The sequence below is a fragment of the Mesoplodon mirus genome, assembly GCF_964341445.2.
Source record: "Mesoplodon mirus genome assembly, chromosome: 19".
NCBI lineage: Eukaryota > Metazoa > Chordata > Mammalia > Artiodactyla > Ziphiidae > Mesoplodon > Mesoplodon mirus.
The window spans coordinates 22,246,081-22,390,259 of NC_138995.1; the positions used below are offsets into that span (position 1 = coordinate 22,246,081).

Below are 144,179 nucleotides of genomic sequence, written 5' to 3' on the forward strand. Positions count from 1 at the left end.
TCCTAATCATTTAGCCCAGGTAGGGAGCATAATAGGACTTTAGAAAATGTTCATCACATGGATGTAGTTTTGAGGATTATGGCATAGTCTAGATTGTGGAGGTCTGTGAAAGCTGATCTGAACTATGGCTGGGAAGAGCTTGGTTAAACCATCCGTGTCCCTAATGTCCTAGGTAAATAAGAGAAAGCAAACAGTAACGAAGATGTGAGGCAATTTATTGGATTCTAGAAAGCTATCCTTGTTGCCTAAAGGTTGCTAATTGAATCTCATAACTTTTGGGTATTTAATAAGTATCCAAGAGTACATTATAAGCTACACTTAAAACTTATGCTTAAGGGGCTTCCCTGGTGGTGCAGTGGTTGGGAGTCTGCCTGCCGTTGCAGGGGACATGGGTTCGTGCCCCGGTCCGGGAAGATCCCACATGCCGCGGAGCGGCTGGGCCCGTGAGCCATGGCTGCTGAGCCTGCGCATCCGGAGCCTGTGCTCCACAACGGGAGAAGCCACAACAGTGAGAGGCCCGCGTACCGCAAAGAAAAAAAAAAGAAAAAAAAAACTTATGCTTAAAATGTTGTTACAAATTGGACAGGTTACACACTAACTCATACTTAATGAATCATTATGGGGAGAGGAGACTGCATTTATCAGTTCTCTACAATCCAGCCACTGAGATAGACCCTTTCTTGGAGCATTTTGTTTAACCCATGTGACTATCTATGAGGAATAAGTAGTATTGTTCCCATTTAACAGATAAGGAAAATGAAGGAACTGTATTTAGAACTCAGTTTGTGTACAAAGATTTTATTCATGAGTTGTAGTGGTTTTTATGTGCCTAAATAAATCAGTGTCATTACTAGGACAAAGAGGTTGATAAAGTAATTGATTGAGGCACTATAGTAAACAGTTATATAATGAAGCCAGAGAAGAGTGAACTGAGTGGTGGTCATCAGGATTTCCCTTGGGTAAAAGAGATGGGTCCACAAAGTCTGGGGTATCCATTTCATGAAGTTTCGAAGCTCAGGAAGTCTTGGACAAGCATCTCATGAATAGATTCTCCTGACTATGGCCTAGGGCAGAAAGATCTTTTTTCCTTTGGATCATCTAACACCTCCAATGTCTTTTAGAAAGATGGATGATATATATTTTTTAAATATTTATTTATTTATTTGGCTGCGTCGGGTCTTAGTTGTGGCACATGGGATCTTCGTTGCAGCAGGCGGGATGTTTTGTTGCGGCGCGGGCTCTTTGTTGCAACGTGCAGGCTTCTCTCTAGTTGTGGTGCATGGGCTTCTCTCTAGTTGCAGCACGCGGGCTCTAGAGCACATGGGCTCAGTAGTTGCAGTGTGCAGTGCTCTCTAGTTGTGATGCATGGGCTCTAGAGAGCGCAGGCTTAGTTGCCCTGTGGCATGTGGGAATCTTAGTTCCCCAACCAGAGATCAAAGCCACATCCCCTGCATTGGAAGGTGGATTCTTAACCACTGGACCACCAGGGAAGTCCTGAGATGGATGATATTTTATTCTAAAATGCCTGATCTTTCTCACATGTGGTATCGCTTAGAAACTTGAGTTTTGTGTCACTTGGTTACAGCTGCATAATTTCACTAAAATGAACAACTCCTCTTCCAGCAACACATATTTCCTATTCATTGATAATGCTTGGTGCTTGGGATCCTTTCCTCATCTTAGAGAAGGATTTATGGCATAATTGTAAGAGTAAAACAAATGTCTTTTCCAAGCGTACAGCCTCATGTTTGTGAGTTCCTGGAATAAAATGTAAGAGTTTCTGAGGAGAAGAGAGGAAATCAGAGTGTCAATTTTGGGATTCAGAAATCAAATTTGGCAGCCACAGTCTCAGGCCAGCTCTTGTTATCAAACTATAAATATCAATCCTTTTTTACACCAAACTCCAAGCTGGGTTAAGCCTTTTTATGATCCATGTACTTAATATTCACTTATTCATTCACCAAATATTTGAGTTACTACTCTATTTAGTCACAATGGAAAACAAAGGGAATGTTTTAATAAATTAAATAGGCATGATCCATGATCTCAAGGAGCTTGTAATCTGCTAGCAGAGATAGACACTGATCAAGTAAAGAAATAATTCATTATATGATTCCTCATTGTGTTACATTCTATGGAGGATTCAAAGAAGGTGCAGTGACAGAATAACAAGAGGGACCTACTTATATATGGGATAACATTTAAAACTCTAAGCTCAGGAAGAGAATCAAATTTTTGACAAGGGGAGAAGAGGAGTTTCCAGGCAGAGATAGGAATTTCACGTCTTCAAGGAGGAAGAACACCTTCTTTACGTGGGAAGTTGTTCAGTTTTCCGGTGCTAATCTATGGCTCTCCATTCTGCCTGCTCTATTCCTTCTGGCTATCTTTTTCACTCCTGTCTATCCACTGCTGATACCTACATCTCCAACTTAGATGTCTCCTGTGAGATTCAGATTTTAGAGCCAGTTTGTCCATTGAACACCTCAAGCTATGCATCTCACGTACCTCAAAGTGACTGTGACCAAAATGAAAGCCTTTACTTTCTCTTTCAGTCCTTCACCATGTCCTATAATCTCTGACCCCTTTCTACTTCATCCTCATGTCTAATTAGTAACCAAAGTTCATCAGTTCATCTTTATATTTTTTCTTATATATATTTCCCACCTCCCTGTCCCATTGTCTCTTCATATCTGCTGCTTCCTCTCTACTTTAGGGTTTTTTTTTTGATATTCCTTTTTACAGCCTCAGAATGATTTTTATGAATTCCAAATCTATCATGTCACATCCCTGCATAAACCTCTAGTGATTTCTCATGGTCACAAGAGAAAGTGCAGGTTCCTATTGACATAGAAAACCCTTATCTATCTGGTACCAACATATTTTTCTTGACCTTTCCCCTAACCATCCTCTATTTTAAAATATATCATTGTATTATTTTGTTGATTATATTTATTTTATATTAAATATTTTCTAGGTATTTCAATCAAGAAGAATAAAGGATACTTCTCTGCTTTTGCACATGATGTGCATTCAGCCTAGACTGCAGCCTGCTTCTTTGTGTGCCAGTCATTCTTCTTATCATACTTCAGGTCCCATATTATATATTAGATTCAGCACTTGGGGGCTACATCTATCAGATCAGTCAGCACAGTGGATTCTAATGATAGCTGTTTTTCTCTCATGGCCATGATTCTTTCGAGTCCAGGAATTTCCCCTTCATTATTGCATTATTATATCTTCTAACCCCCTACACACATTAGCAGGGCATTTGGTACAGAGTGAGTTCTTGAATGAATGAGGGCATGAGTTGTCAGTGGACAAAAGTGTCTTTCAGGAACCACTTTCTTTCATGATTCTGAAAACTTTAAAATGAATGACACATATGTCTGTACAACAGAAAAATTACAACCTCGCTTAAACATCAAATCCTCATTTGAGAGAACAAGTTAAATTGAGAAGAATGTATCCAAAATCAACGAGCAGAATGTATTTGTGCTTAAAAGGCTGTTTCTTTCCAGTCAGTGTGATGAGAACAAGGATTGACATTCTCAGCCTGTCTGAAAAACAGGCCTTGAAGTATCAGACTTCATTGATCATTCAGTAAGCTGTTATAACAACAGAGCCACAACCAGAAAGTTCTGGAGGGGAACAGAAGGAAAGAAAGCTCTGGGTTCTGACTTAACCTTACCATTTAGTCAGTATCATTCAAATATTCAAAGGTGTCTTATGTTTGTTGTGCCTATACACATAAATTTCAGCCATCTTTAATCTACCACAATCTGACTTCTGTGAAAAAGAAGGCATGCTTTGACTTGTCCTAGCTGGGAGCATGCTAGTTCCAGGTTGGGTTGTGGGGAGGAAAAAAAAAAAAAGGCAAAGTGAAGAGAAAGACAAATTCATACATTAAACCCTCTAGAGCAGTGATTCTCAGCCAGGGGTGATTTTGCTCAACGGGATATTTGGTAAAGTCAAGAAACACTTTTATTTATCATGAGGCAGGTACTAGTGGCATCTAGTGGGTAGAGGTCAGAGCTGCTGCTAAACATCATACAGTGTACAGGATAACCCATCCCCCTAAACAAAGAATAATACAGCCCCAAATGTCAGTAGTGCCAAGGTTAAGAAATACAGCTCTGTAGTCAGTGGCATTAATTGATCCTGTGACCTTAACAGTCACTTATAATTTCAGAACCTCATTTAACTCATTTGTGAAAGAAAGAGGTTGGACTAGATGGTTGTTGAATTTTCTTTGATATATGGTGTTATCTAAGTCCTAATCCTAATATGGGATAGAAGCATGAAGACATTATAAAATAGAAAGCAACAATTAGAGTAAGTAAAAACACACGGCAAAGACTTGAGTCATTTGCTTTGAAACATGTAGTTGATATATAATAGGTTATGCAGGAAGTTTTTACAGATATCTGGGGTTGATCTTCAGCAACCCTCTGTATTAATCTTTGAGATTCTCCCTCGTAGAGAAAGACTACAACAGAATTTAAAAGATATACCAAATAGAATCTAAAGTTCTTTAGGGCGTCTCTTTCTGCAGATTCAAAATTACTAGTCTCAGTGAAAGACCATTTACGTGAGACTCTATCATTATGTGCCACTGATAAAGACAGACTCAGAGACATAGGGATGGTTTGCTGAATGATTGAAAGGAGGTATTTGTGTGGGCGATTTACTTTCCTTTCAGTTTCAAATTTTAGTACCATGCTCCCCTTTATCCTTCCAACAGTATAATAACCGTGACCCCAATTCACAGCTTGAATCTCCTTATACTAACAGAAGGTCATCTTGGAATAAATGGCCTTGCATTGCCAGATCAAAAAGTGCAGTTTGGGAAGGAGATAAGGAAGAGAGGACAGGAAGAAAGACCTGCTGACAGTTCCTTAATTCTTCCAACCTTAGAAGTGAGAAGACAATGATTCTCTGTTCTGGTGTAACAAACTATGCAAACCATCAGTTTATTATAAATAGGTCTTAATATTCTGTGGGTCAGGACACATCAGGGGCCGTTTGTCTTTGTTCCATGATGTCTGGGGTCTTGTGGAAGCTGGAATGACCAAAGTACCTTGTGTCATCTCTCTGTCTCTCTGTCTCTTTCTCTCCTCTCCCTCCCCCATACCAACTCTCCATATGGCTAACTTGGGCCTTCTCAGAACATGGCAACCTTAGAGTAATCAGACTTCTTCCACTGTGGCTTAGGGCTCTAGGAGAACAAGACAAAAGCTGCCTGTCTTTTTCAAAGCTAGGCATGGAACTGACAGAACATCACTTCTGCTGTACACTATTTATCAGTGCAGTCACAGGCCTTCTCAGATTCAAAGGGAGGTGAGATATACCCCATCTGTCAATGGGAGAAGTGTCAAAATTTGTATGACCATTTTTAATTTGCCACACTCTAAGTTAATTCTTCTGTAAAAATGTCGAAAGTGTGTTCTAAACACTCTGTTGGGAGCATCAGTATTTCACAGGGCTGGATAAGGAGAGAGGAAAAGATGAAGTGAGATATAAAAAGAGAACAGTCAATGTAAAAAAATAGACTGCCTATATGAGACCTAATGTCATCAAAGTTTTTTACTTTTAATGTATTTTAAACTCAATGTCTGTGATTTGGGTTCCTCTAGTTGACTTTTTTGGGCTCTCATTTCTGCTCCTACAACCTCATTTGTATATGCATTACAACTGCAATTTTATCTTAGTCTCCCTTTAAATGATCTAGAAACTATGTGTCATTCAGAAGTTTCACTTAGCCACTTATTAATAATCTTAAGAAGTTACATTAATCATCCTGATTTTCAATTTCCTCATCTGTGTAATGGTGTTAATACCAGTATTTACCTCATTAGGTTGTTGTATAGATGACATAAGTTATATAAAATGACTACTACTGTTGAACACGTAGAAGAAACTCCATGAGAATTTGCTGGATTAATTTGCCATTTCTCAAATTAAGGGCCACATTGGCAATAGCTAAGTGTTTGGTGGGAGAAGGGTGATTAAATATGGGTGAATTAAATAAACCTTTTGGTGGCTTGAATAAATTAGCAGGGAAAGGTGTCTTATGCATCTCTTCTTATTCTATATTTTACCTTGTTGATAGTTGATATTATCTATCCCCTTGGTATAAATGATTATTTTTATGCTGTGGCTGCAAAATCTCTCTTTCTGTTATGACTTAACTTTTTAACTCCAGAATGGTATGTAATTAATTGTACAAAAGCTCTTCAAACTCTACATGTCCAGTACCCAACTCATATCATGCGAATTTTTTTTGTCCTTTAGTTTGATTATGCAATTCAAGAAATAGAGCAATAAATAGAGCAGAATACAAATGCTCCTATAGCTTTATTTGAAAAAAAATGAAACAAAAACAAACTACTTTAGAAGATTTTGGCATCTATAGTTTTAGACGTATTTCTCTTCATGTGTAGCTAGAAAAAGAAAGATAGATGGTTAAAAATATAGAGGAGTTGAATTGGTTTATTTGACCAAAAAAAGAGAAAATTTAATCATATTACATATGATTTAAAGCTCAAACATAATATACCATGTGAAAGTGCACAGGAAATATTTGCTGTCTTCTATAAAATTATCCATTATAGTATTCTTCATGTTGAATTCCTGTCCCTTCATTATGATCCTGCATTTTCTTCACTTCAATGAAAAATATGTCTTTATTTGTAGAAAAACGTGATTATATATTCAGTTATGTACTGGGTATCCTTCACTAGGCACTAGATGTGCAAAAATAAAATATACTTTCTTCTTTTAGGAAATTATGAGGGGAAGAGGCAGGAACAATGAAAAAATCATACAGTGAATGAGCCACTGGGGTCACGTGCAAGCCAGAAAGGTAGAATGGAATAAGGTGCTGAATCACTAAATATGTACAGTGATGATGTACATTAGGTAGTGTGTTTGCTAGTAACCCCTTATTGTTGAGCCTTAGGGTAACCATACAGCATAATCCTCAAGAGCATAGGCTATGAAAGCAGAATTTGTGGGATCCAGTAGTACTTCTGCCAGTTATTATGACATTAGGCAAATTATATCATCTCTCTAATTCTCAGTTTTATGCATTTGCAAACACATATGTCATGAGAATTAAATGACATAATACACATAAAGAACATGGAGGAGTGCCATGCATACTGAATACTCAGATGTCAGTCAAAATCAGAAGGGGAAAGAGAAGGGGCAAGGGAGGGGGAGGGATGGTTTTTGAAGTCCTTTTAGACTATGCGTAGAAAATATGAAGTTTTTTTTTTTTTTTTTTTTTTTTTTTTTCTTTTTGCGGTATGCGGGCCTCTCACTGTTGTGGCCTCTCCCGTTGCGGAGCACAGGCTCCGGACGCGCCGGCCCAGCGGCCGTGGCTCACGGGCCCAGCCGCTCCGCGGCATATGGGATCCTCCCAGACCGGGGCACGAACCCGTATCCCCTGCATCGGCAGGCGGACTCTCAACCACTGCGCCACCAGGGAGGCCCGAAAATATGAACTTTAACATGCTAAGTGATAGGTGCCATTGAAAGATTTTTATCATAGAGTGCCATGGTCAAGACTTTGATATAGGAAAAAGAATCGGAACAGATGAAACTCATGCACAGGCAGAACTCCTCAACCAGGTACTACAGATGTGAATAAGGGAGTTCTAGTGGTCTTTGTTTGGGGTGACCAAATGTTTGGCAGAGTTTTTCCTTTCTATTAAATAAAACTTTCCATAGCCATGAGTTTTCAAACATTTTGTGTTTCAAAGATTGAAAAGATCTCCCACACTTTGTCATTATCCAGGTGGATATAACAGCCTCAAAGTATGTTTTGGGTTTCAAGCTCAGAAAAATTTGGCAACAATTTCTAATCATGAGTGTATTACATCATTTTTTTAAACTCAAAACTTCACACAAGGTCCTGACTATCCCATGGTACAATAATAATTTTTAAAAAGGACAGTTTCTACATAGTACAATAATAATTTTTAAAAAGGACAATTTCCCTCAATTTTATGGGTAGCCTTTTCAAGTATTTGTAAGAATGTTTTTAGAAAATAAGAGAAGTTTCTTATGTTATTTCTTATCAATAACATATTGAAGTTTTGATGCCATTCAAGTGAGCCTTGAATGTGAACCTCCATATGTGTTCTGATACTTGTCAGATCATAACATGACAGAGTTTATTCGTTGTCAGAGAGTCATTATTGCCAAACTCACAATATTCCTTTGAGTGATTCCTGAAAGACCATCTCAGATTTTGACCCAAGTGAAGCCAATGCCATCTGTTCGTGGGCAGTGGAGTTCTAGGGTTGGGGCAGTCAATATCCAGCTTCTGAAATAAATTGCAGATTTAATGAGACACAAATAAAAACAGATAATTGTGGCTGTGGATCTGAGAGGTAAGGTGTGGAGTCCATGCATGACTGAACAGCAAAAAGTGCTGCTTTCCTGTGGCACATTACAGGACTGCCAGACAAGTGTGATTAAGGCAATTTACACGTGAAATTCGATTATGAATAAAAGGATTCCCCTTTCCATGCATGTTACGTGAGGGAAATTTGTGAGTGGTCTTAATTAAAAATAACTGGTAGCTGATTGGCAGTTGGGCATTAGGTGGAAACTGGCAGCCGCTAACGGGAGAGAAGATGGAGAATTAATGACAAGTGAAAGCTTTGTCATAAAAAAGAACTAGGGGCTTGCTGTCAGTCATCCATCTTGTGCCTCCACAACCAGCGATTCTCCCGAGGATGCAGGCTGCTGGGCTGGCTTCTGCAACTTGGCAATCAATATCACACTACTCAAACACAGAGTCTAAAGTGATAGGGGACTTTGGCAATGGTATGCAGGTGTAGATAAGGCAAAATTCTGACTTTCCCCATTACCAAACAACTCAATCTTTTCTGCATTATAATTTCCTTTAGAAGTCACACTGTAAAAATTATTATCACACTCCTCTTACAATGAGGAGGAGGAGGAAGAGGAGGAGGAAAAAGGCAATGGAAATTCCTTGTAACATTTTAAAGGTCATGTAACTCTTTTAATAGAGTTTTTTTTTTTAACTCAGTGTGGAATAAGGGACATAAAGATGAAACAGGATAAATAAGCTGAACAATCTATCATTAGCAATCAACTATTATAATAATGAGAATAAAATGAAACTACATTAGCATTTTTATTTTTTATTTTTTATTTTATTTTATTTTTATTATTATTTTTTTTTTTTTGCGGTACACGGGCCTCTCACTGCTGTGGCTTCTCCCGTTGCGGAGCACAGGCTCCGGATGCAGAGGCTCAGCAGCCATGGGCATTTTTATTTTAATAATACAAACCTTTTATCTTATATTGTACACATATGATGTCATCCAAGATAAATGCAATGAGATAGCTGTTATAAGTGCCATTTTATGGATTTAAGGGAAAAAAAAAAACCCTGAGAAGCAGTAGGGTTAAAGAGATTTCTAGTCATAATGAGTGTACGGTCCAGATTACGTCTTTCTTTTTTCCTCATTTAAAATTCTCTCTCTCTCATCTCTCTCCACAATCACTTACCTCTGCTTTTTCTGCTTCTGCTAACACCTGGCCAAATATGGCTTTCCCAGACCTGGCTTCACATCACCTCAGGTTTAAAATCTGATGTAAAATCTTGTAAATGAATTTTAGAATTAGAGTATGAACTGAGATTTAGATTCTCAATTCAGAAAAAGTCAAATTTTTATATAAATAAGAATTGAAGATTAAATTACTTTCCCCTAATATAAGGATCGGAAAAATAAAATGGAAGAAGTTGGTATAAGGTGACATAGTGGATATAGCCACAATTAGAGCCAATGTAACAACAGGGCTGCAGATACCTCACACAGGAACACCAGGCATCAGGTCTGAATCCTTACTATGTTATACTAATACATAATCTTTTCCCAGAGGTCTTCATCTCCTTATGTGGCATTGATATTTCCATTGTGGAAAACACGTATTCATGTAAGGAATATACAAAATCTAGAGATTCTAGGGAGTTCTGTTACCTAGAGGAAATATAATAAATAGGAGATGAAATTGCAAACCAGTTAGTAGGTACTTAACAAAGTGGTTGAATGATTGAATAGCTGAACCCATGCAGTCTCTCTAGAATATATCAATGAATTACATATTTTCTCTGTTTGAAATAAAACTCAGAGTATCCAAAATATTCAAATAGGGTCAGTGAGACTTGACCAGCCATGAGTGTGAATGATCTATCTATACCATCAAAGGCTAAAAAGAAAATATATGAACAAAATAAAATAACTAGTGCAGGAATAAAAATCATACTTAGAAAGAACTATGTGGAAAGAATGATGGTGAGGTTATGAATCATACCTACTTCTTCAAGTGTATGGATTAAATGTCTTTACATATACACATCACTCTGAAAGTGCGTTAGACTAAGTTGGTGCCTAACAACTCAAATGGAACTTCTCTCATTTCTTGCTTCCACTTCAGCCTTTTCCTTGTGCTCTTTTTTTCTTCTTCTTCTCTTTCTTTCCCTTTCTTTTTGCTGCTTTTCCTTCATAATCCTCACCTGAAAGACGGACACTGTTATGTAAGTTTTACAGAAAAGGAAACAATGACTTATTACCATTAAACAACTTGCCCAAAATTTCAGTAAGTGAGAGCTGGAACTTGTACCTAGCTTGGTCTGTGTCCAAACAAATCACACATTCAAAAATATTTCCTCCCCTCTCAAATTCTGGCCCATTTATCCAATTTTGTCACTTTATAGATGGAGATAGCAAACTTTGGTTACTGAACTACTGAGGAGTCCAATTTAGTTTTAGTTTGAGAATTGCTGACATATGTGTCTAAATATTTCACGAAGCCTACTGCCAATGCATCAAAGCAGCCTTTGATAAAATGGTATCCTATTTTTCTAACATGATTCTTCAGTGATAGAAATTTATGTGAACCAAATCTATAGTTTTGTCATCTCTGTGTCTAATGCCATTTCTTTCAGAAATTGCTTGGAATAAGGGACGTAATCCTTACAGAACGGCTTACACAAAATACAAAGGTTTATCATGGGGCCCAAGTGCAGGAAAGTCAGTTAGGCCTCCCTTGAGCCAGTAACCAAGGGGCAAAATGGTATTGTATTGCAGGTAGCTGTGCTCTTCTCAGGCCACCTTAATCTCTTATCTCTAATTGTCTCTCTCTCTCTCATCTATCTCCACAATCAACTACCTTTGCTTTTTCTGCTTCTGCAAACATGTGTCCAAATAAAGCTTCCTCATACCTTGCTACTCCTCACCTCTAATTTCAAATCAGTGCTTGACTGAACAAGGTGAGACTGGATTCCAAATTCCTACAAGAAAGAACATTATGGGCCCTCTTTGAGAGGGGGGTTTGCCTCTGGTCCAATCAGCAGTGGACTGGGACAGGGTCATGTGACTCTCCATCATCTTGGCTGAGGTTGTGATGGTGAAGTGAGAAGGCAGTGCAGGCCTCTACAATGAGAGTGAAGGATGGGGGCAGAAATGATTAGCTTGTCTAGGCCAGATATTGTCAGGCATAGAGGTATGGTTAAGATAAGGTCCTCAAGAGCTCATAGAATGAAGGGCAGATTAGCATGAGGCAAAGGTGTAAGTAATTGGCATATTTGCAGCTCAAGAAACCTATCAGTCTGTAAATTCTCATTCACATTTCTCAATACTTCTTTAAGTGTACTTAAGACAATATGGTCACTGCCTTCACAATTGCCTTTATTTACCCAGATGAATTTCTGAGGAATGAATGAGAAAGGAGAATAGGGGAATGAAGGCAAATGAAGGAAAGAAAGTACAGTCAATCCTCAGTATCCATGGGTTCCATGTACTATGTTTTACATTTGAGGCTGGTTGAATTCACAGGTAAGGAACTCGCAGATACAAAGGACTATGGGAATTGAGCGTCCACAGATTTTCGTATCCATGGCGGATCCTAGAACCAGTCCCTCTTGGATACCAAGGGACGCTGTAGGTTATTTACAGGATGGGAGAAAAAGGAAAATGCAGCTAAACTGAACTATATAACACAGACCAGGGGATGGGAGAGAGAGGAAGAAATGGACAAACAGAGGGACAATATAAGGGAATGAAAGACCTCAGAGAGTGTATGTGGAAAGAGGAAACATACAGTATTGCTGGATTTTAAGAGTTTAATCTTCTTTAATAGTTCTGAACTTCCTAATGAAGGACTGGAGTGTTTTGGTGAGCTGTGCTGTAAGTGGTACCTAAGTTTCTGGATTCAGGATTCGTGGAATAAGGATCTGACAAAAGGAAGTTGCTATAGGAATTTTCAAAGTTGAAGAAGGAACATCTGTCAGAGGAAAAGTTAAATGCTTTGAGGACTTTGTAGTCTTTGGTTTGAGTCTTGAAGGGGTTTAGGCATGTGGACTCTAGAGGACCTGGCCATGGAAGTGAAGGAAAAAGAAAGAAGTTGGGGTGAGTTAGCACTGATCCCTTCTGCATGAAAGTACTAAATGTACCTTCTATGCAGTTAATTCTTCTCAAGTCCCTCTAAGACCTTTAACTCCATTTATAGTCAAGGAACTGAGGCTGGGTAGTGTTATGTCCCACAGCTCAGTAGTGGCCAGGTATTCATTGAAATCCCTCCTAATTCCAGAAGTCATGGTGATCCCAGTTTACCAGCTTTTCTCTCAGATAGGAGATAAACACAAAATTTGTTCATTTGTTGTATCCTTTTCATTTATTTTGAAAATATAACTAGTCAAAATGTGACCTCTTCCTTATATAGTTGATTTTCTAGCAATGCAGTGAGTCAGGGGCTCTGATTTGTATTCACAGGGATTCTATCTGTCTTTTATTATTATTATTATTATTATTTTATTTTATTTTATTTATTTTTTGTGTGTGTGGTACGCGGGCCTCTCACTGTTGTGGCCTCTCCCGTTGCGGAGCACAGGCTCCGGATGTGCAGGCTCAGCGGCCATGGCTCACTGGCCCAGCCACTTCACGGCATGTGGGATCCTCCCGGACCAGGGCACGAACCTGTGTCCCCTGCATCAGCAGGTGGACTCTCAACCACTGGGCCACCAGGCAAGCCCCTTTTTTATTATTGAAGTATAGTTGACTTACAATATTCTATTTGTTTCAAGTGTACAACATAGTGATTTGACATTTTTATAGTTTATACTTCATATAAAGTTATTATAAAATAGTGACAATATTCCTGTGCTATACATTACATCTTTGTATCTTAACTATTTTATACCTAGTAGTTTGTACCTCTTAAGCCCCTTCACCCATCTTTTCCTAAACCCCCAGCCCCCTCCCCACTGGTTACCACTCATTTGTTCTCTATATTTGTGAGTCTCTTTCTGTTTTGTTATATCCCTTTGTTTTATTTTTCGGATTCCACATATAAGTATACCTGTCTTGGATCTTGAGTCAAATCATGATATAGAATAATATGGTATTCATACCTTCTTAGCTCTTGACTTTTATATTTTAAACAAAAAGGCTCTATGTTAAGTTATATAAATATAGGGACTTCTCTCGTGGCACAGTGGTTGAGAATCCAGCTGCCAATGCAGGGGACACGGGTTCAAGCCCTGGTCTGGGAAGATCCCACATGCCACGAAGCAACTAAGCCCCTGCGCCACAACTACTGAGCCTGCACTCTAGAGCCCGTGAGCCACAACTACTGAGCCTGCGTGCCACAACTACTGAAGCCTGTGCACCTAGAGCCCGTGCTCCACAACAAAGACAAGCCACCGCAATGAGAAGCCCGCAGAGTGCAACGAAGAGAAGCCCCCGCTCACTGCAGCTAGAGAAAGCCCGTGCACAGCAACAAAGACCCAAGGCAGACAAAAAATTAATTAAAAAATAATATATATATATATATATTTATATATATAAAACTTCCTCTGTACCATGTTTGGGAATTACTTTTATTTGTAAAACTAGAGACCTTGCTATGGTTTCAGAATGGAGAAGTTTGACGTATGTTCGGACATTCATGAGTTCTCCTTTCAGAAGTAAAAGCAGCAAATTTAACAATAAGGCTAGTGTCCTTTCTGGGACATTTTAGAGAACTTTCAAGGAAAATGTAAAGAACTGAGCAAAATACTGTAGAGAGGAATTCACCAAGGAGAACTTTTATAAAAATCACCAAATTCAGAGGAAAGCGGTTAAAATTCTGAGCTCTTGAGTGACTATCTGGTCCCACATCTTGCATTTACAAAAACTTTCTAGCTGGTAACCTTTGACAAGACAACCTTTCTCAGTTTCTACTTCCTCATCTATAAAATTGGATAATACTATTATTATTGCATAAAGTTGTAGTAAGGTTTAAAAGAGTTAAAATGTGATAAGCACTTACACCAAAGCCTAGCACATAGTAATGGCTCTAAAATTTTATCTGCTCTCATCCTTCTCCTGTATGACTTTTTTCCTCCCCACATATCTATCCTATTTCTTTAAAGAGATTCTTGGGAAACTGGAGACTATGAAGTAGAAGTCTAGGGAGGTGGTGGCCTAATTTTGCAACCAAGCATTGGAGGAAGAAGCTGAGAAAAGTATGTAGAGATGGTGGGAGGAGTAATAAGGCCAAATCAGATGTAGCTGGATTCCTCAGGACTGTGAGAAGTAAGGAGAAGGAAAGGACGGAAGGGAGGGAGAGGAGGAGGAAGGGAGATGCATGATCAACATTAGTGAAGAACTATAAATTCCTTGAGGCTGGTGTGAGATGATATCTCATTATAGTTTTTTTTTGTTTGTTTTGTTTTGTTTTTTTGCGGTATGCGGGCCTCTCACTGTTGTGGCCTCTCCCGTTGCGGAGCACAGGCTCCGGATGCGCAGGCCCAGCGGCCATGGCTCACGGGCCCAGCCGCTCCGCAGCATATGGGATCCTCCCAGACCGGGGCACGAACCCGTATCCCCTGCATCGGCAGGCGGACTCTCAACCACTGCGCCACCAGGGAGGCCCTCATTATAGTTTTGACTTGCATTTCTCTAATGATTAATGACGTTGAGCATTCTTTCATGTGTTTGTTGGCAATCTGTATATCTTCTTTGGAGAAATGTCTACTTAGGTCTTCTGCCCATTTCTGGATTGGGTTGTTTGCTTTTTTGATATTGAGCTGCATGAGCCTTGTATATTTTGGAGATTAATCCTTTGTCAGTTGCTTCGTTTGCAAATATTTTCTCCGATTCTGAGGGTTGTCTTTTCGTTTATGGTTTCCTTTGCTGTGCAAAAGCTTTTAAGTTTCCTTAGGTCCCATTTGTTTATTTTTGTTATTATTCCCATTTCTCTAGGAGGTGGGTCCAAAAGGATCTCACTGTGATTTATGTCATAGAGTGTTCTGCCTATGTTTTCCTCTAAGAGTTTTATAGTGTCTGGCCTTACATTTGGGTCTTTATTCCATTTTGAGTTTATTTTTGTGTATGGTGTTAGGGTGTGTTCTAATTTCATTCTTTTACATGTAGCTGTCCAGTTTTCCCAGCGCCACTTATTGAATTGGCTGTCTTTTCTCCATTGTATATTCTTGCCACCTTTATCAAAAAAAAAAGGTGACCATAGATCCGTAGGTTTATCTCTGGGCTTTCTATCCTGTTCCATTGATCTATATTTCTGTTTTTGTGCCAGTACCTTACTGTCTTGATGACTGAAGCTTTGTAGTATAGTCTGAAGCCAGGGACCCGATTCCTCCAGCTCCATTTTTATTTCTAAAGATTGCTTTGGCTATTCGGGGTCTTTTGTGTTTCCATACAAATTTTAAGATTTTGTGTTCTATTTCTGTAAAAAATGCCATTGGTAATTTGATAGGGATTGCATTGAATCTATAGATTGCTTTGGGTAGTATAGTCGTTTTCACAGTATTGATTCTTCCAATTCAAACACGTGGTATATCGCTCCATCTGTTTGTATCATCGTTAATTTTTTTCATCAGTGTCATAGTTTTCTGCATACAGGTCTTTTGTCTCCTTAGGTAGGTTTATTCCCAGGTATTTTATTCTTTTTGTTGCAATGGTAAATGGGAGTGTTTCCTTAATTTTTCTTTCCGATTTTTCATCATTAGTGTATAGGAATGCGAGAGATTTGTGTGTATTAATTTTGTATCCTGCTACTTTACCAGATTCATTGATTAGCTCTAGTAATTTTCTGGTAGCATCTTTAGGATTCTCTATGTATAGTATCATGTCATTGGCAAACAGTGAGAGTTTTACTTCTTTTCCAATTTGGATTCCTATTATTACTTCTTTTCCTTTTCTGATTGCTGAGGCTAAAACTTCCAAAACTATGTTGAATAATAGTGGCGAGAATGGGCAACCTTGTCTTGTTCCTGATCTTAGAGGGAATGGTTTCAGTTTTTCACCACTGAGAACAATGTTAGCTGTGGGTTTGTCATATATGGCCTTTAATATGTTGAGGTAAGTTCCCTCTATGCCTACTTTCTGGAGGGATTTTATCATAAATGGGTGTTGAATTTTGCCAAAAGCTTTTTCTGCATCTATTGAGATTATCATATGTTTTTTCTCCTTCAATTTTTTAATATGGTTTATCACATTGATTTGCATATATTGAAGAATCCTTGCATTCCTGTTATAAACCCCAGTTGATCATGGTGTATGATCCTTTTAATGTGCTATTGGATTCTGTTTGCTAGTATTTTGTTGAGGATTTTTGCATGTATGTTCAGTGATATTGGCCTTTTTTTGTGACAGCTTTGTCTGGTTTTGGTATCAGGGTGATGGTGGCCTTGTAGAATGAGTTTGGGAGTGTTCCTTCCTCTGCTATATATTGGAAGAGTTTGAGAAGAATAGGTATTAGCTCTTCTCTAAATGTTTGATAGAATTTGCCTGTGAAGCCATCTGGTCCTGGGCTTTTGTTTGTTGGAAGATTTTAAATCACAGTTTCAATTTCAGTGCTTGTGATTTGTCTGTTTATATTTTGTATTTCTTCCTGGTTCAGTCTCGGAAGGTTGTGCTTTTCTAAGAATTTGTCCATTTCTTCCAGATTGTCCATTTTATTGGCATATACTTGCTGGTAGTAACCTCTCATGATCCTTTGTATTTCTGCAGTGTCAGTTTTGTTACTTCTCCTTTTTCATTTCTAATTCTATTGATTTGAGTCTTCGCCCTTTTTTTCTTGATGAATCTGGCTAATGGTTTATCAATTCTGTTTATCTTCTCAAAGAACCAGCTTTTAGTTTTATTGATCTTTGCTCTCCTTTCCTTAATTTATTTTTACTTCTGATCTTATCTTTATGATTTCTTTCCTTCTGCTAACTTTGGGGTTTTTTTGTTCTTCTTTCTCTAATTGCTTTAGGTGTAAGGTTAGGTTGTTTATTTGAGATGTTTCTTGTTTCTTGAAGTAGGATTGTATTGCTATAAACTTCCCTCTTAGAACTGCTCTTGCTCCATCCATAGGTTTTGGGTTGTCGTGTATTCATTGTCAATTGTTTCTAGGTATTTTTTTATTTTCTCTTTGATTTCTTCAGTGATCTCTTGGTTATTTAATAGTGTATTGTTTAGCCTCCATGTTTTTGTATTTTTTGCATATTTTTTTTCTATAATTGATATCTAGTCTCATAGTGTTGTGGTCGGGAAAGATAATTGATACGATTTCAAGTTTGTTAAATTTACCAGGGCTTGATTTATGACCCAAGATATGATCTATCCTGGAGAATGTTCCATGAGCACTTGAGAAGAAAGTGTATTCTGTTGTTTTTGGATGGAATATCCTAGACATATCAATTAAGTCCATCCTATTTAATGTGTCATTTAAAGCTTGTGTTTCCTTATTTATTTTCATTTTGAGTGATCTGTCCATTGGTGAAAGTGGTGTGTTAAAGTCCCCTACTATGATTGTGTTACTGTTGATTTCCCCTTTTATGGCTGTTAGCATTTGCCTTATGTATTGAGGTGCTCCTATGTTGGGTGCATAAATATTTACAATTCTTATATCTTCTTCTTGGATTGACACTTTGATCATTATGTAGTGTCCTTCTTTGTCTCTTGTAATAGTCTTTATTTTAAAGCCTATTTTGTCTGATATGAGAATTGCTATTCCAGCTCTCTTTTGATTTCCATTTGCATGGAATAACTTTTTCCATTCCCTCACTTTCAGTCTGTATGTGTCCCTAGGTCTGAAATGGGTCTGTTGTAGGCAGCATATATACGGGTCTTTTTTTTGTATCCATTCAACCAGCCTGGGTCTTTTGGTTGTAGCATTTAATCCATTTACATTTAAGGTAATATTGATATGTATGTTCCTATTACCATTTTCTTAGTTGTTTTGCATTTGTTTTTGTAAGATTTTTCCTTCTCTTGTGTTTCCTGCCTAGATAAGTTCCTTTAGCATTTGTGGTAAAGCTGGTTTGGTGGTGCTGAATTCTCTTAGCTTTTGCTGGTCTGTAAAGGTTTTAATTTCTCTGTCAGATCTGAATGAGATCCTTGCTGGGTAGAGTAATCTTGGTTGTAGGTTTTTCCCTTTCATCCCTTTAAATATGTCTTGAGGCTTGTAGAGTTTCTGCTTCTGGCTTGTAGAGTTTCTGCTGAAAGATCAGCTGTTAACGTTATGGGGATTCCCTTGTGTGTTATTTGTTGCTTTTCCCTTGCTGCTTTTAATATTTTTTCATTGTATTTACTTTTTATAGTTTGATTAATATGTTTCTTGATGTGTTTATCCTTGGGTTTATCCTGTATGGGACTCTCTGTACTTCCCAGACTTGATTGACTATCCTTTCCCATATTAGGGGAAGTTTTCAACCATCATCTTTTCAAATATTTTCTCAGTCCCCTTTCTTTTTCTCTTCTTCTTCTGGGACCCCTATAATTCGAATGTGAGTTCATTTAATGTTGTCCCTGAGGTCTCTGAGACTGTCCTCAATTCTTTTCATTCTTTTTTCTTTATTCTGCTCTCTGGTAGTTATTTCCACTATTTTGTCTTCCAGATCATTATCAGTTTTTCTGCCTCAGTTATTCTGCTATTGATTCCTTCTAGAGAATTTTTAATTTCATTTATTGTGCTCTTCATCATTGTTTGTTTGCTCTTTATTTCTTCTACGTCCTTGTTAAGCGTTTCTTGTATTTTCTCCATTCTATTTCCAAGATTTTGTATCATCTTTACTATCATTACTCTGAATTCTTTTTCAGGTCGACTGCCTATTTCCTCTGCATTTTTTTGGTCTGTTGCATTTTTACTTTGCTCCTTCATCTTCTGCGTATATCTCTGTCTTCTTATTTTGCTTTACTTACTGTGTTCGGGGTGTTCTTTTTGCAGGGTGCAGGTTTGTAGTTCCCATTGTTTCTGGTGTCTGCTCCAAGTGGGTAAGCTTGGCTTGGTCCAATGGGTTGTGTAGGCTTCCTAGTGGAGGGGACTGGTGCCTGTGTTCTGGTGGATGAGGCTGGATCTTTTCTTTCTGGTGGGCAGGACCGCATCTGGTGGTGTGTTTTGGCATGTCTCTGAACTTATTATGATTTTAAGCAGCCTCTCTGGTAATGGGTAAGTTTGTGTTCCTGTCTTGCTAGTTGTTTGTTATGCGGTTTCCGGCACTGGAGCTTGCTGGTCATTGATTGGAGCTGGGTCTTAACATTGAGTTGGAGATGTGTGGGAGAGCTCTCGCTGATTGATATTACGTGGGGCCAGGCTATCTCTGGTTGTCCAATGTCCTGAACTCGGCTCTCCCACCTCAGAGGCTCAGACCTGACACCTGGCCGGAGCACCAAGACCCTGTCGGCCACACGGCTCAGAAGAAAAGAGAGAAAAAATAGGAAGAAATAAAAAAATAAAATAAAATAAAGTTTTAAAAATAAAAAATAAAAAAATATTATTAGAATAAAATAATTTAAAAGTAATAAAAAAAGAAGAGAGCAGCCAAACCAATAAACAAAACCACCAATGATAACAAGCGCTAAAAGCTATTCTAAGATAAATATAAAAATCAGAAACAAATCAGTCACATACAGCAAACTCCAAGTCTACAGTTGCTCCCAAAGTCCACCGCTGCAATTTTGGGATAATTCGTTGTCTATTCAGGTATTCCACAGATGCAGGAACATCAAGTTGATTGCGGAGGTTTAATCCGCTCCTCCTGAGGCTGCACGGAGAAATTTCCCTTTCTCTTCTTTGTTTGCACAGCTCCTGGGGTTCCGCTTTGGATTTGGCCTTGCCTCTGCATGTAGGTCACCCTCTGGCATCTGTTCTTTGCTCAGATAGGAGCGGGTTAAAGGAGTGGCTGATTAAGGGGCTCTGGCTCACTCAGGTGGGGTGGAAGGAGGGGTAAGGAATGCGGGGCGAGACTGCAGAGGCAGAGGCCAGTGTGACGTTGCAACAGCCTGAGGCGTGCAGTGTGTTCTTTCAGGGAGGTTGTCCCTGGATCACGGGACCCTTGCGTTGGTGGGCTGTACAGGCTCCCAGGGGGGAGTTGTGGATAGTGACCTGTGCTTGCACACAAGATTTTTTGTGGCTACAGCAGCAGCCTTAGAGTTTCATGCCCGTCTCTGGTGTCCGCGCTGATAGCCACAGCTGATGCCCATCTCTGAAGTTCATTTAGGCAGTGTTCTGAATCGCCTCTCCTCATGCACTGCGAAACAGTGGTCTCTTGATTCTTAGGTAGTTCCAGACTTTTTCTTGGACTCCCTTCCGGTTAGCTGTGGTGCACTGGCCCCCTTCAGGCTGTGTTCACTCAGCCAACCCCAGTCCTCTCCCTGGGATCTGACCTCTGAAGCCCGAGCCTCAGCTCCCAGCCCCCACCCTCCCTGGCAGGTGACAGACAAGCCTCTCAGGCTGGTGAGTGCTGGTCAGCACCAATCCTCTGTGCGGGAATCTCTCCGCTTTGCCCTCCGCACCCCTGTTGCTGCGCTCTCTCGTCTGTGACTCCGAAGCTTCCCCCCCGACCCACCCCCTGTTTCCACCAGTGAAGGGGCTTCCTAGTGTGTGGAAAGTTTTCCTCCTTCAGAACTCCCTCCCACTGGTGCAGGTCCCATCCCTATTCTTTTGTCTCTGTTTTTTCTTTTTTCTTTTGCCCTACCCAGGTAGGTGGGGATTATCTTGTATTTTGGGAAGTCTGAGGTCTTCTGCCAGCATTCAGTAGGTGTTCTGTAGGAGTTGTTCCACATGTAGATGTATTTGTAGGGAGGAAGGTGATCTCCACGTCTTACTCCTCCACCATCTTGAAGGTCCTCCCCTATGCCCCATTTTCTAATTCCCTCTAACTCCCTAATCTTCCCCCATTGTTTCCTCCATTCACTCCTATTAAAGACCATTTTTCTTCTCTTCCCCAAGGAAACTCAGCTCCTCATAACTGAGAAAGAAAAAGTCCTGGCCATGCTTCCTTCCTTATTCCCAAAAGCCCTGCTATCTCCAACTTTGAAAATGATAATGTAGGGTTTGCTGTGTCTTCATGCTTTGAAGAGGGTAGAACTGCATGGTGGAAATAATTCAGAGCCTTCACATCCAGGCAAGTCTCTGCCCATCCATGGCTATGGTCAGGTTCTTCCTGAAACTCTTAGGAAGAGATCATTCTGGACAGAGTGACTATTCTTGTTCTGAACACAATACACTCTACTTCTAAATGAGGAAAATATGTTCCCACTATTAATGTGATTTTGACCACCCTCACGTTTTGAAAAAAGTAACTCTGGCATTATCGAGTTATTCCTGCTGCACCCCACAACCAATGAAGGAGATTTTGGATAGAACCTTCCCTGCCCCAGCCCAATCAAATGAGAATCTTTGGGGGTGTGGTCTTAGCATTAGAGCTCTTTAAAAAGCTCCCCAGCTGATTCTAATGTGTAGCAGTGGTGGGAAAGCTATGTTTAAAGAACATTAGTCTACCTCCTATTCTGATTTTATTACAAAGTATCAAAAGGAAGGAAGCAGAGAAAAGTCATAATTAACTCAATAATTCCTGAATACATTCTTTCTGATCCCCAAATTCATTATAGAAGGATGGGGAGGGGCAAATAACCAACATTTTACAGTAAAGTTATTGTGTGGATTATGTATATTAGGGAAGCTAACACTGATACCTTGCATATAGTTGGTGCTTAATACATTGTAAATGTGTCTGTCCATCTTTTCCTCTAGCTCTTCATAGAAAGAGAAAATAAAATGAATTGGCACTGATGTACTCATAATTCAATGACTTGGGAACTGTTTCAGGATTAGGTTCAAATTCTTCCTGTGTCTACAGCCCTGACAGTCAGTTTTCTGATCTGTAGAATTCTTTACTAAATCTAGTTCATAGGATTAAATGAGTTAACCCACTTGAAAATGTCAGGCTCACAGGAGGAGATCATTTAATATTGGTGACCCTCTCCTACTGCCCCATTTTTGAACTGAGGTTACTATTAGGCTGCCTGAAAAAGTCACTGCTGAGACTTGCATTTTCTGTGCATCTAACATCTCCCAGAATACTAACAAGTATCAGCTCCCCCTGGTTATTTGTGGTGGCTTTAATTCTTGTTCACCCAAGCTGCCAGCCAGTGCTTTTAACACTTGCTAATAATCACAGCCTCTACATTCACATTAAGGGCTTTGCAACGGCTACTTCTTTCCTCAAAGGTCTGCTGTACAGGTTGGTAAATCAGTCTGCATGGCGTTGAGACCGGGCTTCCGGGACGGGATTAATATTCAAAATTTCCAAGTGATTTCCTCAAATAACAGTCTTTGTTCCTAGTAAAAATATCTCTCTACTATCAAGCTTTTATTTTCCTTCAGCCAACAACATCTATTTAGTTAAGCAGATCTGCACATCCACCCCAGTGTTCACTCTTGTTTTTATTCTTATTTCCCTGCTGACAATTGACTGTGAATCTTGAATGTTTGCAGCGGTGCTTGGGGTGGCCAGGAGGAAGCCTTATTAGCTAAATGTTATTTTAATAGATTTTAGGTTTTACTTTTCTCACCTATTAGGTTATTTCTCATACTGTGTCCAAGTGATGTCCACATTCCATTTCAGGACACTTAAGGCCTTGCTGGATTTGTCATCAGCCTACAACTCAAATCCGTGTGCATCCATGCAACCCATGGATCGGAACAGTTGTGTGCTTTCACCTCAGTCTGTTGAAGTCATTGTCATTTGTACCTGAAAGCATTTCTTCTGAGTTCCCAGTGGGATCATCCCTCCTTTGTCTGATTGTATTCTTATCCCAGGAGCTGTCCTATTCTCCCACTAGCTATAGTTGTTTCAGTGCTTATCTATCTTCTTGGCTACACTAGAAAAAGTCTTAGAGATTATGTTTGTTAGTCACTATACATCTCAGAAGTTGGTAAATACAACCAAAAAATATGCTTTACAAAGCTTATTGAATTGGATTACTCCAAATTATACCATTTTTTTCCTCAATTACATCATCACCATGGATTTCAAGCTAAATATTGGTTGAGAGCACAGAGCATCCTACACTCTGTAAACTGATTATTTTCTGTAATTAGTTCAAGATCCTAATTTCCAGATTTGGTTTAGTTCTCATCCTAAAAATCTTGCCATCCCTTCTCATCTTCTTTCAGAGACTCCTCTTCCTTTTTGTTCTATTAATTTCATATTATGTTCTAGAGTTTTGAATTGCCATTTCTCTTCCTTGTTTGCTATTCACTTTCTTTGGGCAGTGTGAATTGCCACCATGATTTTAATTATATAAGCCAATAGCTCCAAAATCTGTATCTCCAACCTACACCTCTTCTCTGAATTCCAGAAATTGTCCCATGGTCTGGAATGGAATACATGCTCATTGAAGTGTTTTCTGAATGAATGAATGGTATCTTAAGTGTGTACCTAGTCTTAGAGGGCTTCAGAAAGTCAGATGCAGGTCAAACTTGATGCACCATACAACAGAAATTTAATGCAAACCACATATCTAATTTTAAATGTTCTCATAGCCACATTTAGAAAGCAAAAAAAAAAGTAAAATTAATTTTAATAATTTATTTTCCTTAACTCAGTATATCCCATATATTGTCATTTCAAATTGTGATCTCTGTGAAACGTTGTCAGTGTGATATATTCTTTTTCATATTAAGTCTTTGACATTCAGTGTGCATTTTACACCTACAGGTCAACTAGAATCAGATGCTAAATTCAGTTCCTTGGTCTTACCAACTACATTTCTAGTGCTTATCAGCCACACATGACTTGTGACTGCTCTATTGGATGGCACAGCCATGGTAAATGGAAGTCATTGCAGATCCTAGAGCAGGAGACAAATGTTAAAAAGTAAGGTTTTGAAGTAAAATAAGAACAAATCCTCTCCTTACTTAAACGTTACCATTAATCTTTTTTGTTTGTTTAAACAGATGTTTAGTTATATTTTGCAACAGAGCAAAAAGACTGTACCAGAAGGAGAAGATGATCATTATAACCTGAAGACTTAAATATCATTAAAGACTCGCCAGTTTGAGGCTGATGTCTGTCATGAACTTAAATATCAAGACTTAGCTCTTCTGCCCCATTTTGCCCATTTGACTCTTATCTTATTACTATCCATTTTCATGTGTAAGATTTAATACATTGAGTCTTTTTCACTAGAGTTGCTGCTTTCACTTCTCATTTTTCTCCTTCCCATAGTCATTGTCTATCACATCCTACAAGAGTTTGGATAGGAAATTGAGAACCAGTATGAATTGATCTGACCTGATTGTGGAAAGTCATATTGCAGTCTAAAATAATGAAAGACCATGTCATATAAAGGAAGTGTGTTTCCGCCTAGATGTGCTGCCACACAACCTTTATAAAAATAGCATTTTCTCTTGCTAAATAGTATTGGACTCGAGTCAGTGACTCAGAACCATCTGAGAGTCTTCCTGAGGTTTGCAGATGCTCACGGAGATACAAAATGCCTCAGGACCTGCTGCTTACCTCTTGGTTTTTGACCTTGGCTTTGTCCTCCATCCCACATGTCAGATCAAGGAAACCAGGCAACAGCTTGAACGAAGCAAGTTGTGTAATATAAATACAATGAAAACTCTGCCCATATAACTCCTATTGATCCTCTGGGGCTTTGAGCCATACCACATTGAATTTTTTTTTTTTTTTTTAGGCGTGCTGACTGCAAACAGATTTCACTGGATTTATATGACTTTTTCAAGCCACTAGGATACCAATTAACAAAGAGCTAATGTAGTACAAGGCTTGAAATAACTAATGCAGTTCTGTGAAGGCCTAAATCCTGAGGAATATTTTATCCTCTAGAAAAAGCCAGCTGTTTAGAGGCTTTCAGACCACTGACCTTCTCTGCGAGGATAAAATAGGAGGTGCTTTTGGGTTGGCTCCTTATCTTTTCTCCCTGCTGCTCCCTTGGCATCCTTTTGAATGTCAGCCACCTCTTGCCTATATACTCTGCCTCTTTCCAATAAACTCTGGAAAAGGGAAATGGAGTGAAAAATAAGCCCCAAGCCTTGCGGCATTGGTGTGGGTTTTAGAGAAGGAGGCTGGCACAGCTGAGGATGAGGGAGGCATTCTTGTCTTCTGACCTTCTGTCAGTACAAGAAGGAATTCCACAGTTTCTTCAAATTAATCATCATTATGTTAACTTACCCTGTGTCCTTAGTCATAGCTACTACTTCACTGAAAGGAAAAATAGTATTTTTCATGTCAATATGGAGCTATGAATAGTCTGATCACCATCTCTGAGCAGTGAGTAAAGAGGAAATGAGTAGGAAAATAAGTGATTTGGGGTGAGGGTAACTGTTTATCATCATTTGAAGGACAATGCTAAGGATATTCTTAGATGCCAGGCATAACAGTAAAGTGGAAGTTAAAGGATGGCAGATTTTGTCTCAGTATACAAAAAGAAAACACTGACAATTGAGTGCCTTCGTCTTTATACCTCTCTCCTGAAAAAAAAAAAAAAAGAATAAACAGCTTTAAAAGAGGGAAATCAATGGAGTCATTCAGGAAGAGACGGGACACTATATTTGGAAAATATCAGAAAGAATTTAAGCCTTATAAGGGTATCACAATGCAAAAAAAAAAAAAAGTCTTCTTTCCCCTTTAGTCCAGGAACTATGAGATTCTGTGGTTAGAGAGATCTCTTGTTATATGAAATCCTAAGCCAGCTTGTTTTGCAGTTGGACGGTTGTTTGAGGATGAAAGCCCCTTGGTGACCCAGTGGTAACATGTGTGCAGCAGTCCCCACTTCGAAAAGGTCTGGGGAGGATAGGAGTGTATGACACGGGGCTGAGGACATGAGATTTATGCCTGTGGAACTTTTGAACCAGTGACGTGTTAAAGAAGAGTTATTAGGTGACTCTCAGAAATTGCCCTGCACTTTTAAGATTCTGTAATATAGGAATAACTATCTGGTCTGAAATGGCATGTTAAAATACAGGAATAACACTATTGATGAGCCCTGCCTGTAACTTAAACAGAGCAAATTAAGGTTGGCAGGAGGACACACTCCTTTTCTAGAGCCATCAGCATCTGCTCAATCAGATGACCTATAAAAACAACACACAGATGCATTTTATGGCCTGGGGGTGTTTTCTGGGGAACAGATTAGATGTAAGTAATGAAGGCCAGGCAGCCAGCTTAATGCCTAGGCTAGCCTTGTGTGGCACGCTTGGCCAAGAAAAGCTCAATAACTAAATGACAAAGAGAACAGATGAGTCCTGTAATTGGCAAAAGGGAAACATATTGGGGGCCAGTAGGGTTGGCTGAGTTGGAGTAATACAAATTTCAGTGTGATCTTTCTCACATACTCTGTGGTGCTGGGATTCAGTGGGGGTGATGCTAGGATGCACAAAGAAAAATTTCAGACTTAGGGAACATATAGCCCAAATTCTCACTCTTTTGATGAATTAATATCTATATTTATATTTCAGTAAATATTCTTGACAAATAGTTCAGTTTGTTCTTGACTATGTATACTAATATTCAGTTTTACATTCCACACTGATCATCGAATGTCTATTAAGAGTCAGACCTGACTGAGGAATGAAGGATATAATTAAGAATGTTTCCTGCTTTGTATGTAGCTTACAATGATGTAGAAAGACAAAAACAATACAAACATATAAAAACAATCTCAAGCCAAGTAAACACATATATTAGTGAATAGTTTCAAAGAGATCTAAGTATTGTGAAAGAAAACTATGTCTGAAATAGAAAACAATACATGGTGGGATAAATTATTGAATGGGTGGTCAGAGATGGACAAATGGAAGTGACATTTGACTTCAGATAGAAGGATGATAAGGTGTCAGGCAGGGATTCTTTGTGAGGAATCTATTCTAATGATGTGAACTTCTATTTGTGAGATAGTTTTTTTTTTTTTCTTCAACATGGAGCTTTTCTCAGTTCAACAAACACTGCGTTTGGTAAGTGCATCAATGTGTCAGACATTGTGCTACATAACAGAGACATCATCCTTTTCTTTTAAGGGCTTGCAATCCTCTTGGAAAGGACGTAAAAGCCAACAAATACTGTACATTGTAATATATCCAATATTAGAATTTTATATCAGATATTAATTTAACACAGTTGATGGTGGGGTTCGTTTTTCCATTGGAGATTTAATAAAAATAATAATAATAATGGCTAATCTGTGTGCAGCAGAATGGTGAACCATAAAGGTGGAACAACCCAGCATGTGCAAAGATATGCTTGCATGAGTTAACAAAGGATTTCAGAGTAACTGCAAGTGGTGTATAAATTAAGTATAAAATGGGACAGGTGGCAGAGAAATATTTGACTAGAGAGAGAGTCAGAAGTCAAATATCAAGGATAATGTGTAAGGGCTTTGGTACCCAACTTATAGATGATTAGAGTAATCTAAAAAGTTTAAAACAGTAGAGTAAAATAATGGTAATAATAATAATAGTAAGAAGAAGAGGAGGGGAAGGTTGAGGAAGAAGAAATAACATTTATTGAATATTTAATAAATGTCAGGCCTTTTCATAAGACCCTTATTTGTAGTAAATCAGTTCTTGTAAAAATCATCTGAAGAAACTGAGGCAGAAAGAGATCTAAAAAAAATGTATTCAAGGTCACACAGTTTAGCAGAGCCAGGTAGTCTTGCTCCAGGGTATATGTCCTGCAGGAGGCTACCACTATACATATATGATCCTATTTATTGTACGCTTAAAGAGTCACCTTAAAAGCTAGGTGTATGTTCAATGTATGTTTAAAAATCACATTAAAGGCTATGTTAAGGATAAGGTCATGGGAACCTTGCAGTAGTCCAGGCATAAGCAATGATAGGGACCTACCTCTTGTTTCTTCTATGCACTAGTTCTAGTGCACCCAATTAAGTTATACACTGTCCCTTCTGTAGTCTTTAGATATTAGAAAATCACCTGCTTCCTAGGTTTTTTCTAGGGTACCAATCCTCAGTTCTACCAACTGTTTCTCATATGATGTCTGTGTGTGCACATTCACTGTTCTGATCACTGTTATTTGGAAATGGTCCAGATTGTCAATATCACCCCTCCTGTTTGATACCTAGAGTGTTTCCCAGTGTTCTAAATTATGTTGCTTCCATGCATAATGTGAGTCTCCTCTAGTTGTAATATAGAACATGGGTTCTACATTTAGTCTTCCTGTGGTAATTTGTAAAGCATGAGTAAGTGTGAAATGGCCTGCAGTTCTCTCTTGAATATCACTCAAGGGACTTCCAAGAGAGATATTCCTCTCAAGAAGGGATTGTCCTGTCCTGCCCAGTTTTAATCTCACAGAGAATGCTTTTGGTCTCATGGAAACATGTGGCAGATGTTCAAGAAATGCACATTATATCAATCTTGTTGCACTTATACAATAGATTTGACACTGTATGTGCTAGTCAGGCTTTTCCATCTGTTTCAAGTGTCAGAGGTGTAACTCACATTAGCATAACAATGTATATTGGAAATTTCTAGAAGAGCTCACATTTCCACTCTGAATATACTTTTTTTCCTATCAATTCGCCTCAGAGTTTCTTACATTATGTAGTGTAGTTCCACATTTTATACCACAGTATCACCAAGCCTCCTGAGTGTTCTGTAAGCTAAAAATGTTATTAAAAGACTGCTTTCAACTTTCTGGATACAAAGTAAAACCTGGACATAATAGGGTATCAAGGACTGGAGCTGAGGATTCTGACCCATCTCCATCCATTTCTTTTTCTCCCTTTGTTTATGCTTCTGTTGAGATCATTTTCTTCTACTGCATAAAGGACCCCTCCATGTGGTTGAGGGGAGGTCTACCACATCCGTATGTCTATAAGCTTTGGGTTTGCAATCCAAAAGACAACAGCTCTATGTCACTGGAGAAAAAAATAATTTAATTGACCTATGCTGTGTTCTGTACTCTATCCAGTTGTTGGGTGGAGAATACTAAGAGGACCCTGTGAAGAAGAAGAGCTCCTCAAATAATAGGTGGTGCAGTTATAAAACATGGTAATGGAAAATTGTATTCTGTGGAGAAAGAATAAAGGGAGGAAGAAAGAAGGGAAGAGGGCAGAGAAGGAGGAAGGAAGAACAGTTGCCATCACTCACAACCATTTTGGAAGAATATGGCATGATCTAGTAATACTGAAGAAGTTACGATGATGAGTCATAGGTGACCCATCACTCCTAAGCATGTCCCTTTGAGAAACCTTCGCACATGTACAACAGGATACACGTACAGGAATACTTTCCTGTAAAATCCAAAATCCAGGACAAAGGTTCATCAGCCGTAGAATGTATGGATAAATTTTTGTATATTCATATAAAATTTTCTATGTTCATATAACACTGGAAGTGACTAAATCTAGCTACCTCTAACAAAAGAATAATCTCATTTACTTTAGATTGGCAAGAGGAAAGAAAGTATATAAAATAAATGTATTAAGATTCCACTTACATTAAGTTCAAAATAGGAAAAGATATACTATATTGTTTAGATCAAGATATATTACATTGTTTATAGATAATATAGATCCAAAGTATGTTGTTTACTGGTTAAAGAAAAAAATTAAATGGTTGTCACGAAAGTCATTAGAGGGTTTACTTTTTCAGGAAAGTGATGAGGCTCCTATCAGTTAAGAGTATATAAGGGGTTCCTGTTATGGTAGCAATAATTGATTTCTTAACTTAAATGATAGTTACATGGGATTTCTCACTATAATTATTTGTTAAAATGCAGGTATTTTAATTAATTTTTGGTACTTTTTTATTGAAATATACTTGACATACATTATATTAGTTTCAGGTATATCCATTATGAAATGGTCACCACAATAAGTGTAGTTACCCATTATAATATAGAGTTACAGAGTTATTTTTGTGATGAGAAATTTTAATAATTAATTCTTAGCAACTTTCAAATTTGTATTACAATAGTATTGATTATTATCACCGTGTTTTACAATGCATCACCATGACTGACTTATTTTATAACTGCAAGTTTGTACCTCTTGATCCCCTTCACTCATTTTGTCCACCCCCAACCTCTCTTCCCTCTGGCAACCAGCAATCTGTTTTCTGTATCTATGAGTTTTGGTTTTTTTTGTTTTGTTTTGCTTTTTAGATTTCACATATAAGTTAAATCTTATGGTATTTGTCTTTCTCTGTCTGACTTATTTTACTTAGCGTAATACCCTCAAAGTCCATCCATGTTGTCACAAATGGCAAGATTTCATTCTTTTTTAAGGCTGAGTAGTCTTCAATTGTATATACATATCACATCTTCCTTATCCACTTATCCATTGTTGGTATCTTTTACATTAAAAATGAAAAAAATAGTTTTCACTGTACCCCCTTCTGACTATGGGTTTGTAAGTGAGAAATGTTCATAATTCTTGTTCCATGGCATGCTAACTAGGTGACATCGGGCAAATTCTTTCACCTCTTTGCCTGTCATTTTCTTCAGCACATAGTTGAAATACTAAAATAATGATGTTTAAAATAGCAATAACAACAATGTTAACATTCACAAAGTTGTGAGATCAAATATGACTGTGCATGTAGAGTCACCTAATAATTTGGTTGGCGTATACTAAATATTAAATGGAATATAATTTTTGTACTTTATTTCTGATAATGATAATAGAAAATATTCAATGAGAAGTAAATTGTTTCTCTCTGGCTCTCTGCTAGCAATAGGCCCTTATCTTTGAGCTCTTTTAATTAAAATGTAAAATTAACCAAACTAATTGTTTATCTGGGCCTGCATAATATTTTAGAAACTGTTTTCATTGCTCGGAGTCAAAAGTAAAAATAAAAAATTCTAGTCTTTAATAAGTTCTCCATAGAGATTGGATTGCTCCTTCACTGCCCACATACTTCCAGTGCTAGGATTCATAGACTATGTATATAATATGATATGATATCTGTGTCAGTATCTTTGTGCAAGATTATCACATGGTCATAGAATTTAGCAAAATTTTCAAAAATGAAAATATTTTGGCCACAACTGATTAAAACCACTTTTCTTTCTATCCTGACTTGCCCTTAACCACACTTTATCTCATGTCAGGTGGCATTAGAGTAGCTGTGGGCTGTGTTGTCATCCAGCTAAGGGGAAATTGAATTGAGAATTTACTTAATTTGTATTTAAATAAAATATGGTTATATGATTTACCTTCATGTCTGAATATCATTTAGTTAGTTCTGGCCTTCCATTATAGGATGAGTTTCCAGGAATACTACTAAACCAAACTTTGCTGACTCACCTGACATCACAGTGGAAATGTGCAAGGATAGATGTCATATCCTAATTTGAATGTATGTTATGAATCCCAGAATGCAAAGTATGTGGACACTGGGGGAGAAAGAAGGTTTGAAATGTGTGGATCCTGAACCTGGTCTATGAAATATTAAATTATTCAAAACATTATAATACAAAATAGTAAGTTCTAGTCAATACCTGGTTAAATGGAAATTCTCTTTTATTAGAAATATACTGATTATTCTCATATAAAATAAATATATCAAATGATAGATCGATAGAGAGTAACTGATAGATTGGTTGATTGATAATTTGATATAAATTACATGTGGTTCAATTTTTTTTATTACCCTGAATTTGTAGAGTAAAAACCTCTAGCAGTATTACATACAGCAGAAGCTTTGTGTTTGAAATTTCATGTTTTATGCATCTCAAATATAAATAAATTTTAAAATAGATAAAAACACTAGAGGAGAGAATTGGTGATGTCTCTAATACTTTAATAAAATAATAGTACAAATATGTTACCTGAATAGATATATACCCAAATAAGATATACAAGTGGTCAATAAGCATATGAAAATATACTCAACATCATTAGTCATCAGGAAATGTAAATCAAAACCACGATGAGGTACAACTACAATGGTTATAATAAAAAAGATGGATACTCACATGTTTCAAGGATGTGAAGAAATCAGAACATTCATACACTGTTTGTGGGAATGTAAAATGATACTGCAGCTTCGGGAAATAGTGTGGAAGTTCCTTTAAAAAGTTACACACAGAATTATCATATGTTCCTTGCAATTCCATTCCAAGAGAAATTAAAACACATATCTACACATAAACTTGTATATGAATGTTAATAGCAGTAGCTCAATAAAAAACTGATACCAGAAAAAAATCCCAAATATTTGGAAATTAAACAAATAGAGATTTCACTTGGGACATTAGACAAGAAGTCAAATCAAATGAAAATAAATATACATGTTATGAAAATGTAGGAGATACAGCTTAAGCAGTGTTTATTGGGAAATTTATATCTTAAAAAATTTAAAGATTATAGTAGATAAAAAGAAAGAAAGTCAAGGACCTGAGTTCTACATACTTACCATATGTTCTAACATTTCTAGGTACTTGCCCAAGAAAAATGAAAATACATGTCCACACAAGCACATACACATGATTGTTCATAATAGCATTAGTTATAATAGCCCCAAACTAGAAACAACCCAAATGTCCATAAGCTGGTTCATGGACAAATGCATCAGGGTATATATACAGACAGTGGCTTCTCAGCAATAAAAATAAACCAAACACTGATACATGCAACAACATGGACAAATCTCTTTAAACATTGTTCTGAGCAAAAGAAGCTATAAAAGACTACTTCTCTATAGTTCCATTCATATGACAGTCTAAAATGCATACATTCAGGGGCAGAAAACAGATAACAATTACTGAAAGCCAAGACTTCAGGGGGTGGGGGGACTGCCTGCAAAGAGACTAAGAAAACTTTTTGAGTAACTGGAAATGTTGTAAATATTGATTATGGTGTTGTTACATTATGCTTGTATTTGCCAAACTCATTGGACTATGCACTTGGAATGTATGAATTTTATTGCATGAAAATTATACCTCAGTAAAGTTGTTTGAAACCTGTCCTTTGAAAAAAGTAGGGTATTTGGAGTTCAAATCCTTGAATTCACTTTTATGCAGATACCAGCTATGTGATGTAAGGAGCGTAGCTTACAGTCTATGAAATCAGTACCCTGTTTATAAATTGCAAGTCATCATATTTACCTCCCCATTTTGAGGAAGAAACAATTAAAATCATGTATATGAAAGTGCTCCATGTAAACTGTTCCATCAGTATCACCATAGCACATTTTCTGCTCTTGAGTTATATGCCTTTTGTAATGTTTGTACCTTTAAAGCCTTTGAAGTAATAATGCAGCTACATACCCCGTACTGTATTTCCATCCCCCAGTATTTACTTCACATAGACCCAGGACTTGCCTGACATTCCCTCTGTTTTGCCGGCTTTGATACGAATGCCTTCACGAATGAACTAGTGCAGTTAATTTCAGTTCCCAGAAGTTCACATGCAGGACTGTTTGAACAGTCTTGAATTCACAGTCTCCATTAGCAATGACAGGTGCCACCTCAAGGTGCCTTGGGAAATTCTTCCAAAAGGTCAGCTATAACACATTTGTTCTTGTACTTTCTTCTTCCCCCTCCTCCTAGCACCAAGCCCAATTACTTCTGTTTTGTAAGTCAGTGTCTTCATCAGTACCACACAGCAGAAGGAACAATATACTTAGGTGACAGTTTTTAGCTGGCGGCAGATCCGATTAATGAGGCAAGGCTGAAATTAACTTTTCCTCATGTCACATACATTTCCCAAGTCATGTAAAATCCCCCATGTTACGCCACCTATTAACATCTTCACTACCAGTAACCACATTGAAATATAATCTACATTTTACTGAAATAACCATCCATCCATGTCCTATTATCTGTAAATAAAATGTGACATGATTTGATATTAACACAGATAAATTTGTCCACTTAGAGAGCTCTTTAGTCAATACAGTATTTCCTGATTGCATGTCTCATATACGTATATACATATAGGCATATTATGTTAAAAATAGTAATAGGTACATCTTGATGGCAAAAATGGAATATAGAATAAGGCAGAAATCTTTGACAGGTAATTATTGTGAATGGCAGTTATGCCATATACATTAAAAATAATCAACCATGTAACCAAAGGCAGAATGCCATTCCCATTCAAAATTAATTTTCCAACGGAATGCTGTTCAGCGTTCTGAAATTGTTTTCAGAGTTCAATAATAAAAATGGCAAATGCTCCAATTCCTCTCCTTTGTCTGTCTATACTTAAAATCCATTTGGCTCAGACCCACAGAGCTTAACAGCAAATGTTGCATATTATCATTGTAATTAGAAATAAATAAATTAGAAATCTGCTAATAGAAGATGTGTTTATAAATAGAGTTAGTTGGCCAAAAAATAATTAGAATTTTTTAAAAAGGTTAAAACCATAATTACTAATTTTCTTATTACCAAATGAAACCAATATTATTTTTTAGATAACTAGCTAAAAGTTGTCAACCTGGATTCAATTTACAACCTGGAAGCAATTAGATAAATTTAATGTGGAGGAATCTCTAGATTATTTGATCTGTAGTAATATAGGGACAAAACAGTATCTATTTTATGAGGTTTTATAAATATTGAATGAGCTTTTACACATAAATCACTTAAGATGGCATCTAGTATATTGTTAGTGCTCAATAAGTATTAGCTATTAATTATCACTGTCGTTATTTATGTTCTAGTTCTGTCTTGTGAGGTAATGGTATCATGCTTTCTAGTCTGTACAACAGAGTGTACAGTTTTACAATCTGTTTTTGGTTTTGTCACTGAGTAATGTCTGGCCTTGAGCAAGTTAGCAGGCCTCACTGGATGTATTTTACTTTCCTTTTTTAATAGATAATTTTGGTATAGATAAAGATCCTTTTCTCTCTTAGAGACTATAATTAAGTCAATGCCTGATGTACGTCAAAATGTTCCTGGAACCAAAAACATATTTGTGCTTCCAATAATACCTTTGATGATCTCATACAAAAGGTGAATGATTATTACTTTTATTTCAAATGTTATAAATGGACAATGGCTTTAATATTGGGGGTTCAAGGTTCATTCCCATATCCTCCAGGTCACATCTTGGTGCACCCCTAGTCCAGCAAAGGGATATCTTTCATTATTTGTTCTCTCCGTGTGAAACTATGCCCAATAGATGGTTAGTGAGCGCCAACTGCATGCCAGGCAAATGCTAAGTATTAGTTCTATTTGGAAGATGTGTAAACTGAGGCTTATAAAGATTAAGTGAGTTGCCTGAGGACTAACAGTCTAGGAGTACCAGTATCAATAGCCTTTCTCTTTGTAAATGTAATGTTAACTCTCATTAAAAAAATAAGTATAAACAAAGTTAAAGTTAAAACCTTCACACCCCTACCTTCTCTCTTTAAATGCTACTCTTCCAGTTTTCCATTTTGTTTAAAAACAATAACAAATATAGATAGGTAAATAGATAAATTTAGATCTAGATCTATATATATAGGTTATCTCTATCTATCTATCTATCTACCTATCTGTCTTTGTTGTTATTGTTTTCAAATAAGTATAAAGAGTGAAAGAGGGAGAAAGCAGGCAAAAGACATCTAAAGAGAAAGAAGGAAAGAAAAGGGAAGCAAAGCAAAGTAGTTTTCTCTTAATTTGTTTGATTTTAGGGTCAGTGCAAAACAGAGAGACAGAGGCAGGAAAAACAAATCAAGATGATGAGTTCTGAAGCAAACTCTAAAGTCTAAAAACACAGTCCCATCTTTATTCTCTGGCATGGTCTTAAGTCTCTGGGCCCTTCCCTTGCCCTGTCCACAGTGGCTCACACATCAGCTGACCTGGTGACCAACTCAGCCCAAGACCATTCTCTCCTCTGAGCCCAGCAACACTTCAGAAGAGGATCTGACACACAGGAAGGGGATCTTGGGGCCCTGCCATGACCATTGGCTCACAGGGTCTGCACAACTAAGACCTCTACCTTTTATGGGCTGCAGATACTCTCGTGAAATTCAATCGGTCGAACCTCACGATGGACACAATCTCTTTTAGCTCTGACATAACGAAGATTTCAAAAATTGCCAAGTGTCCTACTGGCCTCCCATTTATAGAGCATATTTCCAAGTATAAATAATGCTATTTTTTATAATCTTGGTCTTGTTTGTGTTCACAACAGCACTGAATAGTGTCTATAAGCTCCATAGGGCAGGCGTATCCTCATACTAGCACAGTGCCAGCAACAAAGCAAGTCCTCAAAGAAGGCTTGTGAAATTATAAGGAGATAGTCCTAATAAAGACTCCCTGTTTGACTCATTTACTGCAGTGGACTAACTCTGAGTAACAAAGTGTTAGACATTATCAAGTTTATCAAAACTTAATTTAATTTATAAAAATGCATCAATTTAAATTTATGATTATATAAGCTATTTAATTTATAATTAAACTTGATTTAATTATAAAATCCACAATTTTGGTCAAACCAAAATTAGTAAAGTTCTTTCTTTGACTCTGTTAGCTATAACCCTTGTCTTGACATTGAGACAAAGGCAGACAAAGGCCCTAACTGTAGTCTTTGCCTTGTTATCAACAAACAGTGTAGCTGGATTCCAACTGGGATCCCAATCCACTGGGATTGACACCCCAATCCATTAAGTGATCAGTTGATTAACCAGTTTTTAAAACAATTTTGGACACTCCCAATAGTATTTTAATTCAACCACTATTTCACCACCCTTTTCTTAAGTCTGTAATGAGAGACACTGCTCAAAGGAAGGTCTATGTCCTATCAATTACGTAAATACAATTTGGCATAATTCAGGTTGACTCCTAGTGATCAACAATGTCACCAGTTGGGATGGAATGAAAGGCACAGGCATCATATCATACAGATCTGAATTTGGCCCCCATAACTTTGACTTTTCAGTCTAGTTCACTTATTCTCTCAGTCTTTCTTACTTTTAGCATAAAAAGGGACAATAGGATTTACCTTTCCTGCTTTCCTTAAGAATTACAGATATTTGTCAGCCATAAAAAGGAATGAAATTGGGTCATTTGTAGAGATGTGGATGGACCTAGAGAGTGTCATACAGAGTGAAGTAAGTCAGACAGAGGAAAGCAAATATTGTATAATAACACATATATGTGGAATCTAAAAAATGGTATAGATGATCTTAGTTGCAAAGCAGATATAGAGACACAGATGTAGAGAACAAATGTACGGATACCAAGGGGGAAAGGGGTGGGGTGGGAGGAATTGGGAAGCTGGGATTGACACATATACGTTATTGATACTGTGTATGAAATGGACAACTGATGGGAACATGCTGTATAGTACAGGGAACTCACCTAGTACACTGTGGTAACCTAAATGGGAGGGAAGTCCAAAAGGGAGGGGATATCTGTATGTGTATGGCTGATTCATTTTGTTGTGCAGTGGAGACTAACACAACATTGTAAAGCAACCATATTCCAATAAAAATTAATTAAAAAAGAAAAAGAATTACAGATATTTGTATTAAAGCACTTGCACAGTAATATACATAGTAGGTGTTTAATAACTGATAGCTGCTATATTTCATTACTGATATTATTATAGATAAACTTTATTAAATAATACACAGGTTATTATTAGATATTCCATCTGGTATTTAGATTATAATTGAATTAGGAAGTATGTAGTCTACAGTTTCTTTATTGAGACATATAGGGAAAAAGTTGGGGGTTAGTGAGGTGAACTTACAACTCCTCAGGTACAAATAAAATCCTGATGTAGTTAATAAATGACCTCACCTGTGATAGTAAGACAAACTTCTCTTAGAATTGAGAGAGAAAGACTGGGGGGTGGGGGTGGGGGAGAAAGTATTGGGGAAGGAACCAGCAGAGAGAAAGATAAAAATATATCAATTGTAGTTTCTGAATAGTTGCATTCAAAGAATGTAGTGCTGAACTTAATTAAATATTTTGTCTCAAGTTATGAAACCTTCAATCCATTTATTTCTCCTCTTTAAGCCCCCTGCTTTTGTGTTCTTTTAAAATTAATAATAATTGTCAAAAACACTATCACTGCCACCAACTTCTTCTCAAATTAATGCTGAGCCAACTGTGATAGTCAGTAAACTATAGTGGATAAACATCCATGTGATCTTAAATATCTTAGAGGTGTGCAAAGCCATGGACCATGTGGGAGCCATCTGTAAACACTGAGAAGAAAAAGGCAGAATGGGGAGAGGTACTAATATCTTTTTAGTACTTTCTTCTGACTTTTCATGTTTTGTTTCATTACATTCTCAAAACTATTCAAAAGGTATTTATTACTTCTACATACTACAGTGTATAAATTCTAAGAATCAGAGGTAGGGAATGGCAGAGCCGTGACAAATACAAGTCTCTGGGTCTCCATTTTTTTCTGTTGTCTCCAATCTACCAGAGTTGTTGAGTGATAACATGGATAATATGATGAATAAAACTGAAAAAATAATGTCTTCTATGATAAGTTGGGAAAGACTTCCTGAAAAAGAACACTGTGACCTTGGATTTCAACTTTCTTGAGATGACTACCCTATCTCCAAAGTGGGGGTAAGCATTCTAGTCTCTGCTGATTTTTGTGAAATGAAAACAAACAGATGGAAGAGAATGTGTTTTTAAAACACTAAAGCATCCTAAAAACATGAGAACATTTTCAGAAAGGAAATAGTTGGGTGAGCTGGAATTAGTGATTGAGTCTCCTGTAATACTAATCACCTAGACCAACATTTCCCAAAATTTGTTCCATCATTGATTCCAGGAACCATAGGTGCTTCTGGGGGGGAATGTCCCAAAGTCAGATCCCTTTTTGTTGGTAAAGTTTTTAATTTTTTTTTTCCTTTTTATGATATATTTAGTTCATATTGGCATATTAAAAGCTCTATGATTTCTGCAATAAAATAGAAAACAGTTTCCATTCAGTATTTTAAATGAATAATAACTTTTTTCAGTAGGAATAAAAATTTAATCAATATAAATAAAAATATTGAATGAAAGTCCTGATTCAGATCTTAGCTCTACCACTTACTAGTTATGACTTTAGACAACTCTTTGAGTTGATATTTGCTCATTAGATAATTGGGTGATCCCATTGCAAAATAGTGTCAGTTCAGGGAAATATTGTAGGTACAGTATGTAGTACACAGTAAGTGTTCAATAAGTATTAGATGTCCTCTCCTTCCCTCTACAGATCCCATGTTTTTTTGTTTTGTTTTGTTTTGTTTTGTTTTTCACCAGACAGATAATTGCCTTGGAGCAAAATCACTGTCTATTAGACATTTGCCTTGCGTGAAAAGAGTTCGTATCAAATCCTAGTTTTAGGAAGGAAAGGATAACTAAGCACTTTCTGTCGTATTGGCAGGCACCCATCCCATTCTTGGAAGCTAATAAGATAAAACACTGCAAGTCAATATCTCCATGTCATTTTCTAAAAATTTCCTTTTCATTAAGAAAAAAAAATTTAAAGAGATACAAAATTACCTCTGTAGTTCATCTCTCACACACCAGGAGAAGAGGAAGTTCTGAAATTGGGCTCCCCCATACCCAGTGGGCCACCCGTGGTATTTCCCTGTCCCTGTCCTCTCACATCTTTCCTCTGCCCTTCCATTTATCTGGGGCCTGTATTTGGAACTCATTCATGTTTACTCGATAGCTTGGATTATCTCTTTTACTTATGCTGGAATTCATCAACATGAAAAGGCGTGAGGGATGATCTTTCACTTCTCGTAAACACTTCATTATTTGCCTTTGGTATTTGAAGACAACAAAACAAAACAAAGCATATTCTTACAGAGTGTCTCCTCAGTAATTACAGCTGGTGTTGTCAGTTCCAGACTGCCCTCCTGCCAGCATCTGAAATATCTAGCAGAGAAAGACAAAGAAACAGCCATTTTTACTCTTTCCAAAATGATAGCCTAAAATCAACTCAGCTGTCCTTGCTCTCTGGCAAGCTCCCAGGCCAAATGTGCCTCTCTTGTTTGGGGTGCTAGTCTTCTTGAAAACACATTTGGACAGGGGGCTGCCGAGGAACTAGCAACAGAACTGAGCCAGTCATTTTGCCAAGACAATACCTGACCTTCAAAATGCTGCTTTTCTTTAATCCTGTATACTTTACAGTTGTCCTCATTGCCTTTGCCTGGCATTTTTTGGAAAGCCTTTGTTTTACATTTATTGCCTTTGCCTCTGTTTGCCGTGACACAACTTAATGAACACATTTAATTACATAGTTTTTTTACCCCCTCAGATAAATGATATTAGGTGAAGAATAGTTTCTTAGAACGTGCTCTTTGTTGTTGTTGTTTACTACGCAGTTTACATGTACAAAGAAAAAGAGGACGTGGAAAAGAAAAAAATTGCCCTTTAGTAGCTAGATCAAGCTTATTATCTCTACTGCCTTTTGCTTATTACTTCATGACCTTGAACAAATAGAATATGTTTTTGTACCTGAGTTTCTGTCACTGTTAATAAGGAAAAGTAATATCCATCTTTATTTTAAGAATAAAAATGGATATTTTTGGAACTTCCCATTCAGACAGAATGGCATAAACCTGTATCTTTCTGCTCTCTGCTAAACACAATATAAACCCTGGAAATAACACAGGCAACAACAAAAGGAGAACTCTGAAAATATGGTAAGAAGGAGCTGAGCTGGTTTGGGACCCCAGGACTGGAAGAACAGGCATTTTAATTTTGCCCCACGCCAACAGAAGAAGCCTACTAAGCCCTGACATTTTCTGACCCCCAGGCAAGCTATAGAAGGTGTCCCTGGTAAGTTCCTCCCTCTCCTGGATCTAGCAGAGTACTTACGACAATATCAGAAGAACTAAACACAAACATGACCAGCAAGGCAGATCTACAAGGAGCTCTGACAACAGTAAGTGTCTGGAGAAAGCACTCTCCTATACTGCAGGGCCTAAGACTCTACTTTCCCACTGAGAAATACTGAGGCAGGAAGATAGAATAGGCTGAAGGGATCTAGTCAGAAAAGGAAATTCCATTTGAGAGTCTCTTTTTCCACACAGTCCTGAGACTGTCTTTTCTCCCCTCAGTTCAGCCCCTCAACATCATCCAGAGACATTGGAGGTGGGACATAAGCAATGGATGGACACAACCACAGCAAGTGGCTAGAAATAGAAAACTTCACCCCTCTTTAGAGGTACTGGAGTGCATGGGCAGAATCAGCAAGAAGGAGCCAGCAGTAGCAAGCTGCCTGTTTTAGAAATGCTTTTTGACTCAGAGGGTCTGAGAGTCCCTGTCCCTTCAGAGGCAACCAGCCAGCTGAGGGAGGGGGAAACTGCTAAGGGCTTCCTACCACATCCCTCCCCCATGAAAACGTACCCAGCCGCCCAAGATGGGGAAATCCCATTTGTATCCATGGTAGGAGCCCTGCTGGTACCTAATAAACTAAGAATAAAACAAAAACAAAAAACCAACCAACCAAACAAGGCTCTGGAAATTAAAGTGCCATTGGAACCACAGTCCACAAATGCAGGCCAAGACTTGTGTGATAAACCTAAACATGGTGACTACCTGCTAAAATAAAGAGTTAAAGAAAAAAAGAGTTAAATAGGGCAATGAGTTGCTAAATTTAACAGACACAATGTTGAGAATACTATAAAAAATCACCCTTCATACCAAGAACCAAGAAAATCATTCATATGAGAAATGATAGTAAATTAATGCTAATGCCAAAATGAATCCAATATTGGAATTATCCAATAAGGATTTTAAAGCTTCTTTTACAAAAGTGTTATAATAAGCAATTACAAATTTCTTGAAACAAATGAAAAAATAGAAAAAAATTATAGCAAAGAAATAAATGTTATATTAAAAGGATCAAATAAAAGTTATAGAAGTGAAAAATACAATAACAGAAATAACAAAAAAATTAACCAAATGGGCTCAATAGTAGAGTGGAAATGACATATAAAGGAACCAGCGAACTTGAAAGCAGATCAGTACAGTTTACCCAATTTGAAACAAAAGAGAGAAAATATACTGAAAAAAAAATTGAACTGAGTCTCAGGAGCCTATGGAACAAAAACAAAAACAAAGCAAAACAAAACAAAAACAAAAAGTCCAGTATTCATATTACTAGAGTATCAAAAAGAGAGGAGAAAGAGTGGGGCTGAAATAATATTTGAAGAAATAATGGCTGATAACTTCCAAAATGTGTTGAAGGAACCAACATATAGGTCCAAGAAGCTAAGCAAACCCCAATAAGATAAGTAAGCACGAAGAAACCTACACCAACAACAATAAGTAAACTTTTGAAAGCTGAAGACAATGAAAACACCTTGAAGGCAGAAAAGAGAAACAGTATTATCCATAGGAAACCCCATTTCAATGTCTGTGGATTTCTCATTTGAAACCTTGGAGTCCAAAAGAAAGTGGCACAATATTTTTTCAAATGGCAAAAGAAAAGAACTGTTAACCACAAATTCTATTTCTGATAAAACTACCCTTCAGTAATGAATGAGAAATAAATTCTCAATTGAAAAAAATGAAAAGAATTTATTGCTAGCAGACCTACCTTTATAGATTGGCTGAGAAAGTTTTTCAAACAGAAAGGAAATAATAAAAGAATCATGGAACATCAGGTAGGAGGAAAAAACAATGAAAGAACAGAAACATGGGTACATAATGTAGACTGTCCTTTTCCTCATGAGTTTTATAAATCACATTTGATGATTGAAGCAGAAATTATTACATCATCTAATACTCAAGACAAAGATACTTAAAAGTGAGGAAGGTAAAGTGACCTAAGTGAAAGTGAGATTTTCATATTGACTTGAAGAGGTAAAATGTTGATATTCATAGACTGTGATGTTACACATGTATATTGTAACACACAGAACACCCACTGTGAAAATTACACAGAGAGATGCACTCATGAACACTACAAATAAATCAAGATGGAATCCTATACAATAATCAAGTAACACATGAAAAAGCAAGAAAAAAGAGGGATGAGAACTGGAGGAAACAAACAAAGCTATTAGTAAAGTGGCAGATATGATTCTAGCATACCAGTAACTATCTTAAATGTAAATAATCTAAATATAGAAATCAAAAGAGAGAATGATAGAGCAGTTAACAAGATATGACCCAATTATTGCCTGCTTATAAGAAACTAACTTCAAATTAAATGATAGATAGATAGATAGATTAAAAGTAAATGGATGGAACAAAAGTTTAACATGCATATAGTATTTTTCAAATGGGAATTATAATAATAATAATACGAAATAAAGTAGAATTCAGAGCAAAGAAAATTACTACACGCAAAGAGGGGCATTGCATAATGACAAAAGTATTATTCACCAGGAAGACATAGCAGTTCTAAATGGGTATTCATCAACAATAGACCCTCAAAATACATGAAGTAGTAATGGAAAGAGTGTAAAGCAGAAATAAGCAAATAAACAATTATGGTTGCAGACTTCAGTATACCATCTCCATAATAGGAACTGACAGAAATACTAGACAGAACATCAGTAAGAATATTAAATCTCTAAACAATGCAATTAACCAGTAGGGTCTAATTGACATGTATAGAACATGCTGCCCATAGACGAAAGGATCATTCTACCCTATATTAACACCTACTATACATCTGTAGTAATCAAGACAGTATAGAAGTAGTGGAAGGAAAAAATATAGGCCAGTAGAATAGGGAACCCAGAAATAAAATCACACAAACATGCTTAACTGATTTTTGGCAAAAGTGCAAAAAACAATTTAATGGAGAAAGGATAGTCTTTTCAACAAATGGTGCTGGAACATTTGGATGTATAGAGGCAAAATCAATCAATCTATCTATCTGGCCTAAACTTCTCACCATATACAAAAATCAATTCAAAATGAATTACAGGGCTTCCCTGGTGGCGCAGTGGTTGAGAGTCCACCTGCCGATGCAGGGGACGCAGGTTCGTGCCCCGGTCTGGGAAGATCCCGCATGCCACGGAGCAGCTGGGTCCGTGCGCCATGGCCGCTGAGCCTGTGCATCCGGAGCCTGTGCTCCGCAACGGGAGAGGCCACAGCAGTGAGAAGCCCGCGTAACGCAAAAAAAAAAAAAAAAAAAAAAAGAATTACACACTTAAATGTAAAATGTAAAACTGTAAAAATTTTAGGAAAAAAATAGGAGAATATCTTTAGAATCTTATCTAGACAAAGAGTTCTTAGGCTTGATACCAAAAGCATGATCCATGAAAGAAACAATTGATATATTGGACTTCATCAAAATAATAAAAAAAATTACTTTGTGAAACCCATGTAAAGAAGATGAAGAGAACCTACAGACTGAGAGAAAACATTTGCAAAGGAGTAGTATCTAAAATATATTTTTTAAAACTCTCAAACCTTAACAGAAATACTTTTTTTTTGAACAGACATTTCACTGAAAAAAATAGATAGATGGCAAATAATGACATGAAAAGATGTTCAACATCCTTAGCCATCAAAACAATACAAATTTACACCATAATGACATCTACTACACATCTATGTCTAAAATAATAAATAATGACAACACAAAATGCTGGTGTGGTTGTGAAGAAACTGAATCATTTATACATCACTGGTGGGAATGTAAAATGATTCAGCAACTCTGGAACACATTTTGGTGGTTTCTTATGAAACTAAACATTCAACTGCCATACATTCCACCACTCCTTGGTATTTATCCATCCAAAATGAAAGTTTATCTTCACACATACACCAAAAAACCCTGTGCATGAATGGTCATAGCAGCTTTATTTGTGATAGCCAATACTGGAATCAGAGCTAATGCCCTTCAGTAGATGAATGGTTAAATAAACTGTGGTATATACATACCATGGAATACTACTCACCAATAAAAAGCAATGAACTATTGATAAACACCACACTTTAGATGCATCTGTAAGGAATTATGCTGCATGAAAAAACCAATCCCAAAAGAGATGCTTTCACTTATATAACATATTTGAAAAGACACAGTTTTAAAAATGGAAAACAGATTAGTGGTTGCCAGGAGGTATGGTCAGTAGTATGGGGATATAGTGTGGAATGAGAATGGTTTACAGAGTTTATACTTAGCTGTGCAAAAGAATCAGCATCACTCCATGCTAAATTTGTATCTTTATTTATGATTGTGTGTTCATTGAAATCTCTCTGTCTTCCTCCATTGTTTTTCTTCTTTCTGTAACCATGCATGCATTCATTTATTCATTCAACAAACAAATTCAGTCAGCATACTTTTATGAATCCTGCATTTCTTTAGATACGGAATTTAAAGTGAAAGAATCAAAACACTCCTGAGAAAAAATAAAAATCATAGTAAAATTTCTCATTCTGAAATGAATCTTTAGTATTCTGTCCTCATATAACTTTATTACTATGAAAAGTTACTTGTCACTTTCTCATATTGCATTATTCAGATCAGCAGTATGTACCAGAAGTCATATGGAATAGTTATAGGACATTTTAGTGTTTGGCTATAGCACTTAAGTCATTATAGGAGACTTACGTTTTACTTACCAATGTAAAAAAAAAAATCAGGAATTTGTGAAGCAAATCACGTTGCACATTTTCTCTACCCAAATTCCAAATAAACTACCCTGAAGAATGTTTACCATGCTCAGACCTATTTTATTTATTTATTTTTTTAGTTTAATACTTTCATTTATATTGGAGTTTTTATTAGTACTGGCAGTAAATAATGCATTATCCTTTGAAAATGTTAGAATAAGTGTGCCTTATCAATAATGTACTGTGAGAAATCCATTGTTTTGATTTAAATTCTAAATTCATTTATTATTGACCAGTTTTGGAAAAATATCACATTATCTTTTACTTGAATTGTCAGGTGCTTCACATAATATCAATCCTGGGTCTCTGGATAGTCAAATGGCATAACAAATGCTGGATCAGCAGTGCTTATAAGTCTAACACACACACACATACACACACTCACACTCATACACACACAGAGCATTCAAAAATCTTGAATTTCAAGCATTACAACTTCAGTAATTATCTAACTTCATACATTGTTTTCCTACTTTCCATTTGTGGGGCTAACTAAAATGCTAAGTTTGCACTTAAATCTGTGCTGGTGAAACATAGGCAAACTCCCTATATATTCCAGTTTTATCACATTCCAGTGAAATTATATAAAGCCTACTTGTAAGGAAGGCATGGTTTACTGCTTTGCTTGACTAAAAGTTCATTGAAAGGGAGTACACATTGTCAATTTAAGAGAGTCATTTGGAATAAGAGTTTAGAATTGGCATTGCTTGTAGACTAACAATATTTATCTGTCATTGGTAGTTCAGTTTAATCCGAAAAGGTAAGAGAGAAAGACAAGTAGTTCAGTGTTTTTGATTTCTTGTGATGTGCATGGGGCATTCCATAAATCCATTCATTGCAATAACACCTATACTTCAATATCCAAACATTTCTTTTCTGGAATGAGACTGCCAAGACCAGAACTAGGATCTTCAATTCATTATCTTTGTCTCTTTGTGAAATTAGTTTATTACTCTATGCCTCAGTTTTCTCATCTGTAACATGCAAATGTAATAGGTAATAGTAGTACTCATGAAAAGGGCTTCAGCAAGTATTAAATGTAATTATATATACATATAAAGCTATTACTCTGGAGGCTGGCCCAGGGTCAGCATTCAATGTATGTTAGCTATTATTATTATCTTTCCTACAAAGAAGTGAGTATTAGTCTCAAATTTTCAGAGTATTTTAAAGCTCAGAGAGGCTAAATCACTTGTTGCAGCTCAAACTGCAAATAGCAGAGCCAGGACACAAACATGGATGTGTTGGGCTCCGTAGCTTTATCTCTTTCCACTATGGCCCTGCCTTCTCCAGGATTTGATCAGGTGGAAAAGAAATCTCACTTCACATTCCATGTGTACCAGCTGCTTAGAGTTATGCTGATTCTTTTGCACAGCTAATTGGCGTAAACATTGTGCCTTTTACTTAAAGAATTTCGATCTGCTTTGTGTACTTTTTTTTTTTTTTTTTTTTTTTTTTTTTTGCGGTACGCGGGCCTCTCACTGTTGTGGCCTCTCCCGTTGCAGAGCACAGGCTCCGCACGCGCAGGCTCAGCGGCCATGGCTCACGGGCTCAGCCGCTCCGCAGCACGTGGGATCTTCCCGGACCCGGGCACGAACCCGCATCCCCCGCATCAGCAGGCGGACTCTCAACCACTGTGCCACCAGGGAAGCCCTTGCTTTGTGTACTTTTATTACTGCAAATTCTAGATTGAAGAGGTGGTAGTGGGATAACTTGATAATTTGGAATGATTGCTTTAGAAGTTAGCTTGAAATAGAATATTTTGCAACCACTGGACACTGCAGTTATTGATAGAAAATTTTTTCTATATTCCAGGTAAAAAGATAAGAAATGAAGGGGAAAGGGGCAAGATATCGGTAGAGGATTAAGAGGTACAAACTACTATGTTTAAAATAAGTAAGCTAGGACTTCCCTGTTGGCACAGTGGTTAAGAATCCGCCTGCCAACGCGGGGGACACGGGTTCGATCCTTGTTCCAGGAAGATCCCACGTGCCATGGAGCAACTATACCCATGCGCCACAACCACTGAGCCTGTGCTCTAGAGCCCGCGAGCCACAACTACTGAAGCCAGTGTGCCTAGAGCCCATGCTCTGCAATAAGAGAAGCCACCTCAATGAGAAGCCCGCACACTGCAACGAAGAGTAACCCCCGCTCCCTGCAACTAGAGAAAGCCCACATGCAGCAACAAAGACCCAACGCAGCCAAAAAATAAATAAATAAATGTTCCTTTTAATAAATAAATAAAAAATAAATAAATAAATAAGATATAAGCATATATTGCACAGCACAGGGAATATAGCCAATATTCTATAATAAGTACAGATGGAGTATAAACTTTAATATTGTACACCTGAAACTTATATAATATTGTGCATCAACTATAACTCAACTAAAAAACAGGTGTAAAAAGATAAGAAATGAATTGATTGTTCTTCATAATTACTTTACCCTTACAATATCACTAGAGTCAGTCTGGGCTCAGAGTATATTCCAGTGTTTCTTAAAATGAACCTGTATATGAATCATCTGGATACTTGATGATTTGTGTACTGATTCTCTAGTTTTTTATTGAAGTATAATTGATTTACAGTATTATATTAGTTTCAGGTGTACAACCTAATTATTCAAAATATTTATAGATTGTACTCCATCTAAAGTTTTTATAAAATAATGGCTCTATTCCCTGTGCTGTACAAGATATCCTTGGAGCTTATTTATCTTATACATAATAGTTTGTACCTCTTAATCACCTACCCCTATCTTGCCCCTCTAGGTTTCGTTACTACTTGTTTGGGTAGAGCTTGGGACTATTCATACTTAGGAGCAATTCCGGATATCTATATGAGGGTGGTTTGGAAACAAAACGTTGATCTCTAGGTAATGTTTTGTGTAGCAGTGATATGCACATATTTAATACCAGCATTGGGGGTGATATCCTCAGTCCTTTGGTATTTGTTAACACCTCTCTTTGGTTTTTGAACCATGAGTTTGTTTTTGCCCTAATTATATGGGTTTTTCCTTTATATTTATTTCATCATTATGATAAAGATTTTATTGGAGAATAATTCCTGTTTTCTTATAAGTAACTAAAATGTTACATTAGATTCTAGCATGTTTCTACTTTTTATAGAAATATGATTAAAGAATATAATTTTTACACAATCAGTAAATAATTTGTGAAATAGGAAATTTAAACAACAAATGTCAATTTCTACTTAATTAGAAAATATATATGGATAGCTGTTAATTTAGATTACTCAGAATTCTCTTTTTTTGTTATCTACTTTATACATATTAGTGTATACATGTCAATCCCAATATCCCAATTCATCCCACCACCACCACCGCACACCCCACTTTACTACCTTTGTGTCCATACATTTGTTCTCTACATCTGATTCTGTTTCTGCCTTGTAAACCGGTTCATCTATACCATCTTTCTAGATTCCACATATATGTGTTCATATACGATATTTGTTTTTCTCTTTCCGACTTAGTTCACTCTGTATGACAGTCTCTAGGTCCATCCATGTCTCTACAAATGATCCAATTCTGTTCCTTTTTATGGCGAATATTCCATTGTATTTATGTACCACATCTTCTTTACCCATTCATCTATCGATGGGCATTTAGGTTGCTTCCATAACCTGGCTATTTTAAATAGTGCTGCAGTGAACATTGGGGTGCATGTGTGTTTTTGAATTACATTTCTCTCTGTGTATATGCCCAGTAGTGGGATTGTTGGGTCATGTGGTAATTCTATTTTTAGTTTTTTAAGGAACCTCCATACTGTTCTCCGTAGTAGCTGTATTAATTTACCTTCCCACCAACAGTGTAGGAGAGTCCCCTTTTCTCCACACCCTCTCCAGCATTTCTTGTTTATAGATTTCTGATGATGCCCATTATGATCGGTGTGAGGTGATACCTCACTGCAGTTTTGATGTGCATTTCTCTAATAATTAGTGATGTTGAGCATCTTTTCATGTGGCTCTTGGCCATCTGTATATCTTCTTTGGAGAAATATCTATTTAGGTCTTCTGCCCATTTTTTGATTTTTTGTTTGTTTGTTTGTCTTGTTTTATATTGAGCTGCACGAGCTGTTTATGTATTTTGGAGATTGATTTTTTGTCCGCTGATTCATTAGCAAACATTTACTCCCATTCTGAGAGTTGTCTTTCCATCTTGTTTATAGTTTCCTTTGCTGTGCAAAAGCATTTAAGTTCAATTAGGTCCCATTTGTTTATTTTTGTTTTTATTTTCATTACCCTAGGAGGTGGGTCAAAAAAGATATTGTTGTGATTTATGTCAAGGAATGTTCTTCCTATGTTTTCCTCTAGCAGTTTTATAGTGTCCAGTCTTACATTTAGGTCTTTAATCCATTTTGAGTTTTTTTGTGTGTATGGTGTTAGGGAGTGTTCTAATTTCATTCTTTTACATGCAGCTGTCCAGTTTACCCAGCACCGCTTATTGAAGAGACTGTCTTTTCTCCATTGTATATCCTTGCCTCCTTTGTCATAGATTAGTTGACCATAGGTGCATGGGTTTATCTCTGGGCTTTCTATACTGTTCCGTTGATCTATATTTCTGTTTTTGTGCCCGTACCATATTGTCCTGATTACTGTAGCTTTGTAGTATAGTCTGAAGTCAGGGAGTCTGATTCCTCCAGTGCTGGTTTTTTCCTTCAAGATTGCTGTGGCTATTCGGGGTCTTTTGTGTCTCCATAGAAATTTTAAGAATTTTTGTTCTACTTCTGTAAAAAAAAATGTCATTGGTAATTTGATAGGGATTGAATTTAATCTGCGGATTGAATCTGTAACACTTAATAATTACTTCTTGTGTACAAGTTCATGATATAACTACTGCATACTAATTAGTCAGAATGGGAGTTGTCCCATCATGTTGGGAAATGCTAAAGGATGGTTTCATACTTCCAGGGATAGTAACAGCTGTGTACAGTACCAGGTCTAAAGGGGTCCAGAATAGAATCTGGAGTAGAGAGAGAGTTTATGGATAGAGCCACTTTACAAGGAACTGTGACTTTAGTGGTGACTTCCATAAAAGAGAACAGAGGAATAAATACCCCAAACTAACATGCCTTCTTCCATCTAGTCTCCAGATGATGCACTTCAATGCACAAGCCCTACCAGAAATAAAAGGACAAGGCAGTTTGTCTATACAGTAGACACTGGACTGCCTGGTAGGACATAGAGCAGGATAGAGAAGGACAGAGACTAGTTCTAGAGGGGGAAACAGAAGATAGAGCCACAGGTGTTCAAGGCATCCCTCTCTGGAAGGTGACAGGAGAGACCCGAACTAGATAAAGGACAGAGACACTAATTGTAATCTGGAGGAAGCTCTTTCAAGATTGAGGGAACAAAAATTTTAAGGTCTTGAGCAGCTCCCCACTTTCAGATGGTGCCTGAATATCATGAAGAACTTTATGTAAAACAGGTCCCAGTGTTCTCTCCTTCTGTCAGTATAGGTGATGTCCTGTCTTATCTTTTGGATTTATATCCCTTTTCCAATTCCCACTATTATCACTGTAATTTAAGTCTTCATGATTCTGGCCAGTATTATGTATGGTGTCGTCCATTTTTCCACATCTAACTTGTAGGGGCCCAGGCCCGACCAGGTGAATTATCGCTGCTAATAACATCTAGGTAATTATTTGTAGAGGGTTAATACATGCCAGACAAACATCATCAGAGTAAGTCTGAAATAGAGCAAGGGTGTTTCAAGATGCAAAATTGTAAACTTAATGGGATGCTGACAGTGATGGGGCAAAGCAGTTGTTTGCAGGTAAAACACTGGAGCTATTCCTGAGTTTGTGGGCTGGTACCTTTAGTGACTATTTCTTGCTATTTGTGGCCATTAAAGGCATGAGGAGAAAACAAACATCTCTATGTTTTATACATTCATTCAGAAAGTATGATTTGAGTGTCCACCATATTCCAAGTTCAAGTGATGTAAAATAATTGGGGGTTTGGTCTACTTTAAATAGGGTGATCAGAGAAGGGTTTGTGAGATGACATTTTAAACATATACTGTAAATGAGCATGGGGAGAAAAGGGTAAGAGTGCACTGTCATATATAACAGCCTCCTAATCTTTATCTCTTAATTCACCCATTAATAGAGAGTTTGTCTCTAGAGTAAGTGGTGATGATGACGATGCTGATTATAGGATTAGGATGAGGAGAGTGATATTGAAGATAACAGTGATGCTAAAAGTGATAAGAATTGATATAATAAAATTCCCATGAGGGCAGAGACCATGTCTCTGTTGTTTGCTGCTTCATCCTCAGCATCGATCACAGACATAACATTGATATTCAATAAATATTTGTTGAATGAGCAGAAGCATGAATGAAAGATGATGGTAATGACTAGGAGTGGTTCAACACAATTGAGTTGATGATAGAGTATTATGTACCTCAGAACTAGAGACTGTCAATTTTCATCTGTTTCAATGGCTTTTAAGGAAATGAACCGTTCCAGTGTTATCGAATCTCAAAGAATTAATTTTCACCTTATTCTGTTGAGCATTATTACCTAGTATTTAGCACATTGTTAATTATCACTTTGTAACCATTTGTAAAGTGTGAAAACCTGCTGCACATATTCCTTTCACTAATTGTGCTTCTATCCAACTGAGAGCAGTGACAAGCAGAAACTACAGCATTTACAGTAACATATCTAAAATAAACTGATTATAACTTTTCTTCTTAAAAAAGAAAATGCCAGTAATTCCTCTGCATGTACTGATAAAAGATAGAAATATGTTATGTAAAGTATTGAATGTTTCATGGAAAAATCCACAATAAAATCCCAAATCAATTGTGTATATCTGTACATCAATAGAATACTGATATAGAGGAAGGAAAAATAACAGCTCTGGGGTCAATAATACATACATGACTCAAATCTGAACTGTGCAACTGGCTATTGGGAAAATTATATAAATACTCTAATTTTCATTTTCAACGTTTGTTATAATTATGAGGATTAAAATTACACCCAGCATAAAGTAGGTACTCATTGGATACTAGTTGCTGACATCTTTCTACATTCAATACAATGTCTTATCAGAGCAATTGTCAAGCTATGGATGGAACTAAAACTTACGCTTTTAACTTCTCAAATAAGCTTTATTATCTTTGACACCTACTGTGTGTACGGTTTAGTGAAATATATTTTAGACGATCTGATTAATGCATAAATATGGTCCTTGCCATTAGCTTACAGTGTATGAATGGAAGTGGTTTTATGCATCAATAATTCTGAATCAGTGTTTATTAAAAAGTAAGTTCAAATAAATTCTGAAAAAAAGCATTATTTTTATTCTAATGCTGTGTAATCATTTAATACAATTATGAAACTATGCTTAAATAACTTATGTTTATATGATTAAAGCTACTATATAATTGTGTATAGATACAATTTTGTTATATTTCCTAGAGAGTCACCTCTTGCCCCAATGCCTCCTAAAGCCTTTCTCCCTTTCCAGTACTAGAAACATGTCATCCACAACTTAATATAGAATATAGAATTGTTGCTTAATATAGAATTGTTGCTACAGAGAACAGATACAAGCCAAACCTTGTTCCTTGTTCTGTGAATGTCAAGACATTGTAAGGGCCAGAGATTCCGAACTTAGAGAACATGAAATATTAAAAAGTTCAAGGATAATCTGAAGTCTACATACATATTGCATGATTCCAAACATGTGACCTTCTGGAAAAGGCAAAACTATGGAGACCCTAAAAATCAGTGGTTGCCAGGGGTTAGGGAGGACAAAGGGGAAGGATGAATATGCAGAGCACAGAGGACTTTTAGGATAGTGAAATGCTCTATATGATACCATAAAGATGGATACATGTCATTATATATTTGTCCAAACTGATAGAATATACAACACCAAGAGTAAATCATAATGTAAACCATGGACTTTGGTGACTACGATGTGTCAATGTAGGATCATCATTGTTACAAATGTACCACTCTAATAGGGGATGTTGATAATGAGGGAGGCTGTACACGTGTGGAGGCAGGGGATACACGGGGGATCTCTGTAGCTTCCTTGCAGTTTTGTTGTGAACCTAAAACTGCTCTAAAAAATAAAATCTTAATAATAAAAAAGGCCAGGCATAATGGCTTTCATAAACAGTAAATTTTCAGAAGTACACGAACACTCAGAGTTGATTTCTGTTCCCACAGACCAGTCAATATTTCTAACAGTTGGATAGAGCGGGCATCAGAGTGAGGAGATGGGAGACTAGGTGTTGGAATGGCCTTGACAAGAGGCTGTTTCTAGAGCTGGATATGGGAGGGAGAAGAATTTATAGAATCATTGATAGGTTTGGTGATTTGAGGAGAAAGACCTTAAGTTGCTTCCAGTTTGTGCCTTATTGATCTCCTTGTCAATCCTAGTGCATTAGAAGTAGGAGAGTAAAAATTTTTATGTAGGATAATAGCTTTTTTAGACACATCAGAGAATTGAGTTCACAGAGCAAACTGCCACCCCAAAATCTGGGGAGGCAGGTGAATCCAGAGAGTCACAGTTGAAATCTGTTTACTTGGAGTAGAAGTTGCTGAAGCGATAAACTGGTAGAAAGACTTAAATGATAATTTTGATAAATTGCTGGAGGCTGAGTGGGGAGTAGCATAAGAATGAGAAACTCCTGGGTTTGGAGCCGTCTTAGAGTGACTTCCACACTTTTGGGGATTTTACCTCCAGGAACCCCAGCAGGTTCTTAAGGTAAAGATCTGAGAAAGATCCCTTCTTGACTCTGATAGGTAGATGGGAAGAATAATTCTCCTGGAATACTCCCAGAGCAGTCTTTACAGCAAAGGCTTACTCTCCAGGAGAAACATCTTTATCAGAACTTTATCTAATGTGGGGGGAAAAGAAAATACACCGCTCCAGCCCACTCTAGTCTTCCTGTGTCACCAAAGGGAAACAAAAAGCTGAGAAACACTTGTGAATGTCATAGCCCACAGAGGGCTACTAAAAGATTAGGAGTTAATAAGAAGTATATAGAATGCTTCCCCTCCTCCATGCCTTACTACTGTGCTAATAGAGCTCCAGTATAATAGGAGAGATTACAACTGAAAGAAGTGCAAGACACAAACTCTTTCTGAGGAGAGTTACGTAGGAAAGACCGCAATCAAGAGAGGAAACAAAAAGAAAGATGCTAGAGCAGTTTGAAGCCGCTGGGAACTACAGTTACGACAAATATTTAAAAAGCCCACTTCTAACCAGATTAAAATAGCTTCTCACACCAAGTACCTACATACCTTATTTACGATCCTAATACATGTCCATCTTTCAACAAAAAAAATTATGAGGCATGACAAAAGCAAGAAAAAAATAAAAGAAAAACAGTCTGAGTAGACAAAGTAAACCTTAGCTCCAAACTCAGAAATGGCACAGATGTTGGAATTATCAAATAGGGAATTTTAAATATCTGTGATGAATATGTTAAGGGCTCTAATGGAAAAGTAGACAGCATGCAAGAACAGATGGTTAATGAAAGCCAAGGGATGAAAACTCTAAAAAACTATCAGAAGGAAATGCTAGAAATCAAAGACACTTGTAACAGAAATGAAGAATTCCTTTAATGGGCTCCTCAGTACACTGGACATGGCCAAGAAAAGAATCAGTGAGTTTGGGCTTCCCTGGTGGCGCACTGGTTGAGAGTCTGCCTGCCCGATGCAGGGGACACGGGTTCGTGCCCTGGTCCGGGAAGATCCCACATGCCACAGAGCGTCTGGGCCCGTGAGCCATGGCCGCTGAGCCTGTGCGTCCCGAGCCTGTGCTCCGCAATGAGAGAGGCCGCAGCGGTGAGGGGCCCGCGTACCGCAAAAAAAAAAAAAAAAAAAAAAGAATCAGTGAGTTTGAAGATAGGTCAGTGGAAATTTCCCAACTGAAATACAAAGAGAAAAAAAGAATTAAAACAAACAGAACACCTAAGAAGTCTGGGATGATTTAAAAATGTGTAATATATGTGTATCTGCAATATCAGAATATGAAGAAAAAGAGAATGGAGTAAAAAATATATATGCCTCAGAACTTTAAAAATTAATGACACACACTAAATCACATATTCAGGAACCCCAGAAAACACCAAGTAGGATAAATACAAACAAAGCAAAAACAAAGAAATAAACAAACCAAAAAACTACACATATGCATATCATAGTCAAACAGCAGAAAACCAAAAAGAAAAAAAAATCTTGGTGAAGCCAGAGAGGAGGAAAAACTAACTTACCTATTCATGAACAAGGATAAAAATTACAGTGAACTTCTCAGCAGAAACCAAATAAGAAAAAAGAAAATGGAGTGAAAAATGTTGATTGAAAAAATAATACACAATCTAAAAGTTGAGAATTATGTTTTCTATGGAGCATTACTGAAGACTATAGCCAGGAAGCAGCCTCTCAAATAACTCTGAGGAACTGTTCCAAAGAGGTAAGGGTGGAGCCAGGATACACAGGAGATTTTTGCTGGGAAAAAAAACCATGTAGTCAAACATCAAAAGATTACTGCTAATCACAAAAAAAACCCCAGACATCTCAAATTAATGATGTTAGTGCTTTTCTGTATAGGGGAAGATGCAAGAGTTAAGGCTTATGAAAATTATTCCTTTGATATGCATCTTAACTGTGTAGGGCCAGTATCCTGTTTTTCTCCATCCTGAATTCCCCTCAGGGTGCATCTTTGCTGGCTGCAGTGGCCCATGGATTGTTGGCAGGCAACATCCTTTGTTTACTGATATGGCAGGCAACATTCTTTGTCCACAAATATTTAAAGTATTGAAAAAACTTACCAAACTAAAATTATTATCCAGTGAACTGTCCTCCAAAAATAAAGGAGCAATTAAACCTTTCTCAGACAAATAAAAACTGAGGGAATTCATCAAAGCATATATGACCTGAAGTAAATGTTAGGAGTAGTTCTTCAGGGAGAAGGAAAATGATATAGGTCAGAAACTTGAATGTATGTAAAGAAAGGGAAAAAGCATCAGAGAAGGGAATAAGTGAAAGTAATTTTTTTCATATTCTTAACTTAGCTAAAACATACCTCTTACAACATTACTGGAAAAATGAAATGATTATGTATAAGTCAAACAAAATATGTGCAGGATATATAGTATGTGGAAAACTACAACACTCAAAAAAATATCAAAGATATAAATAAATGGAGAAATAGCCATGTTCATCAATTAGAAGAGTCAATTTTGTTAAGATGTCAGTTCCTTTGAACATGATCTATAGATTCAATGTAATCCCAAGCAAACTTCCAGCAAATTATTTTGTACATATCAAAAAACTCAATCCAAAGTTTATATTGAAAGACAAATAACCTTGAGTAGCCAACATGATACTTTACGAACAAATTGGAGAACTGGCATTACCTGACTTCAAAACTTAGTATAAAGCTACAATAATCAAGAGAGTATAAACACATAAATCAATGGAATAGAAAAGGAAGCCCAGAGGTGGAGCCACGGAAACATAGTCAACTGATGTTTGACAAAGGAAAAAAGGCAATTCAATGAAGAAATGATATTTTTTCAATAAATGGTGCTGGGGCAATTGGATGTGCATATGAAAAAGAATGAATATAAACCAGACAAGTACAATTTTTACAAAACTGCCTCAAAATGGGTTATAGATTTTAAATTTAAAACACGCAACTAAAATTTCTAGAGGAAAACATGAGATCTAGATGACCTTGGGTTTACCCATGGGTTTTTAGACACAACACCAAAAGCATTTATCCATGAAAAAAAAATTTATACTTTATTAAACTTAGAGACTTCCGCTCTGTGAAAGACATTGTTAAGAGACTATAAAAACAAGTCATAAGTTGGAAGTTTAGTATTTGCAAAACACTATCTGATAACTTTTGTTTGTTTTATATTTTAATCTCAAACGTTCAAAGAACTCTTAACACTCAAGTATAAGAAAACAACCCAATTAAAAAATGAGGAAAAGGTCTAAACAGTCATGTTTACAAAGAAGATATACAAATGGCAAATACATTTGAAAAGACACGTAACATGATTTAACATTATAGGACTTCAAAATAAGACAACAGTGAGATACCACTGCCCACATACTAGAGTAGCTAAAATGTAAAAAACATAACAAAACAAACAGTACTGTTTGCTGGTGAGTATTGAAAGCAGGAAAACCTGTTAACCATTGCTGGAGGTGATGCCAACTGATAGAGTCATTTGGAGGACAGGTTGGTAGTTTCTTACAAGTTAGAAACAGTCTTACCGTTCAGTCTAGCAGTTTGCTCCTAGGTATTTACCCAACTGATTTGAAAACTATGCCTGTACAAAATGGGCAAGTGAATGTTTGTAACAGCTTTAACTGTAAATGCCCCAAACCGGGAGCAACCAAGAAGGTTTCCAACAGGCGAATTGTTAATCTGTGGTACATCTATACAATGGAATATTATTCAGCAATAAAAGGAAATGAACTATCACTCCATGAAAAGATACAGATTGAGCTCAAAAGCAAATGCTGCGTAAAAGAATTAAGTTTGAAAAGGTACATCCCATTTGATTCCAAATATATGACATTTTGAGAAAGGCAAAACTATAGAGGTGTTAAAAATATCATAGGTTGCCAGAGAGGAGAGAGGTGAAGAGGGCTAAATAACTGAAGCAAAAAATTCCCTAATTTTTTAGGGTAGTGAAACTATTCTATATTGTAATGGTAAGTACATGGCACTGTGCATTAGTCAAAAGCCATAGAACTTTATAGCATAAAAATTGAAACTTGGTGTATACAAATTTAAAATATGCATAAATCATAGTGTCCCAGGACAAAATGTAGAATGGGACAAAGCAGTCTAACTGTATTATATATGTAAGAAGCAATTTCACTGAATGAGATGGGAGAAAATATTTTTGCTTTAAATAATTTTGGAGATGACCGGAGTCTAAGACTAAAGGCAAAAGAAACTGTACACAGACACTGTAGTCAAGTTGTTAAAGTTATTTCCTTCAGGCTTAATGGTTAACAATTCTGATACTGTTATATATGTATACCAGAATTGCACAATTAAGCAAATGGATGGCTGACGGTGAAAGCCAGGTTTCTTGCTGCTAGAGTGAAAATTTATAGAAAAACTAAAGTAAGGAGGTAATCTATGTGGTAATGGATTACAGTTAGATTCATCAGTATAAATTCATGTTTAGCTTAATATAGATAGAATTGGTTACATATAGAAATATTTATAGATATGTATATACATATAGGTTAATATAAACACATATCTCTTGTTCTTTCAGCTTGAAGGGTCTTGAAACATTAACACCTCAGTAGCTACAAGCACACCTAGTACTTAGATCTTGGCTTCTAATATGATTCTTACAATAAGAGGAACCAGGCCTTCTTGGAGATTTGGCTGAATCTAGGACTAGGGTAGGATATACAAAAAAGAGGCCTTGAGTATCTTGCATTGCAGAAAATGAAATAGTACTTAAAACAAATAAGCACACACAATAATGGGAATATGTCAAAGGGACACAGGAACCAACTGGAAAAGCTCTCAGTGACCACAGCTGGAACAATTTGAGCAACAAAATAAATAAAATTTTATTGGATTATAACCCAAAGTATAAAATAAGTATCCATGAATTCATTCTGATGTTAATAAATCATTGAATAAACAAATAAATAGAGAATAGAAAAATCTATCATCCATAATTTCAGATAATTTATGCAGATGCTTTGCCATCAGGGAGGTGGGCTGTGCCTCAAGGATTGATTTCTTTCCAAAGACTACAATGTGAAAGGGTTCAACAAGAGTAACTTCACAGTGGACAAAACTGATAAATGCTACCTCAGCCAGGTGTGAAGGTTAACATCAATAGTGATAAGTCATGTCAATAGTAAGTACCCTTGATATGATGTGAAGAATAGGGCACTTTATTTCTGGTCTTCCTCACAAAGTCACATAATCCCACTATAACCTTGAAAAATAAAAGACAAATCCCAACTGAGGTACAGTTTACAAAATGCCTGACCATTGTTTCTTAAAACTGTCAAAGTCATCATAAACTAGGAAAGTCTGTAAAACTCCCACAGTTAAGGGAATCTAAAGATACATGACTAGTAAATGTAATATGGCAATCTGGATGTAATCCTGGGACAGGAAAAAAAATTAGGTAAAGATTAAAGAAATATGAATAATACCCCAAATTTAGTTGATGATAATGTATCAATACTGGTTTATTAATTGTAAAAATGTGCCATGTGAATCATTAATTATAGGGGAAACTGGATGTGACTCATACGGAAACTCCCTAAACAATCGTCACAAATTTTCTCCAAATCTAAAACTACTCTCAATTAAAAGTTTATAAAAAACATAATCAATAAAATTGTGATATCTATAACTTAATATGCTTGATGATGTAGTTTTGCTAAAACTTACCATTTTGTTTAATAGTAAAAATATGTTTGTGTAATTTTGTTTTATATTTCACCTGTATTTGTATTTTTCCTCAACAAAACTACTACAGAGATTATTCTTTATTTTCATTAATATGATATAAAATGGTATTGATGATTTTAATGATTTATTTGCATGTTAGAGAAATCAACCATTATGCTAACCCAAAACAGTGCCAGGAAGCAGTCCATTGTAATTAGATTTACCTGTTAACTTTCTAAACTTGTTTCCTTGAAGATAATTTTAACAATAAGGTACAACTGAAGTTAGATGGTTATGTAATTAATAAAAATCATCATTTAGTGTGATTTTCCTACTGCATCTAATGCTAAGTATCTTTTCACTGATATAAAATGAGCAATGTATCTACTTACCACATATGTGTATACACACAGTATATGAACAAATTCATTACTTTAATGCAGATACACACATGATTTAGAGTGATAATAGAGTTATAATACAATGTAAAGTATTTAACCACAGCAATAAGTATGTATGCATGTTTGTGTATGTATAAATAAATAAATATATATATACATATATAGAGAGAATATATATGTGTGTGTATGCGTGTGTGTAAATGCACATAATATAGGAATAAATTTCATTAATATGTTGCTAAGCTGTGGTATTAAGTGAACTTGGGAACATGTTTTACAGATCTGGGGGGGAAATCTCAATTAATCCTTCTATTGGCAAGGTACAGCCCTGAGTTAAAGAAGCCCTCTATATGTTGCCATTGGATTGTGTGTAAACTAACACTATCTATTTCAAGTCAATAAGATTAAGAGCTACTATTTTTAGAGCATCCAAAATAGCATGAGCTATTGGCTATCACTGTATAGTTACTCAGAGATTTGTCTTTATGAAGTGCCAGTATGGTCCAATTTTACCCACCCCTGATCCCATGCCCAAGTTCCGCTAGAAGAAATATTTTTCATTTGTATTTTCTCCCAAGGAAAACAAACAAACAAATATTTTCATTTGTCTACCCAGGGTGACGATCAGAAAATTTTGAGCATTGAGAGATTCATACAGCACACATCTCAAAGACAAATCAAATTATCAGTGTGTGCTCTTTAATTTTTTTTTTCAGTACAGCCCTTGTATCTGGAAAACATGTAACAGGCACTCATATTTTAAATAGTAATTTTCTTGTAGTATTTTTTAGTGATAAAAGTCTGGGTCAACATACATTGAAAAGGATTACCAGTTACCAAGCACCTTTCACTTCTGCCATCTTTCATATCTGCTTCGCATGAGTTCTTACACTTATGTTAGGAAAATACTTTTTGAATCTTATAGCAAATCATACTTCATATGTGAAATATATGATCCCTAGACAGAGAAAAAGAGAGCACGAGAGAGAGAGGGAGAGAGAGAGAGAAAGCAGAGGTTGTTAAGCGGAAGCTACTATATCTACTATATGTTGGTTATTTTTATCCGTGTCTTTTAATTTCTTCTACACAATTTTTCATGAAGAGGTTAGGTTAGGTAATTATTTTTCTATTTAAACCAGGTTTGTGTCACCAAAGAGACATGCCAATTCTAATTTATATATTCCTATATCAGTGAATTACCATGTTAAAAGAAAGCTAGTTTTGACATTTTGCAAGGGTCCTTCCCCAATAATGCTCTCCAGTTAGAAAGCATTTTTGAGTTTGAATATTACTTTAAATTTGTAATTATTGTAATAAGATTACAGAATTAAAGAAAATATAGAGGCAATTGTGTCCAACCTTTTATTCTTCAGCTATGGAGAATTTCCCTTACGGAGATCACATTTCAAACATTACATATCTACTGGCTATCAAAATTGAAACTCTAACCCTGGTCTTCCAGCTGCAAAGTGCATTGCCCTGACCACTACAAATATTAATAATGCTTGTGTACCTACTGAGGGCAAGGTGGCATGTAGAATATGAGGGGCAACCTTAGGCTATGACTAATGAGTCTCTTCACACTAATGGTGCAACTTGTGATCAAGATCTTGGCCCTCAGTTTTGCAAACTGAGAACCACTAATTATTCACATAGAGGCAATGCATCCCTAGACAAACTCTGAAAAACAATCTAACAAACTATGATGTTTCTGTATTAATTTATAATGGGATATAAACTCTGGCCGAATCACCAGCTCTTTTCTTCTGTTTATTTAACTGCATGAATATTGACTACTTTCAGTGTTCAACGTGTAAAGGTGGACATTATGGGTAACAAACTTGAAGACCACGCAGTCAAATCACAATATAGATTTTAGGGCTATGGGGCAAAATAGGGGAAATAGCTCAAAAGATAGATCAGTCAATGTTGGGGAGTCCTTAAACAGCAGAATGATAAATTACAACTTAATTTCTTTGGCAATTAGAAGATGTTGAAAGTTGTGGAGTAGGCAAATTATATGATTAGAGATGTATGTCAGGAAAATTGATTTTGCAAATATGTTATAGTTCCAAATATTGTTCTTTTCCTGCCTAAGATTGCTTTTCTCATATTCTCAGGGAATTGCCCCATTTTTCTTTAGGAAGCCACCCTGTGCCTAGTGATAAAAGTATTTTGACTGGATTGAAGAGAAAAAGAGGTAGGAGTAGCTAGGGTTGTTTTGATGTTATTAATATTGTTAAGACAAGGGGGAACAAAATCTGTATGAGGGAGACATTGATGGTTTTGATTCTTAGTAAATTAGTCAAGTGAAGAGCTAGAGGGGAAGAGGGAAATGGAGGATTAAAGTATGTCTCATTTTGATCTTAGAAAATGAGAAAATAGTGATGGTTTTGACATATGTAATGGTGTCTGTTGGAAAAGTTCATTTAGAATAAGATCCTTGCCCCTCCAAGTAGTTATGTGACCTTAAACAAGCCCTCTACCTTCCATATTCTTCGGATGTTTTATGGTAAAATGATGGAGTTGAACAAAATGATCTCTAATCCAGATCTAAGATCCATATTATAACTGAAATGACCATTTTTATTTTATCATGGAGAATTCAGTTTCTTGGATGATTACTCATTATTTGAGATCCTTATGTGAGCATAAAGTTCATTTCATACACTAATACAGAACCAGATTCTAATTAAACCTTAGAACTCAGAAACATTTCATTAAGTTCAGTTTATGACAGCAACAACTCAGAATGACTATTTTATAATAGAGTAATAAATATACTACTGCATTGTTAGTATCTTATGATCTCTTACCCTTGATTTCTCTTCCTGATGGGGCCCCCAGTCTCTTAGTATAGACTAGTGAGGCCTCAATCCTGTGACTCTAGTCTGGGCTGATCAAGACCACTGTTTTAAAACTCTGAGGGCTCACTATACAGTAAACAGTCCTGATAATCTGGCCCTAATTTTAGAAACTTAATATCTCTGTTATATTTGAGACAAAGTCTAGCCCGATGAGTGTAGAGATAGGATCTCAGTCAAGTTCTCTGCACATAAATCTGTTTGATTCACCATCATATACACAGCACCAAACCAAGTGCCTAGGACAAGTTAGAAGCTCACAGTTTCATTTATCAGATGAATTAATGCTGTGTCTTTGTGTTGATTACTTGTCCAGGGGGCAGACAATGTTTTAAATGTGACTTCTTTGCTCTAATGGTATTGCTGCTGTTTTAATATTCTCAATTGAATTCTTTGATTTGCACAGACTCACTTTGCAGTACACTCCACAATGAGTGCTCTCAGCTCCTGTGGCCATGGATATTAATAGCCATATACGCTTCTATCTTGGCTTCTCTCCTTTAACATATTCTGCCCTAACTTATTTGTGGTTTTTTGTTGCTGTTTTAATTGTATGTTTTTGTTTGTTTGTTTTGTTTACTTTCTTCCCAGACACCCTTCAAGGCAAAACTCAAATTAATTTGACCTATGCAATTCTTCTCTTTGTTCTGCTTTTGAGCACACTTTTTTTTTTTTTTTGTCCAATGTGCCAAGTCCTGGGAATGGAAACTAGATAAGTCCCAGTTCTTACAGGACTAGAAATTCTCAATGCATTCACCTCTCACTCAGGTTGTAAATGAAATCATCAACAGCCTAGTCGAGTGTGGTGAAATTGAAGGAGTTCAGAAAAAGAGCCAGTTGACTAGCTTTTGATCACTTTTGAAAGTTTTACTTTTGTTGTGTTTGTTTTTTCCCCAGTTGTGAAATTAAGAGACTTGCTTAGATCTCTCTGGATTCCTTTTCACTTTTAATTTGTATACCTAAAATATATTTCTTGATAAATTTTAAATTTTCAAAATAATGTTGGAGATACATTTTTACTTTGTTTCATTTTTATTGAGAGGCTCAAAAAATCAGAGGGAAAAGTTCTCTTTCAGCCATTGACTGGGTAGCTGTGATGCATATTTATGCCCTTCTATCACAGATCAGTCCATGACATTTTAATAAGATGGAATTTTAAACTGTGTATAAAAACAACCAACTTACAGGCAAGCAGGACTTGCTTCAAGTCTTTGCTCCAATGTATACTGTATGACCTTGGACCCATGGCTCTACCTTTCTAAGCTTTAGTTTATAAACACATTAATTCACAGTATTACCTAATTCATCATTTATAGTGAGGTTAAATGAGGTGTTGAGTTTAACCCAGTGTCAGGCTCATGAAAATGCTTATTAAATCTAAATATAGTTAATCGTTTAATTAGTAGACATATTCTTTCTAGTGTGCTTGCAAATTTATTCTGTAAGCATGAGGATACTCATGACCATCACTGGTGCTTTAATACTGAGACTCCTGTAAAAATCTGTAGGCCCATTAATTAAGCCTTAGTAAATAGTAGTTTGTTCTTGGAAGACAGGATGTTTTCTCAAATTTATGTCTCTCACTAACCCTAGCACAGGCTCCAGTGCATTATATGTGTCTTGTTTAAAATCTGCTTATGACATCATCTTGTCACTGTACTACGACTAAAGGAATACATCATTTTTCTTTTAAACTCGATTTCCAGTGGCAAGCTTCAACAAATTCCACAACCCTTTACTTTAAAGTCTGGGGAGAGTAGTATAAATCACTATCCCAGGATGGAGTGTATGTGGCATGCCTGTATCTTGGCCGACTTATTAATAACAGCATTTTTTCCTATAGAGTCTCCACATAGCCTTAAAAGTTTTCAACAGAATGTTCCAGAAGGCCGTTACCAATGCATGAGAGGGATTGAAACCTCTTTCACAATCTTGATCTAATTTTCTCATATTTATGTTGAAAGTGAGACCCAAGGAATTTAAGTGACTCTCCCATAAAAATCAAGATTTCTGGTTCCCTAGGTTTAGAATTATAAAATTGTGAAATTGTGGAGGGTGAGATATTAAAAGAAAGAGAAGTGATATTTATTGATTACTTATGTTTTGTCAAGTCATGATATGTGTTATGTGAACTCACCTTCACATCACTCTAATTATAAAAGTTTTCTTTTTTATAGATGGGGATACATGTAGGAAGCAGTAGTGCTGAGATCTGAGCCTCAAATCATCAAAACTGTTTTTCCTTTATAATTTTTCTCCTTCAATCATGTAATTAAAACCCCTCAATTGACAAATAAGTGCTTCATTCCCAGTGCCCTAGGTTAAATGGTTTGTTCAAGGTTATAAATGCATCAAGTCAGTGGCAGTGCTGGGTGCATTTCTGAGTAAGATAGTGTTCATTTGCCAAACACAGTTGAAGTCTTCATCCTGATATTTTTTTTCACAAAAGGGGGACATAATACTTGGCCTCTACTGAAAATATTTACTTAAAATTAGAGGCGGGTTAAGTCAAGTTCCTGATAGATTGTCAAAAGAGTTTAGACTTGAAATCTCTTTATAGTAAGTTTACAGAGAATACTTCCAGTCACTTAATGCCTTTGGTGCTTCTTTTGATACCTCTGGAAATATGCTACATTAACTATGACATTTTATTCATTTTGTTCATATTCTTGGCTCAATTTGTCCAAAGCAGAATCTTTATTACAGTACATCTTAAAGAGGACAAGTCTTAGCAGACAGACTCCCTTATTAGGCAAACCGAGAGCACCACACACAATGTACACACCTATGCACACACACAGGCACGCACACACACACACTCCCCAAATAGGTCTGTGTTTCCTTTTGGAAAATGTTGTTTCAGTATAAAATGTATACTTTAAACACAGCTTCCTGTATTTAGTTCATCTACCACCAAAGGGACACACTTTAAAGATAATGAACATCAATAGAGACTTCTGCAAAATGTTTACCTAGTGAATGGTAAATCACTTTGAGCTCTGATAATTCCTCCAGTACACTTCCTATAGGAATCCCAGCACAATTTAGGGCAGATGAGGACTACAGCAGATCAGTTAATGTATTTCTTTGTCATTCTTACAATAATATTGAGTACTAAATGATATAAGATATACCTAGTAAATGTTTCTGAAACTTTTACCCCTGTCATTTGATATTTTGGTGGGTGATCTCTAGCCAATCCCCCAAACCAGGAGGTTGCAAATTCAACAATGGCATTAGGAGGCAGTTACACTTGGAGGCAAATCATAAAAATTCTGGAGTCTGTCTATTAACACCAAATTCTACTCCTTCTGCTTGTGAGGTTTTCATATAAGGCAAATAAGTTTAGCCATCTAGCCTTTATTTCTTCATTCTTAAAGTTGGGATAATAATAATGCTTAAGGAATGTGGCATTTTTCAAATGAAATAGATAATCTTTTAAAGCATGTGACATAATGCCTTTCAACAATAAAGGTTCAACAAATGATTCCTAATTGTACCGCAGGGCACTATCTCTAATGCTCAAAACAACTCCACGAAAGAGAAATCATTGTCCCCACTTTACAGATTTAAAAAACTGGGCCTCAAGGTGGTACTGTAATTGACAAACTATTAAGTGGTTAAATCAGTTCAGACTCTAAACTCTAGTCTATTCAGTTCCAAAGCTTATGTGTTTTCCACCCCACCAAGCATGACATTACTATAACATTCAAGAAGTGGTCATAGGAGGTAAATGAACCTTTTAGTAAGGCATCATTAGAAAGAACAGCTCAATTTCAACCCTGCCAAAACTCTGACCGTTGTGTTTGGCAGACACGCTTCAGCTTCCAGATGGATAATTTTGAGCCAAGCCACTAATCAGGTCAGTAGGTCAACCCAGAGGAAGTGTTTGCAGCTAATGTATCCTGGCAGGTCTATCAAAATGTGGTCATGCTCAAAATCTTGTGCTCTACAGGGCATTTCAAGGGCCTTTCAGAGCAGAGGCAAATGATAGAAAATGCCTGTCTTCAAAACCTCCCATGCTAAGCCCACTTTCTTCATGCTTTGTGGAACAGAACTGCAGGCATCAACCATATATTTGCACAAACCTTGAAGAGATAAGGCCCTGCCTCCTAAAGAACGTTTTGGAGGATAGGTGTTCCTGCCATTTTGAGGCAAAGTGCACATCGGGATTTTACTCTGTATAATAATATAAAGCATGCGTGTTATAGAGAGACAGTGCAGAGGGAGAAAATAGCATGTATTTAGGACAGGGGCCAATATGGTGCTATTCCTGGCTCTTGTCACTTGTGACCTTGGGCCAGTTGCTTAACTCTCCTGAATTTCATATTATATGTAGCAATGATGGAACAATGCATACAACATGGTGTTGCTATGAGTAATCTAGAGAAAAAAAAGTTTAAAGCAATCAACACAGTTGGCATCACACAACTTCAGTTCATCTGCTTTCTCTTCACCATCTTGCAATTAAACTACTATACTCTGACACCTTAAAGATCTTCATATGATCATATATTCTACACAATGTACTGCAGCTGATTTACTGAAACTGTACTGACAGGGTCTCTAGGAGTCAGGAACACAGCAATGTATTGATTTGACTGTAAATTAATGGTTACCAAAACCAAATGGATCCTCAACAATCTAGCAACATTGCTTTGTTTATCTTCCTCTTATCTTACTGCTTTCTCATTCTCCGTAACTATATTAAAACTTTTCCACTATCCTCAAAGGTCTAGTGTCTTCTTCTCCATCCCACTCTCCCTTCACCTTAAACATATGACCCAAAAGATGCCCTGAAAGATGTCTCTTAGTATCTGCACTTTTTTGGCAGCAAATATAAATATACTAAGAATTATTTACTGAACACAGTTTTTCTAAAAACAAACTTCAAGGGCGTACCACAGCTTCTGCAATGGAGTAGATGTTCAAGATATATATGCTAAGTGAATGAACAATGGTACATATATACAATGGAATATTACTCAGCCATAAAAAGGAGTGAAATGGGGTCATTTATAGAGATGTGGATGGACCTAGAGTCTGTCATACAAAGCGAAGCAAGCCAGAAAGAGAAAAACAAATACTGAATATTAACGCATATATGTGGAATCTAGAAAAATGGTACAGATGAACCTAATTGTAGGGCAGGAATAGAGATGTAGACACAGAAAACAGACATGTGGACACAGGAGGGGAAGGGGAGGGTGGGACAAATAGGGAGATTAAGTTTGATATAAATGCACTACCATATGTAAAATAGATAGCTAGTGGGAACCTGCTGTATAGCACAGGGAGCTCAGCTCGGTGCTCGGTGATGACCTAGATCAGGGGAGAGAGGGGGAGGAAGGTCAAAGAGGGAGGGGATATATAAGTATACATATAGCTGATTCACTTCATTGTACAGCAGAAACTAACACAAAATGGTAAAGCAATTTTACTCCAATAAAAAAAAAATTTTCAGGAGATTGCTTCAAGATGGCGGGGTGGAAGGACATGTGGTCACTCCCTCTTGTGAGAGCACCGGAATCACAACTAACTGCTGAACAGTATTCAACAGGAAGACACTGGAACTCACCAAAAAATATACCCCACATCCAAAGACAAAGGAGAAGCTTCAGTGAGACGGTAACAGGGCGCAATCACAATAAAATCAAATCCCACATCTGCTGGGTGGGTGACTCACAAACTGGAGAACAATTATACCACAGAAGTCCACCCACTGGAGTGAATGTTCTGAGCCCCACAACAGGCTTCCCAACCTGGGGTTCCAGCAACGGGAGGAGGAATTCCTACAGAATCAGACTTCGAAGGCTAGTGGGATTTGATTGCAGGAATTCGACAGTACTGGGGGAAACAGAGACTCCCCTACTGAAGTGCACACAGAAAGTAGTGTGCACATCAGGACCCAGGGGGAAGAAGCAGTGACCCCATAGGAGACTGAACCAGACGTACCTGCTAGTGTTGGAGGGTCTCCTTCAGAGGTGGGTGGTGGCTGGAGTCCCCCCATTAGCCCCACCAAAGAGCCTGTAGGTGCCAGTGCTGGGTCACCTCAAGCCAAACAACCAACAGGGAGGGAACTCAGCCCCACCCATCACCAGACAAGTGGATGAAACTTTTACTGAGCTCTGCCCACCAGAGCAACACCCAGCACTACCCACCACCAGACCCTCCCATCAGGTACCTGGCACAAGCATCTTAGATAGCCTCATCCACAAGAGGGCAGACAGCAGAAGCAAGAAGAACTACAATCCCGCAGCCTGTGGAATGAAAACCACATTCACAGAAATATAGACGAAATGAAAAGGCAGAGGGCTATGTACCAGATGAAGGAACAAGATAAAACCCCAGAAAAACAACTAAATGAAGTGGAGATAGGCAACCTTCCACAAAAAGAATAATGATAGTGAAGATGATCCAGGACCAAGGAAAAAGAATGGAGGCAAAGATTGAGAAGACGCAAGAAATGTTTAACAAAGACCTAGAAGAATTAAAGAACAAACACCTAGAAGAATTAAAGAACAAACAAACAGAGAAGAACAATAAAATAACTGAAACAAAAACTACAATAGAAGGAATCAATAGCAGAATAAGTGAAGCAGAAGAACAGATAAGTGACCTGGAAGACAGAATGGTGGAATTCACTGCTGCAGAACAGAATGAAGATAAAAGAATCAAAAGAAATGAAGACAGACTAAGAGACCTCTGGGACAACATTAAATGCACCAACATTCACATTACAGGAGTCCCAGAAGGAGAAGAGAGAGAGAAAGGACCCAACAAAATATTTGGAAAGATTATAGTTGAAAACTTCCTTAACAAGGGAAAGGAAATAGCCACCCAAGTCCAGGAAGCACAGAGAGTCCCAGGCAAGATAAACCCAAGGAGAAACATGCTGAGACACATAGTAATCAAACTGACAAAAATTAAGGACAAAGAAAAATTATTAAAAGCAACAAGGGAAAAACGACAAATAACATACAAGGGAACTCCCATAAGGTTAACAGCTGACTTCTCAGCAGAAACTCTACAAGCCAGAAGGGAGTGGCACAATATATTTAAACTGATGAAAGGGAAGAACCTACAACCAAGATTACTCTACCCAGCAAGGATCTCATTCAGATTCGATGGAGAAATCAAAAGCTTTACAGACAAGCAAAAGCTAAGAGAATTCAGCACCACCAAATCTGCTCTACAACAAATGCTAAAGGAACTTCTCTAAGTGGGAAACACAAGAGAAGAAAAGGATCTACAAAACAAACCCAAAGAAATTAAGAAAATGGTAGTAGGAACATACATGTCGATCATTACCTTAAATGTGAATGGATTAAATGCTCCAACCAAAAGACACAGGCTCACTGAATGGATACAAAAACAAGACCCATATATATACTATCTACAAGAGACCTACTTCAGACCTAGGGACACATACAAACTGAAAGTGAGGGGATGGAAAACAATATTCCATGCAAATGCAAAAAGCTGTTGTAGCAATACTCATATCAGATAAAGTAGCTTTAAAATAAAGAATGTTACAAGAGACAAGGAAGGACACTACATAATGATCAAGGGATCAATCCAAGAAGAAGAAATAAAAATTATATATATATATATGCACCCAAAATAGGAGCACCTCAATACATAAGGTAAATGCTAACAGCTACAAAAGAGGAAATTGACAATAGCACAATAATATTGGGGGACTTAACACTTCACATACACCAGTGGACAGATCATACAGACAGAAAATTAATGAGGAAACACAAGCTTTAAATGACACAATAGACCAGATAGATTTAATTGATATTTATAGGACATTCCATCCGAAAACAGCACATTACACTTTCTTCTCAAGTGCACATGACACATTCTTCAGGATAGATCACATCTTGGGTCACAAATCAAGCCTCGGTAAATTTAAGAAAATTGAAATCATACCAAGCATCTCTTCCAACCACATGCTATGAGATTAGAAATAAATTACAGAGAAGAAAATGTAAAAAACAAAAACACATGGAGGCTAAAAAAATACATTACTAAATAACCAAGAGATAACTGAAGAAGTCAAAGAGGAAATCAAAAAATACCTAAAGGCAAATGCCAACAAAAACACGATGATCCAATACCTATGGGATGCAGCAAAAGCGGTTCTGAGAAGAAATTTTATACCAATACAGTCCTACCTCAAGAAACAAGAAATATCTCAAATAAACAATCTAACCTTACACCTAAAGGAACTAGAGAAAGAAGAACAAACAAAACCCAAAGTTAGTGAAGGAAAGAAATCATAAAGATCAGAGCAGAAATAAATGAAATAGAAACAAAAAAACAATAGCAAAGATCAATAAAACTAAAAGCTGGTTCTTTGAGAAGATAAACAAAATTGATAAACTTTAGCCAGACTCTCAAGAAAGAGAGGGAGAATGCTCAAACAAATAAAATTAGAAATGAAAAGAAGTTACAATGGACACTGCAGCAATACAGAGCATCGTGAGAGACTACTACAAGCGACTCTAGCCAATAAAGTGGACAACCTGGAAGAAATGGACAATTCTTAGAAAGGTATAACTTTCCAAGACTGAACCAGGAAGAAATAGAAAATATGAACAGACCAATCACTAGTAATGAAATTGAAACTGTGGTTAAAAATCTTCCAACAATCAAAAGTCCAGGACCAGATGGCTTCACAGGGAATTCTATGAAACATTTAGAGAAGAGCTAACACCCATCCTTCTCAAACTCATCCAAAAAATTGTAGGGGAAGGAACAGTCCCAAACTCATTCTACAAGGCCACTATCACCCTGTTACCAAAACCAGGCAAACATACTACAGAAAAAGAAAATTGCAGACCAATATCACTGATGACTATAGATGCAAAAATCCTCAACAACATACTAGCAAACAGAATCCATCAACACATTAAAAGGATCATACACCATGATTAAATGGGATTTATCCCAGGGATGCAAGATTTCTTAAATATATGCAAACTAATCAATGTGATACAACATATTAACAAATTGAAGGATAAAAACCATATGATAAGGGCTTCCCTGGTGGCGCAGTGGTTGAGAGTCCACCTGCCGATGCAGGGGACACGGGTTCGTGCCCTGGTCCGGGAAGATCCCACATGCCGTGGAGCGGCTGGGCCCGTGAGCCATGGCCTCTGAGCCTGCACGTCTGGAGGCTGTGCTCTGCAATGGGAGAGGCCACAACAGTGAGAGGCCCGCGTACTGCAAAAAAAAAAAAAAAAACATATTATAATCTCAATAGATGCAGAAAAAGCTTTTGAGAAAATTCAGCATCCATTTATGATAAAAACTCTCCAGAAAGTGGGTCTAGAGGGAACCTACTGCAACATAATAAAGGCTGTATATGACAAACCCACAGCAAGCATCATTCTCAATGGTGACAAACTGAAAGCGTTTCCTCTAAGATCAGGAACAAGACAAGGATGTCCACAGCAATCAGAGAAGAAAAAGAAATAAAAGGAATACAAGTTGGAAAAGAAGAAGTAAAACCATCACTGTTTGCAGATGACACGATACTATACATAGATAATCCTAAAGATGCCACCAGAAAACTACTAGAGCTTATCAATGAATTTGGTAAAGTTGCAGGATGCAAAATTAATATACAGAAATCTCTTGTATTCCTATACACTAACAACGAAAGATCAGAAAGAGAAATAAGGAAACACTCCCATTCACCATTGCAACAAAAAGAATAAAATATCTAGGAATAAACCTACCTAAGGAGGTAAAAGACATATACTCAGAAAACTATAAAACATTGATTTAAGAAATCAAAGATGACACAAACAAATCGAGAGATATACCATGTTCTTGGATTGGAAGAATTAATATTGTGAAAATGACTATACTACCCAAAGCAATCTACATATTCAGTGCAATCCCTATGAAATTATCAGGGGCAGTTCTTACAGAACTAGAACAAAAAATCTTAAAATTTGTATGGAGACACAAGAGACCCCTAGTAGCAAAGCAATCTTGAGGGAAAAAAATGGAGCTGGAGGAATCAGACTCCCTGACTTCAGACTCTACTACAAGGCTACAGTAATTAAGATAATATGGTACTGGAACAAAAACAGAAATGTAGATCAATGGAACAGGATAGAAAGCCCAGAGAAAAACCCATGTACCTATGGTCAACTAATCTATGGCAAAGGAGGCAAGGATATACAATGGAGAAAAGACAGTCTCTTCAGTAAGTGGTGCTGGGGAAACTGGACAGCTACATGTAAAAGAATGAAATTAGAACACTCCCTTACACCATACACAAAAATAAACTCAAAATGGATTAAAGACCTAAATGTAAGACCAGACACTACTGAACTCTTAGAGGAAAACATAGAAAGAACACTCTTTGACATAAATCACAGCAATATCTTTTTTATCCACCTCCTAGAGTAATGGAAATAAAAACAAAAATAAACAAATGAGATCTAATGAAACTCTAAACCTTTTGCACAGCAAACGAGACTATAAACAAAGCAAAAAAGACAACCCTCAGAATGGGAGAAAATATTTGCAAACGAATCAATGGACAAAGGATTAATCTCCAAAATATATAAACAGCACATGCAGCTCAATATTAAAAAAACAAACAAACCAGTCAAAAAATGGGCAGAAGACCTAGATAGGCATTTCTCCAAAGAAGACATACAGATGGCCAAGAGGCACATGAAAAGATGCTCAACAACACTAATTATTAGAGAAATGCAAATGAACACTACAATTAGGTATCACCTCACCCTGGTTAGAATGGGCATCATCAGAAAATCTACAAACCACAAATGCTGGAGAGGGTGTGGAGAAAAGGTAACCCTCCTACACTGTTGGTGGGAATGTAAATTGATACAGCTACTCTGGAGAACATTATGGAGGGTCCTTAAAAAAACTAAAAATAGAATTGTCATATGATCCAGCAATCCCACGACTGGGCATATACACAGAGAAAACCACAATTCAAAAAGGCATATGCACCCCAATGTTCATTGCAGCACTATTTTTAATAACCAGGTCATGGAAGCAACCTAAATGCCCATCAAAAGACAAATGGATAAAGAAGATGTGCTACATATATACAATGAAATATTACTCAGCCATAAAAGGAATGAAATTGGGTCATTTGCAGAGACCTGGCTGTACCTAGAGACTGTCCTACAGAGTGAAGTAAGTCAGAAAGAGAAAGACACATATCGTGTATTAACGCATATATGTGGAATCTAGAAAAATGGTACAGATGAACCCGTTTTCAAGGCAGAAATAGAGACACTGATGTAGAGAACAAAAGTATGGACAGAAATGGGGGAACATGGGGTGCGGCATGGTGGTGGTGGGATGAATGGGGAGATTGGAATTGGCATACATACATTATAATATGTATAAAATAGATAACTAATAAGAGCCTGCTCTCTAAGAAAATTAATTAATTTAAAAAAGTAATTCATGAGTTCCAAATTAAAAAAATAAATATAATAAAATTAATTAGTATTTAAAAGTAGTTTCACATATAATGAGCTAGATGGATTGAAACAACAGGAAGTTTTAAATTTGTATTGAGAATAACACCTCCTTATAATCTGTCTGTTCTTTACACAATATGGGGTATTTTAGTTCTATGATAATTCCTAACTATTCTGTGATGTAGGCAGGTCAGAGATTTTGATCTCAGGTAAATGACAGTTCAGAGACCATAGATAACTTTTCAGAGAGAATTAATCAGCTGAGATTAAGGTCTTCCTTTCCCAATTAATTTTTTTTTCTGTATACTACATGGTATTACATATGCCTATCTTGAAGAACAATGCCTATACTCAGAAAGCCCAGAGCTGTACAAGACTGAATGCTTATTTAATATTTATAGATAGTAAAGATCTGATCCATGTATACTGTATTCTGGGTTTGTTCAGTCTAACAGGTATGCCAGTAGTGCTCACCTTTCATTGTTCAAGGTTCAATGATTTGGAAATCACTTCTCTTAAAGTAGGTATCATCATACTGTCCTGGATACTCTATCATTTGGGTATACTGCTGTTAGTCCCACAACTAGTAGACTTTAAATGTCTGGGACTGAAGGCCTATTCACGTAGTCTTTGGATAATATTTCCTAGATAGTAACTGTTATCTCGTTCTCTTCTCCATGGTACTTTCTTTGTTTATAGTTATGGGCTTTCCTAAATTGGAAAGATTCCCTAAAAAGAGTGCTTAGTTTGTTTTCAGTGGTTTAAATGTCAACCACTTCCTCTCTAGTACTTGTGTTTTCGTAACATCAGGGGAAATTAAAATGTGATCTTTTTACACAAGAAAATATTGTTGCATTTGGCAGCAGCAATATTATAGGAAAAGATGAGATTTAGAGAGCCTGCAACTTTTTGCTCTATGACCTTAAGATGAGTCTTATAATCTCTGTCTGTGAAGTATGGCTAGTAATTAACCTATCTCACCTGATTATTGTGGGTGTGTAAGTAGGCAGTGTATATGAAAGTGATGAAGATAGTTATGTTATGCTCATTACTATCTTAAATTTACTAATAATTCCTATTGAGTATATTTCTCTATTCTTCTATCTCCAGCTAGTTATTTGTATGCAAAACCGAATGTTTTATTCCTAAGAATGAAAAGATCTTAAAAGTACCTGAAAGTCTAGAAAATTGAGCCAGAAATAATTTAAGAAATGGAGACTTTTTAATCAATACTTTCAACTTTTACAAGACACACACACACACTCACCATTGCAATTTTGTCACATTCTTCTCTTTAATTTGGTTTGTATTCCTAAGTGTGCAGTGTGAAATCTGCAGAAGGTTTCATCATGCTAACTACAGAATTGTACAAACACAGTGCCATTCAGATGAAAGAAAGAAGGGGACAGAAAAGAGAAATAGCATTATTTATATCTGTTCTGTGCCACCTAGTAATTCAAAGAAAGCCAAAAGAAATCTTTACCATAGGCATTTCCCTGTTATTTTAGAAGTAGCGACTGTGGAAGCTTATCAAGCTTAAGTAAGCAGACAAAGAGCATGCAGCTATTAAATTGTGGTTTCAGAATTCAAAGTAACTCCCATCAGACTGAATCCCAACCTCTTTATTTGCATGATGCATGATAAATCCTACTAACGTTTTCTAATTTATTTAGCTTTTACCCACAGGCAGAGGCATTATCGAGTGTTAAATATGAAATGTGCACAGTAACCCTTCTCCAGCTACTCCCCTTTCTTTTATGTCCTCCACAAGTCTCCAATTTCTTGCTTTCCTTACTTTGAAAGCCCACTTATCTTGACTTTCTTGATTAAAAGCCATTAACTTTTCTCTTGGTGATAATCTGAGCTGCAATTTGGTGGTACCTCCACTCCTGCCTGTGACCCATACGACCTCCATATCCCTACTGGCCATTCTGACCACTTACTGACCATTGGGCCTCAGTAAGGAAAATCAGCCTAATTTCACCATGTAGTCATCTTTTGTTTTTTTGTGGTTTTTTTTGCGGTACACGGGCCTCTCACTGTTGTGGCCTCTCCCGTTGCGGAGCACAGGCTCCGGACACTCAGGCTCAGCGGCCATGGCTCACGGGCCCAGCCGCTCCGCGGCATGTGGGATCTTCCCAGACTGGGACACGAACCCGTGTCCCCTGCATCAGCAGGCGGACTCTCAACCACTGTGCCACCAGGGAAGCCCGTAGTCATCTTTTGATTGTAGAAATCAGTGAACATATCAGACTTTTGTCCAGAATAAAGGGTTATTGTGGCAACTGAGTCCTTTATACTGAGTTGTAGATGGCTCCCTCTTGAGGGTTAACATCTGGTTTTTAAAAAAGGCTTTTTAACCAAGGTCCTACTGTATAGCACAGGGAACCATATTTAATATCCTGTAATAAGCCATAATGGAAAAGAATATGAAAAAGAATATATATATGAATATGTATGTGTGTTTATGTATGTGTGTGTATATATATCTGAATCATATATGTATGTGTGTGTGTTTATGTATATCTGAATCACTTTTCCATACACCAGAAACTAACACAACATTGTAAATCAACTATACTTAAAAAAAAAAAAAAGCATTTTAAATCCTTGCCTGGGACATTGGGTTATCTTTACAACCGTTTCATACTATTAGATTTCTATTTTAATGTTGGATGGACTGGATAGTCATTACGAATTCTTATCATTTGCAAGCTAGAGAGGCCTTATAGGTGTAACCCATTATTTCCCAGTCCACATTAGCCTGCAGGAGGCTCGACTGACTTTATTACAACTACACTTCAGATGGAAGGAGTAAAGACAATGAAAGGAAAAGGAAAGTACAATAAGCTGATTAACAGTGTATGTCTCTGCAGAGGGGGCTAAAGAAGAATAAGTTATGGGGACAGATTTTCATGACTGGCCCAAATTTAGGAAATAATCACCAGTCCTACCTCTCATTAGACAAATAAAACTATAGAAACTCAAATGCCTTCATAAATCACATAACATTGCTGGAAGGGGCGACTCCTTCCTCCCCCTTCCCTCCGCCTTTTTTCTTTTCCGTTCCCCTCGCCCTCCCTTCCCCACCCCCGATGACCAGATACTGAGGAAGCAGCTGCAGTGGCAAATGCTGAGTTCTTGGTGAAGGTTTTTCATTTCTCCCATCCCCTTCCCTCCCCACCCCATCCATTAATATTATTCTTTTGAAGATTCTTCGTTGTCAAGCTGCAAAAGTGAAGCGTGAGATTGCAGAAGGCGGTGCTTCTTGTTTCAGTGCTTCTTCTGGCGGAGGAGGAAGCAGGGGTGCGCCTCAACACTATCTCAAGACTGCTGGCAACAGCGAGTTCCTGAGGAAATCCCCAGGGCAAAACGTGCAGAAATGGATTCCTGGAGGAAACACTAGATGAGGTGACAACTCCGTAGCAAACAACTACGCAAATGAAAAAGAACGACATGATGCAACCTTCAGGAAAGTAAGAGGCATACTAAGTAAGCTTACTCCTGAGAAGTTTGACAAGCTATGCCTTGAGCTCCTCATTGTGGGTGTAGAGTCTAAACTCATCCTTAAAGGGGTCATACTGCTGATGGTGGACAGAGCCCTAGAAGAGCCAAAGTATAGCTCACTGTATGCTCAGCTATGTCTGCGATTGACAGAAGATGAACCAAACTTCGATGGCCCAGCAGCAGAGGGTCAACCAGGACAGAAGCAAAGCACAACATTCAGACGCCTCTGAATTTCCAAATTACAAGATGAATTTGAAAACCGAACCAGAAATGTTGATATCTACGATAAGCGTGAAAATCCCCTCCTCCCCGAGGAGGAGGAACAGAGAGCCATTGCTAAGATCAAGATGTTGGGGAACATCAAATTCGTTGGAGAACTTGGAAAGCTTGATCTTATTTATGAATCTATCCTTCCAAAACACTTTTGGAAAAAAAGAAGAGACTCCAGCTCAAAGATATGGGAGAGGATTTGGAGTGCCTCTGTCAGATAATGAGGACAGTGGGACCTAGATTAGATCAGGAAAGAGCCAAGTCCTTAATGGATCAGTACTTTTCCCAAATGTGCTCCTTGATGTTAAGTAAAGAATTGCTGGTGAGGATTTGTTTCCTGCTGCAGCATACCATAGAGTTGAAAGAACACCCCTGGGTTCCTCGCAAGGCTTTTCTTGACAGTGGACCAAAGATGATCAATCAAATCCGTCAAGATGCAGTAAAAGATCTAGGAGTGTTTATTCCTGCTCCTATGGCTCAAGGGATGAGAAGTGACTTCTTTCTGGAGGGACCGTTCATGCCACCCAGGATGACAATGGATAGGGACCCACTTGGAGGACATGCTGATGTGTTTGGACAAATGCCAGGTAGCGGAATTGGTACTGGTCCAAGAGTTATCCAGGATAGATTTTCACCCACTATGGGGCATCATCATTCAAATCAACTCTTCAGTGGCCATGGGGGACACATCATACCTCCCACACAATCACAGGTTGGGGATATGGGAGGCAAGTTTATGAAAAGCCAGGGGCTAAGCCAGCTCTACCATAACCAGAGTCAGGGAATTTTATCCCAGCTGCAAGGACAGTTGAAGGATATGCCGCCTCAGTTTTCTAAGAAAGGACAACTTAATGCAGATGAGATTAGCCTGAGGCCTGCTCAGTCTTTCCTAATGAATAAAAATCAAGTGCCAAAGCTTCAGCCCCAGATAACTATGACTCCTCCTAGTGCACAGCCACTACACACTCAAACACCACCTCTGGGACAGACACCTCAGCTTGGGCTCAAAACTAATCCACCACTTATTCAGGAAAAGCCTGCCAAGACCAGTAAAAAGCCACCACCATCAAAGGAAGAACTGCTTAAACTAACCAAAACTGTTGTAAACAAGTATCTGAATAGTGGAAATGCAAACGAAGCTGTCAGTGGTGTAAGAGAAATGAGGGCTCCTAAACACTTTCTCCCTGAGATATTAAGCAAAGTAATCATCCTGTCACTAGATAGAAGTGATGAAGATAAAGAAAAAGCAAGTTCTTTGATCAGTTTACTCAAACAGGAAGGGATGGCCACAAGTGACAACTTCATGCAGGCTTTCCTGAATGTACTGGACCAGTGCCCCAAACTGGAGATTGATATCCCCATGGTGAAATCATATTTAGCACAGTTTGCAGCTCATGCTATCATTTCGGAGCTGGTGAGCATTTTAGAACTAGCTCAACCACTGGAAAGTGGCACCCATTTTCCTCTCTTCTTACCTTGTCTTCAGCAATTAGCTAAATTATAAGATTGAGAGTGGTTAACAGAGCTTTTCCAACAAAGCAAGGTTAATATGCAGAAAATGCTCCCAGAAATTGATCGGAATAAGGACCACATGTTGGAGATCTTGGGAGGAAATGGACTGAGTTTCTTATTCCCACTCCTCAAATTGGAGAAGGCACTGTTAAAGCAAATAAAGTTGGATCATCCCCTCAAACCATGTATAAGTGGATTAAAGATAACATCTCTCCCAAACTTCATGTAGGTAAAGGATTTGTGAACATCGTAATGACTAGCTTCTTACAGTATGTTTCTAGTGAAGTAAACCCACCCAGTGATGAAAGAGATTCTTCCTCTGCTCCTTCCAAAGAACAGCTAGAGCAGGAAAAACAACTGCTTCTTTCCTTCAAGCCAGTAATGCAGAAATTCCTTCATGATCACGTTGATCTACAAGTCAGTGCCCTCTGTGCTCTTCAGGTGCACTGCTACAATAGCAGCTTCCTGAAAGGCATGTTACTCTGCTTTTCTGTTCACTTCTATGACATGGAAATTATTGAAGAAGAAGGTTTCTTGGCTTGGAAAGAAGATATAACCCAAGAGTTTCCAGGGAAAGACAAGGCTTTGTTCCAGGTGAATCAGTGACTAACCTGGCTAGAAACTGCTGAAGAAGAAGAATCAGAGGAAGAAGCTGACTAAAAGAATCAGCCGAAGCCTTAAATTGTGCAAAACATACCGTTGCTATGAAGTAACTGCATTTGACCTAACCACTGCGAAAATTCATTCTGCTGTAACGTTTGCACAATATTTAAAGCAGAAGCGTGTCAGTTAGGATTTCCTTCTGCATAAGGTTTTTTGGCAGTGTAATGTCTTAATCATAGTCTACCATCAAATATTTTAGGAGTATGTTTAATGTTTAGATAGTATATTAGGAGCATGCAGTAATTACATCATAAGTTCTCAAGCAGAGGCAGTCTATTGCAAGGACCTTCTTTGCTGCCAGTTATCATAGGTTGTTTTAAGTTAGAAAACTGAATAGCAACACTGAATACTGTAGAAATGCACTTTGCTTAATAATACTTGAGTTGTTGCAATATTTATTTATCCATTTGGTTGTTACAGAAAAATTCTTAACTGTAATTGATGGTTGCTGCCGTAATAGTATATTGCCAGTATTTCTACCTCTAGTAATGGGTTTTATGTGCTAGATTTTAATATCCTTGAGCCTGGGCAAGTGCACAAGTCTTTTTTAAAAAACATGGTTTACTTGCACAAAACTGGTAAGTTTTGAGAGATTGTAAATGTCCTTGAAGTGGTCTTTGTGGGTTTGAAACTAATGGTGAGAATTTGAATTGGTCCCTTGTATTATAGTATTGAAATTAAGTCTACTTAATTTATCAAGTCATGTTCGTGCCCTGATTTTATATACTTGTATCTATCAATAAACATTGTGATACTTGAAAAAAAAAACATTGATGGAAGGGGAAATACTAAACTCTAGAAGTTATGGTTTACAGATGAGCAATATTACCACCTAGACACATTCACCAAGCAGTCTCATGTGGGCCTTAATTAAAGCTTAATTATGCATTTCTTCCAGTAATTATATGTGCAGGCTGCTGTTAAATGAAGAATACTCTTTATTTTCCTGGACCTCTTAAGAGTATTGCAATCCAAGGTTGGGACTACAAATTAATACTAAGAGGTTTAATTACTAGAGCATATTCTATGACATTTATATGAAATAATAGACTGAGCATAACAAAATTTTTAAAAGTAGCACTGTCATATGCCAGACACCCTCCTCAATCTACTGTCTGCCTTAATCCTCACAAAATTAGATTTAGTTGTACTGCTATGACTGTTACCAAAAGCCAGACCCTATATAAAACTTATGATGTATTAGCCATTGTTCTAAGTACAGACACACACACACACACACACACATACACACACACAAACACACATGAATGTATGAAGTTGTTTAATTCTTATAATCACTCTATGAGATAGGCATTTTTATCCCTGTTATATAGATGAGGAAATAAAGGGTCAGAGGCACTAAATAATGATTATTCAATAGGTATTAATTAAATGTCTCCTTTTGTTGGATATTATGTAAGCACAGGGGATATAAGGATTAATATGAAAGAAGTGTTCCTGGAGCCTTCAGTCTAGTGAGGAATACAGATTTTAAACTGATAGCACCAAGAGTTATTACTCATTAGCATAGAATTGCTATAATGAACAATTTTATAAGAGAGTATATGATATAGAGGTAAAATCTGATCTCCAGAAAGGGAAGGTTTTCTCTAAGCCATATAGCAGATTAGAACAGCTTCCCAGGGAAAGGCGGAGGGAGGAGAGTGAAGACAGTAAGGGTTTGAACTGCACTGTCCAATGCAGGACATGAAAAACGGCTAGTGTAAATTCAGGTGTGCTGTAAGTCCAGTATACACAAAAACTTCTACATGTTATTATAAAAATAAAAAGAAAATAAAATACCTTGTTCATACCTCCACTTTTATATAGACTACTTCTCAAGTGTTAATGTTTTGGATATATTGGGTTAAATAAAAAATTACTATCAAAATTAACTTCACCTGTCTAATTTACTTTTTTAGTGTGGCTACTAGAAAATTTGTAATTACACATAAGACTTGCTTTGTGGTTCATACTATGTATCTATTGGGCAGGATGACGTAGGGTTTCAGACCAAAACAAATGCCAGTAGCTTGGAGGACTCACTGGTCAGAAGCAGACCTGTGAGGCTGCAGTGGGTTAACTATGATGTGGTAGGAGCTGAGGCTGGAGATAGAGGCAGGTTAAGGGCACACACCTAGGACTTGGTGTCAGACACTAGGGTATTCTTGCTTCTTCATTCAACCAACAACCAGGGTTCTCATCACTCCGAAAGCTCTGGGATACACAGATCCATGTTCCTGGAGTTTACATTCGTCAAATGAACTGCTCAGAAAGAATGTACCAAAAACTGAAAATGAGAAAAATGATTCATCTCTGCCAATTCCCTGAATGAGCAAGATTTTTGGCCCAGGATGTGGCACTGGGAAAATAATATAGTTTACTTTCTTACTGGTTACCCTACCCTCTCTCTTCTTTTTTCTACCCTTCCTCTGTGGTTAACCATGCTTTCTTTTTTCCTGTTTTTCTTTTTTTTTTTCCCTAGTGGCAATCTCCCATTAAGAAGATCCCTGGAGGTCGGTCCACTCTCATACCTCTTGTGCTAAACCCTACCACTTTCTGAAGGAGCTAATCCTATCTCAGTGCAATGTATATATTGTTCTAGGGCTTATTACATTCTTCTTTTAGTTTTAGTTGTTTTCCCCCGCCCCCGGGATAAAGCAAGGTAATTTACTGAAGCAGAGGTGATACTAAATGACTGTTACAGTTACTGCCATAACTAACTGAATAAATAAAAAGAGAGAGAAAAGGAAACACCAAAGAAATATAAGAAGTACAATCAAAATTTGTTGTAACATGTATAATATTGGTCATCTTGTATTTATAAGCACCAAAATCTATTTTAAAAGAGAGTGTGTGCACATGGCATGTGCATGCGTGTGTGTCTGTCTGTATGAGACCCTCGTCGTGTGTGTGTGTGTCTGTCTGTGTATAGACCAGAGTTGAGATGTCAGTGTGGACAGCTGTACTTTTCTCTCTCATTCACAATAACTAAAGTGTGTTTGTTGTATTTTAAAGAAAATTTCTGTTGGAATCCCCCTCTCTGAGTACATGGTAGCTAAAGTGACCTGTGTCATTTTTACTGATACGTGTCTACTATTTTAATGGAAGCCTAGTTAAAGATTAACTAGCTAATCTTTATGATGATAGAATTTATTTGCTTTGAATTTTCATAAGATTTATTGCGGGGCTTCCTATTGGTCTCCTACAAGAGATTTGGATGGTCCTTTCACCCACCCTCTCTCTGCTGTTCTCAGTTTTTTGCTTATTAAAAGAATATTTAATGGCTGTAATTCTACCACATACCCTGAACATGGCCCTGAGACTGTAAAATTCAATCTACCCAGGAAGAAAGTATGTAAACATAAGCTGTAGCTGCCATAGCTATGTTGAAGCTATGTTGAAGAAGCATGGATGTGGTTTACAGATGATAGAAAGCATAATCCATGAAAGAGGTACTGTTTCAGATGATTCTTGACAAAACCTTGCCTTTAAAATGATGGAAAGAAATCCCAGATAGAAAAATCAGAACAGCAAAATTTTAGGATAGTGACAAAAAGTCACATTCCAGAAAGCACAAGTAGTTTGGGGTAGCTGGAATGTAGGCTATAAAGACATTAGCATATTGGAAATAAAGTTGGAGAAATGGGCAGAGGTTCAGTTAATGTCATGTTAAATAATTTAGGCTTTATCCTGTAGACAGAAAGACACTAAAGACATTTTTCAACAAAATGGTATGTAAGTAGCTTTGTGTTTGAGAAAGAACATCCTTGCAGTAATATAGAGGTTACTTCCTATGTGTGCTACCTTGTTCATTTATATTTAAAAATTCTGAAAGAATGAGACCTCCTGTTTCAATTTCTTTCTTCCCAAGGAACTCAGTATAGTCCTCAGCAAATAATAGGAACTTATGCATCTTTATTGAAAAGAAGTGAATATTATTGGAGCATGTTTCTTTAAGTAGAACATGAGCTTTGGCACAACACAAACCTAAGTTAACAGCCTAATTCTACTTCTTACTAGTTGTGTATCATTATTGAGCCTCAGTTTCTTCATCTGTCAGAATGGGAATGAAAATATCAAGCACAAATATTACTGAGAAATTTGCTTGGTGCATAGACATTCCTCAGTCAGATTTTGTGTTTATACCTTGGTGTATACGACGACTGTCGTGGATCCTTAAATTATTCCTCTCCCAGAGTGTATCTTCAAAACAAACTGAATGAAATGCTGTTAGATTAGATCGCCATAAAAACAAAACAACCAACTACTACTGAAAAGAATTTATTTTAAACTTTATTAGTACAATATGTCAGCTACAGAAAAGAAAGAGAAGATTTTAGTGAAACCACTTTAAATTCTAAACAACACATACCAAAAGTTTAGAGCAAGAATCAAAGCCTAGCTACACATTGGGTCTTAGGCACATTCTAACTGACCCTGAACAAAAATCCAAATTCTATTCTGCACAGATGGCAGAAAGCAATATTCCTGTGCTGCCAAAAATATGTGTGGGCTGAGAGAAGCACTAGATGACTTATTAAAATTGTTCTTGGACTTCCCTGGTGGCGCAGTGGTTGAGAGTCCGCCTGCCAATGCAGGGGACATGGGTTCGTGCCCCGGTCTGGGAAGATCCCATGTGCTGCGGAGCGGCTGGGCCCGTGAGCCATGGCCGCTGAGCCTGCATGTCTGGAGCCTGTGCTCCGCAGCGGGAGAGGCCACAACAGTGAGAGGCCCGCATACCGCAAAAAAAAAAAATTGTTCTTTTAGCATCACCTTTGATGAGGGCTTCAAGACATTTCAAACTAAATGAAAAACTCAATGACCTATATAGAATGCAAAATGAATATAGGATGCTGTTGCTTTGATGGGATGTATTCCCAATGTGGAATAAGATTTCAAATTGGAGTACTATGTAGGGACAAAAACACCAAAAACTGAAACTGCTAACAAAGTTTATAATCTGAGCTGGGGAGATAAAAGGGTGGAAAGTCTTCCAAATAGTTGAATTTAGCATTGGGTGCAGCCCAGTTTTCATTCCATTCTAAGTTCTTCCTTGGGAATGTACAGTTACCCCTGGGGAAGTCTCCATCAAAATTTTCTCAACACACATTTAGCTCTGGCTAAATCCAGATTTACTGACCCCTGGGACCTAGTTCCTCTGGTTTGCCAATCCTAGTGATGCTTTCTCAACCCTTGTATTGGCTGAATTATTTTAAAAGGTTTAAATGATAGTTTGAAGTTCCTTTTTTTTTTTTTTTAAATTAGCTCACTTTGCCTGTGGACCAGATGGCAGTGAATGCTGCTGCTGTTAATTTAAATAAATAAAAATAAGAGGACAGGCAGATTTTCAAATGTTCTGTGTGAAGCAAAGAACAACATGCATCCCCCAACTTTTTTTCTTTCTTGTCTTTTTCTTTAAAATGTTCAACTTCAATGGAAATTTCAATCAGCATATCTCTGATTCCTTTATTCTTAACACATCAGAATGTTTTTTAAGTGCTAGCTGATGTCAAAGATACATTATGAAGATTTGTGTAGGTAGTTTCCAGCCTTTGGTTTTAGAAAGAGAAAAGTTGCATTTATGTTAAATGAATCTAAAAAGGTTGATTTTGGTGCTACACTTGAACTCCACAAATGATAAGTACCTCCAATCTCAGGAAAATATATTTCTCCATAGACATTGTTATAATATGCAGTTTTATGAGGCATAATATCCTTATGCACACTCTCCTTTGTCATAAAAGTAAGAGGGTAACAAGTGGGTGTTTGAAAAGGGTAAAATTATTGAAACAGTAGAAATGACTCTGGGCATAAAAATAATTGTTGAAAAAATAAGTGTTTAACTTGAATGGTTTTAGCATTTGTGGCAATTAATGCTTATGTATATCCATGAATTAAGAATCCATACACATTAAGGGTTGGGATGGACAGGAACAGATAGAGACCAGAAAGTTTTGTTTGAAATGCCAGTATTAAGGTCAGTTAATCTCCCTGTAACAGAATATATGTTTAGGTATGTCCAAGTAACAAAGAACCCCCAAATCTCAGTTATTAGCTTTAGTTGTGGGGACTAAAATAAGGGTCCTATTCATTGTGGCAATTCAGGGATCCAGGCTGAAAGACATTTTATCTAAATGTACTTCTACATTAACCACAGCGGTACAAAGGCAATCTGATGAATTGTGGCCTCCCTCTTTAAATTTTCATCCAGGAGTGACATATCACTTCATCTCTCATTTCTTAGAAAAAAACAAGTCACGTTCCCACACCCAATTTCAAAGAGAATGGGAAAACTCAATCCAACATTTGCCTAGACAGCTAAGAGCCTGAAGTATTTGGTCAATTCCACTTAGTTCTACTGCTCTAACCAAAGAAGCCAGGAATGCAAGACCCAGAGAGAGTGTGTCACCAAAGTTCTTAGAAGCCACCTAAAATCAAAATTTAGGAAGCTATTTCACATCAAAAAGAACAGGGTTGAAGCCATTAAAGTGAGAGTAAAATATGAAACAGTTGAAACAAAATGGAAGGAGATTGGTGAATTTTGGTGACTGTCTTACATAGAGAGGGATCTTCTTTAACTCTAAAATAGTCCTAACTCATTGTATAAAGATTAGTCTGTGTATCTTAAAGGTACAAGGTCAAAGCTGGTAACAAATCTGAGAGACTGTGCATCACCAACAAACTCTTCTCTCTTAGTATTTGATAGTTGTATTTGTGCCATTCAGTGGATTGAATTTAATTCACTATATGACAGTGCTTTAACAACTTTAAAAACAACAACAATAACAAAACCTTTTCCTTTCTAACTTATATGGGGTGCAGTTGCTAAAACTTGACTATAGAGATGATGAAGTCAAGTCTTTTTCTCCTTGGATTGAGGTATTCCCATAAGAACCTTTGTTTTCCAGATGTAAATTCCCTAATATTTTCCCATTTTGAAGAGTCTTCTATATCTAAAACCTTCATTCTTCTTTTGGCACATTTGAAACTCATTTGTGCTCTTCAATAAGCCACAGTGGAAAGATTCTAGGGTTCAGTGTCAAACAACAGGAATTTGAGTGCCAACTATGCCAGTTTTAACTATGAGTCACCCTAGCATTGCCTTAGTTTTATCATCTACACAATGAGGATAATGTTACTTATTTTGCATTGTTTTATAAACATAAAATACTATTTTAAAAAACATAGCTTAAAATTCAAAAGGTAATAGACATGGATTAAATATTTATTTCCTAACCAAACTTTAATGGCAATATTATTTTAAGGGAGGCTGTATACCATAGTATTTAAAAGTAGAAATAAACTACCTTTGTTTAAAATTTGTATGGAAAAACAAAAGACCCTGAATAGCCAAGCCAATCTTAAGAACAGAGCTGGAGGAATCATAGTCCCTGGCTTCAGACTATACTACAAAGCTACAGTAATCAAAACAGTTTGGTACTGGCACAAAAACAGACACATAATTCAGTGGAACAGAATAGAAAGCCCAGAAATATACCCACACACTTATGGTCAATTAATCTATGGACAGATGAGGCAAGAATATACAATAGAGAAAAGACAGTCTCTTCAATAAGTGATGCTGGGAAAACGGGATGGCTACATGTAAAAGACTGAAATTAGAACATTATCTAACACCATATACAAAAATAAACTCAAAATGGATTAAAGATATAAATGTAAGACCAGATACCATAAAAATCCTAGAGGAAAACAAGTGGAACACTCTTTGACATAAGTCATAGCAATATTTTTTTGGATCCACCTCCTAAAACAAAGGAAATAAAAGCAAAAATAAACAAATGGGACCTAATTAAACTTAAAAGCTTTTTCACAGCAAAGGAAACCATTGACAAAATGAAAAGACAACCTACTAAATTGGAGAAAATATTTGCAAATGATATGACTGATCAGGGGTTAATGTCTAACATATATAAACAGATCACACAACTCAACATCAAAAAAAACCCAAACAACCCAATTAAAAAATGGGCAGAACAGAATAGACATTTTTCCAAAAAGGAAATGCAGATGGCTAACAGGCATATGAAGAGATGTTCAACGTCATCAGGGGAATGCAAATCAGAACCACAATGAGATATCACCTCACACCTGTCATGATGGCTAGCATCAAAAAGAACACAAATAACAAATGTTGGTGAGAATGTGGAGAAAAGGGAATCCTCATATACTGTTGATTAGAATGTAAATTGGTGCAGCCACAGTTAAAAACAGTATGGAGGGTTCTCAAAGAACTAAAAATAGAACTCTTTGATATATATATATGAAAAAAACAGCAATTCCACTCCTTGGTATATATCTGAAAAAACCAAGAACACTAATTTGGAAAGTTCCATGCACCCTGATGTTCATAGCAACATTATTTACAGTTCCCAAGATATGGAAGCAACCTAAGTGTCCATCAACAGATGAATAGATAAAGAAGATGTGATTGAGATAGATATATATATATCACAATGGAATACCACTCAACTTAAAAAAGATGGAAATTTTGCCATTAGCACCACATGAATGGACTTGCAGGGCATTATGCTAAGTAAAACAAGTCAGAGAAAGACAAATACTGTATGATATCACTGATATGTGGAATCTTAAAAAAATACAACAAACTAGTGAATATAACAGAACAAGGAAGCTCACCAATACAGAGAACAAAGTAGTGGTTACCAGTGGGGAGAGGAAAGGGGGAGGGGCAATATCGGGTAGGGTAGAAAGATATAAACTATTAGGTATATAATAAGCTACAAGGATATACTGCACAACACAGGGAATATAGAAAATATTGTATAATATCTATAAATGGAGTATAACCTTTAAAAATTGTGACCCACTATATTGTACACATGTAACTTATATAATATTATATATCAACTTGTGTATTTAAATTTAAAAATTAAAATAAAAACCAAACCTACATCAACCACTGTGTAACCTTTGGCAAGTCATCTTTGAGATGACTTGAGATACATCTTTCCCATCAGTTAAATTGGAATGATGATAGGAATGCCAACTGTATGGTATTGATGTAGAATTAAAGGCAGTAATCTACCAAAAATTAGCTTTATGCCTGGCAGACAGTGAGTACTCAAAACATGTTAGGTATTATTACGGAGTTCAACATGTGAAAATGCTTTGTAAGCTATCATATGATGCAAATGTTAGAACATCATTATTCTTATTAGTGTCATTTCATTTTGTTGAAAGGAATCATAATAACACTATCATGCTCCATAGATTACTGATAGTTACTCAAATTAATGTGCCCAAATGATAATAACTTTGTCATTGATACACTAATTGTTAGAGAAGGAAAGAAACTGTCAGTGGTTTTCAGTGTATTTTTGGAAGTGGAAATATTTTTGCTTTTCCCCAAATGAACCAAATAGAACTCAATCTTAAAAAAAAAAATTAAATCTGTAATTGTATGTGGTGGGTTGGTTTTGGAATAATGCCTTAGTCCTTTCTGTTTTGAACAGTTTATTATTTGTACTCTGTATCATATTCTTTATTCTTACCTTTGTTTTCCTGAATCACTTATATGCTGATTAATATAAACCATGTTTTAACTCAAATGAGCTAATAGATCTGAGAAATTATACAATATAACTATTTTAATATCAAATTAAAGGCTAACCTTAAAACAGAAATCTTGAAGACATACAGAGCCTGTTCTGTTTCTCTGTCTCTTGGTCTGCCTGTTTCTCTCAGTCACTTCCTTACTCACAAATATGACACATATGCTTTCCCTTTTCACAAAAAAGCTGGTCCTATCAGCAATAATATTAAAAAAGCTTGAACATTCCATACATTTTATCAAATATGAATAATCTATTATGTTTGAAGAAATCACATTTTAATTTTAAATAATTCATATCAATTAAATACACAGCACTTCAGACTGAAAACCAGGGGTAGGCTTGCAGATAAGGATTATAGCCTGGAAAATCTTACAGTTCGGTAGGAAAGATAGGCAAGAATACAACTAAGTTTAAAAGAAGCCAGTGCAATACACATTCCAAATGGGGTTTGAAGCAAATTGCCATGTGTTCAGGGTAGGAAGAGTGATTAATTCAGGATGGAGGCATCAGGAAAGGTTCACAAATGCATTCCATCGTCATTTGTGTGGTGTGGGTCAGGGAGCACAGGATCATTTTAGGTTCTTTATTTTTGACTTCCAACCAGGCTCTAATGAATTTCCAAGGGACTCTCCCCTTGGATCAGCTCTTCCCTCCAACGAACAACGCCCATCCCCACCTCCCAACCTTTTAATCGTTCATGCATTGATTGCTGAGAAAGCTTTTGGCCAAATGATGAGTAGTTACTCATTTCCCTGCATTTGCTGGGCACTGGGTGTTTCAAGTGACATTTTCTGTATATCAGGGATTTAAATCAAGACACAAACCATATTTTTGAAAAGTGGCTATCTTTTGTTTCTTTGTTTTACATTCCAACCATTTCTCTGGGCAGTATTTGTTCCATTGTTTCATTAATGTGTGGACAAAAGTTTTAATGATATAATCAAATCAATGTGTCATTTATCAGAAAGAAGGAAAATGCGTGTGTGTGTGTGTGTGTGTGTGTGTAAGCACAATGTTTTGTACTATCAGGTTTGTAGGGGAGGTAGATATGCAAACAATGATATAAATAACCTACAGCAAAGCAAAATATGAATTGAGCTCAGATAAAAAAGGGACAGTCTACAACTATTTGGGGTGAGATTTTTTTCTTCTCTCCCCTGCCCCATCCTACCCCAGACATGGAGAACACTTTAAACCTATAGACTATAGAGTTTGTAAACAAGCAATGTTCATTCAAAGCCTGTTGTTTAAATAAAAGTTGTCATGTCTGCTCTTATATTTTGCAACTGCTGGGAAGGCATTTGAATTCAGTTAGTCTTCAGAGGATCTAAATTTACATTGTTATAGTTATAAATATACCAGAGTCCCTTTACTCTTCCTAGTCAGCTGCCCCTTCATATGTCTTCTTCCTCTGGACACCCAGAAATGCCTAGGTTCCTTTTCTTCCACCTCCTCTGGCTTTCCTCCCTTTCTCCCTTTAGGGCCTAGCTTTATTGTCCTACTTTGTACATGAGCTGGTAAGCTCCATTTCACGCCACTGCTACTTTGGTTGGAGATAGTGGAGCCTTCACCATGGAGTCTCTAAGACACTCTACTTCACTCCATACACAGCATAAGTTCAACCAATTATTGTGCTTAGATGTTATCTTCCCAACCAAGAGTGAAAATGGAGGGATTCCAAGGGCTGGAGACAGAGAACTTCTATCGCTCCTACCACATTTGCATACATTCTACAAGATATTGGAGATCCATGAAAATTATATTTTCAGGAATTGTAATACCATGAGAAAAAGCTTATATTATAATATTAAATTTAAATAGCAGGATACAAAAATTGTGTACAAAGTAGAACACAAGAATTATAGAAACATTGGTCAAAGACAAAATAAGAAAGAAAAGAAATGAAAAAAAAGGACAAGTAAAATACAAGATGCTATGAGTATTTGTTTGGTACTATGGCACTATGGTAAAAACGATGGGTGCCTTTTTTTCTGCCTTTTCTTTTTTTTTTCTTTCTGTATCTCTCTCTCTCTCTCTCTCTGATATTCATTAATCCCAAATGCCTATATAAGTAATAGCATTATTGAAGAAACACAATCTGTTAACAATATACATTCTTCATTTTATAAGCAAGTGCATACATTAATTAATGGTGTATTAAGAATACATACTCTTTCTGGTTTCATCAGATTGACATGTGATAACACTATTTGTTTAAAATATTTCTTAGATTTTTTAACACATGTGAAACATGCACACACTAGAGCTTCCTTCTAAGTGATAATTACAGAAGAAAGTCAACTTGCATTGTATGAATTGTATAAAAATAGATTGCTAAGAAGGTTAAAACATTAACCAGGTATTATCAATACGGTGCTGATTAATTATTTCTACTTTGGGGAGTAAAATCGCTATGTCAACCTGTAAAGGAAGGAGAATAACGATTTGAGGAGTGATTTAAAACATGATTCATGTAGTAGAAAGCAAGAATTCCTTCTGTTTTCTTTCTTAAATTCATCTCCCTCCAGTGCCACAATACTTCTGACTAGAAAGTCTTAAAAATCTTCTTTGTAAAGGTAAGACGGGGAGAAAAATCCTTCTACAGAATTGTACTTTCCAAGTTTTCATTTGCACGATGCTTTCCTTCCCCTTGATATTATGTGTTGAGAACAACTGAATTATGACCTTGGCTTCCAGTCAGATCCTGTTGAGTCACAGAAGATAAATTGATGAGCAGTGCTAAAGTTAAGGCTCATAATTCAGTTGTCCAAAGTACCTCCTGCAAAAGCAGTTTGTATAAGCAATAAAAAATGGGGGAAAACTGCTAGCAATGCTCCCTTTTCCATTTTGTTTTGGTTCTTGGAGAGAGTTTTGCCCAGTAAATGTGTTTTGCATTCTTCAAATTTATTGCCTTTTGAGCCAAATCTAGAAAATGACTGGGTTTCCAAATTTGATGGTTTATTATCTACAGAAAAATTCAGGTTTCTTAAAAAAAATAAAAGATTCTTTCATGCAGTAACACAGCAATATCAGGCCCAGAATTTGTTCAGGGAATTCTGACTTCTCCCCTGTATATGTCATTCACCCGTAAAATCTTAAATTTATGCAACTCCATGCGTTGAATATATTTTATATGCAGGATTAAATGATATGTTTAATGTGTGCTTTATTGGCTAATCTATAAACTTCAACATCTTTAGTGTTCACTTTTGTGTCTCATGTTAAGCAGAGGGCCTAGCACATAGTCTAAGCACATAATCAATACCCAGTAATTTGAGTATTAACTACAATATTCAATAAATATTATTTATAGAGTTTCTACTATGTATCGGGCACTGTGATTGTCATATAGGAACAGCAACAGCAGCAAAAACAAAGAATTAGCTTTTATTGAATTGTTACTATGTGCTGAGAATTACGTCAGGTACTTCATACTCGTTTAATTTCCAAATTAAGTTTAAAAGATCAGGGTCATCACTTTTTATATTTTACAGATAAAGTTGAAGTTAAGGCAGGTTAAATAATTTTCCTAAATTGCAGAGCTAAGAGGCAGAATTAGAATCTTACACAACACTGACTTTGCATGCATCACCTTATTCAGTCATTACAATAAGTACACATTATTACACACTTATTTCTCAGATGATAAAACTGAAACTAACAGAATCTAAGGAAAATGTTTTTTTTTTTTAAATAGGAGAGGTGAAGAAAAAAATTGAACCCAGTTCTGAATGCCTTTAAGGTTAATGCTCTTCCCCTGAGAAGTAGGTTCTTTTGTGGTTTTAAGTGGATTTTAGAGATTGAACCCTCACTCAAGAAGCTAAGGACTGTGAAGAGGTTAAGAGATACACAGAAATGACACAAAGCAGGATGTGACAAATGCCATGAAAGAAATGTGGACAGATAACAACATCTTATGGGAGTTTTAAGAAAGGAGGCGGAATCATGAAGAGCTTCACAAAAGAAGTAGCATTCAAATTTTCCTTGAAGCACAGGTGGATCTAGGCATAAAAGGATATAAATGAAATAAGCCTTGGATCCAAAACGTTGGGTTGGAGCATATGCTTTGTAAAGGAGAGAGAAGATAGGTACACTATATAGTGCTAAGGATTTCAGTACTACAATCCCTCAGAAAGTTTTTTTTAAAGAAACAGTTCATACAGATCGTAATATATGATGTACAACAAATCAACTTTCTTCAAGTCCTTTCTGTACATAATTTTTAAAAGATGAAACAAACTGACATTAATTAAACAACTACTCTGTGGAGGGTCCTGTAATAGGAATAGGGGTAAGGGGAGAGGGGGAGGTCCACCAAAAACGCTGGCAGAGTGGCTAACCTAGAGGGGACTAATAAGACTGTAATCAATCAGTTGGAGAGCGAACCTTCAGCCAGAACAAAATAAAAAGCTAAGCGGCCCATACAAAAATTGAATTTACAACTGGCCTCATTAGTGCCCTGTTCTAGCTAATTGGGCCGTATGTTAACACACTGGGCATGCAGCAATGTTGGAAGATAAATGAAAAAGCCCTCCTCTTCCAATTCCACTATCATGGATATATGGAGTACCAGATGGTGGCACGTTATAAATGGAATGAGTCATTCTGGAGGCACATCTGAAGTACCAATAAATATGGGGTTCACATAAACAGAAGTTTATCTACAAGCACCTTCTCTAAACAGAGGTGGAGAAAAGAGTCAACAGTGATTTTGGACAGAGCACTGGATTGAGAATCTGGAGACTGCAGGTTTAATACTGCTGACCACATTTGCACCTACTCCTCCCTGTCTTTGGAATTCACTTCCCCCAGAAGTTTGTAAGCCTGACTCCTTCTCAAATTTTACTTATCATCTCAGTTATCTGTCCACCAACAGCTTTCCCTGACTAAAAGGCTTAAAGTAAATCTTCCTTCATGTTCTCGACCTCACTACTGTATTGATTTCCTCCAAATATGTGAAATTTTTAATTTACTTGTTCATTATGTTTCACCTACACTAGAATCTAAGCTCCATGAGGGCAGGGATTTTTTTCCTGTCTTGTTTACCAGTATATCCCCAATGTCTAAAATAATACCTGGTTCATGGTAGATGCTCAATAAATATTTCTGAGTAATGAAATTGTGGCTTTGCCCTATACTATCTGACTTAAGACAAAAAATTTGGTCTCATATAGTGCTGTCATTATTATTAGTGAGGATAAAAAATAGCAACACTGTCTGCTGTTAGAAAGATCAAAGCTGTCAAATCATGTGAAGGCCCTTCAAGATTTGTATGGGATAATAGAAGATGAGTTTGCCATTTTCAGTAAAAGAGAACAGTCATGGGAGGATAAAGCTTAACAGCCAAAAGGAGATACCAAGTGGCTTTTTGAATAAGGTGGTAGGAGATTGTGTGTCCTTATCCAATTCTGTTTTCTATTCTGTGTTTCAATTTCTGTCACTTTTGAGGTCCATCGTAACTCTAGAACATGATAAATTGCTGATGATACAGCAGATTTTTTTTCTTAACATCTTTATAAGAGTATAATTGCTTTACAATGGTGTGTCAGTTTCTGCTCTATAACAAAGTGAATGAGTTATACATATATATATGTCCCCATATCTCTTCCCTCTTGCATCTCCCTTCCTCCCACCCTCCCTATCCCACCACTCTAGGTGGTCACAAAGCACCTAGCTGATCTCCCTGTGCTCTGTGGCTGCTTCCCACTAGTTATCTATTTTACATTTGGTAGTGTATATACGTCCATGCCACTCTCTCACTTTGTCCCAGCTTACCCTTTCCCCTCCCCTTATCCTCAAGTCCATTCTCTAGTATGTCTGTATCTTTATTCCCATCTTGCCCCTAGATTATTCATACCATTTTCTTTCTTTTTAGATTCCATATATATATGTTAGCATATGGTATTTGTTTTTCTCTTTCTGACTTACTTCACTCTGTAGGACAGCCTCTAGGTCCATCCACCTCACTACAAATAACTCAATTTTGTTTCTTTTTATGGCTGAGTAATATTCCATTGTATATATGTGCCAAATCTTCTTTATCCATTCATCTGTTGATGGACACTTAGGTTGCTTCCATGTCCTGGCTATTGTAAATAGAGCTGCAATGAACATTTTGGTGCATGACTCTTTGAATTATGGTTTTCTCAGGGTATATGCCCAGTAGTGGGATTGCTGGGTCATATGGTAGTTCTATTTTTGTTTTTTTAAGGAGCCTCCATACTGTTCTCCATAGTGGCTGTATCAATTTACATTCCCACCAACAGTGCAAGAGGGTTCCCTTTTCTCCACACCCTCTCCAGCGTTTATTGTTTGTAGATTTTTAGATGATGGCCGTTCTGACTGGTGTGAGATGATCTCTCATTGTAGTTTTGATGTGCATTTCTCTAATTATTAATGATGTTGAGCATTCTTTCATGGGTTTGTTGGCAATCTGTATATCTTCTTTGGAGAAATGTCTATTTAGGTCTTCTGCCCATTTTTGAATTGGGTTGTTTGTTTTTATTGAGCTGCATGAGTTGCTTCTATGTTTTGGAGATTAATCCTTTGTCAGTTGCTTCATTTACAAATATATTCTCCCATTCTGAGGATTGTCTTTTTGTCTTGTTTATGGTTTCCTTTGCTGTGCAAAAGCTTTTAAGTTTCATTAGCTCCCATGTGTTTATTTTTGTTTTTATTTCCATTTCTCTAGGAGGTGGGTCAGAAAGGATCTTGCTGTGATTTATGTCATAGAGTGTTCTGCCTATGTTTTCCTCTAAGAGTTTGATGGTGTCTGGCCTTACATTTAGGTCTTTAATCCATTTTGAGTTTATTTTTGTGTATGGTGTTAGGGAGTGTTCTAATTTCATTCTTTTACATGTAGCTGTCCAGTTTTCCCAGCACCACTTATTGAAGAGGCTGTCTTTTCGCCGTTGTATATTCTTGCCTCCTTTATCAAAGATAAGGTGACCATATGTGCATGGATTTATCTCTGGGCTTTCTATCCTGTTCCATTGATCTATATTTCTGTTTTGGTGCCAGTACCATACTGTCTTGATTACTGTAGCTTTGTAATATAGACTGAAGTCAGTGAGCCTGATTCCTCTAGCTCCGTTTTCTTTCTCAACATTGCTTTCGCTATTCAGGGTCTTTTGTGTTTCCATACAAATTGTGAAATTTTTTGTTCTAGTTCTCGAAAAATGCCCGTGGTAGTTTGGTAGGGATTGGATTGAATCTGTAGATTGCTTTGGGTCGTAGAGTCATTTTCACAATGTCGATTCTTCCAATCCAAGAACATGGTATATCTCTCCATGTATTTGTATCATCTTTAATTTCTTTCATCAGTGTCTTAAAATTTTCTGCATACAGGTCTTTTGTCTCCTTAGGTAGGTTTATTCCTAGATATTTTATTCTTTTTGTTGCAATGGTAAATGGGAGTGTTTCCTTAATTTCACTTCCAGATTTTCCAACATTAGTGTATAGGAATGCAAGAGATTTCTGTGCATCAATTTTGTATCCTGCTACTTTACCAAATTCATTGATTAGCTCTAGTAGTCTTCTGGTAGCATCTTTAGGATTCTCTATGTATAGTATCATGTCATCTGCAAACAGTGACAGCTTTACTTCTTCTTTTCCAATTTGGATTCCTTTTATTTTATTTTTTTCTCTGATTGCTGTGCCTAAAACTTCCAAAACTATGTTGAATAACAGTGGTGAGAGTGGGCAACCTTGTCTTGTTCGTGATCTTAGTGGAAATGGTTTCAGTTTTTCACCATTGAGGACAATGTTGGCTTCTCATCTATGGCCTTTATTATGCTGAGGAAAGTTCCCTGTATGCCTACTTTCTGGAGGGTTTTTATCATAAATGGGTGTTGAATTTTGTCAAAAGCGGCAGAGGCTGGTGGGATGTTGCACTAGCCTGAGGCGCGCCGTGCGTTCTCCCTGGGAAGTTGTCCCTGGATCACAGGACCCTGGCAGTGGCGGGCTGCACAGACTCCCAGGAGGGGCAGTGTGGAGAGCAATCTGTGCTTGCACACAGGCTTCCTGGTGGTGGCAGCAGCAGCCTTAGCATCTCATGCCCGTCTCTGGGATCTGCACTGATAGTCGAGGCTCGCACCCATCTCTGGAGCTCCTTTAAGCTGCGCTCTTAATCCCCTCTCCTCGCGCACCAGGAAACAAAGAGGCAAGAAAAAGTCTCTGGTCTCTTCAACAGCTCCAGACTTTTTCCCGGACTCCCTCCCAGCTAGCTGTGGCGCACTAGCCCCTTTCAGGCTGTGTTCACGCAGCCAACCCCAGTCCTCTCTCTGGGATCCGACCTCCAAAGCCCGAGCCTCAGCTCCCAGCCCCCACCCGTCCCAGCGGATGAGCAGAGAAGCCTCTCAGGCTGGTGAGTGCTGGTTGGCAGCAATCCTCTGTGCGGGAATCTCTCTGCTTTGCCCTCTGCACCCCTGTTGCTGCGCTCTCTTCTGTGACTCTGAAGCTTCCCCCGACCCACCCCCCGTTTCCACCAGTGAAGGGGCTTCCGAGTGTGTGGAAAGTTTTCCTCCTTCAGAACTTTTTCTCAGAGGTGCAGGTCCTGTCCCTATTCTTTTGTCTCTGTTTTTTCTTTTGCCCTACCCAGGTAGTTGGGGATTATCTTGCATTTTGGGAAGTCTGAGGTCTTGTGCCAGCGTTCAGTAGGTGTTCTGTAGGAGTTGTTCCACGTGTAGATGTATTCCTGATGTATTTGTGGGGAGGAAGGTGATCTCAGCGTCTTACTCTTCGCCATCTTGAAGCTCCTCCCGATACAACAGGTTTTAACAACCATTTATGGCTGTGTTTAACAGATTGGCATTTCCCTATTTCCCATTTCTCAGGTCATATTTAAGATGCCAACACAGAAAAAATGTGTGTGTGTGCACCTTCATATTCATTTTCTTACTCATTGAGAACTGCCACAGTAGTCAATATTAAAAAATAAAGTGGCAAAAACTTACTGTACGGCCAGTACAGGGCCAAACCCTATGGTTGACAGAATGATTTTGCCATTCCAGGGACATACAACCTAGATAAGAATGTTAAGTTAACTGTTTGAAAAAACAGTGCATATTGCTCTCCTACAGTAGCTTTATTCTGAAATAATAAAGATTAAATTGTCTAGCATAGAAAAGGAAGGAAATAGCATATAAGCAAAAAATTTCTTATATTATCTTGTATATAGTTTGCTTGATAATAAGACTAGGAAGACAGAGGCCAAAACTAGAGAGCAGGGAATTATCTCAGGCAAAATAACAAGGAAATTGGACAGAGATTGCCTTTCTAAATAACATATAAGAGACACCAAATTCCAAGCATGGAAAATATGAGGAACATCATTTATAGGAAAGGCAGTGGTGTAAAATTCCAGGAACAAATGGAGGAAAGAAGTAAACTATCATTGTTTGAGCACATATGCTTGGCAAAAAATAATTTTATGTTATATTTTGTTTATCTTCTGGAAACCTTGCACTGGAGGTATCATTTGTAGTGGTTTACAGAAGATCAAACTGTGGCTTACATAGTTTCACTGGTTTGTCCAACGCCACACTTTTACTATGTTAAACAGCCACTTTTGAATCTTAGGGGATATAGGGAGTTTAGAATACTTGTGTAAAAACAGGGTTTACTTACGTTCATATATCTTTTGTAGACTTATAGCCCAGCATCTTTGTGTAAACCCTTGCCTGTCTAAAACTGCACCAAACTAAGTCTGATGTCTGAAATTTTTATGGTACTGCAGTAAATTTGAAGAGTCAACTTCGAAAGGAGATTGCAAAACCTTTACTATGACTAGCCCATACGGTAGCTTGTTTCACAGGAAAAGCTAAAGAAAAACACATTGAAAATCCTACTTTATGCAGTAAGTTTCCCAGAGATAAAGTGCTATAGCTGTGGTGCAAGTTTCTTTCTATTTATCTGGGTCTGTATCTTAAAAATCTAATTTGAAAGAAAAGTTTGTGATTAGGCACAGTTATTTGGCTCTTTTAATAATAACAGTTTAACTTTGAAAAATTTATAGAATTGATAATAATAGTGATAAAAAAATTAGGTAAAATGACAAACCAGAGTAAAAAATAATATTGTAAGATTTTTAGTATTTTTGTGCCTTACAATTAATAATGTTTTTGTTTTATAGACACTCATGCAGCATTGTTTGTTGGTGTTTATTTAATAAATATATACATATTCTGCACGTAGCAGAACTTGTGCTAGATGGCAAGGATTTAAAGATGCATATGGAAGTCTTTGTCCTTATGGAGCTCATAGTCCAGTGAATAAGACAGAAATAAATAATAATTTCAATTTAGTATATTAAAAACCGCAGTGATTTTGGACAAAGGCTGACCACTTTTGACTGATGGCTTCAAGAAGGCATACTATGAAAAGTTTTCCCTTGGCTGAAGAGAACAAAGAGGTCCCTTTGCCAAAGCAAGGTGGGGTAGACCACTCATGAAAAGGGAGCAGTTCTGTGTGGTTGAAGCTTTACCCATCTGCCTTGGAGTAAAGAAACCAGATTGAGAAGTAGTTCAGCTACCAATACTGAAGGGCCACAGATGCCATGCCACTGAATTTGAACCATTGTCTCATCTGTAATTGGAGCTCACAGTCACTTCCTTTTAGAATTAGCCTGGATAATCTAAGGCCCTGTCACGGATCCAGGGAAAACAAGCTGAAGCAAATGTAATACAGGATTGAATATTTCAGTCAGGAGAAAATAACATAACAGAGTTAAGCAGTGTGTGGTTGAACAGAAAGCATTAGCAATGATTATATATCAGTCTGAATCTTAGGCTTATAAGACAGCAGATGCAGATAAATCTGATTTTTATCGCCTATGACATTTTCAAACAATGAAGTATGACTTTTTGAAATTTTTAACATCTTTCAGTACTTGCAGTCATGGTGTCAGTGGTTTATAGGAAGATTTTGCATGCCAATGCTCTAGACTTCAGGGAGTCACTCACTGTCTACAGTCTCGAAAAAAATCTTAGGGTTCTAGGGTTTTCGCCTTGATGACTGTATATATAAATTTCCATTAATTGTACCCAAAATGAGACAGATAAACAGGCAGGCATAAACAACCCTCCATTTCTTCTTTCTTTTTGCTATTCTCCCTTCATTCTTCTTTCCCTCCTTTCTTTCCTTCCTTCAATAAACATTTTTTGAGAACCTACCCAGTGACTAACATGGCTGTCATGAGTGACTAAAACACAGTCTCTGTTCTCAGTGAGGTTACATCCTGGGGAAGGTGTGATGGAGTACAAGACCTAGATAATAAATATACAATTAATCAAATGATGATAAATAAGTAGGATACACTGAAAAGATCTACATTATGGCCATTTCCAAATACAGGGACCAACCTGTTCTGGTTTGCCCCAGACTCTCCTAGTTTTAGGGACTGAAGTTCACAGGTCCCAGTAGTGCCCTCAGTCCCAGATAAACTGAGTCAATTGGTCACTACAAGTTCCATGAGCACATTGCCTTGTGAATATTGAGCATCACCTGTGAATAAAGAGGGAGACTTTAAAAGGATATTTTCAGTTTAAGCCTTAACTGTTTTTACTCAGGATACAGTTCTGTCTAAACAACCAGTAGGGAGGGTTTGTCAGGTGTTTTTTCTTTTTTTTATGTGAGCTACCAAAAAGTCTGCTGGGAAATAACTTTTCCAGAGGTCAAAAATAATTTAGTCACATTACGTTTATGGGTAGCAGGGCAGTTATAGATGTAAGAGATGAGAGTGTCTGCTAAGACTGATCTGTAGTCTTATCTCTGTACATCTCAGAAGGAAAATCTCCATGACTCCTTAGGGAAGCATAGATGAGATCAGCTCTGGAGACAGAAGTATTTGGTAAGGTGGTGGAGAGGAGAGGTGAGGTGAATTTAAGGTATCTAGAGTAATGGGACAAAGGGTCAGGAAAAAATGAATAAATCTTGTTATATTATTTACTGCTATGCTGATATATACAAGAATGCATTGATTAGAATAATGCAGCCAATAATTGTTCAGAATTTACTTATCCAGCAATTTTAATGACCAATAAACAAAATTGATTTACTTACTCATTTTTTAAAAAACAACATTAAAAGAGTTAATTTAGGATACAGAGGTAAAGAATACCTAAATGTGCTAAGAATTTACTAAATGCTAGGTCTTATGCCAGATAATTTGCATAATTTATCTTCTAAATCCTCAACAGATTCAATAAAAAAATATAGTATTTTCCCCATTTCACAGATCAGGAGACTGAGTGTCAAGAACATGGGTTGACTTGGCCAAAGATCACACAATTAGTGAATGCCTCTACAGAATTTCAGTAGAAAAACTGGAATAACAATGATGCTATGAAAATTGTGCTAGTGGGTATGAACCAAATATTCTGAAAACATTGGAAAAAGGGTGGCTAATTTTGCATGCAGTCCTCCAGAAAGGCTTCATAATACATCTTCAGATTCCATGTTGGGGAATGCTGCCTTCAGGCACCACTTTATTATAGCTGAGGGTAATCACTGATGAAAATAATAATGATCCTGAGTCAACAAAAATTAATAAGCACTTTTTTATTAGTGTAAAAGCTTTAGGATAATTTTATGTAAAAATTTAATGAAAAACCTAACAAGTTTTAAGCTCATCATGGGCACTAGAGATGCATATCAGTTTGAAATGAGTATCAGTTAACCTGCTGAATTTTTCAGTTTTCAAGAGCAAGCAACCAAAAAAGGAATAAAGGAGAAATCAAAAGAGATAAAGCAATACTTATATTCAACGATCCTTAGGAAAGTCACCATCTGGTTGGTGAAAGGAGATCTGGGGTTTTGTTCAGACTTTTTCACCAACTAACTTTGGTCTTTAGGCTATTCCTTTAGCCATTGTGGATTTCAGGATACATATATTAATACCTGTTCTCACTTCATAATTCAGTATTTCTTTTTAAGACCAAATGAGAAAACATATATGTTTGAAAATTAAAGATTACAGCAGATGACAAAGAGTTTATGTTACTTAAATAATAAAATACTAATATTTAATAAAATAAAATATATAATTAATGGTTTAATTTTTATATTGTAGAACTCCATTAGAATTCAATAAAATATCTTAATTTATTATAATTTAATATTGTTGCTTTTTCTTTACTATTAGAAACTGAGATGATCTGTGGTCTACCTGCCTGGAGTTAAAATTTAAAACAAACAAATGAACAAGCAAAAACTAGACACTGTTGAACCCCTAAAAGATTTCTACTAATTATATATAGTAATTATAACTTAAGTATATATAAATTATGTATGTATAAAGCACATTCCATATGCCAGACACAGGGCTTTGTTCTTTCCAAAACTCTTCTCTCCTGATTTTGCATTAGCAATGTGACAGATTTAGTATTGATTCCATTTTATACAAGTGGAAACTAAGACTCAGAGACATACCTGAGATTATATTACATATATAGGCATCCCTCAGAGACATTGTGAGTTTGGTTCCAGAACACTGCAACAAAGCAAATATTGCAATAAAGCGAGTCACAATTTTTTTGATTTCCCAGTGCATATAAAAGTTGTTTATACTATACTGTACTGTAGTCCATTAAGTGTACAATAGCATTATGTATAAAAAATGTACATACCTTAATTAAAAAATACTTTATTACTAAAAATGCTAACCATCATCTGAGCCTTCTATGATCTATGATCTAAGATCTATGATCTTTGCATAATAACAAAGATTATTGATCAAAGGTCACTATAACAAATATAATAATAATGAAAAAAATTGAAATATTGTGAAAATTACCTAAATGTGACACAGAGACCCCAAGTGAGCAAATGCTGTTGGAAAAATGGTGCCAATAGACTTGCTCCATGCAGGGTTGTCATAAACCTTCAGTTTGTAAAAACAATGCAGTGTCTGTGAAGCAAAATAAAGGAAAGCACAATAAAACAAAGTATGCCTGTATTGAATGGAGCTGAGGTTAAAGTAAGTACATCAGAGGTCCCACAACACCACTCTTCCATCACACAAAAATACCTGCCCAGTTTATTGCTCAGAACAGGAGTAAGAAGTGAATGAGGAAACATGGGCTACATATTCTTTAGTCTCTAAAGCGGTGCTCTCTACCTTAAATGCCTGCTATGTTAAGTCCTGTGTAGATCAGGCTAGTTTATAAGGCTATAGGGAGAAGACCGTGAGGCTTCTCAGAGAGCCTGCTGCTGTCCCCAGGCTTACTTCGTCTTTTTTATGTCTTTGGTGTGTTTTGGTATGATTCATTATCGTCTTCATCTGACACACATGTATATTCAGTCTGGAGCTGGAATGGGCCAGGACTTCCTGGTTGCTTTTGTGACTTTTGCTTAAAAGTAGTGTAATCTGGACTGTCTTGCATCTGTATTTCCAACTTGATTGAAATATTTTGTACCCAGGAATTTGATTTTATATTTCTTTGCCCCACCCCCTAATACCTAAAATAGTTCTATGTAAAACTAGACTATAAATATCTGTTGGTTGTTTTTATAACTGCAATGCTAAAAATAAAGGATAAAAGGGGGAAAAAAAAGAAAACCTTTTGAATTCTCTCCCCTTGAAAAATGCTCTTGCCTCAAGGATGATCTGAGGAATCAAGAAGCTACCACATGCCCACTGTCACCTCGAATGGAAGTCAAATCTTTAAAGCCTACCCAGTATTTAAACCCTGGCAGAAATAGTAAACTAATTTTCTTTGGAAGCAGGATTGTGCATGTTTATTTTGTGATTTAATAAAAAGCTGACATAGCGGTCATTAGCTTCCCAGAGTGGGCTCCGTTTAATATGCAAAACACACAGAAATTAACATAGTAATTATGTTAGAACTAACAGGATACAAACATTTTAAATGGATTTAACACATTAAATAATTTCATGTCTTATGTGGCCCTGGTGTCTTTCACAGATGGTCACAACATTTGCTAATTTGTTCTACAGGTAGTGTAAATTAATGTGATTTTCTTTGACTCATTCTTTTTTAATGTGGCCAAATAGCTTTATTTTTACTTAAAATCATAGCTACTCTGCTTAATGTGTTTTTGGTTCCTTCAGCAAAGAAGATCTATGTTTTTTTTGTTTTTTTTTCCCAAATGGTAGCTTTCTTTGCATCCAAATTTGGATGTTGGGGAAGAAGAAAGGAAGTTAGTAAAAATATGTCCATTTGATATGTCAGATAGCACAAATGTTAATGTCACTAATACTACTCAACTAGAAATCATTTATTCCTTTGAATAGCAATCATTTTTAAGACACAAACTATTCATAATGTACCCTACTAACTGCTGACAGTAAAGGATGAATAGTATGTATTATGTCTTCAGTCTTTAAAGTCTATAGGGATTGCTAAATAAAACTTAAAAAATGAATATTTTTTCATCTTCTTAATATTCCAGCAAAGCAATATAAACAATATTCTGTAGGAGTTCAAGGAAATAAAATATCGTTACTACCAGTTAAATAGTAATAGACTTTAATAAAAGGAATAATTGCTTCTTGGAGAAATGCCTGATTCTAGATCTAGGAAGGCAATATAAAGGATGATACAAGAGCATCTCTTTATACAAAAAATCAAGGACGTAGTCAAAGTCTACCACAGTCATATCAAAACTAAAGGATTTAGGAATCCAACTGAAGAGGTCTCATTAGTCAAAGATAAGATATTCTAACCATTGATAGGAATAATAACTGCAGTGGATTATTCATAAGGTATGATTTAATCAGAGTCATTATTATGAAAACAAAACAAAACAAAACAAAAATCGTCAGTTCTGATCACCGTTGGAGAATGCTAGAACTTACTCTTTCATAAACTGGTAACAGGAAAAAAATGAAGCATTATCCTGACCTTATTATGCACCCTGTATCTCAGACTAACCAAAGAATCAATGAGGGAAGCTTCCCCTTAATGGAAATATTCCAGCTTAAAAAAAGAGACAAAAAACAAAACCAGAAGGATTAATAGAACTAGAAAGTCACCATTTTGCAACCCTTAATGATTTTGTGGACATGGAAAATGTTCATGGATGGCTGCCATCATCACTAAAAGAGGGAAATGACAAAAGAACACACCATCTTCTATGAATTTGTTTTTAAAAATAAAAAGGATAAATAAAATAAGAACAGCAAAAGAACAACAAAAACCTTGATACAAATTCATGATTCTCAACCAGGTGTAATTCTGTCCTTAGGTGACATTTGGCAAAATCTGGAGGCATTTTTTTTTTAATTGTTACAGCTGGGGAAGTGCTAAGTGCCGTCTGAGGACAGAGCCCAGGAATGCTGCTAAATATCATACAATGCAGAGGAAGTCTCCTGCAACAAAGAATTATCCAAATGACTTAATAAAAAATGTCAACAGTGCTGAGGTTGAAAAACCCTGATCTAAACATATGTTTACAGAAAATACAAAATACAGAGTATTGTGTTAAATAGTACAATGTGCGTGCACTCAGTAAAATCTGAACTGAGGAAAACTCTGCAGGGCTAAAGACATGTCTCTTCAAAAAATAAACTACAAAGAGATAAAGCAAAGAGAAGAAAAGAGAGAGATGCACATACAGACAGAGAGAAAGACAGAGAACAGAGATATCTATAGATTAATAAGATTTGAGACTTATCACCCAATCCTAATATATAGCCATAAAACCATACTTAAGAGAATACAATATTAATGGGATACATTGGGATTTTTGTAACATGACTAGAAATTTGAATTGCTAACAAATTATAATTTAATGTATGATAATGATATTGTGAATGTTTAAAATATTTGTCCTTATATTGTAGAGATGATGCAGAAATTTTTAAAGATAAAATATATCTGGAATTTTCCTCAAAATAATCCAGAAATGGGAGAAACGTATTGAGTGGAAACATACATGAAACAAAATGATCTCTGAGTTCATAACTGTTGATGCTGGATGATGGTTACCTAGGGGATCTTTAAACTATGTAGTGTTTGAAATTCCTCTAAGGATATTTTTTAAGAGTTATCAGAATAATGAGTTTATATCCCACCATTTCTAAAGTAGTACAAATCTCAAAAAGAATTCATCTATTAGTTTGTTAACTTATTTATTCATAGATTATTTTGATCTGATTTACTAGATGAAAATACTGACTTTTGAGTCAAACACCCTTGGATTTTAATTCCAGTTCTGCCAATTAATAACTATATGACATTGGTGTGCAGTTATCTCACTCCTGTCATCATCATTTCACTCATTTCCAAAATGTAGAATCACAATATCTAATATTAATTACTGTTATATTAGAGATTATAAGTGAAAAGTGCCTAGCACTATGCTTGGTATAGAATAGGTATGAAATGAATAGTTGCTGTTATCACTACAAACTTCAAGAAGGAAAACAGTCAATGTATTACCTTTAAAGAAATGTTTTGTTAACATGGTTTATCTTCAGAGTATCCTTCACTAAGGAAGTAGATTTTGGATTGGTAAAATTGCTCTGTGAATGAACAATAAAAATTAGAAATATATTTTAGTTTCATGCAGCTATACTTCCTAAGCCTGAATTTCCTTTGTAGTTTTCAGTGATTTGGTTTGACTTGGTGAAGCTGAATGTTTACGACTTATGCTGACCTTAAAATCCCTCAAAACTGTCTTCAGAGTGACTAATTATTGATTTTGTGTAAGGACTATTTAATTAAATAGATACCAGGAAGAGATAGCATTTCTGTATAGAGAGAAATGGCTGAAGGTGATTATTAAATGTTTTCCTTGTGGAATCTTGATAAAGTCGTTGTTAATTTATATTTTCTTTGTTAGGACATGCCTGTCTCCTCATTCGCCTCCTTTTCTGACATTGTCACACCATTGGGATGGTGCCTGTTTATTTGAGATGTCTGACATTTCTCAAAAATTTGGCTTGACACGTGTACTAATAAAGCTCAATTATTTAAAGATTAATAGTGCGTTGGGAAAGGTCATGTATGAGAGAATGATGTATGTTTTGATATTTGAAACTTATTTAGGTGGTTAAAATAAATTAACCTGACCATTATCTGCTGGTATATACTACCGTGGTCAACTCAGACAGTAATCAACAGTGCAAATACTGTAATACATATATGCTTCTATTATGAGCATTAAGTGTTTTTATTTCATTGGCAAATTTTTATTGAATGTTTACTAAGTTCCAAGCACAGTGCTAGGGTCTAGGGATGTTCTGGTCAATAAAATATGGTGAGTGGCTTCTCTTAGATTGCACAGCCAAGTGGAAAGTCTGATAAGCATACACTTGGAGAGCAGAATGTGTAAGTAGTAGGAAGGAAGCAATCTTAGGCAGAGTACTGACCCAGAGAAAGAACATACCATGGGACTGATGCTGTAAGTATAGAATTACCAGAGTTAACCCCTAGGCTGGTATCTAAGAATTGACATTTACTAGCCTGGTTAAGAGAAATGAATAGGGGTAGGGATGGGAAGGATGACTCCAGGCATTAGGATTCATGTGTTGAAAGGGAGAGAGTCAAGAGGGAAAATTACACACTATTACTGATGTACTATTTTTGCCCCTCCAATTCATTGCTTGATGAGGCTAAGTGGATTTGTGTTTTTCATGGTCACACCTTATAATGTAAATTAAAAAGAAAATTCAAGTGCTTCCAGATTGTTCAAATTGTCTTCTATCAATACATGGATGTTGGGGCTTCCCTGGTGGCACAGTGGTTTAGAGTCCGCCTGCCGATGCAGGCGACACGGGTTCGTGCCCCGGTCCGGGAAGATCCCACATGCCGCAGAGTGACTGGGCCCATGAGCCATGGCCGCTGAGCCTGTGTGTCCGGAGCCTGTGCTTCGCAACGGGAGAGGCCACAACAGTGAGAGGCTCACGTATCACAAAAAAAAAAAAAAAAAAAACATGGATGTAGTAGTTCATTCTGGAGGTATGTGATGGCTTTAAAATTAGAAGATGGGAGTTCAAAACATGACTTTACACTCATGACTTTTAAAAAATCTTATCACTAGGAGTTCTAGAACAGTGAACATATTAAATATATCTCCTACTTCATAAGATCTTAATTAAAAATTCATTGGGTCAAATGTGATATTGACTAGCACATTTTTAGAGGTAGACTAAGTGTTTTGGGTATTTTTGTGGCAGCTTTAATGAGATATAATTCATGTACCATGAAATTCACTCAATAAAAGTATACAGTTAGTGTGTTTACAAAGCTGTACAATCACAACCACTGTCTGATTCCAGAATATTTCATCACCGCAAAATGAACCCCACGCATGCCCATTAGCAGTCACTCCTTATACCCCCTTCGTCTTTCCCCTAGCAATCACTTATATATTTTCTGTCTATATGGATTTGCATATTCTGGATATTTCATAAAAATGAAATCATAAAATGTGTGGTCTGTTACATCTGGCTTCCTTTACTTAGCATAATGTTTTTAAGCTTCATCCATGTTGTACAATGAATCAGTACTTTATTCCTTTGTATAGCTGAATAATATTATTTTGTATGGATATACCATATTTTGTTTATCTGTTTATCAATTTATGGACATTTGGATTGTTTTTCTTTTTGGCTGTTGTAAATAATGCTGCCATGAATATTCATGCACAAGTTTTTTGTCTGAACATATGCATTAGATTTTCATAAGTATATAACTAGAAGTGGAATTGCTAGGTCATACAGTAACTCTCTCTTTAACTATTTGAGGAGCTGCCAGACTGTTTTGCAGAGTGTCTGAACTATTTTACAATTCTACCATCAAGGATGTTCCAGTTTTTCCACATCCTTTCAACACTTGCGATTGTCTTTTCATTTTAGCCATCCTGTCAGTGTGTGGTAGCACCTCATTTTGGTCTTGACATACATTTCCCTAATGACTAATGATATTGAGCAACTTTTTATGTACTTATTAGCCAATTGTATACCCTCTTTGAGAACTTTGGTTTTAAAGGTAATTTTGAATTTAAGTACTTATTGGTTAGATTACATCATCACATATTGAATTAGATTGCCATGATAATATTTTTGTAAAAATATAATTTATTAATGAGTATTCTACATCAGCTGCCCTATGTTTGTTGTGACCTGACATTTATATAAGAACAATAACATTAGTAATAATGTTAAGATAATGAAGAGTAAGAACAAAAATTACTCAACCAAAATAACAACAGTAAGACATCCTGCTTGTTAAGCACCTACTGTGTATCAGGCATAATCTGTATCATATTCTGCACATCTTCTGGTCTTCTGGAACCATGTGTTTTAATATTTCACAACTTTTACATGTTATGGGCAGTGTTTCAGATACGGTATAAGGAGAAATTATTATTGAAGATAGTGAGGAAATCATATTTGCATATAATACAGAATCCAGTGGAATTTATAAATGGAGTTTTCCTTCTTTAACAGTAATGAGAATGTTCATGCTTTAATTATGCTTTATTAAGTTTGGCTGGGATGGCAGTACTGTGTAGTATTGGGAAGGAAAAAAAAAGTTCTTGGCCCTTAAAATTTTTTCCCTTTAATCAAAGTCTAGCATATATGCCCTTAGAAATGTAGGAATTTTAGAAAATAATCAGATAAATATAGGTTCACATTCATTCATTGTTATTGTGCTTAAAAAATGTATTTTATTAAACAAACTGTGGCGGGCTTCCCTGGTGGCGCAGTGGTTGAGAGTCCACCTGCTGATGCAGGGGACACGGGTTCGTGCCCCGGTCCGGGAGGATCCCACATGCCGCGGAGCGGCTGGGCCCGTGAGCCATGGCCACTGAGCCTGCACGTCCGGAGCCTGTGTTCCACAATGAGAGAGGCCACAACAGTGAGAGGCCCGCGTACTGCAAAAAAACAAACAAACAAACAGAAACAAACTGTGGCAAATTCTAACAATGGAATAACAAAGAATATTAATTTTTATTCACAAAAAACTATTATTATGTATTCAGTATGTGCCAAGGATCTGTACTGAGTGCTTGGGATATATCAGTTAAAAATTAAAATAATAATATAGATATGTACATATTTACATGGTAAAATGCATAAAATATGTTGTGAATGAAAAAATATATTGTAATATATCATATGTGTATTATTTTTGATACATAGTTAGATATGAAGCTTATATTGAATGCACCAAGATATAAATAACAGTGATCCATAATCACTGTTATGATTAATAGTGTTATGGTTTAACAGTGATTATGGATCACTCTTATGATCCATTATGGCTGAATTTTATTTTTCTCATCTATATTTTCCATTTTTTTAATTATTGAAAATAGATTGTATAAAATATAAGTATAAAAATAGGTTTAAATTTAGATAGATTTAAATATGAGGATATTAAATGCTTCCTCATCTAACAAAAATAAAGACAATATTATTTGGATGACAGTGATAATGTAAACATTAAATGGCATGTAAAGTAAGTAAAAATTATCTAATACACTTTGTGATGGGTAAAGTATTTAAGTGCGTGCTCACATATAATTATCACTATAATTCTGTAACAAGAGATTATTGTTCCAAATATCCAAAAAAATATTTTAAGGAGTTCTTAGCCAAAGTTCCCATGTTAGGTTTTTATGCAAACCCTAGCTTTTCTTCTTTTCTTCTTCAAAGTCTTCTATTAAACTCTCTTTAGAGCACATCAGAAATAAACTCTGGGGTCTAATAATTCTTAGAGCACAAACTGTAAAGCACATATATTGTTGGTTGACCTATAGTTTTATAACTTGTGTTTTCCATAATTTAGTAGCACATATTGTTACAAGGTAGATAGAGTGTCTCAGTAATCAAAACCAGAGGCTTTTCACTGGAGTCCTTTCATGCCCTTACCTGGTTCTTCCAAGAATAAAGGCTGTCAAGTACCTGAGCTCGGATGAGGTATTTTGCCATTTCAAGCAACTGACATATTTTAGACATTATTTCTCTGAAACCTACGATAAGGCTTGAAAGGAGACTCTCCCTCTGCTCTCTTTTAAATATAAGGTAAAAGCAAGAGAGGATTTTACTCTCCACAAACAGTGATACAAACTTAGGGAGACAATCATGTCTCAAGTCCCCACTCCCGTTTTTCATTTGTTTTATTTTGTTTTTGTTGTCACAAAGCAAAGTGAGGCATTTCTTTACCGAGGTCTTCAATTGCCAACTTCTGTTAAATTTCTGTTGCCTTCCTTATCCTTCTATTTCTGCACTCAGTTTAGAAATAAAGTGTCCTCAGTTTGATTTTTCAACCCATTGAAATGGTTGGAAATTGAAGAGTGTTATACTTTTATCTTCTATCATTCACATGTTTAAAGCCCACCAGTACTCTGATGTAATTTGTTCCATATGGATATTTCATCATATAATGTACATAATCTGTTTTCACAACTAATTTTTTCCTTTAATAGATTCAGTATTTTCTCTCTGTGTGTGAACGATAAAAGTATTTACTCTGATCACATTGCTACAGTTGGAAGAGCTTCCATAAGGAACCTCTCCAGGAAGCTCATTATTAATAACTTATGAATGTTTCAGCCTGACTCTCAGACTCTCCAATTCCAATGTCATTGCTTTTTCACTGATACAATGGTGAAAGCCAATTACTCCTTACTCTAGATCATTTTTACTTCTTGATGGGAACTACCTACTTCAATCAAAACATAATCATCCTTTTACGTAAGACTCATTCATTCCCACATCCATAACTGCTCAAAATTTCTTTCCTATCATAGAGTCTTCCCCCAGTCCTCTTGGACCCATTCATCCCCTATACAATTTTCAAAGTTTCTTTTAACTCTTTCTCTGCCAAGTTACTTTTGATCCTAGAGATACTGTCCTTCCTGTGATTTATTAGTTTCATGGTTTCTTATATCTTTAATCAGACATAATATTTTCACTATATAGTAACCAGAGTGACCTTTTAAAACTGTAAATCAGATCAGGTAGCATTCTTACTTATATCCTTCAATGGCTGCCCACTGCATTGAGAAAAAAAGCTAAGCTTCTCATCACAGCCTAAAGGAGACTTTCAAATCTGCTCATACTGAGGTCTCCATCTTTACCTCATTTCATCTCTGCAACTCTCAGTACATTCCAGCCACAATTACTCTATCAATTATCTCTTCCTGCATAAAATCAATAGCTTAAAATAACAGACATTTATTATTTCAAAGCTTCTGAGGGTCAGGACTCAAGGCAAAGCTTAGCTGAGTGCCCTGCTTTGGGATCCCTCATGAGCCTGCAATCAAGGTTAGCTAAAGCTGGGATCTCATCTGAAAGCTCAACTAAGGAAGGATCTGCTTCAAAGATTACATGGCTATTGGCAGGATTCAGTTCCTTGCAGCCTGTTGGGTTAAAGGGTTTATTTCCTTGCTGGCTGTTGGCTAGTGACCATCCTCAGTTCCTGTCTGACTGTTTATTGCCCTCTGTTGATTACCATGTGGGCCTCCCCAATATGACCTCTTGCTTTATCAAAGTCAGCAAGGGTGAGAATCAATAATGAGAATCTGCCAGCAAGACAGAAGTTACAATTTTATAGAATATAATCACTAAAAATATTTACATCCCATTATATTTTCTGTATTCTGTTCATTAGAAGCAAACCATAGCTCCTACCAACACTCAGAAGGAAAGGCTTACACAAGGGCATAAATACCACACAGCGACATCTTTGGGGGCTCTTTGTCCACCACACTTATCTTCAATCTCATCCTTGAATAATGCAAATTCAGTTGACTTCAGACTGTTTGCAAGAGTTCTTCCCTCTGTTTCAAATGTCCTTTTACTGGCTCTCTGCATAAGTGGCTCCTTTTTACTTCTCATTTCAAATGCCATCTCTTTCGCTAGGTCTTGGCTTACCATCCTTAGGCATTATTACTGGTGCTTAATGCATCGTCTGAATGAATACATGAAAGGCTGCCTCCACTCGGTGTAGCCCTGCATTCAGTAGGAAATGGGCTTTGGATATCCATTTCTGAGTAGCCCTACACAATTTTATTTTCCAACACATTTTATATCTGTTCTCAGATGATAGTGAAAAGTCCCAAGCAGGCAGCAACAATTGCCTTAATTTGTATTTAGAACAGGAAGTCAGGTTGACTCTAACAAGATCTAATGGATAGTGCAGGTCATTTGAATTCCCGCAAGTTAGAGTGTTTGAAATCCAGATTCCTCCATTACTAGATTAACATTTGTCTCCAAGGCTTAATAATGGCATGTGAACATTGTTCAAGAAATATACATTGTATACAAAGAAAGAAAGAAGGAAGAAAGAGAAGATGGAAGTACATTTTCTGAGTCTGTTTCCTCATTTACTAAATGGGTTTAGCCACACACTCAGTGTATAGAAATATCGAGCATAGTAGAAGGAGAAATAATAATTATTGTATTATACCAGTTTATAAAATATAGAGGTAATGTCAGTCCTTAGGCAGTAATAGTCCAATATCCTATACTCATATTCAGAGTGTATCATATTTGGGGAACCCAATGTTAAACAAATTTGAACTGTTTTCCTTACTGGGGAAAATCTTTGATATGCGCATCATTGATTTCCCAGTGAGGTAGGAGTGCCTCTGGGGATTGAAACTGCATTTTACAAGCATCTTTTATCATAACCCTCCTCCTTCATTGAGAATCTCACAGGGCATTGAAAAATCCCCATTAAGGCACAATAATTGATCTCTATTATAGTAACACTGACCATTAACACACACTTTAGTATTTTCTATGCTTATCATGTTAGTAAGTTTCTGACCATTTAAAAGCTAAGTATTTTTTATTAGGACTAAACATCAGACTCTGTATTCTGCCCACTGTTACATCAACAGCAACAATGAGTCCCTTTTATAATGCTGGTGCCAGATAAGAAGACCCTCCATTTAGGCCAACATATCTTTCAACAAATGGGATTATATTTCAAGTTGTATGATTTAGCTTTTGGTATATTGGAAACTCTAAGATAAAAACTGTGTCATAATGGGATTCTTTTGTATTAGAGTATTTGTTTTTTGTTTAAAATATCATAAATTATTCTCTATCCCTCAGCCCCACTTTTTTCATTTCAGTGTTTCATGTATTAATGTTTTGCTTATTTGCTACTTCAGGCTCACTTCTTCAATTGTTCTGGTCAAATAACTCACCCCCTTTCACATTCGTCTAGGATTTCTTACACCTCTCACAATGCCACTTCATTACACATACCCTCAAGTAAGTACTTATCTTCAAACAATACATAGCTTCTAATACATGCGGGGGTGGGGGAGGATTTCACTCGCTTTTAACATAGAGGAGTACATTCTTTATTTTTATTTCTCTATTATACATTCATATAAATATCTAGGACTAGGACTAGTCTAGATAGATTGGCTAGTTGAATCATTTTCGCATTGATTTCAGCCAGCGATGGCTAGTTGAATCATTTTCACGTTGCATCTATCTGACTTTTTTCTCCCTCTTCTTCCACTTTTAAGGGGTCATGCAGTCAGATTGGGACAACCTGCCAAATTCAAGATAGTCTCCCTATTTTAAGGTCAACTGCTTGGTAACCTTAATTGCACGTGCAACCTTAATCCCATTTTGCCACGTAACATAACATATTCACAGGTTCTGAGAATTAGAATATGTGCATTATTGGGAGGCCTTTATTCTGACTATTATTCTGTCCCTACAGTGAGTTCCCATTTCAATTTATGTGCAATGCCATCACAGGATTTAATCACATTCTATTTTAATTGTCCTTTCCTTGTCTATACTCCACACTCTACATATCCAGTCTTTGCCTACTCTAGACTGCAAGCTTTTAATAGAATAGATATTAGGTCTTCTGTTTCCCCAGAGAATAGTATAATCCCAGGGAATAGCTGTCCTGGGATATAGTTGCCTTTTAATAAATATTGGTTGCACTTTGACTAATGTGTTTATGTGCGTGTTTGTGTGTGCATTTGTGTGTGTGCATGTGTGTGCATGTACTTGAATTTACCCTGAAAGTAACTAAGTTTTGGGTAACTGGAAATTAACCAGTAGAATACTACTGATTTTACAGGAGGTGACAATGACTTCCAAACATATATCTTCTCTGAATTACTGATCATGCATCCATCTTCTTTGTATCTCTATTTGGATCTCAAAATTAGCATGTTAGAAAAAGAACCACCAATTCCTTTCACTCTATAATGTGATCTTTTTCCATCTGTCTCTGAATCAGACACTAGTACTACTGTATACCTATAGATCTATTATTGCCGTTTCTCTTTTCCTTAACACTATGCTTAATTCATTAGAGGTAGAAAGCTGTGCCTTTAAAATAGATCTTAAATCTGTCTACTTTTCTCCTTTTCTAATTTAATCAACACAAACTACCTTTATCACTTACCAGGGTTACTAGTAAACTTTGCATTAATCTGCTCAGGCTGCAATAACAGAATACCACAGACTGGGTGACTTAAACAACATAAATTAATTTTCTTTCAACTCTGGAGCATGAAAATCCAAGATCAATAGGCCGGCGGGGTTGGTTTCTGATGAGGCCTCTCTTCCTGGCTTGCAGATGGTTGCCTTCTCACTATGTCCTCACATGACCTTTCCTCTGTGTGTGCATGCTCCTGGTTTCTCTTCCTCTTCTTATAAGGCCACCAGTCCTATTGAAATAGGGCCCTGCCCTGGTGATCCCATTTAACCTTAATTACCTTCTTTTTTTTTTTTTTTTTTTTTTTTTTTTTTTGCGGTATGTGGGCCTCGCGCTGTTGTGGCCTCTCCCGTTGCGGAGCACAGGCTCTGGACGCGCAGGCTCAATGGCCATGGCTCACGGGCCCAGCCGCTCCGCGGCATGTGGGATCTTCCCAGACCGGGGCACAAACCCGTGTCCCCTGCATCGGCAGGCGGACTCTCAACCACTGCGCCACCAGGGAAGCCCTTAATTACCTTCTTAAAGGCTCTATCTCGAAATATAGACACATTAGGGGCTATGGCTTCCACATATGAATTTGGGGAGTACAATCCAATCCATAACAAACTTACACCCCTACAACCCATTTCGCACTTAGTAGAATAGGTGATTTTCTTAAGACTTAATTTGCATGATAGCATTTCTCTGATTAAACCCTCTAGGCTTTTCACTAACAATTTAACTAAACTTCCAATATCTCATCCTGGTCTGAAAAGTCCCTTTCATCTGACTCCTCTCTAACTCTCTAAACTTAACTTAACTTGTACTACTTTGTCCTTTATTTATATCCCTAGCTCATCCTTGCGTCAGTGCTTTTGCATTCACTGTTGCCCTTCTCAGAGAGCTCTTTACCTAGACCTTTTGGAGTTTTTTTTGCGGTACGCGGGCCTCTCACCGTTGTGGCCTCTCCCGTTGCGGAGCACAGGCTCTGGACGCGCAGGCTCAGCGGCTATGGCTCACGGGCCCAGCCGCTCCGCGGCATGTGGCATCTTACCGGACCGGGGCACGAAACCGTGTCCCTTGCCTCGGCAGGCAGATTCTCAACCACTGCGCCACCAGGGAAGCCCGACCTTTTGGTTTTTGTCTTAGCTCAGATAATACTGCTGCAGCCTTTTTCACCACTTTCCATAAAGTAGGTACCCTGCAACTAAGTGGAAGCCATTGGAGCTATGTTTCAGGTGGTGCATAATCAAATTTGTCTACAAGCTGAAGACTGGGATCATATGACCCAGAGAGGCACTTTCCAACTTTAGAATCAAATGTTTTCATATTGCTACCAAGAAAACAACTGTTTATAAATAGTTGTTTCTATTCTGCTGAAATACATTCAATCTAAGTAACAGAAGGTAATTAGCAAAGAATCTAATCAGCAGCATTCTTTAGTGCCCATCATTAAAAAGCTTGACTGTTGCACCATTTTTCTTTTCTGCTTTATGAAGAACTCATTTATGTACCATTTCAATGCTATTGTAATTGTGAGTGAGTTTTATGGGGGGATTAAATTACTGGACTCAATTTTACAACACAAACATTACCTGCAGTCTTCTATAACCCAGCCACGGGAGAAAATAGGGAAAAAAGGAAAAAATTAGCATAAAAATACTGATGCTGGAACTGAACTTTGATGCTCATTGGTTTGATTGATCTGAGGTACCACATTAAGATTTCAAGCCATATGTTATAAAATTTCCTTTTTATTTCATGACTTTTTTTCTTGCAACCGATTCTTTATAGCTATACACTAGGGAGGACGAATACACCTAGAAAGACTGAATATTTAAAAGACACAAAATGTCAATTCGTAAATATTTGAGCATTTGGTTGACATCTCATCTCAAGAATAGAGTTGCCAAAACTGCTGTCACTAATAAAAAATTTAAAAAAAAACAAAACCCTGAAATGACTCATGTAGTTGGAGGCAATTGCAGTTATCTTTGTAGAGAAAGGTCAGTGTCATAAAATGAATAAAATTCATACAATAAATTATTTATTAGCCATTTTTTCTTGTAACTATATTAAATACGTGTGCAAATCATGTATTTTAGGAGTTGTTCTAGAATGAGAGGGTACACTTTTCTTTCAAATACTGCTGATTTAAATCTACAAAAAAAAAAGGCTTGCCCTTTTATCCATCAAGTAATATTTAATTTACAAGGTTAACAATTGTGTGTTGTTCTCTTTCTATACAAATAGAATTTTTGCTCTTTGAATTTTTTTCTTTTCCATCTTTTCTGTCTCACTCGCTCTCTTAGATTAGATTAAAAAATAAATGTTGAAGGTAAGATACCTCATTAAATGTAGGATATTGTTTATTCATTTATAATCCACACTCTATTTTAGATTTTATTCTCAATACAGTCCTCATATTAACCCCTTTGATTAGGAATCACTGTTCCTGTCTCTTAGTTGAGGAGGTTAATGCTCAAGAGGTTAAGTGACTCATGCAAGACACACAACTATTAAGTTGTGAAACCAGTATAGAAAAGCCTACCATAGGAACATCCCCAAACAACATGGGGTGAACATAAAATTCTCAGCTGGAATACAGAGCCACAAAAAACAATCTGCCAATGACTACAGCCCACATGGAATAAAATAGCTGCATGATAATTGCACACATGGAAAGAGAGTAGAGAGAGGACAGCTGAGCCAGAGAGGTGGTCTTGAAGCTGAGAAAAGGCAAGAGTGTGGGTGGTACTTCTTATTGATCAGGAATTTTTAAATATTTATATATAATTTTGAATTTAATTAATTATTTCACTTATTTGTTCACATATATACAGATTGTTAGTGCCACTTACAATAGTTTGAAAGGACAGAGATGATTTCTGCCTTGTAAACTTTCCATCTCAATGAATGAAACATAAACTGGTTAAATAATTAACTTCTTCATGAACAGAAATCTATAATAAACTTTATGTAAGGGTATGACATCTAGGTACCAGAATAAAAGTGTATGCTTGCCCTGGTGAACCACTACAGACAGTGAGATCCTGGAAATGGTGTTTGGGGACTGATGGACTGGGAAGGTAGTTCATCAAGTTTGTGGAGGGATTGGAAAGCCATGCTAAGAGTTCCGTAAGTTCTGCCTCCCAGAGATGCTGTTTTAATAGGTCACAGAGATACAAAATTGTGCACAGTACTTCAAAAGTTTTATGACAGAGTGAGGCATTTCTCATTACTGAGGAGAGGAAGATTAAAGCAATTTCATAGCACAGAGTGTTACATTACTGAAATGCTAATGAACTTAGACAGTAAGTAATTTAGTATATAGTCTGAAACATAAGATGGCTAATGTTTTGTCCCCCTTAAAAAGATATAGCTTCTTTTGTCTGTGTGCATCCACATCCACACACATGCACATACACACAAATACACAAAAATGCATGCAGTCTTCTATAACCCAGCCACGGGAGAAAATAGGAAAAAAAGGAAAAAATTACCATAAAAGTACTGATGCTGGAACTGAACTTTGATGTTCATTGGTTTGATTGATCTGAGGTATTGCATTAAGATTCAAGCCAAGTGTTATAAAATTTCCTTTTTATTTCATGACTCTTTTTTTTCTTGCAACCAATTCTTACTGGCACACCTGCCTATTAAAAATGATTTTGTAATTGCATATAAAACTCAATAAATGTGTAAAATAAGTAGATAGAAATTAAATACTGTATTAAAGGGGATGAGTAAATTGTAAGCATATTCTGAAGTTAATATTAAATATGAAAATCAGAAGAAAAACAAATGGAGATTTACCTTGTCAATCTGCAAGTAACTACAAGTTTAATTTTTAACATGAGAAAAATATGTTCTCACATAATTTTCATAATGTGAAAGAAAAATAAAAGTCTAATTTATGAGACAGAGATGTCATTCCAAACCCAACTGTTGCCTTCCTTTTGCTTCCCATTCACAAACCTGTCAAGTACTGAACGGAAGAGGAGATGAAGAAAGAATCTTAAACACAAAGGTGGCACGCATTGGAACCAATACGTGCTGATTGCACTGATAATTTTCTTCTTTGCCAATATTCATGCAACTGGCAAGGAGTGAGCGAGGGAGCTGGGGTTGATGAGGTAGAATGAGACTGTCATTTAAACTGTGTATTCGAGGCTTGTATAAAATTCTGATAACTTTGGGATTAAACCAGAGGTTAAAGTCAATAATAATTTCCTCATCTTCCAAAAAAATATGGCTAAGGTTAACCTGTGAATGTATCCTCATATACCTGAACATCTACTTCTTGTATGAGTTATCTGAACTCATCCATCCATCCATTCATTCCATAATAATCTATTTTGTACTTATTGTATTTTGAAAAACCTGCCAGATACTTTCCTTTAAACATGACCGTAATTCAGGAAAACAGATGATCTTCATCTTGATGATGAAGAAACTGAAGTTCAAAGAACTCAATTCTTAAAAGTATAGCTGATAAATGCCAGACACAAAATTTAGTCCCACTCATGTTTGTTAATTTCTTTGTTCATTTGTTCATCATACACACTGTTGTGAGAACAATCAGCTAGATGTCTGGAGTCAGTGGAGGTTGGGGAAGTTGTAATTCCTAATCTCCTGGAGTTTGTAATCTACTGAGATTATCTGGTGTCAAAATCGGTTGCTCTTCTCTATTACATGTTTTCAATAGAGCAAAAAATGCACATACTGAGCACCCACCCTGTGTTTGGCACTAACCATATTTCACTTCATGTAACAACCACAATATTCCCTTCAGTACATCTCCTTTATAATATGCCCTGTTTTACGAATAAGAAAGCAAAGACTTGTTTGCAAACAATACTGTCATAAGCACTACAGCAAGTATGTGTAGGGCCAAAGTATCTCAAGACTTAGGGCTTACATAAAGGTCATAGAGAAATCTATGCTCCTTTGCCTTTTTTTAATGCTGGCTGGAAGTGAGGGTGGTGGTGAGAACTTTACTTCCTTGAGAAATTTCTGCCACGTAAAGCATAAAGCTCCAGGATTTCCTCTTGGTATCAAATTTAGTTGGGTTAGGCTTAGAAAAGAATAAAGAGAAAAGCCACGTACTGAAGAAGCCAGAAAAGATAAACGTTCTTAAGCCTATATTGACATTTTTCTTGTTCAAAGAGTTAAGCTATGTACCACATATATATCTCAGAGAATGAAGTTAGGTATGAAATTATACCCACACTCACAACTGGGGAGGAGTAAAAGGAAGAAAAAAAGAAACTCAACATAAATATTTCTCATAGAAAAATCCTTCAGGTTAACCCAGATCTTATTTCCTACAACTCATGTCTAGAGAGTTCCTAAAGGAACCACAGCAGCCTCAGGACTCAGAATAACTTGCAGTTAATTATTATGAAAATAATAATTTCAAATGAATAGTAATAATGATAATATGTCATGGTTAAGCCTAAAACGTAAATAAAATGCTTATATATTTTATATTCTGGGACGTTTTGGAGTGGTTTTTTTTTCACTTTTAAAACAATGTATAAAACTGTACAAAATGTACTAAGTGTACAAATGTAAAAAATGAGGAATTTTAAAAGAAAATAGCAAAAGAAAGAAGGAAAAGAAGATGAGGAGACAAAAGTAGATATGAAAATGAAAAATACGCACGTGATTTCCTCTAAGCTGTCTTTCCTTGATTAATCTTGTGACTATGATACACCAATCTTACCCCTAAAGTCAACCAACTAGTCATCTTAATAAGCTGGGAAGAGAAGATTTAAAATAATCAAAGGACTCTTATTTAGGACTTGTTTAATCTAGTAATTCCCCGGAAAATATCTAAGAACAAGACTCAGCAAACATTGGACCTGTTACAATAAGCAAGGCAATGTGTCCATGTGATTTGGGAGAAGGTGAGAGAAATGAGCTTCTTTGCAGGAACTCACAATCCAGTAAGATAAATCGAGATATGAGTCATATTGTTCTAAGTGTATCAATGAAGACACACGAGTTACAACTTTTAATGATAGAACAGGAAGGAAGCAGGAAATTTTACTTTGAACTAGATAGATCTGAGAATCCTGGTAGAATTGGTAGGGTTCATTTTGAAAGATGGAGATGCAGGGGGAGAGAATTCTGGTTGGAAAAAAAAAACAAACACTTCATGAACAATGTTAAATTATTGAAGAAAGTGCATGGGAACCACAGAACTTGTGGGTTGTCCAATAATACAGGAAAAATGGCATTAGTTTGGGAAAATAGATCTTGGGATGATAACTGGCTTTATGAGCTAAGAAAACCACTGAAGAATGATAAAACTTTCTATCTTAAATCTCATGAAGATTGGCTTGACAGAAGTAGACAGAATGTTTTGAAACAAGAGTGTAGAAGCCAAAGAATCAATTTGAGAAACTACAGAAATACTTAGGTAGGACATAGCAATGATATTTTCTAAAGAGCCAATGAACTAACACTTTCTTTTAAATATAAGAAAACTAGTTACAGTGTGTGTGCTCAGTCATTAGGATGCCATGATGGAAACCCGTAATGCCCTGATTACAATCCACATACTTTGGGATCTGTAGTGTGTAAGTGTGAAGGAATATAGTACATACATCACTTGGAAAGTAGCTAGCAGAAACAAAAGAAAATGCAGCATCAAACAGAGAGTTCAAACTTGCCCATTTTTCTTGCCCTCTGCTTTCTGTCTCTAAAAGAAATAGATGTTATGTTAAGTGTACATTTATTTTTTTCTGTATAATTGAAGGAAATGCCTTTCATTTCCCATAGTCTGATATGATCCATACTTATTCATTAATATGACAACAGATGGGAAACAAAAACACTCATTGAGAGAACTATTCATTCTAGCTTGAGAACACCTAAGCATAATTATTTGGCAATTCGGGAGATTTTGTAGAAGGGATTTAGAGCAGTGTTACTCAACTGTGCTACTTCAGAAACACCTGAGAAGTGTGTTTTTTTTAACAGAAGTGTGTGTTTTACTTCAGAAAAACCTGAGAAGTTTTTTTTTTAAATCCAAATGTCAGCGCTATACTCCAGTCTCTACTGGTAGGACCCAGGTATTAATATTTACTGAACTCCTCAGGTGATTCTAAAGTGCAGACGAGGTTAAGAACAACTGCCTCAGAAATACACAGGCAATAATTACAATGCCAGCTATTAACACAACCCTCTTGGTCATGGGGAATTTACTAACTTATATGAGCCCTAGTTCTCTCATATGTAAATGAGAATAAAATAACCACTTTTTGGAATTATAGAGATAATTAAATATCATAATATGTGTGAAAGACTTTAGCTCACACATAATAGATACAGATCCAGTTAGTAAATATCCATGTCCATTCCTTTATTATTCTTTAGGGATTGGGGTAACGTCCACTGAAAAAGTCCAGGGATAAAAAGATATGTGAGTTTCATTGCCTGAATATAGTCTTTTTTAAATTCTCTGACTGCCTTTTTTTTGAGAAAACATATTTAGGGGTCAGGATAACAAAGGATGGAAAACCCAGCATCACAGAGGGCAAGAACATTTCAGAATCCTTATCATAGCAAGGACTGAGATTTAACTACTTGGTAATTCTACTGGAAAAATGACAATTATGTGTCAAGTAGCATTAATGTTATTGAATTCTCTCCAGATTGTTGGATAATTAAGTTGTCAGTATTTAGTCCACAGTGAAAATCACTTGTATTGAAGACTTTTACTATCAAAAGAATCCCAACTGGAGTTCTAATTGGTCCTCCGTAGGAATTTCATATTTGTCATAGTTGGACTTTCATTTCTTTAGCATTCAGACACACGTCCTGCAAGAAGCAAGGAACCCTTTAAACTGTCCACAGGTATAGTCCCAGATTCCTTTTCAATACAGTCCCCTAGAAGGCACTGTCAATCTCTGACAGGTAGCATTTTGGATTGATCTTCTTTCTCCATAACTGGCTTAGTTCCTTGAAAGAGGACATGGAGGTGAGCAAGGAACCTCCTGAGGAATGAGTCAGTGACCATGAGAGTATTTAATTTGAGGAGAAAGCAGGAGCAGATGGTACACATTGTGTGACCTCAAATGGGCTGTGTGAAAACTAATACCAAGGCAGCCAAAGATAAAACCTTTGCAGAACTATTTTTATAACTGCTTAGGGGATTTAATCTCAATAATCAATCTAAGTTTTTATCGTCTTGGGATTTCTTAAAAACTGACAGATTTTATTGTATACATGGACAGAGAAGGAAATACATACATAAATTATTCTTTAGGATAGAAATAAATGGTATTGAAAAGAAAAGGTATGTGTGTAGAGATTTACACTTAAATACATCTAGAAATTCTGTGTTAAATAAAATTAACATTTTTTTTTTCCTAAAGAAGGTTTTAGGACTTTTTAGAAACGTTAATCTCTTAAAGCTGATTGTGATTCTCCAAAGGTGGGCTAAAGATAAGTAACATCACTGAAATATATTTGATTAGGGTATCGTTTTGTCATAGATTATGTTGTGTGACCACTATTCCACAGAAATCACTTTGACAAATGCAGGTATAAGACATTCTTATTGAACAATCTTACCAATTTTTTTTAATTAAAAAAAAGGTAACTGGAAGGCAGGAGGCAGGCAGTTAGAGATAATAGATAGATAGATAGATAGATAGATAGATAGACAGACAGACAGATAGGCAGATGTACAAAGTCAGAAAGAAACAGAACCAGCATCAGCAGAGTAGGTCTGAGACAGAGAAATGAATAAAAAGATGCATTAGCAGGTGAAAAATTTAGAGACTTAGATCATCCATGCTGAGATTTTAAGCCCCTTCTTTTATGCTTCTGAATTTGAAGATAAGGCTGGAGTTTGGGGATATGAATGACCTTAAAGGAGACCCGCTAAGACAGACATCTTCTAAGTCATTAAGCAGAAAATAACTCACCATTGCTCTCTAGTTATGAAGGTAAGTCTTCCATCCTTCCTTGAGTGTGTTTTTGTTCCCTTTTCTGTGAATTGGAAAGATAGAGTCCCCTTTCCTACAGGGCAATTGTGACAAAGATGTGATGTTTAAAACTACAATCCCTGGACACAATAAGGACTTAATTTATGTCAGTTGTAATTATAGTAACAGCCTGTTAAAACTGTCAGTTCCTCAACCAATCTCCTGGCATAAAACTTGAGCAAGTCCTGGCCCTGAAGACATGATATTTGATACAAAGAGCTTTGGATTTGGACTTTGAACCTCTAATCAGAGATTCTGTTTCTGGCTCACCAAAGCAAAATGTCTTTGAGGAGAGCACTTATTTCTAATCATCAATGCCAAGAATTCTGAGTTCCAGTTCCACGTGTGTGGGGTGGGGAGGGGGTGTCCCCACCAAGTAACCAATTCTCTGGCACCAACTGGGTGTCCTATAATTCAGTTTAGTTCCAACACTATCTACCTCACCAACAAGGTGTCCTATAATTCAATTCAGTTCTGACACTATTCATCCACTTGGAGATAGCACAGATCCCACAGGTTAAGGGCTCATCCCTGCAACACTAACCAACCACACACACTCACTTCAGATGCTAAACTCAGGTGAATTATCACATGTGCTTCTGACCAACTGGCTATAGATCAGACGTTTCAATACCCAGTTGAATTAATTTGCTAGAGCTGCTCACAGAACTCAGAGAAGCATTCTAATTACTAGATTCCAGTTTATTATAAAAAAATATGACTCAGGAACACACAGATGGGAGAATACATAGGGCAAGGTATGGGGAAAGGGCATGGAGCTTCCATGCTCTCTGAGCACACCACTCTCCCCAACCTATTCACCAACCTTAAAGCTCTCTGAACCCCATCCTTTTGGATTTTTATGGAGGCTCCATTACACAGGTATAATTGATTAAATCAGTAACAATTGGTGATTGAACTCAACATCCAGCCCCTATCTTCTGAAAGGTGGGGAATAGGAGTTGGGGGGATGGAACTGAAAGTTCCAACCCTCTAATCACAGGTTTGGTTCTCCTGGCTACCAGCTTCTATCTTTAGGTGTGTCCCTGATTCACCTCATTAACCTAACAAAAGACACCTTTATCACTCTCATTCACTTAGGAAATTACAAGGATTTAGGAGCTGTGAGTCAGGAACTATGGAAGAGGACCAGATATATATTTCTTAGAAATCACAATATCACAGTGCCTTCATGCAGCATGGTTTTTAACTCTTTTTCTGAAAATTCCCAAGGTTGCTGCCTTGGTGTAAGGGGTTGGAATCATCCACGATAAAATAGAGTCATGTTCCCAGTGACTGAGACACATATGATCAATCACATGTCATAATCCATGTGAAAGTGCTTTGATATATGCTGAGCACCAAGTGAAAATAGGGCTTACTGTCAAAAGATACAACTTGATAAGGGAAAATTAAGCTGTAATTTTACCCATTATGCATAAGACCACAACAATTCATTAAGAAATCTGTATGTAGGAAATAAATAACATTTAAGACATGTTTATGTGTGGATTTAACTTTAGGCTGAGATAAACCCATCAACAAATCCCTTCAAGCAGTGCTATTTAGAAACTGGAAGAAATTTATAGAAAGTGTAGAAATATGAACATTTCTCACTCTCTGGGAATACTAGCACACTATGGGATGTGTGAGGTTCCCTTCTTTTCTATCCTTGACTCAGAAATACAGTCTTGGCCCAATAGTCTGTAAAATTTTCTCTTTATTTAGTTGCTTGGTTCAGTGGGACAGTGTCATTAAATTGCACTTGCTTGCATCCATCAGTGCATGGGGAACAATACTTGCTCAAGAATCCCAAATTGTCTCTAGAAATAAAGGACACCTCCCTATTCCTCCTTCTCTTTTCTTCCCTTGTTTCAGGCACTCGGGACATATCATGCATGCCTCCTTGCTCCTCTCAGAAGCTGCCACCACCTACTCTCTCCAGTGGGTGTCTTCCCCCAAAGCCAAGCAATCCTTTATCTACTGCCTCTGGAGACAAGCATAGGAGTTCTTTCCATCTAAATTGCTGTTTTGTTGATCACTATGGGGAGGCCATCAGGGAGTTACTAACCAAGAAAAACCCCAAGAAACAAACAAAAAACCAACCGAAAAAACAAACAAACAAAAAAGAAAACAAAAACCCAACAACATAGAGAATGTACAAACTGGAAAGTTTTTTGCAGTCTTGTTCCATGGTGTCTAGTCCCATACTGCTTACTGATAGAATAAACACATAAAAAACAGAGTAAGGCTTTTATCCACAACCAAAGTGCATTCTCTCTCTCTCTCTCTCTCTCTCTCTCTCTCTCTCTCTCTCTCTCTCTCTCTCTTTCTCTCTCCTGTCGCTTTCAGTGTAGGATTTTCTGTATTGGTCCCCTCAATCACTGTGAATCATAATTGCAGGGGGAGTTTGTTAAGATGTGCAGTTTGGTGCTATTAAAGGGGTAAGCATTTCTCTGTTTTTCCTCAATGTGCCATGAAAAAGTTTATTAGCATTAAGTAATGGCCCCATCCCTTCAAAAAGTGTATTTGTATTAGCCCCCCACTGATATCATCAACTAGGTTCTTAAAATTCTGAGAGATTCAAAGAATGTGAAAATGCTCAGCTAATTTGGTAATGTGCAAAGGACATTTAGAGAATGCATATCTCTTCAGAATGTGTATTTTAAATGAGAGAAGACTTTTTTCCCACCTTCTATCACTTTAGTCTTATTCCCAGCTGACCCTATCTGAGAAAAGAAAAGAAAAACATGTTTAATAAGATGATAAAAATAGAATAAGCATAAATGAAGATTTTGTTTTGTTTCTAGGAGCTGAGAGGGATGGTAGAAAGCAAAATCAGATAAGTAAAAAGAGCCTCTTGTGACCATCAACAAAAAGGGAGATGTTCCTATAGTTCCACCCAAGATATACTCCATAGTACTGTGAGGTAACTAGATAGAAACATTAAATATTTTATACCATTTCCTGCACCTGAGTTTTTCCGGTACTGGACTCTGTCTGTATGATGTCCCAATTATTGTGGACCTAAGGATTTACTGACAATAAATTTTTTTTTTTACAAAACAAGTAAAATTCTGGGGGACAAATTCAAAATAGAAAAGTGCCCTTTTGTAATTGAGTGGTAAAGAGGGAAAATAAAGGAGGAAAATTTAGGGCCCTGGAAAACAAAGTAGAGACATAAAATTGGAGGAACTACTCACTACTCATTACCCAAAAACAAACCAATCCACTAAGGTAGCTGGACTTTCCAATACAGACAGAAGAGGGTGATATTTAACAAGGAATTTTATAAAATGCAAAAATGCCACATATATGAACAAGAAGATTGATAAATTCATACATAAATTATTTTACAAACTCAGAAAAAAAGTCCAGAACCTATATCAAATAAGGAAAATTCTCTTAGGGGGAAAAATTCAAAAGTCAAAACAAAAAACTCTGAAACCTAAATAACTGTAAGAGAACACTCCAAACAAAATTATGTCATCAAGCAAACATTTGAAAATTAAAACAAAAAACCCTTAAGATTAAAATATTAAGAACATTAATATTTTTAAAAGCAGAGGAAAATAAAGATAGTTGATTGAACTCAAACACAAATGGAAGAAAAAGACAAAATTATCTTGGAATGAAGAGTAAATTACAAAGTGCCTAAGGTTGAATAGTCTCAAATAAACATTTAGTAAGGAGAATGGGAAGAAAGTCCGATGAACAACTAAGTGAATAAAAATAAGTAAAATAGTAAAAAGGTTCAGAGAAGATATTGGAATGAAAGAGATACATAGTTAGGACAGCATTTCTATTATTGTTAGTCCCTGAAAAAGAAAAGAAAAACAATCTAAATAGCATTAATATTTAAAACTATAATCTAAGAAAATAGTATAAAAATAGAAAAACATGAATCTACAAATGGAAAGTGTTCATAGTATACATTGGAAGAATGTTTGAAGAATAATACAGGCATACCTTGAAAGTCTAAATTAATCCTTGATCAGTGGGCTGCAGAATAGATGTTGTGATAACAGGCATGAAAACAACATTAATCTCATTGAAAAACTCCATCAGAGCTCTTGGGTGGCCAGGTGCATTGTCAATGAGTGGTAATATTTGAAAGGAAACATTTTCCTGAGCAGTGGGTCTCAGTAGTAGGCTTAAAATATTCAGTAAACCATATTGTGAACAGATGTGCTGTCATCCAGGCTTTGTTGTTCTATTTATAGAGCACAGGTAGAGTAGATTTAGCATAATTATTAAGGGCCCTAGGATTTTTGGAATAGTAAGTGGGCACTGGCTTCAACTCAAAGTAACCAGCTGCATTAGCCCCTAACAAGAGAGTCAGCCTGTCCTTTGAAGCCTTGAAGCCAGGCATTGACTTCTCCTCTCTAGCTATGAAGGTCCTAGATGCAGTCACCTTCCAAAATAAGGCTTTTTCTTCGACACTGAAAATCTGTTGCCTAGTGTAGCCACCTTCATTAATTATCTTAGCTAGATCTTCTGGATAACTTGCAGCTTCTACATCAGCGCTTTCTGCTTCACCTCACACCTTTATGTTACAGAGATGGCTTCTTTCCTTAACCCTCATGAACCAACCTCTGCTAGCTTCAAACTTTTCTTCTGTAGCATCCTCATCTCTCTCATCCTTCATAGAATTGAAGAGAGTTAGGGCCTTGCTCTGGATTAGGTTTTGGCTTAAGGGAATGTTGTGGTTGGTATGATCTATTCAGACCACTAAAACTTCATCCATATCAACAATAAGGCTTTTGCACCCCTCTTACCATTTGTGTGTTTGCTAGAGTAGCACTTTTAATTTTCCTCAGTAACTTTTTCTTGTATTCACAGTTTGACTAACTTTTTTTAATAGGAAGCCTAGCTTGTGACCTGTTTCAGCTTTTGACATGCCTTCCTCACTAACCTTAATTAATTTTAGCTTTTGATTTCAAGTGAGAGACGGGTGACTCTTCCTTTCACTTGAAAACTTAGAGGCCCTTGTAATGGTATTGATTAGCCTAATTTCAATAGTGGTGTGTCTCAGGGTATAAGGAGGTCTTAGGAGCCAGAGGAAGACAGGAAAAGACCAGTTGGTGGAATAGGCACAGACACAACATTTATCATTTAAGTTTGCAGTCTTACATGGATGCAGTTCATGGTACACCAAAACAATTACAATAGCAACATCAAAGATCATGGATCACGTAGCACTATGACAAATATAATAGTAAGGGAATAGTTTGAAATATTGTGAGAATTACCAAAATGTGACGTGTAGACACAGAATGAGCAAATGCTATTGGAAAAATGGTACCGATAGACTTGCTTGATTCAGGATTGCCACAAACCTTCAATTGGTAAAAAACACAGTATCTGCAGAGTACAATAAAGTGAAGTGCACTAAAACAAGATATACTTGTATTAGGAAGGGAGGTAGTCAATTCCTCAGTAACAGGTTACTCTTAATCCCATGTCTTTAGCTTTCTTGCCAACCATATTTTACTTGACAATCTAATTGCTAAATAGAAATCCATTTTAATTTTCTTTATCTATTAAATGACAATCAGAGAGATACCTCCTCTTTCTTTTTTTTAAAATTTTTATTGGACTATAGTTGATTTACAGGTTGTGTTAGTTTCAGGTGTACAGCAAATTGCATCAGTTATATATATATATATATATATATATATATATATATAACTGATTTTATATATATATATCTATTGTATATATATAAATATAAATATATATATATATATTCTTTTTCAGATTCTTTTCCCATATAGGTTATTACAGAATATTGAGTAGAGTTCCCTGTGCTATACAGTAGGTCCTTGTTAGTTATCTATTTTATATATAGTAGTGTGTGTTTGTTAATCCCAAGCTCCTAATTTATCATTTCCCCCCATGTTTCCCCTTTGGTAACCATAAGTTTGATTTCGCTATCTGTGAGTCTGATTCTGTCTTGTAGATAAGTTCATTTGTATCATTTTTATTATATTCCACATATAAGTGATATAATATGATATTTGTCTTTCTCTGACTTACTTCACTTAGTATGATAATCTCTAGGTTCATCTGCAAATGGCATTATTTTGTTCTTTTTTATGGCTGAGTAATATTCCATTGTATATATGTACCACATCTTCTTTATCCATTCCTCTGTAGATGGACATTTAGGTTGCTTCCATGTGTTGGCTATTGTAAATAGTGCTGCAGTGAACATTGGGGTGCATAGAGTTACCTCCTCTTCTCATTCGCTTAGGTCTCATCAATTTATTGGTGATAATTATCTGGAGTTATGCCAGTTAAAGAATTAACTCGAAAACATGGGGATAAGGTGTGAATAAATTTAACCAAAGATGTGTAAGACCTCTACATGAAAAAATAGAAAACATGGCTAAGAGAAATTAAAAATATTTAGTAAATGAAGACATATACCATGTTAATGGATGGGAGTTTTAATATTTTTAAAATGATAATTCTTCACAAAATGATGTATATATTTGAAACAATTTCTATCAGAATTTTAGCATGTATTTTGTGGAAATTACCAAACTGATTCTAAAATTTATATGAAAATTTTAAAAAACCTAGAACAGCCAATATATTCTTGAAAAGGAAGGAATAATTTAGATGGTTTATACTAAGTTGTAAGACTTAGTATAAGGATTCAGAATATGAAATGATGAATTATGAGTATAAAAATAGGCATATAGAGAGAGTCCAAAATAGACCGACACATATATATAGTCGATTGATTTTTGACAACTGAGCTAATATAATTCAATGTGGAAAGGGTGGTCATTTCAATAAATGGTGCCAAAAAAAGTGACTACCCTATAGAAAACAAAATGAACTTTTACCCCTACTTCACACCTGTGCAGTGAAGGGTTAACTCAGCAAATTTAGGATGTTCAAACACTCAGTGTTCCAAAGAAAGGACTGGTCCTTAATCAGCTCCTAGGACATAACCTCTAAGCCTTTGGACTATCCTGACTCCTAAGAGGGTCTTTTGTATACCTGAGGCCTTGGGCCATGCAGATAGTTTATGCTAACCATGTGATTTATGGGGGGTACCTTAGGCTGTGGTGTATCAGTTTGACCTCTGGAAGGGCTAGAGACTGAGCAACTAAGGTCAGTCATACAGGTGCACCATACTCATAGGGCTGACCCCCAATAAACTCCCTATACATTAAGGCTTAGATGAGCTTCCCTGGTTGGAAATACTTCCTGCATGTTAAAACACATCATTTCTGGGAGAATTAAATGCCTTTCCTGCGATTCTAGTGGGTGAGGACAACTGGAAGCTCCTTCCTGGTCTCTCACCAACTCTACACTATATAATTTTTCCTTCCCTTACTTTAATCTGAATCCTGTAATTATAGTTATAACTGTGAGTATAACAGCTTTTCTGAGTTTTGTGAATCCTTCAGTCAAATCACTGGATATGTAGGTAGACATGGGACTCCTACATAACACCATACACAATTAATTTAAATGGACAATGACCTAAACATAAAAATAAAAACATTAAACTTACAGAGAAAACATGAAAAATCTTTATAACCTTAGAATAGGCAAACGTAACGTAGATAGGACACCTAACCATTAAAGGAAAACAAAATCAGAAAATTGAACTTCATCAAAATTAGAACCTTCTGCTCTTCAAAAATACCCATTAAGAAAAAAAAAAAAAAAACACCCTAATTGGTAGACAACTGTCATGTACATCTGACAAAGGAATTGTATTTAGAATGTATAAAGAGCTCTTAGAATTCAATAACAAGATAATTCAATTTTTTAAAAGGGAAAATATTGAACCAAATCTTTATAAAAATATATAAATGAAGAAAAGTGAAAATATATTTATAGATGAGTTTTAATAGAATTTTTAAATAGCCAAAAACTAAGGGAAAATGTCTATCAAAAAGTGATTTTATAAAAAAAAATTATGGTACATTTGTACAGTGGAACACTACTAATTAGTAGTAAAAGAGTAATCTATTGAGATTTTATTAGGGATTCTTTTAAGGAATAAATAACTCAGATGATCTGCTTATAACCCTTTGTATGTAAAACCCCTCAATGGACTTCCATTGTACTTAGAATAAAACCTAACATCTTAACAATGAACTGCAAGCCCCTGAGTGTTCAGCTCCTGACTTCCTCTCTATCCTCTTCCTAAAGTCAATCTATTCTTGCTCACCAAGCTCTAGCGCACTGATATTTTTATTAGGTCCAGTTGCCACCTCTCTCTTTTTTACACAGGATCCTCATTATTCCTTTATAATTCTTAATAAGATTTAATTGATTATGATACATGTAATGAGAATGACCATATATAGCACAGGGACTGGACCATATTAGATTATTAGAAAGTCTCTTTAGAAATAGAGATTGAGATTTTTGTTTGCTCATCCTCGTTCTTCTCCACCCAGCTCTGTACCCCAGAAAGCAGACCCTCACAAGAAGGCATCAAGAGACTTTCTTGCATTCTGGTTTCAGCTTGCATGGGGAGAAGAAAGTGGGTGGCAGGAAATTGAGTCAGTGGGGTTTATTCCACTGACTCCCTGTATGCAATGTCGCTGTTAGTTGGCTACACCTTTCTGAGTCACCTTTCTTGCCAAGCAGTCTTCTCCTTGTAGCTACCTTCTTTCCTTTCCTCTTGCCCATGCAAGCCTACAAATGGTTTTGCTATTTTACCTACTATTACTAGTCTCAGGATACTATACTACTTCTGGTTGGTTTCCTTACCACAATTTATTTCCTGACCACAATTTGTAAAAAGTCTGTTTATTAATCTCCCCCCAACTATCCAATTTGAGCCTTTAGCTGACTTATAAAATGAGCAAATGAAATACAGATGGTGAATTAAATGGTAATTTAATACTAGAACACAAATTGTTACAATTCATCAAAAGAATGAGTCAATGAAAATGAATCATATGAATAGATATCAAAGATGTTTTTAAAGTTAAAAATTTATACCTACTAGAAACTGTTAACAGAGTAAAAATTATAGAATTTTTCCTTGATATAATAAAAATAAATATTCGAAAAAATGTAAAAAATTAGCATTATTAGCATTAGATTGGAAATATTCTCATTAATTTTAAGAATAAGTTTGAGAGCTTCTCTGGTTGCACAGTGGTTAAGAGTCCACCTGCCAATGCAAGGGACACGGGTTCCAGCTCTGGTCCGGGAAAATCCCACATGCCACGGAGCAACTAGGCCCATGCACCACAACTGCTGAGCCTGCACTCTAGAGCCCGCGAGCCACAACTGCTGAACCTGCGTGCCACAGCTTCTGAAGCCCACGCGCCTAGAGCCCATGCTCTACAACAAGAGAAGCCACCTCAGTGAGAATCCTGTGCACCACAACGAAGAGTAGCCCCTGCTCTCCGCAACTAGAAAAGAGCCCGCGCACAGCAACGAAGACCTAATGCAGCCAAAAATATATTAATTAATAAATTAATTTATTTATATAAAAAAGAATAAGTTTGAGAATGGATAATAACCATCATTATTTTTTACTGCATTCTAGAAATGATCTTCAATAACATCAGAAAACATAACAAAATAATAGGTATTTTTGAAAGGTGAGTACAGTTTTTACCATTTGCCAGTTATATGATATTTCACCTGGGAAACCCAACAAAAGCAGCTGCAAAACAAAAACAGGGAAATATAATCAGTAAATCCAATAACAGAGTTGGTAACAAAATTTGCATAAAACTAACACTGTTCTCATATACTCGCAAATAGCTGGTTAAGAAATATAAGGTAATTCCATTTAAAATAGCAATTACTAAAACCAATACCATACAGTTCCTGGTATAGAACCTTATTTTTTTTCCAGTAAAGACTTGAAAAAATATTTGAGAATGTTTAAGACTATGGATTGAAGAAGGATGAAGAAGTCCCTAAGGTTAGGATATAAAAATAAAAAATGGAGATGGGATGATTTTGTAAACAATAAAGCACTAGATTTGATCCACAGAATTTTCTCCACCAAAGTCTTAGAAATTAGAGGCTACTTCACATCATGCATTTCCGAATGTAACATCTAATCTAATTTATGATAGGAGTTAAATTTATGCTTGTTGAATGTATGATATATATGAATTAGTAACTGAGTGAATGAATGCATGCATGCACAGTGAAAGAGTGACTGATGCATCAAATGTTTAATTTCCAGTTTAGACTGCCTTTCCCTGAAAATGGAAATTTCATATAAAATCATTTATTGCATGCACACTTGAGATTGTACAGCTCTACCAAAAATAGAGAGTACCTACAGTGGTTGTTTTACTGCCTCTAAATGTCAATCCTTATCACTAGATTTAAATCAGGAAGTTCCCAAAAATGTAATGTACAAGTTGCATATATAGTAAGACTTTGAAAAAACAATTGTTCAAACCCTGTACTCATTCCCAATTTCCCCTCAGGGTTCCTTTGGGAGACCAGAGGCAGCTGGAAGCTACTGTAGATGTCAGAGTGAGGCAGTCAGTTTGAATTGAATGATGCTAAAAATAAAGTGAATGGTGGTACCACGTGAAGGATTAGCCATAAAGGACTCAGGCTTTCCTCAGAATTACAGTTATCTCTGAAAAGCTGTTTGAACTGATACCATAAGTGGGAAGAAATTCTGACAACACATCATAAGGGATTTTCATAGAGAGACTAACTATATTGGTTCATGAAACTCAGAGATGTCCAGTGAGTATAGAAAACGTTAGAGATTTTAAGTCTTATTGAAAATGAAACTTTAAAAAATATTGGACCCAAGTTTGGTGAGAAGTAAGACTTTTAAGAATCAATATTTAATTATTTATTATTAAGTCACAGGATAGTATGGTATTTAACATACAGGCTAATAAGGATGATACGTTTCAGAACCAGAAGACCAGGTACAAAGTCCTGGCAGCAACACTAAGCTATGTGGCCTCTCGTATTCATTTAACTCTCCCAAGCCTTGCTTTTTTTAAATCTAAATGAAGAGAGTAACAATGACACATCAGTTATCTTAGAGCAGATCATTTGGACAAGTGTAAAAGACTAAAGAGATTGTAAATGTTCTCTTTAGGGAAGAATATCTCCACGTGGATTTTTGCATTCCATTATATCTAGCATATCGGTATTGAAAAGAACTCTAGATATCAGCTCTTGCCTACCAAGATCTTACCTTTAGTGTGGAAAGACATAGTCCTTTTCCATACACCTGCCCCTTCCTTCCTCCATCTTTCATTTGCTCTCTGTCTCCCTTTTTTCTTTCCCTACTCCCACTTACACAATGATTCAGCACCTGCTATGTACTAGATCCTGAGCAAAATGAACAAGGTATCCCTGCACCAACTTCCAGAGGCTCTCATTCACTCTCAAAAAATAGTTTGGAAACTTAATTCATCACAGTGCAATTCTAGCACATTCTTAAGAAAGTGATTGAATTCTTGCATTACCTCTACCACTCTCATAGACTTCTAGCTTAAATTCTAAGTCCTTATAACGTGTGTATATATCTCTTGCTTATTTCTGAATATAGTTGTATGTGTGTGTTATAAGAAAATGAATAGGGCACTTGTCTAATAATCTAATAGCAAGGGTAATATTGTGTCTTCATATGCAAACATCTTATTTGTGCTTCAGTGGTTGGAGAAATGGCCAACTTGATTGAATGCTTTACAGACTAGACTTGTATAAAATTATCCCTCTCTGAATCCCAGTGCTCATTACCAGCTCTATGGCCTTGGCTATTTACTTAGCCCCTCTGTCTCAGGTCTTTTAAAGGAAAATATGGGCATAGTAAAGGTACCTAAACCTAGAAGCTCTTCTTATAATTATGAATTAATACAGGTAAAGAGCAAGAAATAGTGTTTGACACATAATAAGAATAGTGATTATTACATATATTATTTTTGTATATATATATGCAGTTACGTAGTTTTTATATATTCTAAAGTATGTGTGTATATGAGAGAGAGATAAGGTTAACATATAGCTATATACATATTTACTGCTGAACACTTATTTTTCATTTAAATGAGCCTTCATTCATTTATTTCAGAAGGATTTCTTGACTGTCTACTAGGTCCAGGCTATGTATCCAGTGCTAGTGATGTGGTTATAAACAAACAAACAAACAAAATGATAAGCATGGAACTGTGGCAATGCAAGATTAAATTCTGGGACCCAAACAAGGAAATCAGGCATGCATAAATAAGGCTCTTAATTCCTAAATTTTATTTGCACTTTGTTTTTGTACAATGAAAAAGGACAGAGATTCAGTAGAATGTTCTACTATGAACCAACCAAATGCAGAGAATACCATTATATAAGGAAGTATCTTCCCCTGTCTTTTTCATTTTCCAGAATATATTATTTTGCTGTACTGAGTAGTTTTAAAGAATAAGTGAGATTATATACTAATGTTTTTAGCTCCCTAAAAAAGATCATTATCAATGTTAAATCCATGTAAAGCACTTTAGAAGAAACAGAATAGAGATGGTAGTTACCAGAATTAATCTGAGTATAGAATTTGGCACATATAAAAAGGCATAATGACACCTAAAACCATACCCTTCTTCCCAAATTGCCATGACATGCGTAAGATTTTTCAGTAAAGTCCATTAACCAGGTCTATAAAACACTCTTAGGAGAAATACTGATTTTCAGTACATTTCTCAAATTGGGTAATTTGAGGGGTAATTCAAGAGTTTTGAAATCATTAAGACTTAGTCCAATTATATAGAGTCTGCATCACAATTACTACCTTGAATTTTCTTTTGTCTATCTTAAAATTAATTTTTAGATGTATTACTTATAAGTATAAGTAAAAACAAAATAACTATTATTTTTCTTCTTTGGGGGCCTTTCTTTACAGAAGAAGTAAAAAACATAGTTACTTTTAGCCACTTCATTTTCAATTTGTAGGGAATAAAAAAGGAATATTTACTGTGACGTGAATATTCATAAAACATATCTGGTACTACAACTTGACTAAATTTTTAAATATATTCTCTGTCTTCTAAGTCTCTCTATAGAAAATCAAGTATTGTTTTCTTTTTAAGGTTATTTTCTTTGATCACAGTCCTATATTTTATTCTTTGATCAAGTTGTTGTTTTTTTTTTTCTGTCTGCTTTCATTTATCTAACACCCTGCTGTTTTCTTCACTCTCATTAAATGTTGCTGGTTTCTAGAGTGAAATGAGTTTTATTCACTTTGGTTTATCATGATCTCAAGCTTGTTTTTCTTCTTTTTGCTTTATTTTTCCTTTTGCTCTTTGTATATACGGAAATTCTATTTTTTGAATAGCAAAATGAAATGAAAGAGAATTTTCAAAGAGGCTCCATGCTCCTAAATGAGACATCTAAGTTAATGGTCATTCAATTTAATGGAAAGAAAAAATAATCTATGTACTAATTTTTCAAATGGAATATGTATGGCAAGCTCCACTCCATCACCTTTTGGGTTTTTGGTGGTGCGAATTTAGGAGATGGGGAGAGCAGTTCAGTATACTACAAAGAGAAAATTTTGGAAACATATAAGGAGATTAAAATTTTTGCACTGCATTAGTAGTTCTAATTAAAATGTAAAATATCATAAGAGCACATTGTGTCCACCATAATCATGGGGCAAGTCTGATAAGCAAGCTGCAAAATCTTATTTTAAAAAAGACTCAGAGAGCTGAGCATCTAAACATAAAATGATGACTTCCTAGGAATAAGAGATCTATAGCTGTTTTCACCTCTAGTGGAGTGTTGGAAGGAAGAAGACTGCCACAGAGAATGGTTAGGAGAAAAAAGCCAAACTCTTTTCAAACTTTTAGTGGCTATATTTGTTCTGGCATGACAGATTAGAATCCTTCAGAAATCCAGCTGAGGAGCAAGCCTGCAAAGAGCCACCAATTCTTTCTCATGTTCTTTCATTGAATGCACTAGGGTAGCAAACAAAGTCTGAGGGAGAAAGAGAGAACTGATAGAGACTCTCTAAGGCATGAGAATTCTTCATTAAGAGGGAAGGTACCAACCACCTGTGTCTTAGGGAAACAGTGGGAGAACTCAAGAAAATCCTTCTGAGAAACACCAGCTTTTTCCTAAGGATACCGCAAGATCCCTTCAGAGTCTGGGCAATATATAAGACAGAGAACACCAGCTACAGAAAGAGAGTGTCAGGATGAAAAAATACAGATTTCTCCAGCATTCCAAAAAGATAACATATGGGTTGTAAAACAAAAAGAGATTTCCTGTTTCAAAAACCTGTTAGCTGTGAAGTAGAGCGTAAAGAGACATACAATCTTCCCAGAGTAAATCCCATGCTCTGCTAAAGGAAAAGTACTGATCCTACCTTCAAAATATTTGAAGCCAGTGGCAAAGTTAATCTAATTAAAACCACCACAAACTACATGCATCGCAAATACATATCAAATTGATCTAGCTTTCACAATAGCAGCCTGAAAGGAAAAAGGGTTATAATGGGTCATGCACCTTCCTGGGGTTAAATTCTAAATGTTTCAGTGTCTATTTTTTTTAACATACAGTATGATCTATAATTAAAAGTATGATTGATGAGAAATAAGGAATTGTGACTCAAATCAAGAGAGTATATAGTCAGTGCAAACATAGAGATAGCCAGATATCAATTATCACTGAAATTTCAAAATAACAATGGCAAATAAATTGAATGATCCAATAGAAATGATGGACCACATGCATGAACAGATGGGAAAATTGAAGATGGGGACACAAAGGAGAATGCTGTAAATAAAAATAAGATACTAGAAATGAAAAACTCATTTGAGGGATTTAGCATCATATTATTCCCGGTGGAGGAAGGGAACAGCGTATTATTGTTTTCTGTTGCAGTTTAAGACTTATCACAAAGTTAGATGCCTAAAACAACACACATTTATTATCTCACAGTTTCTGTGAGTCAGAAGTCTGAGCACAGTTTAGATGAGTGCTCTGCTTAGGGTCTCACAAGGCTGCAATAAATATGTCAGAGCTTTCTGAGGAAAAGATCTGCTTTCATGCTTCGTAGGGTTGTTGGCATGATTCATTTCTTGGCAGCTGTATGACTCATGGCAGCTTGTTTCTTCAAAACCATCAATCAGAAATGAGGAAGTGGAGGAGAGAAAGGGAGAGATAGACTCCAGCACAGTGGATATTAATGTCTTAAGTAATCACAGAAAATTGGTTAGAAACAAGTCACAGGTGCCACCCATACTCAAGGGAAGGGATTACACAAAGGTATGAATATCAAGAGGAAGGGGTCATAGGGCCACCTTAAAGTCTGTTGCATAATAGTCAACTTCAAGAGGAGGTAATAGAAAATATCCAAAATCAAACATAAATTTAAAAAAACTTTGAAGATTTGTAGAACAATGTTAAACTGTCCAACAAATGTGAAAAGTAAAGCTCCCGAAATAGAGGAGAGAGAACGAAAACTCAGCAAACACCATACAGGATCAACACAAAGAGAAATCTAGTCACATCATTAATAGGTTGCTGAAAACCAAAGTTAAAGAGAAAATCTTAAAATCAGCCACAGGGTGGAAAATGACACATTTCAATCTGGGAAAAAATGGTAAGAATGGCAGTTAACTTCTCATTGGAGGGAAAAATATAGGCCAGAAGACAATGGAAAAGCATCTTTAAATGCTGAAAGTAAATAAAAATAACCTCATGACCTAGAATCCTGTAGAAAATGAAAATATACTTCATAACTGAAAGTGAAATAAAGACATTTTCAGAATCACAAAAGCTGAGAGAATTTGTCTTACATTACAAGAAACGATTAAAGAGCTTCTTTATTCTTAAGGGGTATGATATTAGACGCAAGCCCCAGTCTGCAAGAAGAAATGAAGAACATTCAAAAAAGAGAAATATGTAGTTAAAGACAGAGAACATTTTTTTGTGTATGTTTAAACTTCTCAGGACTTCTATGGTGTCACAGTGGTTAAGAATCTGCCTGCCAGTTTAGGGGACACGGCTTCAATCCCTGGTCCAGGAGAACCCTACATGCCTCAGAGCAACTAAACCCGTGAGCCACAACTACTGAGCACATGTGCCACAACTACTGAAGCCCACGTGCCTAGAGCCTGTGCTCCACAACAAGAGAAGCCACCACAATGAGAAGGCCACACACCACAACAAAGAGTAGCCCCCACTCATCACAACTAGAGAAAGCCCGTGTGCAGCAATGAAGAGCCAACACAGCCAAAAATAAATAAATAAATAAATAATTTAAAAAACTAAACTTCTTTAAATGAGTGTTAACTGTTTAAAGAAAAAGTGATACCAATATCTTATAAAGCTTTATAACATAAGTAGAAATAAAATATGGCAAAATGTATAAAATGGCAAAAGGGAGAGAAATGAAATTATAATTTGTAAAGTCTTAACATTGTTCATAATGTAGTGAAATATAATCTGAAAGTAGAGTGTGATACATCAAGGTGAATACTGAAATCTCTAGTACAACCACTAAAGCATATCAAAGTTTTAGTCAAAATGCCGTTAGTGGAGATGAAATATAAAGTAAGTATAGGTATATATTTAACTTGATTCACCCAAATGAAGGAAAGAGGGACAGAGAAGCAAAGGAAAAATAGGACAAATAAAAACAAATGATAAGATAGAAGTCATAAGTACAAACATATCAGTAATTACACTAAAAGTAAATGGACTCAACAAAAAAATAAGAAGGCAGAAATTTCAGTCAATATAAAAAGTAAAGCCCTACCATATGCTGTGTTCAAGAAATACAATTTAAAAATAAAAACAGAGAAAGTGAAAGTCAAAGAGTAGAAAATAACAGGACATTCAAGTAACTAATCAAAAGCAACCTGGAGTAGCTACGTTAGTGCCAGGCAAAGTAGGCTTCAATACAAAGATTATTACAGAAGATAACAAAGAGAATTTTATAATGATAAAGGGGTGAAATCATACAAGGATATAACAATCCTAATTATGAAAACATCTAATACCATTGCTTCAAAATATGAAATAAAAAATTTATAGATAAAAGGGAGAAATAGCCAAATCGATCTTGAGAGTTGGAGATTTTCATAATTTTCTGTATTTCAGTAATTGGTAAGAAAGGTAAGGAAAATAATAGTAAAGAATAGGAGATAGGAACAGCACTATTTTCAACCTATCCTTATTACTATTAATAAAAACACTCTCAACAGCTGCTCAATACTCTTTTTTTTTTTTTTTTAAAGAAGGCATTTCACAGAAAGATAGACAAAATGAAAAGGCAGAGGGCTATGTACCAGGTGAAGGAACAAGATAAAATCCCAGAAAAACAACTAAATGAAGTGGAGGTAGGCAACCTTCCAGAAGAATAATGATAGTAAAGATGATCCAGGACCTCGGAAAAAGAATGGAGGCAAGATGGAGGAGATGCAAGAAATGTTTAACAAAGACCTAGAAGAATTAAAGAACAAACACCTAGAAGAATTAACGAGCAAACAAACAAAGAGGAACAATACAATAACTGAAATGAAAAATACACTAGAAGGAATCAATAGCAGAATAACTGAGGCAGAAGAACAGATAAGTGACCTGGAAGACAGAATGGTGGAATTCACTGCCGCAGAACAGAATGAAGAAAAAAGAATGAAAAGAAATGAAGAGAGACTGAGAGACCTCTGGGACAACATTAAACACACCAACATTTGCATTATATGGGTCCCAGAAGGAGAAGAGAGAGAGAAAGGACGCAAGAAAATATTTGAAAATATTATAGTTGAAAACTTCCTTAACATGGGAAAGGAAATAGCCACCCAAGTCCAGGAATCACAGAGAGTCCCAGGCAAGATAAACCCAAGGAGAAAGATGCTGAGACACACACTAATCAAACTGACAAAAATTAAAGACAAAGAAAAATTATTAAAAGCAACGAGGGAAAATGACAACATACAAGGGTACTCCCATAAGGTTAACAGCTGATTTCTCAGCAGAAACACTACAAGCCAGAAGGGAGTTGCATGATATATTTAAAATGATGAAGGGGAAGAACCTACAGCCGAGATTCCTCTACCTGGCAAGGATCTCATTCAGATTCGACAGAGAAGTCAAAAAGCTTTACAGACAAGCAAAAGCTAAGAGAATTCAGCAGAACCAAACCAGCTCTACAACAAATGCTAAAGGAACTTCTCTAAGTAAGAAACACAAAACAAAAGGCTCTACCAAAACAA

The 144,179-nt window shown here is 36.5% G+C and overlaps 1 pseudogene across 1 annotated transcript; it reads left to right on the forward strand.

Annotated features, from left to right (window-relative positions):
- Positions 1-29,554: 29,554 nt before the first annotated feature.
- Positions 29,555-81,719, forward strand: LOC309794749 (eukaryotic translation initiation factor 4 gamma 2-like; annotated as a pseudogene). The gene is made up of 2 exons: positions 29,555-29,633; positions 78,190-81,719. The product of its transcript is annotated as a eukaryotic translation initiation factor 4 gamma 2-like (transcript).
- The last annotated feature ends 62,460 nt before the right edge of the window (positions 81,720-144,179 follow it).